At 44.0% G+C, this 132,965-nt stretch overlaps 5 protein-coding genes, 1 non-coding gene and 1 pseudogene across 11 annotated transcripts; 4 read left to right on the top strand and 3 right to left on the bottom strand.

Moving 5' to 3' along the window:
- The first annotated feature begins 30,751 nt into the window (after positions 1-30,751).
- LOC100135941 (corticotropin releasing factor precursor) lies at positions 30,752-32,286 on the top strand. The gene is given in 2 exon segments (NM_001124286.1): positions 30,752-30,855; positions 31,378-32,286. A coding segment is annotated over 1 exon segment (504 nt). The 5' UTR covers positions 30,752-30,855; positions 31,378-31,396; the 3' UTR covers positions 31,901-32,286.
- A 1,452-nt stretch (positions 32,287-33,738) lies between these two features.
- Positions 33,739-42,918, bottom strand: LOC110489687 (tripartite motif-containing protein 55). Of its 2 annotated transcripts, none has more exons than XM_021562454.3 (8): positions 42,588-42,918; positions 42,018-42,187; positions 39,780-39,963; positions 39,501-39,596; positions 38,638-38,871; positions 38,508-38,530; positions 38,251-38,375; positions 33,739-36,384 (listed from the first exon to the last, which is right to left on the bottom strand). In XM_021562454.3, the coding sequence occupies exons 1-8, from the start codon at positions 42,705-42,707 to the stop codon at positions 36,284-36,286; spliced, it is 1,053 nt and encodes a 350-aa protein (XP_021418129.2). In that variant the 5' UTR covers positions 42,708-42,918; the 3' UTR covers positions 33,739-36,283. The 2 variants fall into 2 exon arrangements, with proteins under 2 accessions (XP_021418129.2, XP_021418130.2); XM_021562455.3 differs by having other exon boundaries at positions 39,780-39,960; positions 42,588-42,916.
- A 1,443-nt stretch (positions 42,919-44,361) lies between these two features.
- trnay-gua (transfer RNA tyrosine (anticodon GUA)) lies at positions 44,362-44,447 on the top strand. The gene is given in 2 exon segments: positions 44,362-44,398; positions 44,412-44,447. It is a non-coding gene; the product is annotated as a tRNA-Tyr (tRNA).
- A 1,323-nt stretch (positions 44,448-45,770) lies between these two features.
- LOC110490928 (dnaJ homolog subfamily C member 5B-like) lies at positions 45,771-54,128 on the bottom strand (annotated as a pseudogene).
- A 4,636-nt stretch (positions 54,129-58,764) lies between these two features.
- On the top strand, positions 58,765-87,245 carry LOC110489684 (high affinity 3',5'-cyclic-AMP phosphodiesterase 7A). 3 transcript variants are annotated; one of them, XM_036943859.2, is made up of 13 exons: positions 58,776-59,817; positions 75,564-75,624; positions 77,462-77,494; positions 77,963-78,052; positions 80,793-80,986; positions 81,109-81,172; positions 81,488-81,684; positions 81,843-81,974; positions 84,598-84,689; positions 84,810-84,954; positions 85,087-85,183; positions 85,262-85,342; positions 85,456-87,245. In XM_036943859.2, exons 1-13 carry the CDS (start codon positions 59,680-59,682, stop codon positions 85,767-85,769), a joined length of 1,638 nt encoding a protein of 545 aa, XP_036799754.1. In that variant the 5' UTR covers positions 58,776-59,679; the 3' UTR covers positions 85,770-87,245. The 3 variants fall into 3 exon arrangements, with proteins under 3 accessions (XP_036799756.1, XP_036799754.1, XP_036799757.1); XM_036943861.2 differs by lacking the exon at positions 77,462-77,494 and having other exon boundaries at positions 58,765-59,817; XM_036943862.2 differs by lacking the exon at positions 77,462-77,494 and having other exon boundaries at positions 58,781-59,817; positions 77,966-78,052.
- A 387-nt stretch (positions 87,246-87,632) lies between these two features.
- On the bottom strand, positions 87,633-97,232 carry LOC110489686 (mitochondrial fission regulator 1). Of its 2 annotated transcripts, none has more exons than XM_090199380.1 (8): positions 97,113-97,232; positions 91,803-91,904; positions 90,331-90,464; positions 89,966-90,186; positions 89,390-89,597; positions 89,087-89,265; positions 88,879-88,936; positions 87,633-88,765 (listed from the first exon to the last, which is right to left on the bottom strand). In XM_090199380.1, the coding sequence occupies exons 4-6, from the start codon at positions 90,162-90,164 to the stop codon at positions 89,244-89,246; spliced, it is 429 nt and encodes a 142-aa protein (XP_090055506.1). In that variant the 5' UTR covers positions 90,165-90,186; positions 90,331-90,464; positions 91,803-91,904; positions 97,113-97,232; the 3' UTR covers positions 87,633-88,765; positions 88,879-88,936; positions 89,087-89,243. The 2 variants fall into 2 exon arrangements, with proteins under 2 accessions (XP_090055506.1, XP_090055508.1); XM_090199382.1 differs by having other exon boundaries at positions 90,003-90,186.
- A 170-nt stretch (positions 97,233-97,402) lies between these two features.
- Positions 97,403-121,127, top strand: LOC110489683 (armadillo repeat-containing protein 1). 2 transcript variants are annotated; one of them, XM_036943855.2, is made up of 7 exons: positions 97,403-97,805; positions 98,766-98,974; positions 104,850-104,941; positions 113,004-113,196; positions 113,822-113,938; positions 114,055-114,129; positions 118,496-121,127. In XM_036943855.2, exons 2-7 carry the CDS (start codon positions 98,813-98,815, stop codon positions 118,688-118,690), a joined length of 834 nt encoding a protein of 277 aa, XP_036799750.2. In that variant the 5' UTR covers positions 97,403-97,805; positions 98,766-98,812; the 3' UTR covers positions 118,691-121,127. The 2 variants fall into 2 exon arrangements, with proteins under 2 accessions (XP_036799750.2, XP_036799753.2); XM_036943858.2 differs by having other exon boundaries at positions 97,569-97,805; positions 114,055-114,102.
- The last annotated feature ends 11,838 nt before the right edge of the window (positions 121,128-132,965 follow it).

Below are 132,965 nucleotides of genomic sequence, written 5' to 3'. Positions count from 1 at the left end.
TATCCGGTTTGACGACGTTGGACCATGGGGAAGGAAAACAAGACAGAAACCGAATACAAATTGTTTCTCACCAAATCTACAGTGACAAATTGGTATTTTGAGAGATGAACTGAAGACTTTATGTAGGTTCTTCTGGTGTTTCCCCAAGGGGGAAATTGTATCTGTCTCTTTCTTTCTCTCTCTCTCTCTCTCTCTCTCTCTCTCTCTCTCTCTCTCTCTCTCTCTCTCTCTCTCTCTCTATCTCTCTCTTTCTCACTCTCACTCTCTCTCTTTCTCACACTCTCTCTGTCTCTCTCTCTCTCTCTCTCTCTCTCTTTCTCACTCTTTCTCTGTCTCTCTCTTTCTCTCTCTTTCTCACTCTCTCTCTCTCTCTCTCTCTCTCTCTCTCTCTCTCTCTGACTCTTCAAAGCAGCTCTGGACGGTGCTGACGTGTGCGACATGCGTGTGAAGACAGGGCTGAAAAGCTGAAACACTTTAAAATACAAGCCCTCAGCAACTCACTGTGAAAAAGCTAAATAAGTACAAGTGGGAATTACCTTTGAGGATTAAAAGAGAGCAGACATTTTTCACACTTTTTCATCTGTTCATTTACCTTTAAAACGGCCTAATCAGTTGTGAACGTCAACGGAAAGATGCCTATTAGGCTAGTGGGAATATGCTGTCGCAGTTTCAGTGATGGTTGGTAACAGAAATAAGAACTCTGAGGATAGCTGCGCTTGGTCATGTTAGCACAGGGGTTGGCTTTAAAGAAGAGCTCTTGCCATTTTCTTAAACATCTTCTCTAAATTGTATTTTATTTCTCGTGTTTATATTTTCTGCATCGTTGGGAAGGGCTTACTGTAAGGTCTACTGTCTACTGGTCTGTTGTATTCGGCACCTGTGACAAATACAATTTGATTTGATCCCTAACTCAAGATCATCCCCAACACTGCTGTTCCAGTGGAACCCCTACTGTACCTGAACCCTTGACCCTCTCATCCCCTCCTCTAGACCCTCCATTGGCCAGCTTGGACAGGAAGCAAGGCTTGACAAGCTCCATAGCCACACACCCCATCCTGTGGCTTAAGCCCTGTCTCACATGTTGAACCATCAGCAGCACACCACCCTACATCACACTGCAGGCTTGCTTCTGAAGCTAAGCAGGGTTGGTCCTGGTCAGTCCCTGGATGGGAGACCAGATTCTGCTGGAAGTGTTGTTGGAGGACCAGTAGAAAGCACTCTTTCCTCTGGTTCAAAAAAAAGATCCCGATGCAGTGATTGGGGACATTACCCTGTGTAGGGTGTCATCTTTCGGATGGACAGTAAAATGGATTTCCTGACTCTGTGGTCACTAAAGATCCCATGGCACTTATTATAGGAGTAGGGGTGTCAACCCCAGTCTCCTGGCCCTCATACAGTTATGGACATCTAATCATCCCCAGCTTTCTATTAGTTCCTTCATCCCTCTCCCATGTAACTGTTCTCAGGTTGTTGCTGTAAATGACAATGTGTTCTCAGTCAACTTACCTGCTAAGAAAATCTGGGATGTAACTTGAAATGTGTGTATGCAGAGAGAAAGGTACAGTTGCTAAATGATCTCTAATAAAGTCTAGCCTCCTGATTACCAGACTGAATACCACTGTGGTATCATACACACTGAGTATACAAAGCATTAGGAACACCTTTCCATGTCATAGACTGACCAGGTGAAAGCTATAATACCTTATTGATGTACCTTGTTAAATCCACTTCAATCAGTGTAGATGTAAGGAAGGAGACAGGTTACATAACGATTTTTAAGCCTTGAGACAATTGAGATATGGATTGTGTATGTGTGGACAAGACAAAATATTTAAGAGTTTTTGAACAGGGTATGTGTAGTAGGTGCCAGATGCACCGGTTTGTGTCAAGAACTGTAACACTGCTGGGTTTTTCACGCTTAACAGTTTCCCGTGTGTATCAAGAATGGTCCACCACCCAAAAGACATCCAGCCAACTTGACACAACTGTGGGAAGCATTGGAGTCAACACGGGCCAGCATCCCTGTGGAACACCTTCCGCCAAAGTGAGGCTGTTCTCAGGGCAAAAAAAGGGGGGGGGGGGGTGCAACTCAATATTAGGAAGGTGTTCCTGATGTTTGGTATAGTCAGGGTACATATCCATACAGTGAACATTCATGTAAGCTCGTGAGATAAGGCGGCTTGTGAGGGTAAATAAAGTCCCCCTACACCATTGAGTCCAGAATTGCATCTTAGTTTATGTGTCATTCTGAAGCGCTGTGGCTTCCTTCCTACACCATGTGTTTTTGTGGCTTGTCAGAGCTAGGGATGCTCATTAGCCAAAGGGCTGAAGTAAACTTCCTCCAGTGGCTATCACCCAGACTGCTCCCTGTCACTCATTCCTAACAGGGTGTCAATGCCGTGCTAGCCTACGTGACGGGCACTGCTAAACGACACATGCCATGTCTGTGTGCTCGGATCCATACGAAGACAGTACAGTATGGGACACGTCTTGGTGACATTCGCTCTACCACTGTCTCCTCCCTGAACATGACAGATGCCCAAAATACAAATCCAGAGGCACTTTCCTTGGCTCTAAATAATACAGACAACATAATTTTCTTGAGTTACCATAACCACAAGCCTCAGAAATCATTTGGAATAAACTTTACAGGCTATGTGAAATACATTTTGACATTGTGAGGTACCAGTTGACTGACTGCGTCTCTCTGGGGAGGTCAGTGTGGGGGTGGACGGGAGGTAGAGACTTATTACTCCTCACTATATCTGGGAGGAAATATGTGGGGTTCCGGCCGTCATGCAGACTGGTCATTGTAGAAACCAGGGATGGGAGAAGTCTTAACAATTACACACAGTGGAACAATGGACTGTCATAACCAGAAAGAGAGAGGAGAGGCAGGGGGAGAGAAAGAGAGAAGGAGCGATAGAGAGAGTGAGAGAGAGAGAGAAAGACAGAGAGAGAGAGAGAGCTAGAGGGAGGGTAGCAGGGGGTCTCCCTACTTACGGACGACGGCAATTAAAATATAGTGTGGTCAGTGAGGGAACTCACTGGAATTCAAATTGGATTTTGCATGGTAGTGAACTGGGTGGGAGGAGAGAAACAAGAACGTCTTCTTCTTTCTGAACAATGGGACTTTGAAAGAGAGACCTGTTCAAGAATCGCATCTGTTTGACCTATTGTTTAATTGGTTTCCATGGAGTCCACGTTAGCTCCTTTTCAAACTCAAAGACACCTCAGGATTCTCTCTCATGAAAACACAACAACACACAGACTTTAACTATTTGGCGCCAGCAACAACTATCTCCGTGGGAACACTCACAAGCGCTCTGCACTGAATTTAATTCAACATAAAAAATCTGTTTGCTTTATGTTATTCCCAATCATGAGATCAAAACAGCATAACGTAAACACTCCGCCAGTCCCTTTGTGACATCACCAGGGGTTTGCTTCGTTGCACCTGCTGCAAATCAAATTCACAGGTTTATTTCTGTTTCGGCTCTCTCTCTTTCTCATTATGAAGCTCGGTATTTTAACGGACATTTCACCCTATAGTTGAGCTACGTGATTCATTTCCTCATTGTCTCCAAACAGAGGTGCAGGGAGGGAACGCTCAGTGATGGCCGCAAGGCCTCATTTGCATTTTGTACTGCAAATAAAAGCTGATGATTCATACTTACAGATGAGTGGGAACAGTTAGTGAGTGCCAGCGTTCCTATTTGGGGTGTATGGATATTATTATGGGCTGGGAAGAGGAGTGTGATAGGGTTGTGACAAAGCAGCGGCCGTTATTCCTTGTCGTTAGGTCGGCCTGGGGCAATGTGCTGTATCCATGGTTGGTTGGTTGGTTGGTTTGGTTTGTCTCCTTTTCGGTCTGCCTTTCCGTCCAACTAAGCCACGAGCACCCCAGTGGCAAGTGTGACTATGTTATATCAAAACACTCACAACTCAGATGACTGGACTTGTGTGTGTAACCTACTAAACACACTTACACTCACATAAACCATCATACTAAACACACTTACACCCACATAAACCATCATACTAAACACACTTACACCCACATAAACCATCATACTAAACACACTTACACCCACATAAACCATCATACTAAACACACTTACACCCACATAAACCATCATACTAAACACACTTACACCCACATAAACCATCATACTAAACACACTTACACCCACATAAACCATCATACTAAACACACTTACACCCACATAAACCATCATAAAAATCATCTCAGCTGGAGAGCTTAACAGCTGTAGAACAAGAACAGACTATATGTCCGTAAGCATTCAGAGTGCAATTCTAAATCCCTAATCAAATTGTAGTGTTACTACGGAAAACATCATTCTTATTAGCTTCTGTTGAGGAACATCGACTGAGGGCAGCCCACCTGAGTTGACCTTCCACCTGGAATCTGTGTGGGTTTAGCTGCACAGCCCAGTGAACTGAACTAATCAAAAGAGATTGAAAAAACGTCACTTTAATTACAACATACTGCAACAACAAACTTTAGGCCAGAATTGTTTACGTGGATGAATGTCCTCCTAAGCTAATCAAATTAAAAGTTTTGTGGTTTTGGTTGATTGTTGATGTAATTTTGGTGATGATTAAAGAATTTGAGCATTTCTTTCACAAACCAACACCATTGTCTGTTTGGTTCCTGTCATAGGATAATCTATAACGCCCCTATCGTTTATGAGTCACACACTGGAATAATGCAGTTAGAGGAGCTGCAGTGTCCTACACGAAGTTAACTGTCTCAAGGCTACAGCAAGGGACAGTTAGGATCCCAGATAAGTGACAAAATGACAATACAGTGCCACCTCTTAACAATGCAATGTACTCTACATGCGAGTGTACATTTGACTTGAACAGATTCTGGGTTGTAACTGTCTACTGTAACACATTTTTCTCAAAGCAAAATATTCTAGTGAGGTTGGGAGTGGAATCCATTGTATACTTGATTTGGGCAATTTACTGCACTTATTTTGTCAAGATGTCAAGATCAGGATCGCCTTGACCTTGTTGGCTTTGATGCCTGATTGTAACGGTCGTCGGTGGAAGAAGGTGAGGACCAAAGTGCAGCGTGGTACTGGTTCATGTTATTTATTTAAACTGAACAACATCTAACAAAGAAACAAAAAGCACAACCGAAACAGCTCCGTCAGGTGCAACACACACTACACAGAAAGTATAATCACCCACAACTCAAAGGTGAAACCAGGCTACCTAAGTATGGTTCTCAATCAGGGACAACAATTGACAGCTGCCTCTGATTGAGAACCATACCAGGCCAAACACAGAAATCCCAAATTATAGAAAAAAGAACATAGACTGCCCACCCCAACTCACACCCTGACCACACTAAAACAAAGACAAAACAAAGGAAATAAAGGTCAGAACGTGACAGTACCCCTCCCCCCCAAAGGTGCGGACTCCGGCCGCAAAACCTGAACCTATAGGGGAGGGTCTGGGCGGGCGTCTCTCCGCGGTGGCGGCTCTGGCGCGGGACGTGGACCCCACTCCACCATAGTCTTTGTCTGCCTCTTAACCCGCCTCCGTGGCCTCTTTAGAGCGGCGAACTAAGGTCAGAACGTGACACTGATTTCCCCTTATCCTGACAACTTCACTTCATTTTCATATTGAGGAAGTCAAACGTAGATAAATGGAAACAACATGATGAACAACGACAACATACAGTGCATTCAGAAAGTATTCAGACCTCTGGACTTTTTCTACACTTTGTTACGGTACAGCTTTATTTTAACATGGATTAAATTACTTTTTTACTAATCAATCTACCCACAATACCCCATCATGACAAAGTGAAAACAGGTTTTTAGATTTTTTTGCAAATCTCTAAAAATAAAAAATAAAAATTCCTTATTTACATATGTATTCAGACCCTTTGCTATGAGACTTGAAATTGAGCTCAGGTGCATCCTGTTTCCATTGATCATCCCTGAGATGTATCTACAACTTGATTGGAGTCCACCTGTGGAAAATGTGTTTGATTGGACATGATTTGGAAAGGCACATACCTGTCTATATAACATCCCACAGTTGACAGTGCATGTCAGAGCAAAAACCAAGCCATAAGGTCAAAGGAATTGTCCGTAGAACTCCGAGACAGGATTGTGCTGAAGCACAGATCTGGGGAAGGGCACCAAATTTTTTTTGCAGAATTGAAGGTTCAGAAACACAGTGGCCTCCGTCATTCTTAAATGGAAGAAGTTTGGAACCATCAAGACTCTTCCTAGAGCTGGCCGCCAGGCTAAACTGAGCAATCGGGGGAGAAGGGCCTCGGTCAGGGAGGTGACCAAAAACCTGATGGTCACTCTGACAGAGCTCCAGAGTTCCTCTGCTGAGATGGGAGAACCTTCCAGAAGGACAACTCTCTCTGCAGCACTCCACCAATCAGGCCTTTATTGTAGAGTGGCCAGATGGAAGCCAATTCTCAGTAAAACGTACATGACAGCTCGCTTGGAGTTTGCCAAAAGGCACCTAAATGGCTATCAGACCATGAGAAACAAGATTCTCTGGTCTGATGAAACCAAGATTGAACTCTTTGGCCTGAATGCCAAGTGTCACATCTGGAGCAAACCTGGCACCATCCCTACGTTGAAGCATGGTGGTGGCAGTATCATGCTGTGGGGATGTTTTTCAGTGGCAGGGACTGGCAGATTTTCAGGATCAAGGGAAACAATAACGGAGTGAAGTACAGAGCGATCCTTGATAAAAACCTGCTCCAGACCTCAGACTGGGGCGAAGGTTCACCTTCCAACAAGACAATGACCCTAAGCACACAGCCAAGACAACGCAGGAGTGACTTTGGGACAAGTCTCTGAATGTCCTTGAGTGGCCCAGCCAGAGCCCGGACTTGAACCCGATCGAACATCTCTGAAAAGACCTGAAAGTAGCTGTGCAGCGACGCTCCCCATCCAACCTGACAGAGCTTGTGTACAAAATGCAGGTGTAACAAGCTTGTAGCATCATACCCAAGATGACTCGAGGCTGTAATCGCTACAGAAAGTGCATCAGCAAAGTACTGAGTAAAGGGTCTGAATACTTATGTAAATGTGATATAAAGTTTTTCATTTTTAAGAAATGTGCACAAAAAAATATGCTTTATCATTATGTGGTATTGTGTAAAGATTGATGAGGGGAAAAAACGATTTAATCAATTTTAGAGTAAGGCTGTAACGTAACAAAATGTGGAAAAAGGGAAGGGGTCTGAATACTTTCCAAAAGCACAGTATTACCATCATGTGAACACTCACATAAAACAGCCATGAATTAAATGCATTTTCCCCATATAATCTGCAAGAATACGTCTAGCATTAACCTTGTCACAAACAACTGTCAACAGAGAACACTTAAATATATTTAAGTGGCACGACTTCTGGAAATTTCTTGAGATCCTAATTGCTCTAAATTGCCATTTCTTTCTTGTGTCCTTAAAACATCTTAAAACATCTTGACAATGGAAGGTATTCAGCAGTTTGGATGACAAATATGTTTCTCTCCATAGCATAATGCTGTACTGTAAATTAATACTCATTTTAAGTCTATTAATTTTGTACTTTCTGATTTAAATAGTCAAAAAATGCAATTCAAATACTGTAATTGCATAAAAGTACTGATTGCTTTTGATAAAGAACATTATCTGTTACCTGTTGTAGTAATTGTAACCATGCCATGGGTAATTACAGGTAACTATGGAGTTGGTACAAAACATGGAAGTGTTTTCTGATGTTTATTAAATATTCAATCAATATTAATTATTTTAATTTAAGTAATTAATTGCTAATATGTAGCATGGAGGCACTCTATATAAATTAATCCATTTGTTTGGCTGTGGTTATTGGGGCGGCAGGGTAGCCTAGTGGTTAGAGTGTTGGACTAGTAACCGGACTAGTAACCGGAAGGTTCAAACCCTCGAGCTGACAAGGTACAAATCTGTCGTTCTGCCCCTGAACAGGCAGTTAACCCACTGTTCTTAGGCTGTCATTGAAAATAAGAATTTGTTCTTAACTGACTTGCCTGGTAAAATAAAAAATAAATTGACTGGAAAAATGCCAACAGTTACACAAGTGAAATTAAAACAGACTTGAATAAATTATTAATGATGCACAGTGATTTGTTATTGAATATGACAAAATGCCTATATACAAATATACACTGAACAAAAAATATGAATGCAACAATTTCAAAGATTTTACTGGGTTACAGTTTATATAAGGAAATCAGTCAACTGAAATAAATAAATCAGGCCCTAATCTATGGATTTCACATGACTGGGAATACAGATATGCATCTGTTTTTCACAAATACCTTAAAAAAAAAGGTATGGGCATGGATCAGAAAACCAGTCAGTATCTGGTGTGACCACCGTTTGCCTCAAGCAGTGCGACACATCTCCTTCACATAGAGTTGATCAGCCTGTTAATTGTGGCCTGTGGAATGTTGTCCCACTCTTCTTCAAGTTGCTGGATATTGGCAGAAAATGGAACATGCTGTCATACACGTTGATCCAGAGCATCCGAAACGTGCTCAATGGGTGACATGTCTGGTGAGTATGCAGGCCATGGAAGAACTGGGACATTTTCAGCTTCCAGGAATTGTGTACAGATCCTTGCGACAAGGAGTCGTGCATTATCATGCTGAAACTGTCACGCCCTGATCTGTTTCACCTGTCCTTGTGATTGTCTCCACCCCTTCCAGGTGTTGCTTATTTTCCCCTGTGCCAGTTCATCTTGTATGTTCAAGTCAACCAGCTTGTTTTCCCCATACTCCTGATTTTTCTATTTTATTTTTGCTAGTCCTCCCGGTTTTGACTCTTGCCTGTTTCTGGACTCTGTACCCGCCTGCCTGACCATTCTGCCTGCTTTGACCTTGAGCCTGCCTGCCACTCTGTACCTCCTGGACTCTGAACTGGTTTTGACCTTTTGCCTGTCCATGACCATTCTCTCGCCTACCCTTTTGGATTATAATAAATATCAAAGACTCAAGCCCTCTGCCTCCAGTGTCTGCATCTGGGTCTCGCCTTGTGCCCTTATAGTACGAACTGGCCATGACAGACCCAGCAGACTTGGACCAGCTCCACCATGCTATCTCCCTGCAGTGAGCCACCATTGGGAGGCATAAGGAGCTACTACCGGACCTTCTGGAAGGGCTTCCTTCCCTGACGGAACGCCACAACCAAGGGTTTAAGGCTATTATGGAGCAAATCAGGGAGTTAGCTCATACGCAGCCTGCCACCTCTGAGAATCCACAACCATCTAGTAACTTTTTTCCTATTAGTGGTGAGTTTGTACAGCCTACCCCAGCTCCCTAAGAACCCTGCTTACCTCCTCCGGAGCGATATTCTGGGGATCCTGGTACCTACCTCTCAGTGCTGCCTTATTTTTGAGCTACAGCCATCTTCGTTTCCCTCAGACCGATCGAAGATAGCATATATTATTACGCTAATATCGGAAAGGGCGCTCTCCTGAGCTACGGCAGTTTGGGAGGAAGCCGGAAAACTTCTTGAATTACGTCGAGACTCCCATAGTGTGGCAGACTACGCTGTTGATTTTCGCACATTGGCCGCCGAGAGTGCCTGGAATCCGGAGTCCCTTTTCGATACCTTCCTTCACAGACTATATGAGGTGATAAAAGATGAGCTAGCTGCTCGGGAGTTACCGGTGGACCTCGATTCCCTCATCGCCCTCACCATTAGGATTGATGGACTTCTAAGGGAATGCAGGAGTGAGAGGAGGTCTGGCCTAGGTCACACTCGTTCATCCGCAGTGGCTCGCTCATCTTCGAAGGAATCCGGAAGTCCCCGAAGGCTATTTTTCAGAGAGGATCTGAAGCCACCCGAGCTCCCTCGAGAATCATCAATGACGGGTGAGCTTGATACACCTGAACCTATGCAACTGGGAAGAGCTAGGTTATCACCTAGGGAATGTTCCTGCAGGCTAAGCATCAATTGTTGTCTGTATTGTGGAGCTGTAGGGCAATACATAGCCACCTGCCCAGTAAAGAGACCTGAAGCCTTAGTAGGTGCAAGTACTCTGGTGAGTCTGACTGGAAACCCTCTATGTCCCATCACCCAAACTCCTTTTTACGTGGGCTTGCTGTGGGGAGACCAGTCTAAGTCTCTCTGGGTGCTTATTGCCTCTGGGGCAGATGAGAGTTTCATGGACGCTACCCTGGTATCAGAACTAAGTATCCCTACTCAACTCCTCTCTGTTCCCATGGATGCCAGGGCACTAGAAGGCCTCTCCATTGGTAGAGTCACGCACAGCACAGTTTTCATTAATATTCAGGTGTCTGGAAATCACAGTGAGTCAATTCAGCTCCTCCTCATTGAGTCCCCTCACATACCCATTGCTTTGGGTTTTTCTTGGCTCCTGCCTAAAGGTGGCACAGCCTTCTCCGAAACATCTGCCTCAAGGGTTAAGTACGGTCTCGGATCTCTCTGCCGTGCCCGCAGAGTATCATGACCTCCTAGAGGTTTCCAGCAAGGGTCGTGCCACCTCCCTTCCTCCACATCACCCTTACGATTGTGCTATTGAACTCCTTCCGGGCACCATACCACCTCGGGGCCAGCTATATTCTCTGTCTGGTTCTGATACCAAGGCCATCAAGGACTCACTGGCTGTTGGGAGCATTCGCCCTTCTGCCTCTCCTGCCGGTGCAGGATTCTTCTTTGTGGGGAAGAAGGACAAGACCCTGTGTCCATGTATTTATTACCGGGCCCTCAATGACATTACAATTAAAAATCCTCTACCATTCCTCTCCTCAGCTTTCTAACCTCTCCAGGGGACTACTACCTTTTCCAAACTGGACCTTCGAAATGCCTACCACCTTGTGCGGATACGTGAAGGAGACGAGTGGAAGACAGCTTTCAATACTGTCAGTGGACACTATGAGTACCTGTTTATGCCGTTTGGACTCACCAACGCGCCCGCTGTCTTCCAGGCCCTGGTCAACGATATGCTCCGGGACATGTTGAATAGTTTTGTTTTTGTTTTCCTCGACGACATCCTGGTTTTCTCTCATTCTGCCCAGGAACACATTCTCCATGTGTACAGGTGCATCAAAGCTGGGAACGAGAGACTTGAAAAACAGCTTCTATCTCAATGCCATCAGACTGTTAAACATCCATCACTAACACAGAGAGGCTGCTGCCTACATACAGACTTGAAATCATTGGCCACTTCAATAATGTTTACATATCTTGCATTACTCATCTCATATGTATATACTGTATTTAATACCATCTATTGCATCTTGCCTATGCCGCTCGGTCATCGCTCATCCATATATTTATATGTCTATTTTCTTATTCCATCCCTTTACTTAGATTTGTGTGTATTAGGCAGTTGTTGTGGAATTGTTAGATTACTTGTTAGATATTAGTGCACTGTCGGAACTAAAGATCAAGCATTTCGCTACACTCACAATAACATCTGCTAACCATGTGTATGTGACCAATTTGATTTGATTTCTCTCTCACTCTCTCTCTTTTTCGTTCCCCCCCTCTCTCACTCCTTCAGGAACAGATCCAAAGTTCATTTAAAGTGAAGGAAGCTTCAAAGATTTATATTTTCATATCTCAGTCACCTGAGTGATGACATTCATTTTATTTGGCTAATTTAAGTGATTGATGCTAGGCTGGAACCTAGTAGCCCATAGCAGAGTTGTGGACTCTAGTCAAATGACTTGGACTCGAGTCTAACTCAAGTCACAAATTTGATCACTTTAGACTCGGCTTGATAGAAAATAAAATAACTTGACACTTGACATGGACTTGAAATTATCTGACCAGGTTTTGTAACGTTTTGTCACTCATTTTTTTGGCACAGAGTCTACATGGATTACTTTACACGCAGCCAGAGACAGTAGCCGCAGCATTGCCCTTGCAAAAAAAGATTGGTTTGGAAAACACACACTCGGGACTCTGATTGGACCAGCAGACTGTCAATCAATACAGATCGGGTGAGCTAGCGAACATGTTGCTGATTTGCTGTACTGCTATAGGATTGGGTGCAGCACAAATGCAAATTGTATGGAGAGAGGATTGCCATAATAAAAAACTTGTAGCTCCAATACTGATCAAAAATATGAACTGTTTACTTTGCAAGCTCACCAGCAATGGGGCAGCAATTACTAGCATATATGCCTACTGGTCTTTGGATATGTAACAATTACTAGCATATATGCCTACTGGTCTTTTGGTATGCACCCTAACAATTGATTTACTTTTGAAGCTTGCATTTGGAATGATTTTGTTAAAGTTAATTATTACTGTGGCAAAGATGCCCCATAGGCGTGGAGAGTGCCTTTTTTCTCATTGAAATGTTTGCTGTTGCTTTCACACGTTTCATTGCATAAACCCTATGTGGTAAATATAGATTCCATCCAATACTACAAAAATTGCTAGCGTTTCATCATTTCATCCCCTTACCGTTTATTGCAACACATTTGTTTTTCATGTTTGATAGGCCTACGATACATTTTCATTTTATAGCCAACCATTTCTTAACCTGCTCTGAGTGGGTGTGATGTTTATAGTGCACATTAAAGTTCGCATGACTCATGAGGTAGAAGTTACGTTTATTTAATTACATTTATAAGGTTTCCTTTGTTCATATTTCCCTTTTCTGGGTTATGTCTGAGTTATCTCCTTCTTCCGAGATCAGTGCGTTCAAAACAACTGGGAACTCGGAAAAAAGGAGCTGGCCACGTAGCCTGTTTCTATGCGCACTAAGGCACGGCGGTCCTACTACACACAACAAAAATAGTAGACATAGGACTTGGAACCAGAAAAATATGCGGTCAAATCATGACGTCAGTGATTTTCAGGTCAGCCGTCCAATACCTTGACTTTGTTGTCCTAAAGCCATTTTGCCACAACTTTGGAAGTATGCTTTGGGTCATTGTCCATTTGGAAGAACCATTTGCGTTTGGAAATTGCTCCCAAGGATGAATCAGACTTGTGGAGGTCTACAATTTTTCTTCTGAGGTCTTGGCTGATTTATTTTGATTTTCCCATCATGTCAAGCAAAGAGGCACTGAGTTTGAAGGTAGACCTTGAAATACATCCACAGGGGCACTTCCAATTGACCCAAATTATGTAAATTAGCCTATCAGAAGCTTCTAAAGCCATGACATAATTTTCTGGAATTTTCCAAGCTGTTTAAAGGCACAGTCAACTTAGTGTATGTAAACCTCTGATGCACTGGAATTGTGATACAGTGAATTATAAGTGAAATAATATGTCTGTAAACAATGTCCTAACCGACTTGCCAAAACTATAGTTGGTTAACAAGAAATTTGTGGAGTGGTTGAAAAAGGAGTTTTAATGACTCCAAGCGAAGTGTATGTAAACTTCTGACTTCAACTGTAACTATTCAGACCCTTTGCTATGTGCCTCGAAATTGAGCTCAGGTGCATCCTGTGTCCATTGATCATCCATGAGATGTTTCTACAACTTGATTGGAGTCCAACTGTGGTAAATTCAATTGATAGGAAATTATTTCGAAAGGCACACACCTGTCTATATAAAGTCCCATAGTTGACTTTATATGTCAGAGCAACAACCAAGCCATGAGGTCAAAGAAATTGTAGAGCTCCGACACATGATTGTGTTGAGGCACAGATCTGGGGAAGGATACCAAAACATTTCTGCAGCATCGAAGATTCCCAAGAACACAGTGACCTCCATCATTCTTAAATGGAAGAAGCTTGGAAACACCAAGACTCTTCCTAGAGCTGGCCACCCTGCCAAACTGAGCAATCAGGGCAGTAGGGCCTTGGTCAGGGAGGTGACCAAGAATCCGATGTTCACTCTGACAGAGCTCCAATGTTCCTCTGTGGAGATGGGAGAACCTTCCGGAAGGACAATCATCTCTGCAGCACTCCACCAATCAGGCCTTTATGGTAGTGGCCAGACGGAAGTCACTCATCAATAAAAGGCACATGACAGCCCACTTGGAGTTTTCCAAAAGGCACCCATAGGATTCTCAGACCTTGAGAAACAAGATTCTCTGGTCTGATGAAACCAAGATTGAACTCTTTGGTCTGAATGCCAAGTGCCACATCTGGAGGAGACCTGGCATCATCCCTACGGTGAAGCATGGTGGTCGTAGCATCTGTGGGGTTGTTTTTCAGCGGCAGGAACTGGGAGACTAATCAGGATCGAGGGAAAGACGAACAGAGCAAAGCATCTTTGATGAAAACCTGCTCCAGAGTGCTCAGAACCTCAGACTGGGGCGAAGGTTCACCTTCCAACAGGACAACGACCCTAAACACATAGCCAAGACAATGTAGGAGTGGCTTCGGGACAAGTCTCTGAATGTCCTTGAGTTGCCCAGCCAGAGCTCGGACTTGAACCCAATCAAACATCTTTGGAGACTTTAAAAAAGCTGTGCAGCAACGCTCCCCATCCAACTTGACAAAGCTTGAGGGGATCTGCAGAGAAGAATGGGAGAAACTCCCCAAATACAGGTGTGCCAAGCTTGCAGCGTCATACCCAAGAACACTTAAGGCTGTATTCGCTGCCAAAGGTGCTTCAACAAAGTACTGAGTAAAGGGTCTGAATACTTAAGTAAATGTGATATTTCACTTTTTGATTTGTCATTATAGGGTAATGTGTGTAGATTGATTAAGAAGAAAAACTATTTAATCAATTTTAGAATAAGGCTGTAACGTAACAAAATGTGTTAAAAGTCAAGGGGTCTGATTACTTTCTGAATGCACTGTATGTGGAAGAGTAGCTTCTGCATATACAGTAGCTAATGGGGAACCTACTAACTTAAACTAAACTTCAGATGATCACAGAGAGACTGTGGTAGAGAGAGAAAACTAACAGATGACCCCAGAGTTAACGAACAGCAATTAGAGAAGAGAAGTAGCTCTGCAGTCTTTTATGCCCTTCCACATGTCACCTTCCTCAAATTTGACCTGGAGTGGAAGAGAGAAAGTTGTACAATGTGTCATCATAAGACTTCTTTAATGAAGTATAATACTATCTCTACACACAAGGAAAGAGCAAGGAGGACCCATCATATCGTTTGATACACTAATAATGTCTCACCCTGGCCGAGAGGGGCTGTAACTAAACTCAGTTCAGTACCATAGATCCAACTACACCACCCTAGGATTGTACCAAGAGCATAGGGAGTAACAGTTTTACCATAGATAACACAGGTTCTTTGAGAATGGGCTTGAGTGGAAATTGATGAAAGGAAAATCAGAGGTAACCAAGTAAGAGGCAACCAAGTAATACTTCTCTTAGCCTCTTGAGACTAGGGGGCAGTATTTTGATGTTTGGATGAAAAACGTACCCAAATGAAACTGCCTATTTCTCAGGCCCAGAAGCTAGAATATGCATTTAATTGGCAGATAGAAAACACTCTAAAGTTTCCAAAACTGTCAAAATATTGTCTGTGAGTATAACAGAAGTGATATTGCAGTTAAAAACCTGAGGAAAATCCAACCAGGAAGTGCTGTTTTCTGAAACCCTGTTCCATTGCATGCCTTCCCTCCATTTAAAGGGATATCAACCAGATTTCTTTCCCTATGGCTTCCACATGGTGTGAACAATCTTTAGACATAGTTTCAGGCTTTTATTCTGAAAAATTAGTGAGAATGATCACATCGCGTCAGTGGATAGCTGTGTCCCCCCAGAGTTTTGAAGGCCATAATGATCATAATGATCATTAAGGACAACAACCACCCGAGCCACTGCCTGTTCACCCCGCTATCATCCAGAAGGCGAGGTCAGTACAGGTGCATCAAAGCAGGGGCAGAGAGACTGAAAAACAGCTTCCATCTCAAGGCCACCAGACTGTTAAACAGCCACCACTAACATCGAGTGACTGCTGCCAACATACTGACTCAACTCCAGCTCACTTTAATAATGAAAATGGATGGAAATTGATGTAAAAAATATATCACTAGCCACTTTAAACAATGGCACTTAATATAATGTTTACTCATCTCATATGTATATGTATATACTGTACTCTATCATCTACTGCATCTTGCCAATACATGTAATACATGTATCACTAGGCACTTTAAACTATGCCACTTTTATGTTTACATACCCTACATTACTCATCTCATATGCATATACTGTACTCGATACCATCTACTGCATCTTGCCTATGCCATTCTGTACCATCACTCATTCATATATCTTTATGTACATATTCTTTATCCCTTTACACTTGTGTGTATAAGGTAGTAGTTGTGGAATTGTTAGGTTAGATTACTTGTTGGTTATTACTGCATTGTCGGAGCTAGAAGCGCAAGCATTTCGCTACACTCGCATTAACATCTGCTAACCATGTGTATGTGACAAATAAAATTTGATTTGATTTGGTGCGCGAGCAGCTTGGAGCAGACCTTTTCTCTCTCTCTCTCCTATTGAAAAAGCTACCGTCCGGTTGAAGCATTATTGATTATTTATTGTAAAAACAACCTGAGGATTGATTATAAAAAACGTTTGACATGTTTCTACAAACTTTACGGATACTATTTGGAATTTTTGTCTGCCCGTTGTGACCTGCATGAGCCTGTAGATTACTGAACAAAACGCGCCAACCAAATGGAGGTTTTTGGATATAAAAATAATCTTTATGGAACAAAACTAACATTTATTGTGTAACTGGGAGTCTCGTGAGTGCAAACATCCGAAGATCATCAAATGTAAGCGATTCATTTGATTGCTTTTCTGACTTTTGTGACCAATCTACTTTGCTGCTAGCTGTTTGTAATGTTTTGTCTGCTGAGAGAGCTGTCCTAACATAAACACTTGGATAGCTTTCGCTGTAAAGCTTTTTTGAAATCTGACACGCCAGATAACAACAAGCTAAGCTGTGTTTTGGTATATTGCACTTGTGATTTCATGAAAATCTAATATTTTTAGTAATTCAATTTGAATTTGGCGCTCTGCAATTCAGCGGATGTTGACGAAAATGATCCCTCCTAAAGGGATTGGTGCGCCAAGAGGTTCTCTTAGCAAAACCAAGGCTTTAGAAAAAAATCTAAAAAGCTCTGCCACAGCCTCCAAACAAACACCTGTACTTTCCCCAGGACAGCCACATCTCAACCAATGGAAACAAGGGTTATAAAGGGGCAGAGAAAAACAGGGAGCCCATCACATTACTCAATGAATCAAGCAATAAACAAGCGCTCAATTAAGAGCAAATGGTTAGAAGCATGCACAATAATTAAGAATAATTAATAATATGATTATTGTGGACAGTCAGATTAATATAATAGTTAGATTAAAACGTTTACATGCTTTGCATGTTTACATGGACACATCTGAATTCAGGCTACCTGATGGGACTTTGATGAATGCAGAAAATCTCAATCAAAATGAATGTTCTACCACTGCAACATGTTCGTTTTGGGAAGCCTATTTGATTCCGAGTACGAACATAAATAACGTTTGTATGTGAAAACTACTTCTAAGATGCATACTTTCAGTTGTTCCCGAACTCACTTCACTCGTGGAAAAGAGGGATGCTTTTTCGGCTGGTGCTAGCACATGCAGATCAAATACACCACTGAAACTCGGACGATTAAGGTGTCCTAATAATGTCCTAATAATTCAAAAGATTTCTCAGAAAACATGGTGTTTTAATCATCGTATGCTTACTTTGATAATGACCGTACACCGATTAAGATAAGCAGACTAAGGTGTTTACATGACTAATGCAATACTCGGCCTACTGCCATAATCAGTTTATTATTAGTGTGTGTGTAAACCTACTCAATGGTTCTAAGAATACCAGGTTTTCTTCTGGATGGTGTCAATCAAGGTAACTTTTGTTTTGAGCTTTTATACGGGCAATTATGACTCTTAAATTCTCCTTTTGCTTGATCACATTTTAGCCAAAACAGTTAAAAGCATTACTGGCATCATCCACCAGAAGTTACATTGACACCTTCATGGAGATAAAGAGGATTGTGGTCTCAGGATGGATTGTCCCCCTTTGGCAGTGGTCATCAAACCTGGTCCTAAAGCAATAGCATGCAATCCTACTGCATTCTGCTCACCTATGAAGTTACTGGGTCAAAACATTTAAACAAAACCCACAACATTCATGTTTAGCTCATTTGACTCTTTTAATGCAGTTTTGTTTTCAACAACAATGACTTTTGACCCTGTACTAAGAATAGCGCTTGTCCTTGTTTTCCTCACTGGGCAGCATCTTGTGTAACATGACGTTGTGCAACCATTATGGGCACTGTGGGACAAATACTCACAGAGCAATCATCTGCAAAGACTGATGGGAATTATGCAAATGTGCTGTGACTGAAGCGGACACTAAGCATCCGTGGTCGCCACATGAGCGTGAGACGGACTTAGGCTCTGATGTCACTTAGATGTTGTCTTGGCCACTCATGGCCAAAAAGTGTTACTTAAGTAAAGCTGACCCAGGAAGCGCCATAGGAGACATATAAACTTGCTACTAAGCCTCAAGGGCTGATACGTGGTCAGTGTTATGATTGGCCCCCTTATGGTCAAGGTTAGGGTTGAGGCAGGATCAACTAATCCTATATCTGTGGAAAGACAAGTCGTGTCCTATTGGACTGCAGCTGGTAAGAAAACAATCCCAGCTCTGATGCAGTTGTCAGCCATCCTCAAGTCCTCTTATTACAGATTCAACTCAGCATTCACTGTTTGTTCTTATGGAAGCAAACAGAGATGGCAAACATGGTTAAGTCACAAGAGCGAGAACCTGGAAAGATAAATAATGGGAAGAGGCGGTACGTGCAAATCCTAAACAGAATTAGTGAAATGCGTTAAGATTAAAACTGTGAAGTCATCACACAAAGACTCTGACGTAAACACATCGACGTTGACATTTAAAATGGTTAAGTAAGGGTTAGGTAAGGGTTATGGAATAGGTTAGGTTTAGAGTCTGGGTTAAGGTTAAAGGTTTAGGTTAGGGATGTCCCAATGATCTTGGATAACACTAATGGTACTAAGACTTGGTGGCAGGCAGCTTCCATTGTGGGTAGGATAGAAAAAGGCCACACGGCATCGACCGCCCTCACCAAGACATGATGGAGGAGCACAGAAACAGATGGAGGAGAAAGATCTTTATTTTTCCACAAACACTTCATATATATTCTCATATACACTTCGGAGACTGAGAATTGTGAAAAACATGAAGTGAAATGAAATTGTATTCATAACATGCTTCGTAAAACAACAGGTGTAGACTAACAGTGAAATACTTACTTACAGGCCTATACCAACAATAGAGCAGGAGAGAAAATAGAGAATTAATAAAAAAGTAAAACACGTAATAAAACAAGTAATAACAAATACACAACGAGTAAAAATAACTTGGCTATATACACGGGGTACCAGTACTGAGTCAATGTGCAGGGGTACGAGGTAATTAAGGTAGATATGTACATATAACTAGGAATAAAGTGACTAAGCAACAGTTATGGTCAACAGAAAAAATACTTAGAAATCAACTACAATCACTTCCAGTGAATGCTTCAGTCATATTATCAAGCCTTTCATAACAAAATTACCATATTATGAAATAAATCAATACACAAGTTATGTAATACAGGAATTAAAGCGATCTCATTTGAATGGTGTTGATATGCTTTGACACGGACATCACTAGTCAAACGAGTCTCTGCAAATGCGTATCCAGATCAGACACTCAGTGTCCCAGGACTAAATCAGATTATTAGTAGTCCACTGCCCACCGCTGTGAGGCAGAAAACAGGCCTGACTGAAGCCACTCTGGGCTGGCTGAACAGGAGTCACAGAACAATGACGAAAAGAAGAAGACCAGCAATAGATACATGTCTATTTTGGGGGAAAATCCTTTTTTTTTAAAACGAGTAATCCGTCCATGCTCCACATTTTGAGCCTAAGATTCACATGTGAAGGATATGTGCAGCCACACATACAGTACCAGTTGAAAGTTTGGACACACTTCATTATTTTTTTTAAACTCTTTTCTACATTGTGGAAGACATCAAAACTATGATATAACACGCATGGAATCATGTTATAACCAAAAAAGTGTTAAACAAATCAAAATATATTTTATATTTGAGATTCTTCAAAGTAGCCACCCTTTGCTTGATGACAGCTATGCACACTCTTGGCATTCTCTCAACCAGCTTCATGAGGAATGCTTTTCCAACCGTCTTGAAGGAGTTCCCACATATGCTGAGCACTTGTTGGCTGCTTTTCCTTCCCACTGCAGTCCAACTCATTCCAAACCATCTCAATTGGGTTGAGATTGGTGATTGTGGAGGCCAGGTCATCTAATGCAGCACTCCATCACTCTCCTACTTGGTCAAATAGCCCTTACACAGCCTGGGCGTGTGTTTTGGGTCATTGCCCTGTTGAAAGAAAAATGATAGTCCCACTCAGCGCAAACTAGATGGGACGGCGTATCACTGTATATAACATGTAATAGCAGACAGTGATGCTCTTCTGTGTAGTAAAATAGGAACGATCTCAACCTGTCACACATAGCAGGAGTGAGATGGGGATAACTCCATCATTAGCACACCCACTCCACCTGCATTTCACCCTATTCATATCATTCATCATTATCATTATTAGAATCACTGGAGATCTCCACCAATCCCCTGGGGAAATCAAAGAAACACGTCTCTGTTTCCATTGATCATCCTTGAGATGTTTCTACAACTTGATTGGAGTCCACCTGTGGTAAATTCAATTGATTGGACATGATATTTGGAAAGGCACACACCTGTCTATACAAAGGTCCCACAGTTGACAGTGCATGTCAGAGCAAAAACCAAGCCATGAAGGAATTGTGCGTAGAGTTCCGAGACAGGATTATGTTGAGGCACAGATCTGGGGAAGGGTACCAAAAAATATCTGCAGCATTGAAGGTCCCCAAGAACACAATGGCTTCCTTCATTCTTAAATGGAAGAGGTTTGGAGCTCTTCCTAGAGCTGGCCGCTTGGCCAAACTGAGAAATTGGGGGAAAGGGCCCTGGTTAGGGAGGTGACAAAGAAACCGATGGTCACTCTGACAGAGCTCCAGAGTTCCTCTGTGGAGAGGGGAGAACCATCCAGATGGACAACCATCTCTGCAGCACTCCACCAATCAGGCCTTTGTGGTAGAGGGCCAGATGGAAGCCACTCCTCAGTAAAAGGCACATGACAGCCTGCTTGGAGTTTGCCAAAAGGCATCTAAAGGACTCTCAGACCATGAGAAACAAGATTCTCTGATCTGATGAAACCATGATTGAACTCTTTGGCCTGAATGCCAAGCATCACATCTGGAGGAAAAATGGCACCATCCCTATGGTGAAGCATTGTGGTGGCAGCATCATGCTGTGGGGATGTTTTTCAGTGTTAGGGACTGGGAGACTAGTCAGGATATAGGGAAAGATAAATGGAGCAAAGTACAGGGAGATCCTTGATGAAAACCTGTTCTCAGGACCTCAGACTGGGGTGCTCAGGACCTCAGACTTGGGCAAAGGTTCACCTACCTATAGGACAATGATCCTAAGCACACAGCCAAGACAATGCAGGAGTGGCTTCGGGATAAGTCTCTGAATGCCCTTGAGCGGCCTAGCTAGATCCCGGACGGAAACCCGATCAAACATCTCTGGAGAGACCTGAAAATAGCTGTGCAGCGACGCTCCCCATCCAACCCGACAGAGCTTGAGAGGATCTGCAGAGAAGAATGGGAGAAACTCCCCAAATACAGGTGTGCCCAAGAATACTCAAGGCTGTAATCGCTGCCAAAGGTGCTTCAACAAAGTACTGAGTAAAGGGTTTGAATTCTTATGTAAATGTGATATTTAATTTATTGTTTATTTTTTTCATTTGCAAAAAAATCTAAAAACCTGTTTTTGCTTTGTCATCATGGGATATTGTGTGTAACCGATTTAATCCACTTTAGAATAAGGCTGTAACGTAACAAAATGTGAAATAAGTCAAGGGGTTTGAATACTTTCTGAATGAGCTGTATAACAGATACTGACAGACAACAGGGAGTTGGTATCTAATTAATTCAGCTGATCAGTTGGCCTACCTGTGCATAATTAATCTACCTGTCCTCAAGGACACATGCGAAGTATTGTATCTGTCACTCATTTATTTTAAGCATTTACCGAGTGTACATGTAATTTACCAAACAAAGCAGGGACTTGATGTGTAAAAAGTAAAAAATACTGGAGTGGCTAAAATGACAGAGAGAGGGACAACTAACAAACAAACAAACAAAAACACACAGGACAATGAGTTAAGTTTGCTCCTGCATGTGCCAGCCTGGCTGTGCCAAAGTTAGGGCTGTTTATATTAGTCATTAAATAAACCAAGATCCATTCATTGGCAGTAATACCAACTTGGAGGTAAATGTCTCACCACCAACGTTCGGCCTATTTGTCTTCCCAGTCCTCTGTAAAATAGATGTCAGAGTCTACCACCAGTGTCACCCACCTCTAGTACCTCGTTAAAGTGGAGGAATACATTCGAATACACTCTGAATTCAATTACTGTCCGTTTTAAACCAGGCCGTATCACTGCTCTCTATATTTTCTGGACACATGAGCTTTGCCCATTAATGTCAGGCATTGCCTCTGGGGACCCTTGGGCCTAGCCACCTCATATAAAAGCAGTGGGAGGAGGACCCGTTAACAGTCATAAGGCCACTGTCACCTCCTTTATTGAGATGAGTTCTTCCAAGTCGACCACAACACTGACTGCGTTAAGTAAACGTAGTACGTGGTGGCTGGTACCAGGGGTGGCAAATCTAGTATGGCACCACAGATAAGTGCATGTACCTGCAGGCTGTTCCACATTACAATTACGAAAGCAAATGATCATCAATTAAACGACATCTGTTTCCATGGCGAATTAGTGTCCTCTCTTTTGGGTCACTTACCATAGCCGATGCTCTCCACAGACTTACAGCTGGCCAGTGTCTCAGTCTCGCATAGTCATTTACTGTAGCTGATGCTCTCCACAGACTTACAGCTGGCCAGTGTCTCAGTCTCGCATAGTCATTTACTGTAGCCGATGCTCTCCACAGACTTACAGCGGGCCAGTGTCTCAGTCTCGCATAGTCATTTACTGTAGCTGATGCTCTTCACAGACTTACAGCGGGCCAGTGTCTCAGTCTCGCATAGTCATTTACTTGTTGTCAGTCTCACTTTCTCATAACAGGACCTCATCACTGTGTTGGGTCAAATTCTACAATACAAAAAAGGATGGCTAGTGATTCCATAATCCGGGCCTTGAGCCCTTCCTGTTTTGCATCACACGACTTAGTGATTGGTCGAGCGGGGCGTTGATTTGACAGTGAGGTGACCGAAAGCGCTCGCTCCCCCTGTCTGACATGGTAGTGTGTTCTATTTGTGTCGGACAGCATGTGCTTCTCATGATGGGACCTGACACCGCTACTGGAGGAGAGGGGGGAAGGAGATGGAGAGAGAGGGGGGCAATCACTATTACACACAGTGTAGTATGATGAAGATGCTATGGGACAGTGACTCCCTTCAATGTTTTCCTTGGCAGGGTGCAGAGGTTCTCTAAGCAGGACTACATACACCAACATTTACCATTTATAGTCAGTCAATAGCGGTTAAGATTTTTTAGACGAGGGATGACAGAGCTATGTTGGGATTGGGATCCTTCTATATTATTCTAAGGCAGGGGTGTACAGATCCAGTCCTGAATAACTACAGGTGTACAGGATTTAGTTCCAGCCATGTACCAATATGACACCTGATTCAGCTTATCATGGCTAAATTTGCAATCACGCTCTGCAACTGGAAATCCTCACATCTCCCATTTTCTCCAGCTCTGCTGTCAGACCGTCACCTTAGTCAGAAGATGGATGCTGTTATCAAATGTAATAACATTAAGATATTCTGGAGAAGAATACACTTCTTTCATGTTATTTCATTGCATTATTCCCTAGGGTTCCTTGTAAACCATAGATATATTGTTTTCCCTGCTTTTTCATTCTCAAGACGTCTGAATGATGTGAGAGAGATAGACATGGTATATAGAAAATTGTCCTTTTCTCAAAATGTGGGGATGTAAGGTGTAGACGTCTAGACAATTACACACTAACAGCCAGATGGATTTTCTATTAGGGTTCTAATAGATATATAGAAATGTTAGAAAACTATTATGAAGGAAAATGCGCAACTCTCGCTCACCATTAAAAAATGTATGATTTATTTAAGCAAGGTTAAAAGATAAAACATTTCGGCCTACAATGTCCTTCGTCAGAGTCAATAAATAAAAAAACAGTGTTTAAATAAAACGTAGCATTTTTTTGCTGAGCGAGTGTTGCACCTTTTCCTTTGCACCGTTGATTACATTTCCTGAAAAATACTATGAACCAGAACTAAAATAAATCTGAGTGTGTGGGAGAGAGAGAGAGGGACGGACGGAGGGAGGGAGGGAGATAGGTAGATAGAAAGCGACAAACTGGCAGAGAAAATGAGAAACAAATATAAGAAGGCAAAATAAAGAACCTGAAACAAAGCCTAAGCAGAAAGACAAAGAATGGAAAAAGCAGAGTTCTAGTCCGTGCTCTCTATGAAGCTGATTGGGATTCTAATGGCAGTCAGTGTGAAATTTGGATCCAGTGAGAGAATCACTCCTGTCTGGCAGGCCAAGAACACAGGAGTGACAGAGCTAGTGATGTACATGTATGCAGCAGTAATGAATCATTGAGATGGTCTTGGTGAACACCCTTCTCTGTGACATTTTTTGTTGTTGTTTTACCTTTATTTAACAAGGCAAGTCAGTTATGAACAATTTGTTATTTTCAGTGACGGCCTAGGAACAGTGTTCAGGGGTAGAACAACAGATTAAAAAAATTATTGTCTGCCTGGGGATTCGATCTTGTAACCTTTCGGTTACTAGTCCAACACTCTAACCACTAGGCTACCTGCCACCCCATTTGTAGGTTCACCACCCGAAAGCAAGACAGGTCAGCTGGAAAGGTTAGGAGAATGTTAACAAGCAGTAATGTCTTTGCTTAGTTGAGATGGGTGATAATGGCTCTGAAGTGCAGCATGTATGCTATTTCTACCCACAGTAAATGATGGAGGAGACCTTAAGAAGAACTAGGTCATACAGTCGCTATTGAAAGTCTACACACCCCTTGTAATCTTCCCATTTTGCTGCCTTTAAATGATTTTTTATTTGTTTTAATCTCTAATGATCTACACGACATACTCCACATTTTCAAAGTAAAAGAAAGTTATAAAACATTTTCCAAATTAATAAACTAAATTAAAAACGATGTATTGATTGCTTGTCTTCACACCCCAGAGTTCATTCTTGGTGGAAGCATTTTTGGCAACCATTACAGCTGTGAATCATTTGGATCCCTTTGTATTTTCTTGTATTGTGGTGGCAGCATCATGTTGTGGGTATGCTTGTTGTCGACAGGGACTGGGGAGTTTGTCAGGATCAAAAGAAACTTGAAAGAAGCTAAATGATTCACAGCTGTAATGGCAGCCAAATGCACTTCCATCAAGTATTAACTGTATTGATGTCTTCAAACCTCAGAGTTAATGCTTGATGGAAGCGCATTTGGCAGCCATTACAGCTGTGAATCATTTTGAATAAGATTCTACCAACAAACCTTGCACTTTTAGGGGAACATATATATATTGTTTTTTGTCAAAACAGCTCAACCTCAGTAAATATGGCTGGGAATCATTGATGGACAGCAATATTCACATTTTGGCAAAAAAAAATTATGCAGATTTTAAGCACGACAAAGAATGGACGTTCAGGAACACTCAACACCTCTTGGAAAGCCATTGTGGTGTGTCTTTGACATTCAAATATGTGTAATTGTGTTGTTGAAATAAAACTCTATTCAAGAGTTAGGTTTTCAGAAGACTGAGGCAGGTTTTCCTCTAACTTTGCTCCTTTTGTCACGCCCTGATCTGTTTCACCTGTCTTTGTACATGTCTCCACCCCCCTCCAGGTGTCGTCCATCTTCCCCATTATCCCCTGTGTATTTATACCTGCGTTCTCTGTTTGTCTGTTGCCAGTTCATTTTGTTTGTTGAACCTACCAGCGTTTTCCCCCTTGCTCCTATCTTGTCTAAGTTCCTGTTGTCTAGTTTTTCCCGGCTTTGACCGTTCTGCCTGTCCTGACCCTGAGCCTGCCTGCCGTCCTGTACCTTTGCCCCACTACTCTGGATTACCGACCTCTGCCTGACCTGACACTGAGCCCGCCCGCCTGCTGTCCTGTACCTTACACCCTCTCTGGATTATTGACCCCTGCCTGCCTTGATCTGTCGTTTGCCTGGCCCTGTTTGAGGAATAAACTTTTGTTTCTTCACCACTGTGATACCTTTCAAGTTTCTTTTGATCCTGACAAAATCCCCAGTCCCTGCCAACAACAAGCATACCCATAACATGATTCTGTCACCACAATACAAGAATATACAAAGAGATCAAAATGATTCACAGTTGTAATGGCTGCCCAAAATGCTTACACCGAGAATGAACTCTGGGGTGTGAAGACTTAAGCAATCAATACATTGTTTTTACTTTTGTCTATTAATTTGGAAAATGTTCTATAACTTTCTTTCACTTTGACAATGTGATCTGTAGGGAAAAATGAAATATTTTATAGATTTAATTTTAGGACAGCAAAATGTGAAGACTGTACAAGGGGTGTGTAGACTTTCACCAGACTTCACTAGCTTACATTGTGTACATCAGTTTATTAGGTACACCCGTCTAGTACCAGGTGGGATACCCCTTTGTCTCCAAAACAGCCTGAATTCTTCGAAGGCATGGATTCTACAAGGTGTGGCATTCAAAGGGAACTAACGTGTGCCAGGAAAACATTCCCCACACCATTACACCACCGCCTCCAGCCTGTACTGTTGACACCAGGCAGGAAGGGGCCATAGACTTATGTTAAATCTTGATTCTGCCATCAGCATGACGCAACTGGAACCAGGATTCGTCGGACCAGGCTATATTTTTCCATTCCTCAATTGTCCAGTGTTGGTGATTGCATGCCCACTGGAGCCGATAGGAGTGGAACCCAGTGTGGTCACTGCCTTCCTGAAGACAAACAATGTATACGAAATGCTTCAGTCTGGTTTTAGACCCCATCATAGCACTGAGACGGCACTTGTGAAGGTGGTAAATTACATTTTAATGGCATCGGACCGAGGCTCTGCATCTGTCCTCGTGCTCCTAGACCTTAGTGCTGCTTTTGATACCATCGATCACCACATTCTTTTGGAGAGATTGGAAACCCAAATTGGTCTACACGGACAAGTTCTGGCCTGGTTTAGATCTTATCTTTCGGAAAGATATCAGTTTGTCTCTGTGAATGGTTTGTCCTCTGACAAATCAACTGTAAATTTCGGTGTTCCTCAAGGTTCCGTTTTAGGACCACTATTGTTTTCACTATAAATTTTACCTCTTGGGGATGTTATTCGAAAACATAATGTTAACTTTCACTGCTATGCGGATGACACACAGCTGTACATTTCAATGAAACATGGTGAAGCCCCAAAATTGCCCTTGCTAGAAGAATGTGTTTCAGACATAAGGAAGTGGATGGCTGCAAACTTTCTACTTTTAAACTCGGACAAAACAGAGATGCTTGTTCTAGGTCCCAAGAAACAAAGAGATCTTCTGTTGAATCTGACAATTAATCTTAATGGTTGTACAGTCGTCTCAAATAAAACTGTGAAGGACCTCGGCGTTACTCTGGACCCTGATCTCTCTTTTGAAGAACATATCAAGACCATTTCAAGGACAGCTTTTTTCCATCTACGTAACATTGCAAAAATCAGAAACTTTCTGTCCAAAAATGATGCAGAAAAATTCATCCATGCTTTTGTCACTTCTAGGTTAGACTACTGAAATGCTCTACTTTCCGGCTACCCGGATAAAGCACTAAATAAACTTCAGTTAGTGCTAAATACGGCTGCTAGAATCCTGACTAGAACCAAAAAATTTGATCATATTACTCCAGTGCTAGCCTCTCTACACTGGCTTCCTGTCAAAGCAAGGGCTGATTTCAAGGTTTTACTGCTAACCTACAAAGCATTACATGGGCTTGCTCCTACCTATCTCTCTGATTTGGTCCTGCCGTACATACCTACACGTACGCTACGGTCACAAGACGCAGGCCTCCTAATTGTCCCTAGAATTTCTAAGCAAACAGCTGGAGGCAGGGCTTTCTCCTATAGAGCTCCAATTTTATGGAACGGTCTGCCTACCCATGTCAGAGACGCAAACTCGGTCTCAACCTTTAAGTCTCTACTGAAGACTCATCTCTTCAGTGGGTCATATGATTGAGTGTAGTCTGGCCCAGGAGTGGGAGGGTGAACGGAAAGGCTCTGGAGCAACGAACCGCCCTTGCTGTCTCTGCCTGGCCGGTTCCCCTCTTTCCACTGGGATTCTCTGCCTCTAACCCTATTACAGGAGATGAGTCACTGGCTTACTGGGGCTCTCTCATGCCGTCCCTAGAGGGGGTGCGTCACCTGAGTGGGTTGATTCACTGATGTGGTCATCCTGTCTGGGTTCCCCCCCCCCCCTTGGGTTGTGCCGTGGCGGAGGTCTTTGTGGGCGATACTCAGCCTTGTCTCAGGATGGTAAGTTGGTGGTTGAAGATATCCCTCTAGTGGTGTGGGGGCTGTGCTTTGGCAAAGTGGGTGGGGTTATATCCTTCCTGTTTGGCCCTGTCCGGGGGTGTCCTCGGATGGGGCCACAGTGTCTCCTGACCCCTCCTGTCTCAGCCTCCAGTATTTATGCTGCAGTAGTTTATGTGTCGGGGGGCTAGGGTCAGTTTGTTATATCTAGAGTACTTCTCCTGTCCTATTCGGGGTCCTGTGTGAATCTAAGTGTGCGTTCTCTAATTCTCTCCTTCTCTCTTTCTCTCTCTCGGAGGACCTGAGCCCTAGGACCATGCCCCAGGACTACCTGACATGATGACTCCTTGCTGTCCCCAGTCCACCTGGCCGTGCTGCTGCTCCAGTTTCAACTGTTCTGCCTTATTATTATTCGACCATGCTGGTCATTTATGAACATTTGAACATCTTGGCCATGTTCTGTTATAATCTCCACCCGGCACAGCCAGAAGAAGACTGGCCATCCCACATATGCTCTCTCTAATTCTCTCTTTCTTTCTCTCTCTCGGAGGACCTGAGCCCTAGGACCATGCCCCAGGAATACCTGACATGATGACTCCTTGCTGTCCCCAGTCCACCTGACTGTGCTGCTGCTCCAGTTTCAACTGTTCTGCCTTATTATTATTCGACCATGCTGGTCATTTATGAACATTTGAACATCTTGACCATGTTCTGTTATAATCTCCACCCGGCACAGCCAGAAGAGGACTGGCCACCCCACATAGCCTGGTTCCTCTCTAGGTTTCTTCCTAGGTTTTGGCCTTTCTAGGGAGTTTTTCCTAGCCACCGTGCTTCTACACCTGCATTGCTTGCTGTTTGGGGTTTTAGGCTGGGTTTCTGTACAGCACTTTGAGATATCAGCTGATGTACGAAGGGCTATATAAATAAATTTGATTTGATTTGATTTGGTCGTCTGCTTCAATAGCCACCACCACCAGTCCACTCTGAGCTATTGAATCATTATTTGCCTGTTTGTGGCCAGCCTGTTAGCTTGCACAATTCATTCCATTCTCCTTCGACCTCTATCATCAACAAGCTGTTTTTGCCCACGGGACTGACGCTGACACTTTTTTTTTTGTCACACCATTCTCGGTAAACCCTAGACATTGTCATGTGTGAAAAGTCCAGGAGGTCGGACGTTTCTGAGATACTGGAACCAGCGCGCCTGCCACCGACGATTATACCACTCTCAAAGCCGTTTAGGTCACTGGTTTGCCCATTCTAATGTTCAATCAAACAGTAACTGAATGCCTTGGTGCCTGTCTGCCTGCTTTATCTAGCAAGCCACGGCCACGTGACTCACTGTCTTTTTGTGAATGGGGTGGTGTACCTAATAAACTGGCCATTCAGTGTATGTTGGTGTGTAATCATGTTTAAGAAAAGTTGAGGAACTCTAATCAACAGACAGTGCTTTAAAAGGGCCATATATTTGTATTTTAAAAAAAAGTTGAGCTAGTAAGCTCCTATAGCATTCCGAACATTCTGTTCAAGACATTTTAAGCGATTGACATTAAATATTGGACAATGCATTTCAGACCAATCTGTTGTTCTTGAAGTTGATTAGTACAATTATATTAATTTAGAATGTACTCTGAGGTAATCTGTTATAAATATTCATCATGTCTCAGCAATATTTTATTTCTAATTTCTAATTCAGGGCACAAAGTCTGGCATTTGATTGTCTGAGTGAGAATCATTTTGAGAAGTGCACCACCAAAATTACAATTCTGCCCATTTTCTGAACAGGACTTGTGCATGACATAATACAGGTCTCCTTTTTGTAGAACAGACCAGCCACTGAGATAAAGAACAACTATAGACAAATAATTATGTCTGCATCCAAGCCTGTGTGCGTGTTAGAAAATATGTTGTATTCTAAACACACACACACACGCACACAACCAACATTTATGACTCATCTCATTCAAACTACCCCAGACTTTCACAGATGCGTTCATTCAAGTTACACCAATGTAACTCCGCGCATACGCAATCTCTGAGCTCAGAGCGTGACACTTGTCGCGGGTCTTGGCTATATAAATCCAAACTGCCGTGCTTTATTTGAAGAACTCCTTATACACATTTCTTGATCCATCACTCGTGGAAGAGGAAGAGAGTTCTCAACAAATACCTAAAATCCAGGGACACAACGACTCAACTGAAGGTATGAGACCATATATGCTGGCAACAAGTCCATGCATAGATCATACTTCATTTTAAAATGTTATTTTCACTTGTGTGTTGGAAGGTGCCATTACATGTTATTCCTCAACATGGAAAGCTGTTCATAGATTTCCACATTAACTTGATGGATACGCAAAGATGCACGCATAATTCATATATTCCCTCTCTGCTATCTCGTTTTGATTTTGTGGACGTTTCACCAACCCCTGGATTTATGGCCCACTAAATGGATTACTTTGCATGTACACATTCTATTTAATTTATTTCTGGCTGTAAATTCCTAGTCTGATAATGGCTGAGATGACAGGAATTTAAAATGATAGACAGTGTATTCTCATCACAATTGAAAAACTTTTACTTAAGTCATGCACATGTAGTTTATATTATCCTGCAACTTCATCGCATGCAACGAATGCCTCTCAATTTTATGAACAAAACGTATTGTACAAAAATTATAATGATTGAGGGAGACTTGAAGTTAATTGTCTCCATTCTTCTTCAGATCTCGTTGAACCCCTGACATGAAGCTCAATTTCCTCGTCACCACCGTGGTTCTGCTCATTGCTTTCTTACCGCGCTATGAGTGTAGGGCTATCGAGAGCCCTGGCGCTGTCCAGCGCGCCACCGCTCCACATCACGACGCGCAGCAACAGTCTCTTCCCCTCCTGACGCGACATGGAGAGGAATACTACATCCGACTGGGAAACGGGAACCGCAACTCTGTTGCGTCCGCACCTGAAGGCATGTACCCAGAGGGCTCCCCAGCGGTCTACAACAGAGCCTTGCAGCTCCAACTGACGCAGCGTCTTCTACAAGGCAAAGTTGGGAACATCAGCCGGTTCGTCAGCGGCTTCGCGAACCAGCTCGACGACTCGATTGAGAGGGGGAGGAGGTCCGATGATCCGCCGATATCTCTAGATCTTACGTTCCACATGCTCCGACAGATGATGGAGATGTCCAGAGCTGAACAGTTACAGCAACAAGCCCATAGCAACAGAAAAATGATGGAGATCTTCGGGAAATGAAAATGACATCCATCCATCCGCCAAAGATTTGTTTTTACATTTAGCACAAAACACACAGTATTCTGTACCATAGTGCTGCTTTTCCATCTTTGTTTAGAATTATTTATTTTATAGCTTTAACCTGACGGTGGAGACTAAATGGGCTTGTAGGTTACTTGTAATTATGATTGTAGCCTATATCATGCAAGATAAAGTATGTCCTATGAATTTGTATTAGGCTATTGTTGTTGAAGTTCTACGTCAAAACTGTAGAATATACACGATTCTGTCTCTCTTTCATTAAGACAAAAACATATTTTTTTGGTAGATCTTATAGGCTTAGGAAATTACGTTTTATTGTATGTTATGTTATTTAAGTTTGTTAATAAACTTATGAGCAACCAGTACATTTTTGTTGTGCAAGAGAATGTCTTATACTTATATTTTTCAATAAAATCTGAAAAGTTGTTTGCACTTCTCTGTGGATATTTGTAAATTCTACAGTTTATCGCCCATATAGTTAGCCATTTGAATCTAAATTTGGTTTTGTATAAATACTGGACACAAACTTTTCACTGATCTGAAGTGTCTGGCAAAAAAACCTAAACATGATTATCTGTATAGCCTACAGTAGTCCGTACAATAGAATAGCGTTTGAGGATGGAGCAAGAGCGTTTCTTTCAATCCTGCAGATGTCTAATTGCATGTGCTTTGAAAAGCAGCACCTGTCCAATGGCAATAGTCACTATACCATGTGTCATGCAGTGAGAAAGAAGTCCAAAAAGAAAGAGAGATTATGTTTACTCTTAATCATAAAGATAAACAAAATGTGTTTTTCCTGTCCTTGAACTGATTTAGGATCAGCTCGCTGCCACAAGTCTGAAACACTCACACAAAAGGATACAGAATTCAAAACAAGAAACATATAGTGAAATGACTATTGTTAATGCATTTATATTAACCTACTGATGATTTGTGCCACCAAATTGATCCAGACAAGGTAAAGAAAAAATGACATTAGAATCAAAGTCAGAGAATCACTGGACATGTGAGCACAATAACAAGCTGAGAGGAGTTAGTGAGATGACCATTGCCTCAAAGGAGCCTCCTTACAATTCAAGCCTCATCTACCTAGCTGTTTCAAAGCACTCCTCTATGAAGGAGCGCCACTCATTACACAGTCCAAGGCACTGCTTCATTAGTGACAAGACAACAAAAAGTCAGGAACACCAGATGTGCTCTTTCTTGTGTGAGATGAGAGTGGCACGCGTCTGTGTGCCCTGATGCTTGATCCGTAGTGTCAACATAAACAAAACAACTGTGTCTGTGAGTCATTCAGCTTATTGTCTGCCCTACATAGCAACAGGGGGCTCATTACAGTGTGGAGCCTAAATTGTAAATGTTGCAGTGAACCATGCTGTGAACAGTGAACCATGCTGTGAACAGTGAACTATTCTGTGAACAGTAAACTATGCTGCAAACCTGATTGACAAGATAAGTAAATGATGGATCTGGATCCGGGTGTGTGGATTGTTAAAGCACCACCACAAGATTCACCTTACACACACACACACACACGCCCTTCACTGGGCTGGAAGACACTATTTGGATTACGCAACAAGCTCCCTGACATCGTTAGCTGAACTGATGCAGTGAGATGTGTGAACTAACGCCTGTTTACTGCTAAGGGGAGGCATAAGGGAAATACCACATAGAGAAATGGTGCTGGAGGCCAATGGAAATGACTTTGGCCCACATGCCCTGAATGGTCTATACTCTGCTGGAAGACAAAGTATCTACAGTGAGGCAGTAAAGACAATGGTGCATTACGATTTTCTGCACAAAGGAAGAAGGACACCTGAACAAACAAGCGGTTTTATTCACACACTTTATGCATGCAATATAATGTACACTGTGACAAAATGCAGGCAAAATATCTTCTTTCTTCTTCTATTTTTGAGAGAAGTCTGCTTGCCATCTCTTACAGTAATTGAAAAACCTAGCCATGTATATATTAAACCTGGAGTGCCTTCAGAGCGCTTTCACTCCTGTTGACTTTCTCCACATTGTGTTGTTACAGCATGAATTTATAATAGATTACATCACTGGCCTACACACAATACATCATAATGTCAAAATGGAATAATGTTTTTAGACATTTTAAAAAATGGATCAAAAATGAAAAGCTGAAATGTCTTGAGTCAATCAGTATTCAACCCCTTTGTTACGGCAAGCCTAAATAAGTTCAGGAGTAAACATTTGCTTAACAAGTCACATAATAAGTTCCATGGACTCACTCTGTGTGCAATAACAGTGTTTAACATGATTTTTGAATGACTACCTCATCTCTGTACCCCCACATACAATTATATCTAAGGTCCCTCAGTCGAGAAGTGAATTTGAAACACAGGTTCAACCACAAAGACCAGGGTTATTCCAATGCTTCGCAAAGAAGGGCACCTATTGGTAAATGAGTAAAAAAAAAAAAAAAACAGATATTGAATATCCCTTTGAGCATGGTGAAGTTATTATTTACATTTTGGATGGTGTCTCAATATACCCAGTCACTACAAAGATACAGGCGTCCTTCCTAACTCAGTTCCCAGAGAGGAAGGAAACCATTTCACCTTGAGGCCAATGGTGACTTTAAAACAGTTACAGAGTTGAATGGCTGTGATAGGATAAAACTGAGGATGGGTCAACAACATTGTGTTACTCCACAATACTAACCTAATTGACAGAGTAAAAAGAAGGAAGCCTGTACAGAATACAAATATTCCAAAACATGCATCCTGTTTGCAATAAGGCACTAAAGTAAAACTGCAAAAAAATATGCAAAGAAATGTACTTTATGTCCTGAATACAAAGCATTATATTGTTGGCAAATTGAACACAACAAAACCACAGAGTACCACTCTTCATATTTTCAAGCAAGGTGGTGGCTGCATCATGTATGCTTGTCATCAACAAGAACTAGGGAGTTTTAGGAGGTATAAAAATAAACAGGATGGAACTAAGCACAGAGAAAATCCTAGAGAAAAACCTGATCTAGTCTGCTTTCCAACAGACACTGGGAGGAAAATTCTCTTATCAGGACAATAACCTAAAACACAAGGCCAATTATACACTGGAGTTGCTTACCAAGACAACATTGAATGTTACTGGGTGGCCTAGTTACAGTTCTGACTTAAATAGGCTTGAAAATCTATAGCAAGACTTTAAAATGGCTGTCTAGCAATGATCAACAACCAACTTCACAGAGATTTAAGTTTTTTAAATGAGCAAATATTGTACAATCCAGGTGTGGAAAGCTCTTAGAGACTTACCCAGAAAGACTGATCTGTAATTGCTGCCAAGGTGATTCTAACATGACTCATACATTTTTCATAAATATTTTACAAATGTTCTAATTTAATTTTTCACATAGACATTACAGTGTTTTATGTAGATCGTTGACAAAAATGAAATCAATTTGAATCCCACCTTGTAACAAAATGTGGAAAAAGTAAAGGGGTGTGAATACTTTCTGAAGGTACTGTATATATTATTATACTATGTGAATTCATAATGTAACCAAATATATATATTTTTGTATACTTTTTCAGTAAAAAAATAACAATAAAAGGCAAAAAAATCTTCTGGAAGTTCTTGTTTGAGATGTTCAGCTGATGATATTCTCTAATGATGTAGTTCAGACGGTGGCATCTTGCCAAATTCATTAAAGAAACAACACTGCTGCTTAGACAAAACTCTACAACGGCAGTCTGAGGGAAAACTAAAATTAGCCACAAAAAAACTACCTTGTTAGCATATTTCTTTAACAGATCAAATTTAAATCAGGCTAAAAAGTCTTCCTATAGTGAACTTCCTGACTCCTGAAATGCACTCCTATTGGGAAAAAAACATGTCCACATCCAGCTGCATCCAACCACAGCTTTGGGAGGAAGTCCCAGGAGAGTTTTGTGTCAGAAGGCTCTATCTATCACCTGTGCAGGTGTGCTTCAGGTAGATGTTGTCCATAGGCACTGATCATGGATCAGCTTAGCTTTCCCCAATCCTAACCTTAACCATGAGGAGGGAAAACTCAAAACTGACATTAGACCAATGTCCAGGGGCAACTTCATCCTACTCCTGCAGGAAGTATCTATGAGTCTGGATCAAAGATGGTGGATAAATTAAGATGTCCCTCTCAGGCCGTTTACCACTGAAAAAAAAGGATCAGTTCCGGTCTGATTAACGAGGTGGCTCTCACATAGGCTTCAATGCATTAGCAGCTGGGTTTGGTCTGCTTAGTTCATTGACTCTATATGAACCAGAAAAAATGAGGGAGTCTGATGTCTCACTTCCTCTCCATCTCTGTTTGGGCCATGGCTGATGGTTGGCTGTGCTCTGTGGTTGGCTGAGTTAAGGGGCGGGGGATGGGAGTGGGGCAGCTGTTGAGGCTCCACCTCCTACTTCAGCCTCTGCCTTTCCCCCATCTACCTCCTCATACTCATCTTCGTCATCTACAGACAGAGGGATATGGAAGTGAGAGATAAATGTCTGATAAACAACAACGCAAGAACTACATATACTGCCCATGGAAAGCTTAATATACAGTTAAAGTCAGAAGTTTACATACACTTAGGTTGGAGTCATTAAAACTCGTTTTTCAACCACTCCACAAATTTCTTGTTAACAAACTATAGTTTTGGCAAGTCGGTTAAGGACATCGGCAAGTCGGTTAGGACAAGTCGGTAAGGACATTGTTTACAGGCATATTATTTAACTTATAATTCACTGTATCACAATGCCAGTGGGTCAGAAGTTTAGATACACTAAGTTGACTGTGCCTTTAAACAGCTTGGAAAATTCCAGAAAATTATGTCATGGCTTTAGAATCTACTAATATGGTAATTGACATCATTTGAGTCAATTGGAGGTGTATCTTTGGATGCATTTCAAGGCCTACCTTCAAACTCAGTGCATTTTTGCTTGACATCATGGGAAAATCAAAAGAAATCAGCAAAGACTTCAGAAAACAAATTGTAGACCTCCACAAGTCTGGTTAATCCAATTTCCAAACGCCTGAAGGTACCATGTTCATCTGTACAAACAATTGTACTCAAGTATAAACACCATGGGACCACGCAGCCGTCATACTGCTCAGGAGGGAAACGCATTCTGTCTCCTAGAGATGAGCGTACTTTGGTGCGAAAAGTGCAAATCAATCCCAGAACAACAGCAAAGGACCTTGTGAAGATGCTGGAGGAAACAAGTATAAAGGTATCTATATCCACAGTAAAACAAGTTCTATATCGACATAACCTGAAAGGCCGCTCAGCAAGGAAGAAGCCGCTGCTCCAAAACCACCATAAAAGAGCCAGACTATGGTTTGCAACTGCACATGGGGACAAATATTGTACTTTTTGGAGAAATGTCCTCTGGTCTGATGAAACAAAAAATAGAACTGTTTGGCCATAATGACCATCATTATGTTTGGAGGAAAAAGGGGGAGGCTTGCAAGCCGAAGAACACCATCCCAACCGTGAAGCATGGGGGTTGCAGCATCATGTTGTGGGGGTGCTTTGCTGCAGGAGGGACTGGTGCACTTCACAAAATAGATGGCATCATGAGGAAGTAAAATTATGTGGATATATTAAAGCAACATCTCAAGACATCAGTCAGGAAGTTAAAGCTTGGTCGCAAATGGGTCTTCCAAATGGACAATGACCCCAAGCATACTTCCAAAGTTGTGTCAAAATGGCTTAAGGACAGCAAAGTTAAGGTATTGGAGTGGCCATCACAAAGCCCTGACCTCAATCCTGTAGAAGATTTGTGGGCAGAACTGAAAAAGCGTGTGTGCGAGCCAGGAGGCCTACAAAGCTGACTCAGTTACACCAGCTCTGTCAGGAGAAATGGGCCAAAATTCACCCAACTTATTGTGGGAAGCTTGTGAAAGGCTACCTGAAACGTTTGACCCAAGTTAAACAATTTAAAGGCAATGCTACCAAATACTAATTGAGTGTATGTAAACTTCTGACCCATGTGATGAAAGAAATAAAAGCTGAAATAAGTCATTCTCTCTACTATTATTCTGACATTTCACATTCTTAAAATAAAGTGGTGATCCTAACTGACCTAAGACAGGGAATTTTAACTAGGATTAAATGTCAGGAATTGTGAAAGACTGAGTTTAAATGTTTTTGGCTAAGGTCTATGTAAACTTCCGACTTGAACTGTAGATTTCGCCTAGCCTGTTTTCAGTTAAATAAAGATGACAGCCCGGAAACAAGGAAAGTAAACCACACAAGACAATTGAGATGCACCCCACCCTGCAGGAGCAGACAGAATGAGACACAATATGATGTTTCACTACCAACTCTTCCTACCTGAGATGAAGTCAATGCTACGCAGGGCCCTGCCCTCTCTCCAGAAATTAACGGTGTAGTGATCCATCGCCTCATATCCTTGCTCCACCTTCTCCAGGTGGGAGGTACTCGACGCCTCCCCAGTCCTGACACACACACACACACACACACACACACAGGGAGAGAGTCAGGCTTTACCTTATTGTGTATGGTTTTTAGAGATATGTACATAATGCGGTACATGATACACACTTTGTTCCGTCAGCATGTGTACTCACCTTTTAAGGAGGCCTTTTACAGTCTGTAAGACAGAGAAATTGAAAGGGTTACTCTAAATTCCTGATTTATGTGAAAAGTTGAATCAGGATTGAAGCCTGAATGTTAAGGGAGAGTGTTTGTGTCAGTCACCTGTAGGAAGACAGCCATCTCTGGTTCCTCCAAGGTCTGTATGCCTGTCTCTACGGTCTTACAGCTCTGCTCCAGGTGCTCTTTGTACTTCTTGGTTAGACCACGAATGTAGTTGAGCTTCTCTTCCTGCTCGGCCACCACCTTAGAACTTAAGTCCCTCTTCCTCTCCTCCAAGATGGCGTACAGATGGTCAAACTTCTCACACAGCTGGGACTTCTGCCTCCTGCCATTCTCCTGTGCGCAGGCAACCACACACACATGGACGGACAGACAGACGGACACAAACACACAAGCGTTTTCTCCAGTTGCCTTGCCTAATGATCATGACCCAGCTCTGAACACGACCCAGCTCTGAACACAACCCAGCTTTGACCATGACCCAGCTCTGAACAAGAACCAGCTCTGCATGACAATCCTGGGTAACACCACCACGGGTGACACAGAGGGGACTGGAGCCACTCCAGCTTCCTCCCCAGTACAGTTGTTACTAGCTCATCAACTCCAGTGTGTGTGTGTGTGTGTGTGTGTGTGTGTGTGTGTGTGTGTGTGTGTGTGTGTGTGTGTGTGTGTGTGTGTGTGTGTATGTGTCCGCTCTCTCCCCATCAACTCTCCTCTTGGTTTCTCAGTGTGAGAGAGAAACGGCACAATACTTAGTGTGTTTGTTGGTATGTGTGAGGGAGGACAAAGTGTCCAAACTTATTCATTTATTTTTGTGGGTGATAGAAACAAACAGATTTAGAACACCTTTTATTTTTTGTATAGGGGGGCTCAATACAGTAACATCCTGGTTTCAGTTGGCTGTGTTAGTGAGAAGCAGACAGACAGAGACAGAAATACAGGTGCTGCCACACTGGCCCAGTCACCTCTATGGTCTGGCAGGTCTCCTTTAACTGACTGATGATGCCCTGGATCCTGTCGTTGTTCCCCACCATCATCGCTATCCCGTCAGTCAACTCCGTCTGGGGACACGCAGTACACGTACACACACACACACACACAGAGCCAAAACGGATCAGTCACTGAGAGAGTTGCAATGCACTGACATGCGCAGGAGGCAACTGTCCCATTTCACCTACTGTGCATCTCCTGAAGATGTTTTCCTACATCAGTCAAGACCATACAGCAGATAGTTGGGTCCTCACCTTCTGTGTCTGGTACATGCTTTTGAGAGGCGCCACCTCACAGTCCTGGTGGGCTCCAAACACCTTGCACATGGAGCAGGTGGGCACGCTGTGGGTCACACAGTAGATGTTGATCTTCTCCTCCTTGTGCTCTTGGCACATGGCCTGCTCCTCTGTCCTCTCTGGGGCCGCTGGCTTGGCGCTGCTGGAAGGGGGAGGGAGACATGATGAGACTCCCAATACTAGGGGTGCATCTTACTGTAATAGTTTAGTGGCTTCCTCTCCTGATCTGTTTCCTTCCACTGGCTGTTGTGAATCAGGCTGCCTGCCCATGATAACTGAACATCATTCAGTCATGATAGCCTATCAAGGTCATGATAGGCTACATCACATCCTAAACCTTAAGCATCTGTACAAACAGTATCTAAATTGAGTGACGTGCGTGTCATACCTTAGTTTTTAGTCACCCTTCCTCCCAACACATACGTACGTACGTACGTACGTACGGACGTACGCACGCACGCGCACACACACACACACACACACACACGTCGGCTGGCAGTATATCATTGTATGACTCGGACCAGAGACCTCCTGCCAACCAAATCAACCCTCTGACTCACTGTGGGACCATGGGTTAATATGGGCACCAGCGGCTGGGTGACATATACACTGCCTTTAAGCACGCAAAACTACACAATAAGCAAGCGTACCTCTCCTTCTCTTTTTTCCTCTATCAAGCTAGTGAATGTCCTCAAACACACAGAGCACCCCTCACCTCCATTCCACTCTATCCCTCTCTATGTCGAGCGAAAGAGTTTTGTCTCGTGAATAAAGTCTGAAGCGTTAAGCGTGATGTCGAGTGAAAGGACAGTAGAGAGCTAGATTACATTGCCTCAGGGTTCCTATTCTTCATAGCAACACATTCATCTGATGGATTCGTATAGCACTAAACCCTCTAGCAGACACCATAGATAAGATGACACTCTCACTACAAAAACGCGGACACTTAGCTCATTTTAGCTAGCGGGAGTTAAATATAAACAGTAATCCGTCATGTAAATGTGATGTTTGTGATCTACGTACTTCCTTGACTGTATTTAGCTCCAGCTGTTGTCATCGCTGTGGCTTCTGGAGGGAGAACATCTGATTGAAGGACGTCATCTACTACTGTATTTCATTATTTCTTTATCAACACTATTTTATGACCTACTACTAGTCACCTTCATCAGCCACCATTTGTCTTTATAAGGCAGCCTGGAATACTTGTACACGAGGCCAGAAAAGTAGTCAAGATTGTTGAAAACATTCAGTATGAGTGGCAGCAGGAGTTTTTCCACAGTAAAGATTGAGGCCCAGCTTTGTCTTGGTCAGGTGTCAGGTCATGTGATGAGGAATCAGGAAAAATAACACGTTTCAACACTGGAGTTTCAACACATTTTTAATGTAGGCTGTATGTAGTTTTTCAGAGCTATCATTATACAGTGGGGCAAAAAAAGTATTTAGTCAGCCACCAATTGTGCAAGTTCTCCCACTTAAAAAGATGAGAGAGGCCTGTAATTTTCATCATAGGTACACTTCAACTATGACAGACAAAATTAGAAAAAAAATCACATTGTAGGATTTTTAATGAATTTATTTGCAAATTATGGTGGAAAATAAGTATGGATTTATGGATTTTTTTTCTCATTTTGTCTGTCATAGTTGAAGTGTACCTATGATGAAAATTACAGGCCTCTCTCATCTTTTTAAGTGGGAGAACTTGCACAATTGGTGGCTGACTAAATACTTTTTTGCCCCACTGTATATGTCACTGTCAATGCCCTAACTGGCCTATTTTAACAATTCACTGTTCGTCTTCATGTAAGCAATTCACTAACATATTGCAAGTAGTATTAGAGCCTGGGAATGTAATAAGATGGGTGAATAAGATAAGGAAATTACACATAAAAAAGCATTTTACCCTGAACTCACAAAATAGAGTAAGTGGATGTTTGTATTTAGTTTGTGGTACAGCAGGACCGTGATGGTAGTGGTGGTGGTAGTGATGGTAGTGTCTGAGACAGACTCTATTTCTTTTATAATTACTATTTAAAATGATTCCTGTAACAAGTACTGTAACAAGCTAGTGAGAACATGGAGAAAATGGTTTCCCCCCAGTTTGCTCATCTGTTCATGCACCTTGGCTGGAAAGTGAAGTACAGGCACTGGAAGTATTATTTTTCCTTTGGACTCCTATATAGTGTACGACTCTCTCACCTGGTGGACTCCTGTTTGAACATGTCGATGATGTTCTCCACCAGCAGGTTCCTCTGGAGCCCGTAGACCCCATGGCGGTCCAGGACCACCTCGTGCCTGCAGGACGGGCACCGGAAACGGCCACCGGAGGTCACTGACCCCCCTCTGGTTGGGAGGTATGGGTTGGAGGCCTAGACAGGATAGAACAGACAGGGGCATATTAAAATGTATACCAAATGTAATACCTATTATTGTCTATGCCTAATATTTAATGTGTAATACTATAGTCACATTTGAGGCTACACAAAAATGACATGGGTGCACATAGCTGAGATTGAACACTGCAATGGCTCATGGGAAACAACAACAACAAGATAAAATAAAACACAAAATGAGAACAGTGCAGAGGTTTTGGTGTACATAGCCTATGGGCATGGACAAGAAACAAACAAAAACAATATCCCTGATATACAGTAAAACTAGTTGTTATAGACCAACAAATAATATAGTTTGTAGATTAAACATGGTTTAATATATATGTCTACCAGAAAATACATAGCTATTACTTACGTTATTGCAGGACTACTTTACCTGAAAGATATCATTGGCACACTTTCTACACAGGTTGTGTTGACACGGTAAAATGACCACTGGTTTTGTAAATGTTTCCAGGCAGATGGGACAAATCAACTGCTTCTCCAAATTGTCCATGACGTTTCTCTTCTGATACACACCCACTCACTCCGTTAAGACGTTAAAAGTGTCAAATGAATAATAAGAAATTGTTAATTCGGCATTATAACGTCCCAAGCCGCTTATTTCGGAGTAAAATTGAAAAGTAGGCCCGTGGTAATTGCTCCGGTTCAAGCTGTTCCTCACACTGAGTATAGTGTGGCACCCAAACTGACTGCTCGAGCGGGTGTCAGGGCTGTTTTTAGAAAGTGTCAGGTCGAAGGTTGCCATGTTTACTTGCCCATATATGAAAATGAGTCTAGATAGGGCTTGGGCAGTTAATGATTCCTCGCAGTAGTCTTTAAACTGACCCCATTTAATGTAAAGCTGTGTGTCATCAAACTGTTAGCCTATATGCAAATATCATTGTATAACAAAAGTGGCTGAGGATGTGTTGTTCAGGGGAACAACATGAAAATGTGACATAACAGGCTATTTATATTGGCTGTGGTAGGATTTACATTTTGGACTCAACTGATGTTTTGATGAGCATCGCAGTTTGTTGGTAATCCTAGGGGAGTTCAGTAAACCTACTAGACTTTCAGTGGGCGCCCTGAAACTGTAAAAAATTGACGAACGCTCTACCATTTGAGTTTGTGATTATTACATTTGCAAATTAGAATCCACCTGTGTCTGATGAACAGTGGCATACACACTATGATTGAGTATAAAAGCAGTATAATGAGCCAATTTGATGTATTATGGTATTTTAAAATAATATTTACGCATATAAAACGTATCAGAATATATGATCAGCATCATGAACAGTATGTCGTAGTGTAAACAGTACAGTATCTCGCAGATCAAGGAAGGAACGTTCATCCAGTTCATGTTTCAAAACATTCTAATGTTAATCATTCAGATACATCGTATCAGAATTTTTCATATGAATACATAGCAACACATGACTGGCTACAAAGTAATTTCAATGTTTATTTATGGAAAATAGACAACAACACTGATTGGGAAGGTCGGGAAAAGATTTGGAGAATGCGGGCATCGATCCCGCTACTTCTCGCATGCTAAGCGAGCGCTCTACCATTTGAGCTAATTCCCCTTCCTATACAATGGCAGCAGTGACTCATATAAATGCATCAGGCTATTTAGAATGACGCGTTGAACGTGAGTAGCTGGTTAGATACTATGTTGCCACCTCCCTCTCGAAATTAAACTTTTTAGTCTGTCGTCAGAGTAACAACAGCTTATATGACACTTTAATTTAGGAAACAGTTCATTACCACCATGTCAACCTTATTAGAAAAGTTCGCTAACGTCGTTACAGCTAGTTTAGTTTTAGTCTAGGAATATACAGAGTACTGTCCTAGATTTGATTAATGGTTGCACACGGCCTCAGTATATTTGACACGGCTCATTCTCGCTAGCTCGTAACGTTAAATCGTAACGTTAAATGTGTTGAATGCGTTTGAAGTGAGATGTAGCTAGCTACCGTTAGCTATGTGCATATCTCGTTTGTTTTTATAATTCGCAATCTAAATATGTGACTGCTAAAATGTCGTCTACTCGGATATATTATTCGACGCTAAGTAATTAATTACAGAAAGTAAACTCGGACACTAACCAGCCACACATTGTTACTTATAGATAGCCCGCTAGTCAACAGCTTCATGTACTCCCTTCGATAGCTCAGTTGGTAGAGCGGAGGACTGTAGAGGTTACATAGCGATCCTTAGGTCGCTGGTTCAAATCCGGCTCGAAGGAGGATTTTTTTGCTCACCTGATTGTGAAACCAGACCTAACAACAAATTTAAGTATAATTTGTACGCCTATATGTTTGTAAGATGCGTAATGTAATTACAAAAAACGTTGTTGAAGTAACTTTTCAAAAAGGAAAGTCTATTGCCACATGACACAATTCTAAATCTCTCAATCCTTTCACAGCCATACTTACGCCTACTATACTGTATAACAAACAACACAAAACAATAACAAACACAAAACACATTGCACACAAAGGAACACTCATTCATAATTTACAAAGTGTAGTCAAGGGGTGGAATGGAGGTCTTCTGGGATCTACATCAGGGAATGAATCCCCCTTAGACCTGGGTTCAAATAATATTTAGGGTATTAAGGAAGGAATTATTTAGATATATTTTTGTTGTTGTTGAAAAGACAAGTTTTTGAATATTGGAATTTATTTGGAAATACACTTGGAGCGTCTGCATCCCATGCATTCAACCCAGGTATTTGAAAATAGTATTTTAAATAACTATTTGAAAATAATTTCAAATAGTAGGCTATTTTAGGGAATTATTTGAAAAAACTTGAACATACTTCCAATATAAGTAGATAATTCAGGGCACATTATTTAAAAATGCTAAAACACACAGAAAATAAGTATTTACAGTGCATTCAGAAAGTATTCAGACCTCTTGACTTTTTCCACATTTTGTTACATTACAGCCTTATTTTACAATGGATTAAATAGTTTTTTCCCCTCATCAATCTACACACAATACCTCATAATGCTAAAGCAAAAACTGTTTAAAAAAATAAAGTTATTAAAAATAAAAGGCTTGTCCTCATGGCTTGGTTTTTGCTCTGACATGCACTGTCAACTGTGGGACCTTATAGGTAGGTAGGTGCCTTTCCAAATCATGTCCAATCAATTGAATTTACCACGGGTGGACTCCATTCAAGTTGTAGAAATCTCAAGGATGATCAATGGAAATAGTATGTACCTGAGCTCAATTTCGAGTCTATTAGCAAAGGGTCTCAATACTTATGTAAATATGGTGTTTCTGTTTTAAAAAATATATACATTTGCAAACATTTCTAAAAACCTGTTTTTTCACTTTGTCATTATGGGGTGTTTAGATGGAGCAGGAAAAATATTTATTTAATCCATTTCACAATAATGCTGTAACAAAATGTGGAAAAAGTAAAAGGGTCTGAATACTTTCTGAATGCACTGTAAATAACAAATACTTAAATACACATGTATTTGAACCCAGGGCTGGAATCCCTATGACATCACCAGTCCTCTAATGTCTGCTCTCAGGTGTGTTAGGGATAGGCCTGTCATCCGTCACCAATCAACCTGGTCTTCTTGCTGGTATTGGTTGGTTGCTGTATTATGGGGATGTCGCCAGCATCTGATCAATTTATCAGTGCATTAGTTTATGTTGTAATGTTACACAGAACTATGAAAATATGTCATATCCTCCAAAACTGTCCTAGAAATAAGCCTACTACAGGTGTAGGATCTTCATTTGAGCCAGTTTGATACAGCAGGAATAATCCTGCAGCAACAGGAAATGTGAATTATTATGTGGTTTATAATGAATGGAATTTTTTTTGTAGGGGCAAATCAAGTCTAATATTTAAAGTGGAAATTACAAACTTTAGAAGCTTTTTAAACCTTAACTACTCTACAAGTTTGCAAAAAGAGTGATCAAGTTAAGATCCTACATTTGTACACTAACTATAGGAAGTGACGTCTAGCCTCCTGCTGCCGGTTGTCCTTTTGGCACCACAGACTAGGCACAGCCTGGCTGGCTTGAAGGGCGGCTTTAATCACTTCAATTACCCTGGGCTATCCCTACAGTAGTAGGTACAATTCCTATTGGTACATGCTCACAATAAATATGTTATCATAAGCAATGTGTTCTGAAGCCAAATATATGAGTAGGCCTTCTTATCATCCCCCCATGATGGCTGAGAGACTTTGCAGTGAGTGCTGGAAACAAAGGCCATTGTGAGATGGGGCTCAAAATAACTGCTTATGGAAACACATTTAGAGATGTGACTCAGAGGCAGTAATTATCAGTTATGTTGGAGAACTGCAGCAGACATGAAGAATAAAATCACACCCAACCTCCCACAGCTAACTGGCACCAGAGCAATGTATCATATCCAAATATCTGGCCCAAATATATCAAGTCTCTTTATTTTCATTAACAGGCTGACTTGGTGCGTTGGAGAAAACATTGAATTCACAGTCTATGCCATTCCGCTGTCTTCGTGACTTTGCTTTCACATCAAAGTCACTTCGCAGCATCAAATGTTTTCCCTTTAATAGATGAGGAAGTATCGATACGGTAGGAGAGTGATGTAGGAAGAGCTTATTAAAAGGGTTGCTGCTGTTGTTTCAACAGAAGGATAATAAAACTGCGAACTATAGGCTAATTCTGAAGCAGTAAGAGATAGTGTGTGCGGCTTGCTCAGGGTAGAAGTTGCCCTTAGGCACAGCATTAGCTTACCCTCCCAGAGTCCTAACCTTATTAGGAAGATGAAAGGCAAAACTGACCTCAGTTCAGTGTCAAGGGGCAATTTCATCCTTCTCAGTGGGGCTCACCTGGCTCTCTGTTTCAAAACCCTGCTGAACATTGTAGCTGCGAACACCCTCCAGGTGTGTGCTGCTCACCTGTCTCCATGTCTGTGCGGATCTGCTCCCCCAGGTTGCCAGGGAAAATGTAGGTGTCGGGGTCCTCCTCCCCAGGGGTTTTGGTTTTTGCACATCCCACAGCAGCAGTTCAAGCGGCAGCACAGGCAGCAGCAGAAGTAGCAGCCTGTTAGCATGTTACAGACCATAAACAGGATGGACATAGACTATTCACTATTAACACATGAACATAGACTAGATTTCCTTTTTCACACACGCACACACACACACACACACACACACACACAGACACAGACACACACACACACACACAATTTCTACCTGACGAAACCCACCTTTGCCCACCAACTGGAGAGCATGAAATAAACGTTGAACTTCTCTCAAAACTGCTGAGCCACGTACAGCCTGAGGGAGACAAAGCTGTTGTAGATGTTCCTCTTGGAAGCATCTGGCAGGACGGAGTGGGCATTGTTGAGCTCCTTGAATTTATCTGTGGCGTTCAAGTTCTCTGGGTTCTTGTCTGGATGATGTTTCAAAGCAAGCTTTTTGAATATAATTTTTTTTATTACGAAATGGAAATGGAATGGAAATGGAAAAGATTATTCACTCCAGAAGGCTAAGCTAGCCGAAATGCCATCTTCTTCATTGTTACTATCTTGCTACTTTATGGTCTTATCTAATGCTTTCAGTAAGAGGCTGCACTATTATCTCTCATTTCCAAGTTGAGATCTTTTCCCATGTTTCAGTGTGTATCCTGGCATCTCTAGACGCATTCCTGTCTACACTCTCAATACCTGCAGATCACTCTGAATACCTGCAGATCACTCTGAATACCTGCAGACCACTCTCAATATCTGCAGATCACTCTCAATACCTGCAGATCACCTGCAGACCACTCTCAATACCTGCAGATCACTCTCAATACCTGCAGACCACTCTCAATATCTGCAGACCACTCTCAATACCTGCAGATCACTCTCAATACCTGCAGATCACCTGCAGACCACTCTCAATACCTGCAGATCACTCTCAATACCTGCAGACCACTCTCAATATCTGCAGATCATTCTCAATACCTGCAGATCACTCTCAATATCTGCAGATCACTCTCAATACCTGCAGATCACTCTGAATACCTGCAGATCACTCTCAATACCTGCAGATCACTCTGAATACCTGCAGATCACTCTCAATACCTGCAGACCACTCTCAATATCTGCAGATCACTCTCAATACCTGCAGATCACCTGCAGACCACTCTCAATACCTGCAGATCACTCTCAATACCTGCAGACCACTCTCAATATCTGCAGATCACTCTCAATACCTGCAGATCACTCTCAATACCTGCAGATCACTCTGAATACCTGCAGATCACTCTGAATACCTGCAGACCACTCTCAATATCTGCAGATCACTCTCAATACCTGCAGACCACTCTCAATAACTGCAGACCACTCTCAATAACTGCAGACCACTCTCAATAACTGCAGACCACTCTCAATACCTGCAGATCACTCTCAATACCTGCAGATCACTCTCAATACCTGCAGATCAGATCCAGTCAGCAGTCAGCACCTTAGCAACTAGTGACAAAGATGGGGTGAGAACCCTCAACCCTCACATCTGTCAACACACACACCTGCCAGGCATTAGTACAATACTGATATAAGCACAGTTTTAGTTGGAATAGCATGTATAGCACAATTAAAAGTTTTCTAAGTCAGGCTAGAAAATGTGTAGATATTGTTGACAGACACCATGAAATAAATATAACCCCAGTCAGCTTTGCATAAAATAATACATACAACTAAAGTCAGCTTTACATAAAACAATATATATAACCCCAGTCAGCTTTACATAAAACAATACATGAAACTACAGTCAGCTTTACATAAAACAATACATGAAACTACAGTCAGCTTTACATAAAACAATACATGTAACTACAGTCAGCTTTACATAAAACAATACATGTAACTACAGTCAGCTTTACATAAAACAATACATGAAACTACAGTCAGCTTTACATAAAACAATACATGTAACTACAGTCAGCTTTACATAAAACAATACATGTAACTACAGTCAGCTTTACATAAAACAATACATGTAACTACAGTCAGCTTTACATAAAACAATACATGTAACTACAGTCAGCTTTACATAAAACAATACATGAAACTACAGTCAGCTTTACATAAAACAATACATGTAACTACAGTCAGCTTTACATAAAACAATAAATATCACTACAGTCAGCTTTACATAAAACAATAAATATCACTACAGTCAGCTTTACATAAAACAATACATGAAACTACAGTCAGCTTTACATAAAACAATACATGTAACTACAGTCAGCTTTACATAAAACAATACATGTAACTACAGTCAGCTTTACATAAAACAATACATGTAACTACAGTCAGCTTTACATAAAACAATACATGAAACTACAGTCAGCTTTACATAAAACAATACATGTAACTACAGTCAGCTTTACATAAAACAATACATGTAACTACAGTCAGCTTTACATAAAACAATACATGTAACTACAGTCAGCTTTACATAAAACAATACATGTAACTACAGTCAGCTTTACATAAAACAATACATGAAACTACAGTCAGCTTTACATAAAACAATACATGTAACTACAGTCAGCTTTACATAAAACAATAAATATCACTACAGTCAGCTTTACATAAAACAATAAATATCACTACAGTCAGCTTTACATAAAACAATACATGTAACTACAGTCAGCTTTACATAAAACAATACATGTAACTACAGTCAGCTTTACATAAAAAAAAAAAATATCACTACAGTCAGCTTTACATAAAACAATACATGTAACTACAGTCAGCTTTACATAAAACAATACATATAACCCCAGTCAGCTTTACATAAAACAATACATGTAACTACAGTCAGCTTTACATAAAACAATACATGTAACTACAGTCAGCTTTACATAAAACAATACATGTAACTACAGTCAGCTTTACATAAAACAATACATGTAACTACAGTCAGCTTTACATAAAACAATACATGTAACTACAGTCAGCTTTACATAAAACAATACATGTAACTACAGTCAGCTTTACATAAAACAATACATGTAACTACAGTCAGCTTTGCATAAAACAATACATATAACCCCAGTCAGCTTTACATAAAACAATACATGAAACTACAGTCAGCTTTACATAAAACAATACATGTAACTACAGTCAGCTTTACATAAAACAATACATGTAACTACAGTCAGCTTTACATAAAACAATACATGTAACTACAGTCAGCTTTACATAAAATAATACATGAAACTACAGTCAGCTTTACATAAAACAATACATGTAACTACAGTCAGCTTTACATAAAACAATAAATATCACTACAGTCAGCTTTACATAAAATAATACATGAAACTACAGTCAGCTTTACATAAAACAATACATGTAACTACAGTCAGCTTTACATAAAACAATACATGTAACTACAGTCAGCTTTACATAAAACAATACATGTAACTACAGTCAGCTTTACATAAAACAATACATGTAACTACAGTCAGCTTTACATAAAACAATACATGTAACTACAGTCAGCTTTGCATAAAACAATACATGTAACTACAGTCAGCTTTACATAAAACAATACATGAAACTACAGTCAGCTTTACATAAAATAATACATGTAACTACAGTCAGCTTTACATAAAACAATACATGAAACTACAGTCAGCTTTACATAAAATAATACATGTAACTACAGTCAGCTTTACATAAAACAATAAATATCACTACAGTCAGCTTTACATAAAACAATAAATATCACTACAGTCAGCTTTACATAAAACAATACATGTAACTACAGTCAGCTTTACATAAAATAATACATGTAACTACAGTCAGCTTTACATAAAACAATAAATATCACTACAGTCAGCTTTACATAAAATAATACATGAAACTACAGTCAGCTTTACATAAAACAATAAATATCACTACAGTCAGCTTTACATAAAATAATACATGTAACTACAGTCAGCTTTACATAAAACAATAAATATCACTACAGTCAGCTTTATATAAAACAATAAATATCACTACAGTCAGCTTTACATAAAACAATAAATATCACTACAGTCAGCTTTACATAAAACAATACATGTAACTACAGTCAGCTTTACATAAAATAATACATGTAACTACAGTCAGCTTTACATAAAACAATACATGTAACTACAGTCAGCTTTACATAAAACAATACATGAAACTACAGTCAGCTTTACATAAAACAATACATGTAACTACAGTCAGCTTTACATAAAATAATACATGTAACTACAGTCAGCTTTACATAAAACAATAAATATCACTACAGTCAGCTTTACATAAAATAATACATGAAACTACAGTCAGCTTTACATAAAACAATAAATATCACTACAGTCAGCTTTACATAAAATAATACATGTAACTACAGTCAGCTTTACATAAAATAATACATGTAACTACAGTCAGCTTTACATAAAACAATAAATATCACTACAGTCAGCTTTACATAAAATAATACATGTAACTACAGTCAGCTTTACATAAAATAATACATGTAACTACAGTCAGCTTTACATAAAACAATAAATATCACTACAGTCAGCTTTACATAAAATAATACATGAAACTACAGTCAGCTTTACATAAAACAATAAATATCACTACAGTCAGCTTTACATAAAATAATACATGTAACTACAGTCAGCTTTACATAAAACAATAAATATCACTACAGTCAGCTTTACATAAAATAATACATGTAACTACAGTCAGCTTTACATAAAATAATACATGTAACTACAGTCAGCTTTACATAAAACAATAAATATCACTACAGTCAGCTTTACATAAAACAATACATGTAACTACAGTCAGCTTTACATAAAACAATACATGTAACTACAGTCAGCTTTACATAAAACAATACATGTAACTACAGTCAGCTTTACATAAAACAATACATGTAACTACAGTCAGCTTTACATAAAACAATACATGTAACTACAGTCAGCTTTACATAAAACAATAAATATCACTACAGTCAGCTCTACATAAAACAATAAATATCACTACAGTCAGCTTTACATAAAATAATACATGTAACTACAGTCAGCTTTACATAAAATAATACATGTAACTACAGTCAGCTTTACATAAAACAATACATGTAACTACAGTCAGCTTTACATAAAATAATACATGTAACTACAGTCAGCTTTACATAAAACAATACATGTAACTACAGTCAGCTTTACATAAAACAATACATGTAACTACAGTCAGCTTTACATAAAACAATACATGTAACTACAGTCAGCTTTACATAAAATAATACATGTAACTACAGTCAGCTTTACGTAAAAAAAATGTTCTCGCTCTCTCTTTTTTTGCTGTATATTGTAATTTGACATTAACATTTGATGAGGCTCCGAAGCACGTCTGCTTGTTCATTTTTCATGATGCCAACATGCTCGGAAAATGCCACTATGTTTACATATTCATTAACAACAAACAAGGGCTGCTCAAAAGCTAACCATTTGGATGGTTCCTGAAAGTGAATTCCAATTAGACTAATTAAGAACGACTAATTGTAATGGCACCTGTATGCGTCTGAAGTGAATTCATATTATAAGTCATTAGATTCTGACTTACTACTGTACGTGTCGGAGTGCTTCCAATGGAAATGTATTGGTGAAATGAGAGAGAAGGCAAGGTATGCAAGAGGTCTTGACAGACATATTTTGGTTGAAATGTAAGTTACAGTATGTAGGTTAAAATAGTTGTCCTAAACAAAATCTACATTAAAATGCGGAATTACATTGCAAAATATAATTGAAAACAGCTTGGGTTATTGCTGAGTGAATTGATCTTGAGTAAGCATCAAAGGCCCCTGTCATGACACAATAACTAGATTAAGGTTGAGTACGGGGACCAGTAGGTTTTTATCAGAAGCTCTTCATGTTGTAGGAAGTCTGTTCTTCTGTTTTATTGTAAGGTTCAGGTACTACTTGTTGTGTGGGTACATAGAAAGTGGGGCTGCAGCCATAACGCTAGGGTCTATTCCCAACGTGTTCTCACAAGCTTCCGAGTACACCCGCCCTTGCATATGGCGGGCGCACACACACACACCTACACGCACGCCTGCACGCACACGCACACACACACACACACATACACACACACACACACACACACACACACACACACACACACACAGGAATCTTGTATAAGCCCTGACCTGAGTACAACAAGGGGTGCCATCTGTTCTGTAGTATTAATATTTTAGTTTTATGGAAGTAATATTGTATTCATGCAGCTATCTGACAATAACTGTCTGTGATTATAAAAGGTCTTGTAGCAGTCAGTCAGAGTGTCTGTCTGACTCACAAAGTCTTGTTTTTTGTCTCCTGAAAAACGGCCCATTAAAATCATTCCCACTGACCTCAATAGACATGGGTTGTTACATGCCATTTGTTTGTGCTTTCCAGCACACGTTGCATGGTCACAGATCAACGTATAACCTGCTTCTGTGGAGAAAATGATCTTCGTATACTAACAAAAACAGTGCAGAGTATATAGAATTAAATGGATGGAACGTTTTATATGGGTTAACATGCTCAAAGGGTTGCTGTCAGTGATGTAGTATGCAGTTCAGTTTCTCCATTGAGGCATACGGTTGGTTATCTGTTGTCTGTTGTTTGTCTGGTTACTCCACTAACTAGCCAAATGACTCCCAAATTGTGTGTCCTATAGAAACAACCTGATGGGTCGGCCCAAATATTTAAGTGGGTCACCCACTGGTTTAACCAAGCACACAGCTCAAGAAGTGAGGTGAAAGTGTGTCTGTGTGTGCCTGTAGGACTTATTGATGTCGTCCAGTGTACAGGTCTTTTGGAGGCCCAGGACTAAGTATAGGGCCTCTCCTGAGGTGGACAGGGAACGCTGCCTTTGTTCCGACATATTCTCTCACCATTACCTGCACAACACAGCAACCACAATGATTTGATTCTTGATATTGACTGTGTGGTTGTTCAGCTGATCCACTGATCTATCAGTAATGGTATACTGTTCACACAGCATCTCTATTCAGCATTGATAGAACTGCTATAATTAGTAACAAAGAATTTTCCACAGGGATTGTACCGTTCCATTGTTTTATCACTATGTTATCTCCAACACTCTATTCGATCTAAGAGTTGCTAAAGACATTGTCAAAATTCATCAGAGAACACCAACATGAGAGAACTTGTCACCTTACTGTTTTAACATGGACTACGAACGCAAACACCAAACAACAGAACCGAAAAGACTTAACTAAGAGAACTTTTAGCCAATCACATCCTCTGCATTTGTCCACAGTTATTCCTCTTTCCCGTTCCTCTCTCTCCTAACTGTTCCTCTGTCCAGACCGTCAGCTCCAGTGCTCCAGTCGTCCCTGGGAGAGACAGACAGGTCAGTGGATTCAGGTGTCTGCTCTGTGCAGGACTAGTTCAGAGGATGAGATGAAGAAAACATACAGGCAGATAGTCATGTGTTCAGGTTTCAGCAGGCCCAGCCGCCAGTGGCCCTAACATGATTGGCTGGATGTTGGGTTGGGGTTTAAAGGGGAGTTGGAAGTAGGTCTACTATATTGCAGGATACTGAGGTGTCTGGGTAGAATAGTAGTAGTGTCAACGGATTGATGACTTTCTGAGAGAGGGTGAAAGATAAGGTAAAATATTGACCGTAATGCTGTGCTTTTTAGTCTACTATCGTTTTAGTAGGATTGATACGATTACACCATGGGTTTCACAAAGCCTCTGCATTCAGTGACAGAAGACCACCACCTAGTGGAAGATAGAAGAAACGCAGAAAAAAAGTATTGTCCTGAATCCTCCTCTTCCACAAGATGGCGATACATACATGCAGATTTTACAGAGTGACATGACAAAGGGGTAAAAAAGTAGGTCGAAAAGGGTTTGCAGGTGGACACAAAGTTTACCATGACCAATATGCATTATATTCACCTAAGCTGCATGTATATAAAGACTACAATAATGACAGTAATATTGTATCTTATAATTTAGATTGGGTAAAGTTTGCAAATCAGTGATTATTTCAAGGAGTGGCATATCGCAGTTATAATGTATTGTTTATGGTGTTGAAAGTCCATACAAAACAACAGATTGGAGTCACATTTTATTGACGGTTATTTCCTGATCTGAAAGAAGATACTTGTGGCCCCTGGGGAAACAGCAGGTAAGCAGCTCACCTGTCCCTGGACTCCCTTCTCTATACTCCGTGTCTCCTGGGCTTGCACACTGACTTGTGTGGCTAAGCATGTCTACCTAGGGACCAATATGTGTGTGCTTTAAAGAGACCGTAGGAGGAATTAATTAAGAAATGCTTTCCTACCCTTTCCCGCAGACAGTCACACTCATGGGAGTGTGCACACATCTCATTTAGAGTGGTTAAGTGGTTTGTTGAAAACATTTTGTAAAACCTACCAAATCAACACCAACCTCCACTACACTTTTAGAAATGTCTATTAAAAAAATGCAGCTTAATAGCCACCACAGCTAAACCCAGTCATTCTCAGTTGATATCCAACCGAATGAGGCTAGATACGCTTGTCCTTGGCTAAGGGCAATATGGGGTTCCACTATCATGTGCCTAGCCTTTGCTGAGGGTGAGTGACTGGCTGGTGGAGTGATTTGGCACAATGTTGCTTCTGTTGCCTGGAAAAGACGCAGGACCTCGTGGCAGGGAGTGTGATTGTGTGGAATTGCATTCAGAGTGCCGTAGAAGAGAGGGAGAGATGGAAGGATGGAGTCGAGGGGTATAGCCCTACTCATTATGCCCCTCAACTGGCATTCAGCCTGACTGTTGCCATGGTGCAGCTCAGGATTTGCCCCCAGCTCTCCTACATAAGGAAACAAAAAAATGGTCTAATTGGAATGTAAGTAGAGGTGGTTCTTAGAACAGTGTTTTCAGGGGAGAAATCTGGAATGGTGTGTTCCTTGACTACCTGGAAATAAGGTCTTATTTACATCTAGCCTACTACTCACACAACGGACAATAGAGACACAACGGACAATAGAGACACACCTGACAATAGAGACACACCTGACAATAGAGACATACCGGACAATAGAGACACACTGGACAATAGAGACACACTGGACAATAGAGACACACCTGAAAATATAGACACACCGGACAATAGAGACACACCAGACAATAGAGACACAACGGACAATAGCCACTTACTGCAGGTACTAGTTGTTACAGTGCCTTGCGAAAGTATTCGGCCCCCTTGAACTTTGCGACCTTTTGCCACATTTCAGGCTTCAAACATAAAGATATAAAACTGTATTTTTTTGTGAAGAATCAACAACAAGTGGGACACAATCATGAAGTGGAACGACATTTATTGGATATTTCAAACTTTTTTAACAAATCAAAAACTGAAAAATTGGGCGTGCAAAATTATTCAGCACCCTTAAGTTAATACTTTGTAGCGCCACCTTTTGCTGCGATTACAGCTGTAAGTCGCTTGGGGTATGTCTCTATCAGTTTTGCACATCGAGAGACTGAATTTTTTTCCCATTCCTCCTTGCAAAACAGCTCGAGCTCAGTGAGGTTGGATGGAGAGCATTTGTGAACAGCAGTTTTCAGTTCTTTCCACAGATTCTCGATTGGATTCAGGTCTGGACTTTGACTTGGCCATTCTAACACCTGGATATGTTTATTTTTGAACCATTCCATTGTAGATTTTGCTTTATGTTTTGGATCATTGTCTTGTTGGAAGACAAATCTCCGTCCCAGTCTCAGGTCTTTTGCAGACTCCATCAGGTTTTCTTCCAGAATGGTCCTGTATTTGGCTCCATCCATCTTCCCATCAATTTTAACCATCTTCCCTGTCCCTGCTGAAGAAAAGCAGGCCCAAACCATGATGCTGCCACCACCATGTTTGACAGTGGGGATGGTGTGTTCAGGGTGATGAGCTGTGTTGCTTTTACGCCAAACATAACGTTTTGCATTGTTGCCAAAAAGTTCAATTTTGGTTTCATCTGACCAGAGCACCTTCTTCCACATGTTTGGTGTGTCTCCCCGGTGGCTTGTGGCAAACTTTAAACAACACTTTTTATGGATATCTTTAAGAAATGGCTTTCTTCTTGCCACTCTTCCATAAAGGCCAGATTTGTGCAATATACGACTGATTGTTGTCCTATGGACAGAGTCTCCCACCTCAGCTGTAGATCTCTGCAGTTCATCCAGAGTGATCATGGGCCTCTTGGCTGCATCTCTGATCAGTCTTCTCCTTGTATGAGCTGAAAGTTTAGAGGGACGGCCAGGTCTTGGTAGATTTGCAGTGGTCTGATACTCCTTCCATTTCAATATTATCGCTTGCACAGTGCTCCTTGGGATGTTTAAAGCTTGGGAAATCTTTTTGTATCCAAATCCGGCTTTAAACTTCTTCACAACAGTATCTCGGACCTACCTGGTGTGTTCCTTGTTCTTCATGATGCTCTCTGCGCTTTTAACGGACCTCTGAGACTATCACAGTGCAGGTGCATTTATACGGAGACTTGATTACACACAGGTGGATTGTATTTATCATCATTAGTCATTTAGGTCAACATTGGATCATTCAGAGATCCTCACTGAACTTCTGGAGAGAGTTTGCTGCACTGAAAGTAAAGGGGCTGAATAATTTTGCACCTCCAATTTTTCAGTTTTTGATTTGTTAAAAAAGTTTGAAATATCCAATAAATGTCGTTCCACTTCATGACTGTGTCCCACTTGTTGTTGATTCTTCACAAAAAAATACAGTTTTATATCTTTATGTTTGAAGCCTGAAATGTGGCAAAAGGTCGCAAAGTTCAAGGGGGCCGAATACTTTCGCAAGGCACTGTATGTCAGCCTGACATTGATGGAGGAGTAGTATGAATTCCTTTCTCTCTCTCTCTCTCTCTCTCTCTCTCTCTCTCTCTCTCTCTCTCTCTCTCTCTCTCTCATACATTTGTGGGAAGTTCTCCTCCCCACTGAGTGTGACAGACATTCACTGTGATCTCAAATGAATATCATGAATAATAATATGTGTATTTGATAGGGGGACTGTTCAAATACTATTCCTACCCCGACACCTGTCTAGAAACAATAAAAACATTTCAGATAATTAAGGAAGGTAGGGTAGTCAATAAGTCACTTTTCAAGTAAGTAGCCTATTATTATTTGTATTATTAATGTGAACTATGAGACACCATACAGCTTTTATTAACAGATCATAAAACATTTTTGAAGAGTATTCCACTAAATTCCACCATAGCCTCACATTGAAAACTGTTGAGTACTACTTCTCAAGTACAACTGGGTGACTCATGCAAGAAAGGTAATCACAGGCAATGATGTGGACCTCTCTAGGGCAAACCCCATTGTGGTGGAATACCCTTGTGGAGGTCTGCGCCGTCGGTGTACGACTGCTCAAATCGGTATTGGGGATCGCCCTGGACACGTAGCCAATAATGTGGCTTGTTGCAAACAAATTCTACGCCATTGTCCAATCACTATAGATGTGACACTGGTAGCCATGCTGCAATTGGATAACTTGGACAAGGGCGTCTTGTTTTCTCTCCAGCAGCTCCATCTCTGGCAGGTGGTGTGTTCGAGAGAAGCCTCATGTTTAGAAAGGTAGCTAGGTAGTTAAAGGAAATCAATTTACCTTGGTTCACATTTTTGCTTTTTCGTTGCAGTTTATTTTTGCTTGATGTGCCAATATTTTTCCCGGACGACGGGTTTAGGTGAGATGGACTTCGGGTTTCCCCTTGAGCCAGCCACTTTCTTTTGAAATCACACAGTGCTGCATTGAGTGAGACCGATGTGTGGTGAATCACGGGTGCTATTTATGCTTGCATTGAGGAAAAAACGATAGATATTGATAGTTTCTTCTCGCACCGAAAATCTTGAATGAATACCACCGAACCACTGCTCCAATATGTTCCTCGTATGATTCCTTTCACTTCACCCACTAGTGATGTACATCGGCAGCTGTTTTTTTTAAGTGGTCTTGCCTTTTTGTTTTGATTTGGAGACAATGCGGAGCCATATCACGACGAAGCACGTCTGAGACGAGTTTTGGAGAAGACAATGAGGAAACGTTTTTATGAAGATAGAGAAAATATAGAGGCCTCGTCCTTTGAGGGCCCAAATCTGTGTAGAAAAAGGTGCTAAGTAGCAGCATGAATAACATCCCCGGTTAGAATGGGAACAAACGAGACTAGCGGCATAGGCAATGTATTAATGACGGCGATTTTGGCAAGTTTAAAGTCGCCTAGAACAAAGATAAGTAGCTTTCTTCACTGCTGAAGTATTACAACGGATTCCCTCCACACAATAAAGGAGGAATACCGCTCTGCAATCAACCCTCTTATTTTCCTGCATTTTACTTTCCATTTGATCAATTCATTTCCCATTTTAACAGATTTTTATTCGTTTTTTTAAAATCTGGATCCGACTCTGACTTTGTTCAATGGAAGTATGTTATCAGCTGCCGGTTTTGCCTCTAGACAGGCCGGTTCCTAAGCATGTCCTCAGCCGGAGAGGAGCCATCAGTTTCAGCTCCAGCTCGTCTCTCTTCGGCGCTCCTGATCCAAGGCAGCTGTCACAGGTAATGCCTCATTACTTCAACTGGATCGGTTTCAAATGAACTGTCTCGGCTCTCCATAATGACACTACATAATCAATTTGATGACATCTCATGCACTACCTAATAACTAACTATTGGATCGCTTCTTTCAGATTCATATGAGTGGTATGGGAATCCTGCAGGTGGTAGCCTATCGATTTGCAATGTCACTCTGAAACTACGAAATGATCAGTAAAAATGTTCAAGTGGTTAAATGCAGTCACTCTTCAACTCAATGTATTGTTAAGCTACATTGTCTGAATTGTTGCAACGCCTTCAAGTGTTAGTGGCAACAGCTGTCTACTTGTTACTTTGTGCGCCAAGGAACGTGCTGCCTGGATACGTTTGTTTGTATTCGATCTAGTGTGTTCCAGTCTAGACACATTTAACAGACTCGTTAAATAGGTGAGCCACATTGGCTACTCCTTGATTTCTCATCACGTTGTATAGTAGGCCTATTCATGGCATAGTTGTGCAATGCTAAAGTTTCCTTAACAAAATACTGTAACTCATGGGCCTAAGCTACTTAGACCCATGAGTTACAGTTTTTTGTTAAGGAAACTTTGGCGCAAGGAAACAATGATATGAGCGGGAACTGATAACCTTAACTAACACAATCACCAAATGATGAGGACATCGATTCACGTGTTTGGTAGTTGATAGTTAGCCACCCTACAGAGTAATTGTATGTTAAATCGGGGGTGAATAACTCGTGTCCGACGCTCACATGTCATTGTATACCGAACACATTAACCAGGCAGTGAGATCTGTGCGTGTGCGAGCCGCGTCCCTCTTCGGTGAGATATCCATTAGTCTTTTGTCAAGCCCACTGCTCCACATCACATAATCACCCCTGTGTCTGCTTTCAAATATCCACACCATTACCCTCCACTCAACAACAGATATACAGCCCCTCTCTGTCAAAGGCTATCAATGTCCTGGCATAGAATTGGATGCATAAAGTCCTGCTTAGTTTTCTGATGCGATGATCATCAGTTTATTGGAATATTCCAAATGGCTGCCATGTTGCACTATGGAACGTTGTTTTGAACGGGGAACGCTCGTTCTAGTTTTATGCACCCATGCGAAACCTGTAGTACAATCACACTGTGTACAAACACTGTAGGAGCCATTGTGCTCCTGGGTCGTGTTTGCCCCTTGTTTCTCTTGAGTGTGCCACAGTTCATTTGTAATTGGTGGGCTGTGTTTAAATTATTATTCTTTTGGCCCTTTTGTTGGGAGAAACGGCTCACTTGCAATGAGCCACAGGCTTTGTAGTGTTAAGTGGGGTTCTTTTGAAACAATGATTTGCATCAGGTTTTGGTTTGTGCAGCAGATGAGAATGGGTGCAGAAGTGAAGACCTTCCCACTGTAGTTGGACACCAGGGTATGGAATGGAGACGTGTTTGCTATATGGGTTTTTTCCACACACACTACTTGCCATGGAGTGACTACTGTCCCTCTCTAAACATAATTTCTCTCCTTCTGTGTGGCCATAAGGGTGAGTCTTTTCCTCTGTGGTCACTGCTGTGTTCTGGTTCCAGTGTGCTCGCTTCCTGGTGTTTGTTTAAGCGGGGACAGGGGACGGGCTAGAGCTAGCATTACTGAGGGAGCAGGTTCAACATGTGCCTGAGGGTAGTGGTTTGGCTCTCCGCCAAACTCCCAGATGGCCAGAGTTTCAGGCCCTCTTGCTCTCTGATGAAGACATTTCCTCTTGTAAACAGAGGGTGAAAGTGTAGGGTTTAAGAAAAGATGACATCAGAGAAGTGCATTTTTGTGCTCGCTGTCTGCATGTGGATGGGTGTAAAATATGCTCTAGTAGAGGATAATGGCCAAAGGTCGCAGCTGGTTTGTCTGTAGGGCTTCCAGGGTTTTTTTTCTGGCCTCGACGGCGGAGTGGCCAATGGCTAGGTCGCCAACCGAACATTGAGAGGAAGTGGGTGTGTGTGACGCACAGAGGCAGGCAGTATTGCCTCATCTGACTCCTGAGTTGGTGTTTACATCCAGAGAGCCAGGCCAATGCAGGGAAGAGTGCAGCTGTCAGTACCATGTGCCTGGTGCATTGATTGATAACTGAAACACACACCTCCACTGATAAGGCCAGGCCACAGAGCCAATTGAGATTTGTCTTGTTGTGTGTATCCGAGATATAAAAGTCAATATGTAAACAGAAACACAGTATTGATGAGTTACAGCGGTTAGGCCCATGCAGATTTACGACAGGAAAAAGGAGATTTGGCAAATATGAGCCAGCGTGCTACGCAACAGGACGAGATAGCACCACTTGTTTTTCTGCAGGCGGAGGGGATCACATCATGAGCACGCGCGTTGATCTTAACTGAAGCGATAAGGTTTTGACGTAGTGGTGTGCGTGGCTGGATTGACGTAGTTTCAGGATGTGGTAAGAATGCCGAAGGAGCTGTTAAGAGTCTTGCTGCTATTCTTTCACAACCACAGGGCTTTAACCCCTGACGTGCCACACGGACTATTCTCATGAAGGTTATCTGAATGAGTGTAGACCTTATAGGACTAGTACGTGGTCTGTCCTTTTTTTCATTAGATTTGTCTTCACATGACTCTTCTGCTTGTGGTTCCTTGTCAGCTTTTGGTGAAATGCTGTACTCACCTGATCAAGGCATTCAACTGGAAAGGTTTGGGTCTAAACTCAATTAACTGTCATCTCTCTCTATCCCTGGAGGAGTATAGGACCTAACTTCAGGAGATCCTCTATAGTAGGAAAGAAAGGACCTTAACAAACCATACAGTTCTCAACAAGTCTCTTATTTGGCCAGGTATAGACTAAGTTGACTGACACTAACACATTCTAGAAACATTGGTGTTGGAATGGAGGTTTTGAATAATTCAATTTCTACCTTGATTCACTTCACATACTACAGGGGTTTCAATGCCTGAGCCACTTCCTGCCTATGAATCCCCCCCATCTCTGATCTTGCGTAGATATGACTCAACACAGAGCACATTTGCAACCCCATTCTAAACCTCTCCCTATAAAAATATTTTCAATGACTTTGTGACAGTCAACCAGGGCATTTTACTCTGGAGAACTATGTCTGGCTGCTGTCTGCAGTGCTCTCTCACCATGTGTCTGGAAGTGTTCTACTGGAACACCATGACCTGCTCTGCCTGGCCTATAGTACCATGAAACTGCCTCTATGGCCTAGAAACTGATCAAAGTTATTTTGACCAATGGGTTTGTGTAGGATGAGCTGATACCAGATACCCAGTGCACCTCTCCTTCACAGGCCAGTGAACCCTTCTAAACCCACCTAATGACCTCTGACACTGGAGTGTCCCCCCATAAACCAGTGTTAGTAGGTAGACTCAATCTGTGGCTTTGTGTAAGCAGTGGCTGGCACACACATGCAGCAACCTGCATTGCAGTAAAGTCCAGGTTTATGGCTTTAGCATTGCCTTACTGGAATGTGCCATGGCGTATTACAGCATTGCACCGCAAGGGTATAACTCTTAGGAGGACGTTTTCACTTCATGAAGCTCTGCTGACTCCAGCTGCTTTTAGTGCTAAGTTTACAGACACTGTTTGTGGCTGATATTCCAGAATTGATTGGCATACTGCTGGCTTCCTCCGTAGTTTGACGTGCTGTCTGTCTCAGCTAGGGCTGGGTGAGCTGGACTAAAAATCACATCTCCCTTTATTTTATTATTATTTAACTTAGTGGCAGTTCATGATTTTATTATGATTATTATTTTTCTATAAATAAGCTTAGTTGCACAATTAAAGATGAATACACTGCATTTCAAGCAGTTGGGAATTATCAAATGAATTCAGGGCTTGTCATTTTTTTTATTTTATAACTCTGCTATATATAAGCCTTCAACCCTAAGACCCCCTCCAAGTGTTTTAACAACATGGCCTGTTCATGTTGTTTAGATGTTGAAATCAAGTGGCCTATCTGGGTAAGATGGTTATGAAATATAACAGTGAAATGTTTATTTACGGACCCTTCCCAACAATGTAGAGAGAAAATAATAGAAAAATCCCAATCACCCCCCCAATTTTTTACATTGAATTCTGTTCATCTGCCATCCTGGGATTTACTGTATTACTGGCATTGCACACAAATGTACATATGAGATGAGTAATGTAGGGTTTACATAACCTACATTACTCATCTCATATGTATATACTGTACTCTATACCATCTACTGCATCTTGCCTATGCTGTTCTGTACCATCACCCATTCATATATTTTTTTTTATTTACATATTCTTCATCCCTTTACACTTGTGTGTGTATAAGGTAGTTGTTGTGGAATTGTTAGGTTAGATTACTCGGTTATTACTGCATTGTCGGAACCAGAAGCACAAGCATTTCGCTACACTCACATTAACATCTGCTAACCATGTGTATGTGACAAATACAATGTGATTTGAAGGGGTGCTAAAAACACCAACATGGACAAGTTAATAAAAAGCCCTTTGGCCGTCTATTACCAGTAATGGCTAAATCACAGACGCTGTTAGCTATATGCAACGAGTGGAAATAAACAAATGTATTGCAAATCCAGCACACAGTTACAGTGGGGCAAAAAAGTATTCGGTCAGCCACCAATTGTGCAAGTTGTCCCACTTAAAAAGATGAGAGGCCTGTAATTTATCATAGGTACACTTCAACTATGACAGACAAAATGAGAAAAAAAAATCCAGAAAATCACATTGTAGGATTTTTAATGAATTTATTTGCAAATTATGGTGGAAAATAAGTATTTGGTCAATAACAAAAGTTTATCTCAATACTTTGCCAACAAAGGGTATATAACAATGACAGAGGTCAAACGTTTTCTGTAAGTCTTCACAAGGTTTTCACACACTGTTGCTGGTATTTTGGCCCATTCCTCCATTCAGATCTCCTCTAGAGCAGTGATGTTTTGGGGCTGTTGCTGGGCAACACTGACTTTCAACTCCCTCCAAAGATTTTCTATGGAGTTGAGATCTGGAGACTGGCTAGGCCACTCCAGGAACTTGAAATGCTTCTTACGAAGCCACTCCTTCGTTGCCCGGGCAGTGTGTTTGGGATCATTGTCATGCTGAAAGACCAGCCACGTTTCATCTTCAATGCCCTTGCTGATGGAAGGAGGTTTTCACTCAAAATCTCACGATACATGGCCCCATTCTTTCCTTTACACGGATCAGTCGTCCTGGTCCCTTTGCAGAAAAACAGCCCCAAAGCATGATGTTTCAACCCCCATACTTCACAGTAGGTATGGTGTTCTTTGGATGCAACTCAGCATTCTTTGTCCTCCAAACACGACGAGTTGAGTTTTTACAAAAAAGTTATATTTTGGTTTCATCTGACTATATGACATTCTCCCAATCTTCTTCTGGATCATCCAAATGCTCTCTAGCAAACTTCAGATGGGCCTGGACATATACTGGCTTAAGCAGGGGGACACGTCTGGCACTGCAGGATTTGAGTCCCTGGCAGCATAGTGTGTTACTGATGGGAGGCTTTGTTACTTTGGTCCCAGCTCTCTGCAGGTCATTCACTAGGTCCCCCCGTGTGGTTCTGGGATTTTTGCTCACCGTTCTTGTGATCATTTTGACCCCACGGGGTGAGATCTTGCGTGGAGCCCCAGATCGACGGAGATTATCAATGGTCTTGTATGTCTTCCATTTCCTAATAATTGCTCCCACAGTTGATTTCTTCAAACCAAGCTGCTTACCTATTGCAGATTCAGTCTTCCCAGCCTGGTGCAGGTCTACAATTTTGTTCCTGGTGTCCTTTGACGGCTCTTTGGTCTTGGCCATAGTGGAGTTTGGAGTGTGACTGTTTGAGGTTGTGGACAGGTGTCTTTTATACTGATAACAAGTTCAAACAGGTGCCATTAATACAGGTAACGAGTGGAGGACAGAGGAGCCTCTTAAAGAAGTTGTTACAGGTCTGTGAGAGCCAGAAATCTTGACCAAATACTTATTTTCCACCATAATTTGCAAATAAATTCATTAAAAATCCCTCATTTTGTCTGTCATAGTTGAAGTGTACCTATGATGAAAATTACAGGCCTCATCTTTTTAAGTGGGAGAACTTGCACAATTGGTGGCTGACTAAATACTTTTTTGCCCCACTGTATACAAGCATAGCTAGTAGCTACTGAATGTCATTTTACGTGAAAAGCGATCAAAAGTTGTGACGCATGCTTTTCTGAATGAAGAGCAGCAGGTGTACACGGAGTATAGGGGGGAAAGCATTTTGCTACACTACAAGCGTTTCACTACACCAGCAATAACATCTGCTAAGTATGTGACCAATAAAATTTGATTTGAAGGGGGTGGCAACTGAACAGAACTCATCCAGAGCACTTGGACTTCTGGCAGAAAGCCATTTTATAGGATATCTGATAGCAAACATCTAGTAGTGAAATGCATACAAGTTTATCAAATTGTATTTGTCACATGCACAGACTACAACGGTTATAGACCTTAATGTGAAATGCTTACTTACAAGCCCTAAACCTGCTGTTCAGTTAAGAAAATAGTTTATATTTAGTAAAATAACACAATAGAATAATATTGAGGCTATATGCAGGGGGTACCGGTACTGCGTCAATGCGCGATGGAACAGGTTAGTCGAGGTAATTTGTACATGTAGGTAGGGGTTATGTGACTGCGTAGTTGATAAACAGCGAGTAGCAGCAGTATTAAAAACAAATGGGGGGGGGGGGGGGGGAGATCATTGCAAATATTATGTTAGCTGTTCACCAGTCTTATGGTTTGGGGGTAGAAGCTGTTAAGGAGCCTTTTGGACCTAGACTTGGTGCTCCAGTACCGCTTGCCGTGTCTATGACTTGAGGGGGCCAAGTCATAAACACGGCAGGTCAAGTTTGGACACACCTACTCATTCAAGGGTTTAGCTTTATTTTTACTATTTTCTACATTGTAGAATAATAGTGAAGACATCAACTATGACATAACACATGGAATCATGTAACAACCAAAAAGTGTTGAACCAATCAAAATATATTTGAGATTCTTCAAATTAGCCACCCTTTGCCTTGACAGCTTTGCACACTCTTGGCATTCTCTCAACCAGCTTCACCTGGAATGCTTTTCCAACAGTCTTGAAGGAGTTCCCACATATGCTGAGCACTTGTTGGTTGCTTTTCCTTCACTCTGCAGTCTGACTCATCCCAAACCATTTCAATTGTGTTGAGTTTGCGTGATTGTGGAGGCCAGGTCATCTGATGCAGGACTCATTACTCTCCTTATTGGTCAAATAACCCTTATACAGCCTGGAGGTGTGTTGGGTCATTGTCCTGTTGAAAAACAAATAATAGTTCCACTAAGCGCAAACCAGATGGGATGGCAATTGCTGCAGAATGCTGTGGTAGCCATGCTGGTTAAGTGTGCCTTGAATTCTAAATGAATCACTGACCATGTCACCAGCAAAGCACCATCACACCACCGCCTTCATGGTGGGAACCACATGTAACAGTATAACTTTAGACCATCCCCTCGCGCGACCCAGGGACCCTCTGCACACATCAACAACAGTCACCCACGAAGCATCGTTACCCATCGCTCCACAAAAGCCGCGGCCCTTGCAGAGCAAGGGGAACCACTGCGTCAAGGTCTCAGAGCAAGTGACGTCACCGATTGAAACGCTATTTAGCGTGCACCACCGCTAACTAAGCTAGCCGTTTCACATCCGTTACACACACACATGCAGTGATCATCCGTTCACCTACTCTGCGTCTCACAGACACGGCGGTTAGAACCAATAATCTCAATTTCCACCGGTCTAATGTTAATTGCTCATGTTTCTTGGCCCAAGCAAGTCTTATTGGTGTCATTTTAGTAGTGGTTTCTTTGCAGAAATTTGACCATGAAGGCCTGATTCACGCAGTCTCATTTTGAACAGTTGATGTGACTTGAACTCTGCAATTTCTGAGGCTGGTAACTCTAATGAATTTATCATCTGCAGCAGAGGTAACTCTGGGTCTTCCTTTCCTGTGGAGGTCCTCCTGAGAGCCAGTTTCATCATAGAGCTTTATGGTTTTTGGCGACTGCACTTGTAGAAACTTTCAAAGTTCTTAATGTTCCGCACTGACTGACCTTCATGTCTTAAAGTAATGGACTGTTTTTAGTTTTTTCCCTCTGCTTATTTGAGCTGTTCTTGCCATAATATGGACTTAGCCCTATTTGGTAAAAGACCATCTTCTGTATACCACCCCTACCTTGTCACATCACAACTGATTGGCTTAAGAAGGAAAGACATTCCACAAATTAACTTTTAACAAGGCACACCTGTTAATTGAAATGCATTCCAGGTGACTACCTCATGAAGCTGGTTGAGAGAGAGCTTTGAACACGCTTGGCAGTCATCAAGGCAAAGGGTGACTACTTTGGAGAATCTCATTATTATTATTATTATATAGATATTTTTGGTTATGATTCCCTGTGTTATTTCATAGTTTTGTCTTCACCATTCTACAATGTAGGAAATTGTAAAAATAAAGAAACCCTCAAATGAGTAGGTGTGTCCAAACTTTTTACTGCTCCTGGATGTCAGGAAGCTTGACCCCAGTGACGTACTGGGCCGTACGCACTACCCTAGTCTCCTGAGGGTGGGAAAAGGTGTTGTCGTGCCCTCATGACTTTCTTGGTGTGTTTGGACTGTGATAGTTGATGTGGACACCAAGGAACTTAACTCTTGACTCGCTCCACTACAGCCCCGTCGATGCAAATGGGGGTGTGTTCGGCCCTCCCTTTTTCCTGTAGTCCTCAATTATCTCCTTTCTCTTGGTCATGTTGAGGGAGAGTTTGTAGTCCTGGCACCACACTGCCCTGTTGCTTTTTCCAAAAAATAACCATGTACATCTTAGGTAGGGCTGGACGATATTGGCAAAAGTATCATATCACTTTAAAAAATATATATTACGGTATTTTATGTATCTGAACAATACAATGAGTAGTGTGACCCATGGGTGACAACACATACATTCTAAGTGATTTCAATGGGTTATTGAAATTCAGCTCATGACAATAAATAGCTAGCCAGCTACTTAACCCTGTTGCCCAAAGCTAACGTTATAAGCAGCCAGCTAGCTTCATCTGGCTAGTGAGGCTCGACCAGACCGAGTTATGTTGTGAAGCTAGCCACAATAAGGATTGGGCACAATAGTGGAATTTGTGGTTTGCCTTCCAAATAAAAGTACCTATTTTTTTAAAGGTGATGCAGAAGGTTACAATTGGTGGAATCATGCCATATTTAGACTAGATCATGTTAAACAAGGTTGGAATGTGACACAATGAAATGGGGTATCAGTCTACTTGGTGACACCCACAGAACACCACTATGAAGAGTTTACGCAAATATTAGCGTTGTAGCTCTTATCGCGTGACTCTGAAATCCCCTCCCCAGTCAGCCTATTATTCATAATGCACTGTACAGCTTTACCTAAGGATTGGGGATCTATGAAATGGGATAACAGTCGACTCGATACCCAATATATTTTTTCCTAATGTCCTCTGCGTTATCAAACTCCGACATCCACACAGTGTTTTTCCTCAGGAATAGTGTAAAATACACAGGTTGACAAATGTGGCTCAATTCAGTTGTTTCAGAGTCCTGCAATAAGAGCTATGACACTAATGTTCTCGGTGTCACTGAGTAGATTGATACCTATGGATTGTGGATCAATGACATGGGGTAAGGCTGTATAGTGAAATGCATTTACCGTTCAAAAGTTTGGGGTCACTTAGAAATGTCCTTGTTTTTGAAAGAAAAACACTTTTTTTTTTTTTTTTGTCCATTTTAAAATAACATCAAATTGATCACTTACAGTGTAGACATTGTAGCTGGAAATGGCTCATATTTAATAGAATATCTACATAGGCAAACGGGTCCATTATCAGCAACCATCACTCCTGTGTTCCAATGGCACATTGTGTTAGCTAATCCAAGTTTATTATTTTAAAAGGCTAATTGATCATTAGAAAAACATTTTGCAATTGTTAGCACAGCTGAAAACTGTTTCTCTGATTTAAAGAAGCAATGAAACTGGTCTTCTTTAGACTATTTGAGTATCTGGAGCATCAGCATTTGTGGGTTTGGTTACAAGCTCTAAATGGCCAGAAACAAAGCACTTAATCCTGAAACTCTTCAGTCTATTCTTGTTCTGAGAAATGAAGGCTATTCAATGTAAGAAACCAAAGATCTCGTACAACGCTGTGTACTACTCCCTTCACAGAACAGCACAAACTGTCTCTAACCAGAATAGAAAGAGGAGTGGGAGGCCCCGGTGCACTACTGAGCAAGAGGACAAGTACATTTAGTGTGTGGTTTGAGAAACTGGCAGCTTCATTAAATAGTACCCACAAAACACCAGTCTCAATGTGAACAGTGAAGAGGCGTCTCCAGGATGCTGGCCTTTTTATATGTTGGACCAAACCATAAATGCAAATGGCGAGTTGAAACTGCTTGTTGTCAGAGAGGAAGATCTCTTTTGTCATTGTTGTGGTGTCCCTGTGCGAGTGGAAAGGTGCACCAAAGGAGCGAATGGGATGAGACTAAAAAGACAACCTCGATTCTTGGAACATCGTGCTAAAACATATTAATTCGATATCACCCAGCCCTAGCTAGTACCCAGTGTTTTTATGCCGTCTGTGGGCTGTCCTCAGCTAGAACCCAGTGTTTTTACCACTGACAGCATGAGGAAGTCTAGTTTTATCGCTGGGGGTCATTTCAATGTGGAAGGACCAATGAGCACCAAAGTGAAGTTAATAGGAGCACATTAAATTGGGTGTCAAATGAAAGCCTAGAGTCCATGTTTGAGAGAGGAAGGCATGTTCTATCCTAAAAATGTGTAATAAGCGAAGGCTTTGATTTCTGATCAAACCGATGGCAAAGGGGTCTTAAAAGGTATTAGAATTACATCGAAACACAATGTTGAAGTAAAGACCCCTTCTAACTAATATCAACTTTTTGGGGGGGATTTCTATGAAACATTTCCTTGTGCTTTGAAGTTCCGTTACCAAAAACCCACATCTTTAAGATATTTTCTCATTTCTCTCCCTCGTGAGGGAGAATAATGAAAGTTCACAGAACAAGGAAAGGTAGAGCTATCAATTAGTGTTTTTACTGATATCCATTTTGTTTATGAATTAAGTGAATAAAACAAATTCTGGTAAAAAAAAAACAAAATGGTTAATAGAATTTCTGCAATTGATTTGGCTACAATGGGAAATCATAGTGAACCAAACTGTGGTTTGTGACAAGTTTGGACAGTACAGCTCAGAGTAGTGTACAGAGCACACAAGTTTGGACAGTACAGCTCAGAGTAGTGTACAGAGCACACAAGTTGCGTACACTAATGTGCTGTACTTTGTTGTCCAAACTTGTGAAACATAGACGACTATGATTGGTTCAGATTTGTTTCCGGTCCGGATGACCCAAATTTGGTAATGTTTGGGGGCAGAGTTCATTAAAACAATTAGCCAGTGTGGCGAATGATACCCAAATATGCAGAAGAGGATCTTGCATATTTATATATATATATATATATATATATATATATATATATATATATATATATATATATATATATATTTTTTGTGTACCTATTTAGGATACATCACGATGAAGCTAATGACATTCATGTCCATAATTCTGCATTTTTGTGTAGTACAGATTAGGGACCCATGATGTAATTCAGTTAACGTGTGTACATCACTTCACTTACTCTTTCAATAACCAAAAGAGGTTTTTCAAAGTCAGTGTGTACGTCATAGCTGACACCGCATTATTTCTGCAAACATTGTTGAATCTTCATTTGGAACAGATATTTTAAGAGTTTCTGGAAAGCACGGACACAAAGATTTTACCGAAATTCTGTTACCAAATTTTGCATCTGCACAGCTCTTCCAGTAAATGTGTTTTTGTAAAATCGTCAGTGTAAATTGTTAAAAGTAGTCCTTGTTCATGAGTTGTATGGTTTTTGTTAATCTTTGAAATCGATGATTTTTGCTCGGCATACATTTTAAGTGACATTGCCCTGGGGCTGAAACGGGGAAGTGTGGGTGGATGAGCTTTGACCAGGCTCTGCTTAACACCACTTTAAAGGCCTGGAGCTGTTAGACTTGGCATCAATGATCATTCACAGGGTTCGCTCTGTAGAGCTGTCTGGTTGGGTTTAGATTTAGCTTCAAGTACACCTACAGTAGTGTCAACTAGGCTACACATGATCAAACCTGATGCTGAAAAAGTCTCTAGATGCGTTACACTTGAATTCCATCTAAAAACATTTTGTTTCACTTAAACTGTTCTCTCAGACAAGGTAGGTTTAGGACACACATTTTGTTTGTCGTTTACTTGTGTAAAACTGAACAAACTACAGACACTAACCTGATCTCTGTTTCACAGGCAGCCCTCCACACCTCTGATTCAGAGGGGTTGGGTTAAATGTGGAAGACTCAATTAAGTTGAATGCATTGTTGGGCAACTGACTAGGTATCCCCCTTTCCTTTCACATGGCCTGGGGTTGATGCCTCAGTCCAGTCTGACCTCTGACCTGTCTGACCGATCTTGGAGAAGTTGCCTGACCCTGCCTGAGGAGGACCTGGTAATCCTGCCAGTTGGCTGCTAACTGACACTGAAGTGATGAGTGACGGTACTGTCAGCCAAAGGGGGGTGTGTCTGTGTGTGTTTGTGATTGAAAAGGTTATATGCAGTAGTTTGGGGTCTTTCTGCTTATGGTTATGCCAGTCTGTTTATCCCCCGCCCACGCACACAGGGTGGATATTACTCCCGCTAAGCGCTGGTGCTGTGTGTGTGAACACAGCGGCGTGTTGACAGTAAAATACTGCACCACAAGCCTGTTTGCAAGCCGGTCAAATATTATCTTGGATTGGCCGTCGCCGTCATGGGAGCTTAGAATTAGAGGACACTTAGGGTCAGAGGAAGATGGACACACCCAGAGAGAGAGAGAGAGAGGGTGTCTGTGACGACAGTTTGGTGGAGACGAACCCTGATCCTTATCTGGGTTTCTAAGTGGTTACAGACGTGTGTGTGTGAGATGGTGGTTGTTAAACTGGTTACCATAACTCTGGACTGTTTTTCAGATGTGATCAATCCCAATGGGACTAGGCCATAACAAGCTGCTTAGACATTTTGTTAATAATAATTCTGTCACCTTCAGTTGACACCCGTAAGCATCAATAAATTGCTGTTTTTAAAGGCCTCTCCACTGCATTGTGAGGAGAATATGGCTTCAAAGCGTTTTGTTTTTCATTCGAGAGTGGAGCCCAGAGGGGATGAGCGAGGGAGAAATAAACAGAGTGAGGGAATGAAAATGGGTAAAGTATCATGAATGCAAATGAGGCTAAGCCGATTGACGTCACGGGCCTGAGTGATGTGCCATCTGGGGACACCCTGGCTGGAGGGGAGGAGAGCCAAGGCAAGCTCAGCCCAGGGAGGGGGAGTCTTGTGGGGAAACTAGCTCTGGAGACACCACCCTCCCCTCTCTGGATCGTGTGTGTGTGGTGCAAGGGGAGGTGAGCCAAGACCGTGTACAGGCCTGAGCATCTGTCTGTGGGTGACAGCAGGTTGAGGATATCCCCTGGTTGGTTCCTCTGTTACTGCAACCTGCTGATTAGGGCCAGGCACCAGATATATCTCTCTCTTGCTCTCTAGTATTGTCCTAGGTCTATGTTTGTGTGCATTTTTGAAAACAGGTTTGACTTGGCTGTATGAATACCTATGTCTGTATGAATACTCATACCCCCCCTCTTGGCTGTATGAATACTCTTACCCCCCCCCCCCTCTTGGCTGTATGAATACTCTTACCCCCCCCCCCCCTTGGCTGTATGAATACTCTTACCCCCCCCTCTTGGCTGTATGAATACTCTTACCCCCCCCTCTTGGCTGTATGAATACTCTTACCCCCCCCCTCTTGGCTGTATGAATACTCTTACCCCCCCTCTTGGCTGTATGAATACTCTTACCCCCCCCCCCCCCCCCCTTGGCTGTATGAATACTCTTACCCCCCCTCTTGGCTGTATGAATACTCTTACCCCCCCCCCCCCCCCCCTTGGCTGTATGAATACTCTTACCCCCCCCCCCCCCCCCCCCCCCCCTCTTGGCTGTATGAATACTCTTACCCCCCCCTCTTGGCTATATGAATACTCTTACCCCCCCCTCTTGGCTATATGAATACTCTTACCCCCCCCTCTTGGCTGTCTGTATGAATACTCTTACCCCCCCTCTTGGCTGTATGAATACTCTTACCCCCCCCCCCCTCTTGGCTGTATGAATACTCTTACCCCCCCCTCTTGGCTATATGAATACTCTTACCCCCCCCTCTTGGCTATATGAATACTCTTACCCCCCCCTCTTGGCTGTATGAATACTCTTACCCCCCCCTCTTGGCTGTATGAATACTCTTACCCCCCCTCTTGGCTGTATGAATACTCTTACCCCCCCCCCCCTCTTGGCTGTATGAATACTCTTACCCCCCCCCTCTTGGCTGTATGAATACTCTTACCCCCCCTCTTGGCTGTATGAATACTCTTACCCCCCCCCCCCCCCCCCCCTCTTGGCTGTATGAATACTCTTACCCCCCCCTCTTGGCTGTATGAATACTCTTACCCCCCCCCCCCCCCCCCTTGGCTGTATGAATACTCTTACCCCCCCCTCTTGGCTGTATGAATACTCTTACCCCCCCCCCCTCTTGGCTGTATGAATACTCTTACCCCCCCCTCTTGGCTGTATGAATACTCTTACCCCCCCTCTTGGCTGTATGAATACTCTTACCCCCCCCTCTTGGCTGTATGAATACTCTTACCCCCCCCTCTTGGCTGTATGAATACTCTTACCCCCCCCCTTGGCTGTATGAATACTCTTACCCCCCCCTCTTGGCTGTATGAATACTCTTACCCCCCCCCCTCTTGGCTGTATGAATACTCTTACCCCCCCTCTTGGCTGTATGAATACTCTTACCCCCCCCCCCTTGGCTGTATGAATAATCTTACCCCCCCCCCCCCCTCTTGGCTCTATGAATACTCCCCCCCCCCCCCCCCCCCTCCGTGTGTGTGTGGTAGTCTCGCTGCCACTCTCCCCCCCCTCTTTCTGTCTTGCGTGCTCGGTAAGCCTAGTGTCGTTGGGAGTGTTGTCTGCTGCTGTCCTAATCAGCAAGCAGCTTTGCTCTATCGTCACGGTAACAAGGAGCCTATTACTGGGGAAATGAGGTGTGATTAACTCTTAGGTTTTACCAGATGGACATCTCAACCCAGTCTGTCTGGAGCAGCATGTTCCCCCTACATGTAGTACAGAGCTTCCCACACCATATATCCCACCAGCTCTCTCACTACACGCTCCGTGCATATGTCATGTGTACACACGCGCTCGCACATGCTCCGTGCATATGTCATGTGTACACACGCGCTCGCACACGCTCCGTGCATATGTCATGTGTACACACACTCCGTGTGAGTGTTTTCTGCTGCTTACGCAGCATGCATGTTTCTCACACTGGCTGATAAATAGATGGAGAGTGTGTGTACCATTACAAAGATGACGCACCTTGTGGGCCTGTGTGAAAGTCTATCAGTTGAACCCAACCGTTCAGCAGCCTAACAGTCCTCAGAGGAATGAAATGGATGGTTGAACCTAGATGACTTTAGTAGACGGAAGGCCAGCACCACTCGTATTATTCAAGTGTTTAATCTTTTTTTTGTCTTTCCTCTCCTTCAGAGACGAGGGGCCATCTCGTATGACAGCTCAGATCAGACTGCTCTGTACATTCGTATGCTCGGTAAGTACTGCCCCCTGTCACATACAGTACACACCAACTAGCGTTATGCTAGTTACTGTGAGTACTGTCCCCACCCACACTCACTCAGCAGCACCACCAGCCATTTTGTTGTAGTACAACTAGCATTTCAATACTAGCAACTATAAGTACTGCTCACTGTCCCCACATTTACAATGAACAGGCATCAGGCCTCTAGATTGCACATCAAGGAAAGGGTTGAAATATTGTTGTTCTTGTCATATTACATAATAGCTTAAGTAACAATGTAAAAGGGATAAATACATTTTAGAAAGGGATAGAGGAATTCAGGCAGACAGAGATGGATGCAGAGTGACTCACTTGTCTGATCTCTTTGATAATCTCTCCATCACATAAGGTTTAAGTCATGTCTGAGTCCGTCCAGCCGTCCAGGCCAGCCGTTGGGCCACAGAATTAAGCCTCTGCTTTTTGAGCAGATTTACTGAGGCCGAGGTTTAATTCTGTGTTGTGCTGGGTACATAGGTCAGTGGAATGTTCTGGGTCCTCTGTGTGCATGCTAGGAGTCCACTCGATTTAGACCACTATGTCTGTGTGGTTGTTTGTAAGAGTCTGTCCTGTCTTGTTGGTTATGTATATATTATGTTGTCTGCACTGCCACGTAACATTTGGGGATAATAGTTTATTGAGTTGGATTTTGCCCTGCCTACCCAGCAGTCAGTCTAGCAGACCAGACCCTTATGCCTGTTCTGTTGTCATGGGAGATTATGTACATAGGGCCAGGAGTTTCAGGAAATACTCTGGGCCCTGTTTATAACCTACAACTGGCCAGGTCACTGACCTCACTTCCTGTCTGGAGGAACCTATGATGGTTTGTGCTGCAAATAGTTTGATTAACTATTTTCGGATACAATTTTGTTCGAATTAAACACCGATTACTGACATCTTCAGTAGTTCAATCATCTCAAGAAGACTATTTAAAGGACCATTTTAACTCAATGATGTAACAACAATTTGCTGCTACTAGCGTTCCCCTGGTCATCTCTGGCTCTAGTATTAGGCCTACTTTGAGAGCATGTGTTTTTGTGGAGTTGGTGCTACTAGCATTCCCCTGGTTACCTCTGGCTCTAGTATTAGGCCTACTTTGAGACCATGTGTTTTTGTAGAGTTGGTGCTACTAGCGTTCCCCTGGTTACCTCTGGCTCTAGTATTAGGCCTACTTTGAGAGCATGTGTTTTTGTGGAGTTGGTGCTACTAGCGTTCCCCTGGTTACCTCTGGCTCTAGTATTAGGCCTACTTTGAGATAATGTGTTTTTGTGGAGTTGGTGCTACTAGCGTTCCCCTGGTTACCTCTGGCTCTAGTATTAGGCCTACTTTGAGACCATGTGTTTTTGTAGAGTTGGTGCTACTAGCGTTCCCCTGGTTATCTCTGGCTCTAGTATTAGGCCTACTTTGAGATAATGTGTTTTTGTGGAGGGTGGATATTAAAATGTATAATAAGAGGTGCTGCAACATCTCAGTTCAGGACATGTAGGCTATTTGCCAGGGCCTGTGATAAATTACTAGTCCAGTCTGTCATACAGTGGGTTTAAAAGCATTACAGCGTAGAGGTCAGTGCACATTGCAAATCAACTGTCTGACCCATATTCCCCTGACGTCAAGGCCCGCTGGCACATAGAATGGGAAAACGTGACTCTCCACATCTCATCACACATTTTAAACGTGCAGCTCACACACAGACACCGTGTGACTGCATGTATATCTGAGTTTGTGTACATCATGCATACCTTTTTGTATATTTAAATGAAATCTGTATGTGACCGTCCTTTAATGGTAATTCCCAGTTTTGCTATTTTGCTAGGGGCTTGTGTTATATTCAAACAGCTGTTCCCAAGTAAGTAAGCTGGTGGGAGTGAGACTGTACTGAATGACTGATCTGATGTACAAATCAGTGCTGAAGAGCTGCATTAGCCTGTCAGTCTGACTGTGCTGCTGAATGACTCATCTAGGAGACCAGTATTGACTGGGTTGCCTGGACCAGTGCCATAGTACCATAGCAATAGTCAGTGTTCGCCTCTGAGTATGAAGCACAAACCTGTCTACTGTACTCTACTGTAGGTTGCTCTGCTGCTCTGACTACTAATACTAGTGTTACTGTAGCCTTGCCTGGCATTGCATGCTCAGCTGTTCCTAGTTCCTTTAGTGGTCTACATGCTGCTGCCCTTTCTCCAAAGGGAGAGGAGGAGAGGGAGAGTGCATGTGTGTGAGTACAGCATGTTGGTGACCTGTGTGTGGGAGCGCTCTTTCTCAACTGTACGTTTCATGACTCTTGAGGACGTGTGTGCGTCTTGCTTCCCTCTAGGAGATGTTCGAGTGAGAAGTCAGGTAGGATTTGAACCAGAAGGAAGAGGTTCCTATCCGTACCTGTGCATTGACTTCCGGACCCTACACTGTGAGTATGAACCATGACGACAACAAAAAAAACATATTTCCTCACTGCGTAGTAGTTGTGGTGTGACTTTCCTCTAGTTACCCTCACTGATCAGTTAAGAGATAGAGATGGTACCGGCATACAGCCCTACCCCTGCGGGTACTACCGGTCTTAAGTCGGTAGATCTGCTATACCTGACAGATGTTGGTGAATAATCTTATTTATTTCACACACTGATTAGTTGACATCATTGTCTTTTATGTAAATAAGTCAACCTGAATAATACTTATGTGACTGAGCAGGGTGGGGTACTGTTCTAGTTCAGGAAGTGGAGTGATATTTAATTTGGACAAAGTCTTGTAGAGAAAATACTGTGACATTCAGTTCATGAATTGAAAAGAAAGTTGTAATCTGACCGCCAACCCTGAATGTGAGTCCTGCTACGTTAGTGACTCACAGTCCAGTGGAGTTCTCTCTCTGACAGACGTTCCATGTGTTCACTTCCTGGTTTAAAAGTAAATGCCTTCCTCGGAATGCTGACATGCTTCCTGAGTTGTACCATGACTTTCCAGCCATGGTGTATGTGTCCACTGACGAAGCATGACTTGTGACGTGTGTGTGTGTGTGTGTGTCCAAGCAGTAGGCTAAGTGTAGGCAGTGTAAGTGTCCATCCTCAGGCAGTGGTGTTCATAGTTGACCAGTCTTGAATCCAGAGTGACCTCACAGGAATGTGTATGTACATCAATCATTTGTCCACTTCTTTCATTCTTATTGATTTAATTTGTATTGCTTTCATCAGCGTTCTTATTGCTTTCGTCAGTCTTCTTATTGCTTTCGTCAGTCTTCTTATTGGTTTCGTCAGTCTTCTTATTGGTATCAAATCAAAGTTTATTTGTCATGTGCGCCGAATACAACAGGTGTAGCCTTACAGTGAAATTCTTACGTGGGGGAAAAAAAACACATGGCACAATTGGTTAGGCGCCATTTCACAATTCATCAGTATTCTTATTGGTTTCATCAGCGTTCTCATTCACGTATTGAACTTTTTGGACATTTGGATAGCTCTTTGTCTCAATTATAAGTCCACCCAAACATCCGTGCAACATTCCTGATTTAAGATTTGGAGCAGATGTCTGTGACTAGTGCCTGGGGATTATCAAGCAGAGTACATTACTAAATTATTAGATAGACCTCTACTGTGTAAACCAGACACGCCATGTCATCCCCCTGTTTCTGTTGAATCTATCCTCTGTTGTAAACCTTGTACTGCAAGGGGTCCTCGGCCATATCCGTGTTTTTGACGACAAACATTTTATGACCATTACTAACGGATAACAAACAAAAAATGGCAATGGAATAGTTGAGGGTGTAATACAATGTTATAATATTAATCCACAATTCATGTTCTTACCCCTTGGTAACATTGGCCTGGGAGGCTCACAGGGATATTGGTATCCACTGTACGCCATACATTTTTCAACTTTAAGGCCCAGTTTAGTCTGAGGTTGGAATAATACTGAAAATCGATGCCCTTTGTGTGAGACCTGTTTGCTTGAAGTTTCAGCCGTTTTGGCCTGCCTGGTGACATCATAGGTGGTACATTAGAAAGAGTCCTAAACAGGAGGTTGGTGACACCTTAATTGGGGAGGATGGGCTCGTGGTAATCGCTGGAGTGGGAATAGGTGGAATGGTATCAAACACATAGTTTCCATATGTTCCAGCCATTATTTTGAGCCGTCCTTCCCTCAGCATCCTCCACTGCTGCTAGTTTTCAGTTCTCTCCTCCTCACTCCGACCACTCCCAGACAGTCCTAGCAAAATTCTTGCTTGAGAAATTGTACTTCGCTAAGAAGGTGTTTTGTTTATTTCTCACCATTTTGTCATTTAAAACAGTCACAGTAAGGTACTATTTGTTTTTGGCAATGCACTAATTTTAAGCTTTAAAACTGCAAAATGTTCTTTGTCTCGTGACAAAATGTGTAGAATTGCAGGACATTTGCTTGAAAACGGCACATTTTTCTCTGATGCCAAGAGGTGGATCTTTAAAATGTTCCTTCCCAGGGCCTGAAGGTTTGTCCGGCCATGCACTGCCAAAGTCAATCAGTGGTGGAAAAAGTAACTTTGATTTAATACTTTTACTTCTGATACTTAAGTATATTTAAAACAAAATACTTTCAAGTAGTATTTTACTGGGTGACTTTCACTTTTACTTGAGTCATTTTCTTTTAAGGTGTCATTACTTTTACTCATCTCAAATTCATTATATTAAACAAACCAGACGGCACGATTTTCTTTTTATTTACGAATAGCCAGGGGCATACTTCAACACTCAGACATCATTTACAAATAGTGAGTCCGCCAGATCAGAGGAAGTAAGGATGACCCAGGGATGTTCTCCTGATAAGTGTGTGAATTAGATAATGTTCCTGTCCTGCTAAGTATTCAAAATGCAACTAGTACTTTTGGGTGTCAGGGAAAAGGTATGGAGTAAAAAGTACATTTATTTTCTTTAGGAATGTAGTGAAGTAAAAGTAGTCAAATCTAAATAAAGTACAGATACCCACAAAAATACTTTAAAGTACTACTTAAGTACTTTATACTACTGGTCAAAGTAACACTCCTTGTATTCTAGTTTTATATCACCTGAGTTATGAGGGGGTCCCTGATGAATTTGCTATAACAAAAAGGGTCCTGGACCCAAAGTTTGAGAACCACTGTTTTAAACAACTCCAATGTTCTGAATAAACCCTTGTGGTTTCAGCCTGCTCAGAATCCACCTCAGCCTCTAGTCTTATCCCTGGTCCTGGCTTCATCTCGGCTGGGCCCGTGTCTGGTAGGCGGCTCCGCAGACTGCTCAGCTTCCAGAGATACCTGCACTCGTCCCGTCTGCTCTGGGGAACAACCCACCTCAACCCCCTCCACATCCTGGATGAGGACTACATTGGACAGGCCAAGGTCTGATGCTCTCACACAGACCATACGCTCTGAGCCAATCATACACTCGTATGCATACACAATTCATGTTTATGTGCATGGCTAAACACACACTTACATGTACATGTGTTTTTCTCTTGCAGTGTATGCTGGAAAGGGTCGGGAGCTGGAATTTTGACATTTTCCTCTTCGACAGATTAACGAATGGTATATTTCTAACAGATGTCCACTTTTTCTCCCAGAGCTTTACCTACATTTTTGTAATGTCCTCATCCTCACAGAATGAGTGTGACATGACTGCATAGGCCTGCTTTCAACTCATCAGACATTTATAGACAATGATGCCCTCTGGTGTTTGTTTTGCTGAATGCTGTGTAGAACTGGGATGGTGGGGACTCTTAAGTCATTCTCCATAGATTGTCATTGCCATGCTAAACTCCACCACAAAAAACACAACTACCCGCCCCTGAACACTATTCCTGACCAGCTCTTAAACTAGATCTCACATCCCTCTCCATGCAGGAAACAGCCTGGTGACGATGACCTTCCACCTCCTGAACCAGTATGGTCTGCTGGAGCTGTTTCAGCTGGACATGGTGAAGCTGTGGCGCTTCCTGGTCATGGTGCAGGAGGACTACCACAGCCTCAACCCCTACCACAACGCTGTGCACGCTGCTGATGTCACACAGGCCATGTACTGCTACCTGCGAGAACCCAAGGTAGCAGACAGATTGACCGTGCTAGTTTTCTGTTGTACAGAAAGTATTCAGAAGTAGCTTACTGGGTGTTTGAACTGGGTTATCCCACTGAGCTAAAGCCTAGGCATTTGCTCCTGGAGCCGATAAAAATTGAGCTGACATTCCCGGTCTCTCCATAGCTGGCCAAGTCCCTGACGTCCTGTGACATCCTCCTGGGCCTGCTAGCAGCTGCTACTCATGACCTGGACCACCCGGGAGTCAACCAGCCTTTCCTCATCAAGACCAACCACTACCTGGCCAAGCTCTACAGGGTGAGAGCCCATAGCTGGAGCAGTCTACAGCTACTTTAGAAGCCATATTAGACCAGAGGGTTATACTACAAAGCAGTATCACTGAGGTGGCTAACTATTGATTTTCTGGTTAATTAAAAAGATAAACTTGGGCCTCCTGAGTTGCACAGCGATCTAAGGCACTACATCACAGTGCTGAGGCGTCACTACATCACAGTGCTGAGGCGTCACTACAGACTGGTTCGATCTCAGGCTGGTTTGATCTCACAGCCGGCCATGACCGGGAGACCCACAAGATGGCGCACAACTGGCCCAGCATCGTCTGGGTTAGGGGAGGGTTTGGCCGGCCGGTATTTTCTTGTGTCATTGTGGCGGGCCGGTATTTTCCTGTCTCATTGTGGCGGGCCGGTATTTTCTTGTCATTGTGGCGGGCTGGGCACCTGCAAGCTGTCGTCAGTTGGAAGGTATTTTCTTGTCTCATTGTGGCGGGCCGGTATTTTCCTGTCTCATTGTGGCGGGCCGGTATTTTCCTGTCTCATTGTGGCGGGCCGGTATTTTCCTGTCTCATTGTGGCGGGCCGGTATTTTCTTGTCTCATTGTGGCGGGCCGGTATTTTCTTGTCATTGTGGCAGGCCGGGCGCCTGCAAGCTGTCGTCAGTTGGAAGGTATTTTCCTGTCTCATTGTGGCGGGCCGGTATTTTCTTGTGTCATTGTGGCGGGCCGGTATTTTCTTGTGTCATTGTGGCGAGCCGGTATTTTCTTGTGTCATTGTGGCGGGCTGGTATTTTCTTGTCTCATTGTGGCGAGCCGGTATTTTCTTGTCTCATTGTGGCGGGCCGGTATTTTCTTGTGTCATTGTGGCGGGCCGGTATTTTCCTGTCTCATTGTGGCGGGCCGGTATTTTCCTGTCTCATTGTGGCGGGCCGGTATTTTCCTGTCTCATTGTGGCGGGTCGGTATTTTCCTGTCTCATTGTGGCGGGCCGGTATTTTCTTGTCATTGTGGCGGGCCGGTATTTTCCTGTCTCATTGTGGCGGGCCGGTATTTTCCTGTCTCATTGTGGTGGGCCGGTATTTTCTTGTCATTGTGGCGGGCCGGGCGCCTGCAAGCTGTCGTCAGTTGGAAGGTATTTTCCTGTCTCATTGTGGCGGGCCGGTATTTTCTTGTCTCATTGTGGCGGGCCGGTATTTTCCTGTCTCATTGTGGCGGGCCGGTATTTTCCTGTCTCATTGTGGCGGGCCGGTATTTTCCTGTCTCATTGTGGCGGGCCGGTATTTTCCTGTCTCATTGTGGCGGGCCGGTATTTTCCTGTCTCATTGTGGCGGGCCGGTATTTTCCTGTCTCATTGTGGCGGGCCGGTATTTTCCTGTCTCATTGTGGCGGGCCGGTATTTTCCTGTCTCATTGTGGCGGGCCGGTATTTTCCTGTCTCATTGTGGCGGGCCGGTATTTTCCTGTCTCATTGTGGCGGGCCGGTATTTTCCTGTCTCATTGTGGCGGGCCGGTATTTTCCTGTCTCATTGTGGCGGGCCGGTATTTTCCTGTCTCATTGTGGCGGGCCGGGCGCCTGCAAGCTGTCGTCAGTTGAAGGTATTTTCCTGTCTCATTGTGGCGGGCCGGGCGCCTGCAAGCTGTCGTCAGTTGGAAGGTATTTTCCTGTCTCATTGTGGCGGGCCGGGCGCCTGCAAGCTGTCGTCAGTTGGAAGGTATTTTCCTGTCTCATTGTGGCGGGCCGGGCGCCTGCAAGCTGTCGTCAGTTGGAAGGTATTTTCCTGTCTCATTGTGGCGGGCCGGGCGCCTGCAAGCTGTCGTCAGTTGAAGGTATTTTCCTGTCTCATTGTGGCGGGCCGGGCGCCTGCAAGCTGTCGTCAGTTGGAAGGTATTTTCCTGTCTCATTGTGGCGGGCCGGGCGCCTGCAAGCTGTCGTCAGTTGGAAGGTATTTTCCTGTCTCATTGTGGCGGGCCGGGCGCCTGCAAGCTGTCGTCAGTTGAAGGTATTTCCACCATTGGTGCAGCTTGCTTCCGGGTTATGCGAGCAGTGTGTCAAGAAGCAGTGTGGCTTGGTAGGGTCGTGTTTCAGAGGACGCATGGCTCCATCTTACAGCCAGCGACAAGGCTGGAGGGGAGTTACAGCCAGCAACAAGGCTGGAGGGGAGTTACAGCCAGCGACAAGGCTGGAGGGGAGTTACAGCCAGCGACAAGGCTGGAGGGGAGTTACAGCCAGCGACAAGGCTGGAGGGGAGTTACAGCCAGCGACAAGGGGGCATAAAGATGAATAATAAAAAGCTCATCTTAGATATCAATCAGCCCAAACCCATTACAAGCTTATCTTTCCTAAAAAATAAAATGTTATCAGAATATTTAGGACAACTTTTTGATCCTGCTTTGTAGTATAACCCTCTGGCTAATGCTACGCTGTCATGTTGGCCAAGCTCTAGAGGGGAGAACGTAAAGCAATCCAAGCTCTAGAGGGGAGAACGTAAAGCAATCCAAGCTCTAGAGGGGAGAACGTAAAGCAATCCAAGCTCCTGTAGCTTTAGACCTGGCTGGAGATCAATAGATGGCCATGTAATGTTGAGATCCATGATTGAATGCAGTTAGTAGCTCAAGATGACAGCATTCTCAAAATCTGTCTCTGGTCTGTAGAACTCCTCTGTTCTGGAGAACCACCACTGGCGGTCTGCAGTAGGTCTGCTCAGAGAGACTGGCCTGTTCTCCCACCTGCCTGCTGAGGAAGGGTCAGTCATGTTCTTTTTCCAGTGCCAAATGTTTCATCAATAAACATTACTCTGTTAAAGAGCAAGGTAATGAGTTGGTTGTTGTAGTATACATTTTATTTAAACTCATGAGCTCATCAGGCTGAAGATGGAGCGCCAGCTGGGATCTCTGATCCTGGCCACTGACATCAGCAGACAGAACGAGTACCTGGGGAAGTTCAGAACACACCTGAACCAGGATGACCTGTGCCTGAGCAACGCCAGCCACCGACACTTCATCCTCCAGGTCAGTTACCAGCTGGGCCATAGGTTTAGAGTTGGGCCTGGGGAAACTGTGATAACTAACCAGTAATTGTGGCTCTTAGTTGTGCATGGGGAAACTGTAGAACTGGCTGTTTTTGTCAATAACTCTTTGCAGATGGCTCTGAAGTGTGCGGACATCTGCAACCCCTGCAGACCCTGGGAGCTGAGCAAACAGTGGAGCGAGAAAGTGACTCAAGAGTTTTTTCACCAAGGTAGCCTCTCATTAATCTCTAATTTTCTCTTCACCTATCCTGTTTTCTGATCAGTGTGTGTTGTCTATCCATCTGTAGGAGACATTGAGAAGAAGCACAAACTTGAAGTCAGTCCACTGTGTGATAGCCAGAGAAACTCAATGGGAAACATTCAGATTGGTAAGTTATGATGGTTTCTAGGTAAGTACTAGCTACATTCCATTGATAGAACCAGAAGCTCTATTAGGCCTGCCTTTTGAACCCTGTGTGTCTCCCTGTCTTCCCTTCCCCAGGCTTCATGACGTATGTGGTGGAGCCTCTGTTTGCCGAGTGGGGTCGGTTCTCTGACACGCGTCTGTCCCAGACCATGCTGGGCCACCTGGGGCTGAACAAGGCCAGCTGGGGTGGGTTAGTACAGCAGGAGCGGCCGTCGAGCCCCGACGAGCTGGAACCTAGCAGCCCTGCCTCCGTCACCATGCCAACACCTGCCATCACTGAGTCAGAACCAGAGTCTGCCTCTGCTGTGGAACCCACAGCTGTCACCACGGCAACAGCCACAGGAGCAACTAACTCCAAAGAAATACCTCAGGGAAGGAAAGAGTCCTGACACTCCATGTTTGCCCTTACAACCCTGACCCTTAACCCCGGGCCTCACCACACTGGGTGGTGGAAGGGGCAGGGTGTGGACTTCAAACCCCACCCCCCCACCTGAACTTTAAGTTTGTTGCTTTTGCGTCCCGTCTTTGACAAACCACTGATTTTATTTAATTTTTAATTCATTTCCTTGACATGGAGAAACACCTAGATACCTCATTTGGCTACTGCTGTATTATATTATTTTTATTAGCTTGTTTTATTTATTTGTCCTCTGAAGTTTTGGCCTTACTAATTTGACACTTTTTGGTGGCAAAGTGAATCTAAGGGAATGACAGTAACTGAAGAATACACTTTTCTAGTTGAAGTGCCATTTTCAAACCAAGTTCTACAGGATGCTTTGAAAGTCATTTCAAACGTATTGAGAAGAGGCTCTCTAAAGACTGCACAGAAATGACATGGTGTGTGTTGATTTTATAACGAATCTTCTTCCTCATGTAAAAAAAGTGACATGCCCAGTCCTTTTGCTGCCTCTACGAAGACTGTTTACAGACGTCTTTGTTGTCACATCGAAATGAATCATTTCGGTTCCGCCTTCTAAGCACAGATGTGAAGAAACATTAGCGTTTGAACTGTCGCCCAACTGCTGAAGTCGAGCACAAAGCCTCCGTCTGACAGACGGACAGTCACCAGATGCCATAAAGGAAACACCACCTGTGCTCCATTGTATTCCTCTTCTCCTTGCACTCCCAAAAGACTGACGTTGGACACCACTTCTGTTCTGAAAGAATTTGGGACAGACGGAATTGTATTCTAGAATGCAATGGTATTGTAGAATAGAACCAATATGAAAAAGCATTATTGTAGACTGTAGAGCATGGGTGACCTCGATCTCTGTCACCCTGGATCCTTTCACACGCATCTCATCTGAACTCCATCACAATGCAACTCGCTCAGGGTTTTGCCAATCTCTATCCCAAGGTATAGGTTGGACTGTAGTAGTTTAGCTACCTGGTAAACATGTTTACGTCTACTGAATGGGACTCTCTCTGAATGTCTCATCATAGCCACATGCAACCTAGAGGACTGCTCTACCGATGCCTTAACTATGCACAAACTACGCTAAGTGACCAAACCAGCTTCTACTACTCATTAAGTGCATCGTATGCTTGCACTCTGATCCCCTTTGCCTTTTGTGAGTAAACTCAATCCTTTTTTTACATGGGAACATTCCATCTAATTCAGGTGGTTTTTTTCTGATTCTGTATAGACGGCACAGATGTTTTGAACAATAACGGGTGCTTTTTATTTTAGCTGATTTGTAATTTCGCTGTTAGACTGTTGATAGACTGTTTACAATTTTTTTGCAGCAGCCATTTTGGGAAGATGACTTCAGTATCAAGCCGTTTTGTAAAGGCTTTGCTGTGTTGACCTTTTTGATACATGCCTGTTGCAGTTTTTGATTTAATAAACAGTTGACAAATTTCAATGATCCAATTGAACTTCAGTGTTCGGCGTCATAAACAGGGCTGTATTGAGTGATACTCAACATCGCAGCTTGAAATGTAATGAACAGAGCTGACATGACAGGCAACTCTGTTCTACATCGGTTTATGTTCAGAACGGTATGAAGGAGCTTCAGGGCTCGACTATGTAGACTGAAAGGCTCCCATGTTAGCGGAGACCGCTGCATGTCAACTCATTTGGAAATGACCTTTTTTACATTTCTGTAACACTTCAGTGATCGATTGTAAGAGCCCTCGGTCATTCATTGTTCAACCACTCAAGGTCTCTGCTTGTGCACAGATTACTATAAATGTGCAAACAGTTCCTATTTACCTGAAATGTATCTTTAATTGAGAATTGGAAAAAAAACATTTCATGTACACAGTTTCATTGGTTTTATTCTAGGTTTGTCAAATGTAGATGACATTTCTCCTCACACAATCCCTATGTTTGAGTTCAGGTTTTAAATCAAGTATTATTGACAGTTGTCTATGTTCCCACCGTGCAAAGGTTCAAAGCTTAGTATTTTTCCATGAAATAAAACTGGCCAATGTCTTCAATTGTTTACCATCAGTGGAACTGGTATGAAACTAACATGAAGACATTTGTGGTTTAAAAAGAGGGATACAGCTGGTCATGGAGTAGCATTACCTCAGAATGGGCTTGTCATGAATCTGGAACTAATAAAACGTCCTCCTGCCCAGCATCGGTAAGTAATGAATAAAAAGACTGGCTAAAGACTGTAGATTAGTGTAAGTTTGGTCCGGAACTTGTCCCAGTACAACTCAAAGCGAGCTAGTCTACAATTAAATCAACCATGGACGCTTTGATAAATTGGTATTAACTAGAAATACATTTAACCGACTAGGATGCAATTTACAAAAATATTAAATTGCCTATTACACAAGTGATCCCTCTTCTCTGCATACATGTCTATCCCTGGTAAGAAGTAGACAGCAAAGACCCAGTGAGGCAAAAATAAATACAACTGCCTTAAAGGGCATGCAAAATGGATGTGCATTTAGAAACCGTTCAATCCCCTTTAATACATGTAGTTAACAGTTGAGGAATGTTAGGATTTTGTAGTGTTCGACTATATCCAGAACACACACGGGTGAATCTCATTGGAATTTAGTTGTGGTACAAAAATCTACATTAAAACAAAATCTGACAACCAATCTTGGACCGTCCTAATTTAAGATCGAAGACTTTGAAACTGGCATCAGTTTAACAAAAAGGATATTTTAAATGAAAGTAAAACAAATAATTACATATGGTATGTTATCAAAGTACAAGAACTGAAGACTGAGGCAATACTGTTGGTGAGTAGGAACAGAGAGCAGATTGATTGTATATCTAGTCAAACAACATGGCCATCCAGAGACGGGTGACAAACAGGTTGATAAGGCACTTAAGTGTCCATGGGTGTCTGGAGGTCAAACCATCTCTGGGTGCTCAGAGGAGCTTTCTCTGGCCAGTAGATTTCAACATGTGCTGCCCAAACTACAGGTCAGGTAAAAGAGACAGGAGCAAATTAGTTTCCAAACTCGCATCAAATATTAGATCAGATTACTTTATAAAATCTAAGATTTTAGTCATGCTTGTACTTCTCTTACCATGGGTGTCTCGGTGTAGTTTCACTACAGGGGCTGGGGTTTTCAGCCAGTGCTGACTCTAGAGGCCAGAGAAAGTTAAGCAAATGACAACCCAGACACACAATAGCCAGAAATTCACAGATTAAGGTTTTACAGTGTAGTTTGAAACTATAAGGCCCAAACTGGGGATTCATGGTTGATGTAATAGTAGTATCAGTGTTGCTCTTACCAGGGGAACCTCTACTTTGTCAGTCTTGGGGAATTCAGGACAGAAAGGTTTCAGTTCAGAGGCTGGGAAGTCAAACTCCTTGTTCTCATTGTCGTGGCGATGGGCAAACTTGCGCTTCAAGGCATTAGCGATGAGAGACGCAGCATCTGTGGGCTCACTAGGCTTGGCTCTCTAGCCGACTGGACAATAATACACAGGAAGTAAGGAAAATCTGTTTTAGCTGGAAATTAGTCAAGTTTTCAGTTAGTAAAACAGAGTTGTGCCCATCTCCTAATGTAGAAGTCAGACGAACATGGTGCCCACCTCTTAGCGGGGCGTAGCTTGACTTTGCCGATGTCTTTAAGCACATCCAGCATGTTGGGGACCTCTGCCTGCTTGGGCTCCTGGTTCAGCAGTGTCTGGCCATCTGTCTTATTCCCACGGCGCTCCTGGATGAGGTCAACGACCGAGAAGCTCCGCTGGAATCCCATGAGTGGAGGAGGTGGAGGGGCGCCTGGGGCAGGAGGACCACCTGGGGCAGGAGAGTACTAGCTTAGACAATTATGCCATAAAGCTTCCCTCTTCAGGCAGATAGGTCATTAGAGAAATGTAGAAGTACCGCATCTTACCCAGCAAATTTTATTTAACTAGGCAAGTCAGTTAAAATTCTTCTTTACAATGGCGGCCTACCCTGGCCAAACCCCAACGACACTGGGACAATTGTGCACCGCCCAATCACGGCCGGTTGTGAAACAGCCTGGAATCTAACTAGGGTCTGTAGTGACACCTACCACTGAGATGCAGTGCCTTAGACCGCTATGAGTTGTTTGAACTTTGTGTTTGTTTTGAAGATTATTTCTTTACCCTTTAGTGTGTGTTCCGGGGTTCTCTGTTCCATACCTGGTGTCTGTGCGTTCTGCTCCTGGGTCAGTACTACCTGTGCGATCTGGGCTCCGAGTTTGGCTAGCTCCATCTCCAGAGCACTGATCTTCTGGATGGCCTCATCGTTGCTGCGGGTTTGACCCTGGTGCAGGCTGGGTAATGATCTACGTCTGGGCAAAGGTTGTTGTTTGGGCTGAGGCGGGTGAGAACGGAACATGAGCCCGGACGGTGCTTCTGACCTGAATGCGACCAATGGTAAACAAGCACCATATTAGAAGAGAGGAAGATGTTATAGTTAACACATGAGCAGTGTATGGGTCAATGAACAGCAGCATCACAGCTTGAGAAAGTGTGGCTGTTCCACGGCCCACTCCTCTTCTTACCTCAGTCTTCCAAATCCAAACCAGTCATTTTCATCTTCCCTGTCGATCCAGACAACATCAGCCAAAGAGGCAACCAGTCCATTCTGTCTCCCAGCACTGTTCAGGACACTACAGTCTTCAGTGTAAAGATTGAGCTGAGACACAGGGCACCCATATTAAACAATACACCTAAACATTCTCCTTACATACCAGAGGATTCGGTCAACAACAAAAAAACTCAGTCCTGTTTAGCCACACACGTGCTATTCTCATCTTATGACTCAAAACTGCATTCACACTACTTGGAAATGTATTCTGACAGACATTAGATTTTTTTTGTCAACCAAAGCCAACGGAGAGCATTCACGGTACAAGACGGCAACAAGGCTGATTCTTACGCCGTCTATCAATAGCCTGTCAAGGCTGATTCTTATGCCGTCTATCAATAGCCTGTCAAGGCTGATTCTTATGCCGTCTATCAATAGCCTGTCAAGGCTGATTCTTATGCCGTCTATCAATAGCCTGTCAAGGCTGATTCTTATGCCGTCTCTAAAAACTCAGCATAGGAAAGGTAAGAAAACAGAAGAAATAAGGACAGTGGATAGTCCTAATAAGAGGACCTTTGGTATGCTGGTATGCTACCAGAAATGTGTCAGCAGCACAAGGTTACTATTACAGGTTTCCAGGTGAACTGACCTAAAGCAGACAATGCATTCCTCACAGAAAGGAAGGACAGCTAAAGAGAGGGAGAAAGAAAAGTGTTGAAAAGAAAAACTGAATCTAAAGATTGAGAACAGGGAACTAACATGACTACATAAAAAAACTAAAAACAACTGTTCCTGTGACTAATGCAAAAATGTTGTTTTTTTTTACCAGACTTATGTTTTATCTAAACATTCAAAAGGCCCCGTAATGCGTTTTCACCAAATTGGGGCAAATGTCAAAAACAAAAAAACTCTTTGGTCCTTTAAAAACCTTCTGAATGTAAAATAGTGTACTATAACTTGGAAAATAAATAGGACCCTGAATGACAAAATATTGATGTTTCCAACATTAGGGCTGTTTTTCTAAAGAAGTTAAATACACTTTGTATAATTTATTTTGCCATGACACTAATGAGTATCGCGATACTGGCATCGTCCCAGTCCTACTAATAATCCCAAACAATCAGCACGTAGGTTCATGTTTTCCATTCTGTTTAGAGTTGGAGCATCAAAACAGATGAACAAGCAGGAAACCACTCTTGATGAAAGTGACTTAACCATTAGATCAGAATACATCAGGCCAGAACGCTAAGAAAACATGACACAAGGCTTGGAGAGGACAGAGTCACTGTAAGCGCTGACAAAGTGATAGTTATTGAAACAATGTCACACGCAGCAGACAGTCTACAAAGAATAGTATCAATCACTTTCAGTTCTATAACATGTCATTGATCATTGGAGACTTCCGACATAGTGTGCCTGCCTTCTCTGTCGCAGATACAGTCTTACCTGAAAATGGACCCTGGGGCATGGTTTAAGTGGAAGATTGGTGGCTATTCTTCTCACAATATTCCTTGAGGACCCATACGCCTTGCCTGAAAAGCCAAAGTCCTGCCAAAAATAAACACATAGGCTTATGGTTACGTACTACAACCAAGATAATGGGTACGTCACAATTAAATCATGCCTTAAAGACAGTATAGTGAAAGAGCCATGAGGACAAGATGTGCAACGTGGAGACTTTAGTGATCCACAAATAACATATACAGTTGTGGGAAGTTTACATACACTTAGGTTGGAGTCATTAAAACACGTTATTCAACCACTCCACAAATTTCTTGTGAACAAACTATAGTTTTGGCAAGTCGGTTAGGACATCTACTTTGTGCATGACAAGTCATTTTTCCAAATGTTTTTTTACAGATTATTTCACTGCATCACAATTTCAGTGGGTCAGAAGTTGACATACACTAAATTGACTGTGCCTTTAAACAGCATGGAAAATTCCATAAAATGATGTCATGGCTTTAGAAACTTTTGATAGGCCAATTGACATAATTTGAGTCAATTGGAGGTGTACCTGTGGATGTATTTCAAGGCCTACCTTCAAACACAGTGCCTTTGTTTGATATCATGGGAATATCAAAGAAATCAACCAAGACCTCAGAAAAAAAAATTGTCAGCCCCACAAGTCTGGTTCAGCCTTAGGAGCTATTTCCAAATGCCTGAAGGTACCACGTTCATCTGTACAAACAATAGTACACAAGTATAAACACCATGGGACCACGCAGCCGTCATACCGCTCAGGAAGGAGGTGCGTTCTGTCTCCTAGAGATGAACGTACTTTGGTGTGAAAAGTGCAAATCAATCCCAGAACAACAGCAAAGGACTTTGTGAAGATGCTGGAGGAAACAGGTGCAAAAGTATCTATATCCACAGTAAAACGAGTCAAATATCAACATAACCTGAAAGGCTGCTCAGCAAGGAAGAAGCCACTGCTCCAAAACCACCATTAAAAAGCCAGACTACGGTTTGCAACTGCACATGGGGACAAAGATTGTACTTTTTGGAGAAATGTCCTCTGGTCTGATGAAACAAAAATAGAACTGTTTGGCCATAATGACCATCGTTATGTTTGGAGGAAAAAGGGGGAGGCTTGCAAGCCGAAGAACACCATCCTAACCGTGAAGCACGGGGGTGGCAGCATCATGTTGTGGGGGTGCTTTGCTGCAGGAGGGACTGGTGCACTTCACAAAATAGATGGCATCATGAAGACAGAAAATGTGGATATATTGAAGCAACATCTCAAGACATCAGTCAAGAAGTTAAAGCTTGGTCGCAAATTGGTCTTCCAAATGGACAATGACCCCAAGCATACTTCCAAAGTTGTGGTAAAATGGCTTAAGGACAACAAAGTCAAGGTATTGGAGTGGCCATCACAAAGCCCTGACCTCAATCCCATAGAAAATGTGTGGGCAGAATTGAAAAAGCATGTGTGCGAGCAAGGAGGCCTACAAACCTGACTCAGTTACACCAGCTCGGTCAGGAGGAATGGGCCAAAATTCACCCGACTTATTGTGGGAAGCTTGTGGAAGCCTAAATGAAACGTTTAACCCAAGTTAAACAATTTAAAGGCAATGCTATCAAATACTAATTGAGTGTATATAAACTTCTGACCCACTGGGAATGTGATGAAATAAATCCCTCTCTACTATTATTCTGACATTTCACATTCTTAAAATAAGTAGAGATCCTAACTGACCTAAGACAGGGAATTTTTACTAGGATTAAATGTCAGGAATTGTGAAAAACTGAGTTTAAATGTACTTGGGTAAGGTGTATGTAAACTTCCGACTTCAACTGTATACACGCATGACTAAGTTGGTTTGGATAAAAGCATCTGCTAAATGTTGATCTCAAGAAGCTTTAACTTTGTCTGGAGCCCCATGCTGCTTATAAATATACTGTAAAAATTTAAAAAAGCTAAAAAGTCTGATCGGTGACAGTTGAGATGACAGATATCTGGTCTGACCACGATAGGGCTGTGGCAGTCACGAAATTTCCCCAGACGGTGATTGTCAAGCAAATAAATGGTACTTGACCATTAATTAACAAATGCATTTAGCATCTCCTGGCTTCCACACATAGCCTACAAGCCACTGATGCAGACCTTTGGAACATCTACAATTTTAAAAAGTAATACATCCATATAATATAGCCTACACTATCACAATAGGTCCATTATTTATTTTAGGCAAGTCTAAAGAAGCATGATATGAAGAAAATGTCTATTTCAGAAGAACAGAAAAGCATACACTTGAGTTGTCCTTACGCTTGGGTCCTGATCTGGCTAGTATGGAGAATAGAATTAAACGAAGCTGAATAAAATAGAAAGGATATTTTCTCCAAACGATTTGAGGGAGTGCGCACATTTGGCTATTCTGTGTTGAGCAGTTAACAAAGAAACAGGTATTCCTATATGCTTAATTTAGAGTTATTAATGTAACTTGTTCTACAAACATTGGGCTATACGTTTTCATTTTTAATACATTGCAAGGCTGCATGATGCGACTAATTATGATTTGAAAAATAGTCACTTAAAAAGCATGAGCTCTGCTTTGTTTTGTTTTGCGCAGGCTGTACACACAACATCAGTCACTCATTCACAATTTGACAAGCACTTGATAATAGCTTGAATTTCATGGCAGCATCCCCTTTGTGTGGCTGTAATGTACCCTAAAAAATATATATCTATGCCTTTTCCAGCCAGTGGCTGTTAAGCTCCCTTCTCCCCGAGTGCTCCAAAAATCACCTCTCACTCACATGGCTCTCCATCACGTGATTGGGTCTTTCTCACAGGCTACCGACACACACATTGGGGACACAACTGCACGCGTCCTTATCCAATTCCTAGGTGCATATTGAAGCTATTGGAAGAACTGTCCACATTTGTTTCGTCAGCCAACAAGATGAGTAGGCCTAACGAACAACAAAATCACTATCCTATGTCAATGTACTATACCCAATAGTACAAAAGTTGACCTACTCTATTCTGTGTGAGAGAAATATTCCAAACATAGTCTGGGACAGTTGTGGGATGCAATAGAGCCCAAATTAATACAACCACTAGCATTAAAAAAAAAAAAAAAATTATGCAATGTGGCTGACGCAACAGATCAGAACGTTAAGCTTAAAAATCTTGTTAAACCACTATTTCTTCACATTATAAGCACAGCAATGCGCACACGGTAGTAGGCTATAAGCGCAAATGTTCCATTATCGTAAAACATCATTATCAAAAGTGACTGCAAATGTAATTATACACGTAATGTTTTTATTATAAAAGGTGAATTTTGTTTTTTCCCAAAAATTGTTTCTCTCGTCTCATCGCTGCAATCCCCCAATGGGCTCGGGGAGGCGAAGATGGAGTCATGCATCCTCCGAAACATGACCTGCCTAACCGGCATGCCACAAGGAGTCGCTAGAGCAGGATATGTCAAGTAAAGGCCCACCAGTCAAACCCTCCCCTAACCCAATTGTGCACCGTCCTATGGGACTCCCAGCCACGGCCAGTTGTGGCACAGCCAGGGAAATGAACTCGGGTCTGTAGTAACGCCTCTAGCACTGCATGCGATGCAGTGCCTTAGACCACAGCGCCACTCAGGAGACCCATAAAGGTGCATTCTTATGGTTTAAATGATCTTCCCCAAACTTGAAACTTACACGCTGTTTATGTATGCCAGTTAGGCTCTACACCCTTTGTAAAGTGGATTAATGTGCATAATTTTAATAAGTTATTTGGCCACTTTATTTGTGATACAAACCTTATCAAAACATATAGGCCTATGGGTTAGGCTACATGAGGTGTGCGATTATGAAAAATAAAAAAATAAGGCCTTTTTTATGCTGGGCATCATTCACAAGTGATAATATATAATTTATAAGTGAGGCTAATATCACCCATCATACTATTCTTGATTTAATCTTGTCTTTACATAAACTAAACAATATATGTGTGAAATTAGTTTAGATTTAGAATGGACCATTATCATGCACCTGTCTCAAAACAGGGACAGGGGGGAAAAAAATACATGTCATCTATGCACTTAAATAGTGAATGGAGGACGCTTTTCCTGTGGTTCATTTTCATGCCAGCCAGGTAGGCTATACACCTGTTGTAAATATAAGCAATGTGCTTAATATTAGAAAACTTAATAAATATTGTAGGCCTAGCCTATAGAAAGCTGATGGGAGCCTCCTCTTTTTAAGAGGCCATCACTCTGTTTCCTCACACAATTGTATAGCCTATAGAGATGTTGCACAACATGAGCTCATGAGCTCTCATGAAGTGTTTGATTAGATTTTCAAATACATTTGCATTGATGTCAGAGTGATTAGAGGGACAATAGAGTGCTGAGTACCAGACAGTGAGCAAGTTCAGTAGGCTACTAATGACCAGCATCAGAGCTTGGAGAAACCTAATTACCATGACTAAACGCTCACAGGTCAGGGTTAGAGTCCGTTCCATATTCTTATTAAGAGTACTGACACTCACAGATCATTAGACAGACACTCAAGCTGTCAGTCATTACAGTCAAAGGTTTTCCCATATGATAGATTTTTGCCTTCCTCCAGTTATTTTTAAGTTGTTCATTTTATCTTATCCTAGCCATCACCAGACTTCTCTTTGTATTCATAATAGTGATGACAAGTTTTATACCTGCTTTTTTAGGACCCACTGGCTTAAAGCTCTCAAAAGGCCCCCTGGCTGAGAATAAATTAAAATGTTGATTTGACAGTGTGTGGCTACTGCTCGTCTGCAACGGCTGACATGCAATAATGTGCTTGATATGCAACACTGTACTCTAAACCTCATTGCATATCGACCAGTGCAGACTGTAGCTAGTTATTGTGTGTAGACAGACAACTTGCCAGCATCCCTGACACGTTAGCAAGTTGCTGCGTGTAAATAGCTAACGTGAATCCTAAACTGTCTGAAGTAACTTAACTCGCGAGGGACGAAAGACAGTAACTGTTTTTTTTTCTGTAAATATATATTGCGTGACAAACAACTTATAGTAGTTAGGTTGAGTATCTTGACACAAACCTATATTTCCATATGTAAGCAAGCATAGTGAATGAATGGTTTGGATACCTATAACATGTTAGTTAGCTACCGGCTAAACTAACTAGCGAAACTTCTTCCTAACCAAGGGGTTGAGTGTTCCGTGGTGTACAGTTGGTTAACGAATTTTAGCAGTAGCAAAGGCTAAATCATAGCTACATTCGTAGATCGAATTTGATCAAATAAAAACTTACTCATGTCCTTACGACAACGTCCAATAACAGCTTTCTGTTCACCTCAAACAACCCTAAATGTTCACTTTTAAATCTCCTTAGTCCTGGCAAAGTGAGTAGGCGGGAACATGTTTATTTCTTGACGAATGGGTTGGTAGATTTTTTTTATAAACCAATAGGCATTGAGGAATCGTTTAGGTTGGGCGTGTACAAAAACTTTATGATAATATTATTGGTTGATTATAATGAATAGCAGCACATCAACTGACCACCTGCAGTATTGTCAGAAAGGAGGCGGACCTACCGTCTTTGTCATTCGTTTTACGCCGTTAATGTAGCAAGTCTTGCATAACGTGGACAGTTGTGAAATGTCAAGTAACATTCATTAATTGTTAGTAGTTTACTGTCACTGTCTTTGTAGAATAATTTGGTCAAATACATTACATTCTTGAATACCGCTACATTCAATCAAGGTCGTGACAATTTGCTAACGTAAAACCTTCGATGAATGGCTCTTCACCTTGTCGGTCACAACTGAACTGTCCAATCAGCTGTCTTCAAACTGAGACCGTGACGAATTCAATATGGACGTAAAATGTACCAGTTAGCCAGCTAGCTAGCTAGCTTTTTGCCGAAATTTTGTTAATTCAACCGCATTGTATTTGCGTTTTTTAAAAATATAATTCAAACAGGGGAAGATCACTTGGAGAAAAGGTAATAAATAATATGCTAACGATAACTAGCTAGATCTCTAGCCCAGCTCCTGCTTGTCCTGGGCGTGTTTTCAGATGTTCTGCGTAGACAACAATGCTACACAAGCAAGGTGAAGTTGCCAGCTAATGAGCAACTCTTGCAGTTCTGATAATAAACATGAATGGCCCTTCACTGTAATTATCCTGACAGTCTTAACCTGATAACTAGTTATGTGTTGTTGTTCGGTAGCTTGCTAACTATTTAAACTATTGCTTTTAGCTATTGGTCTTGCTTGCGACGCTATGTTTCATGTGCACGGAGGAGTGCAACTGCCTGGTTTATCAGAATTAAAAACACGGGCATTCTCAACAAAAAAAGATAAAAAATGCTATATTCACTTGGTTTTGGCCCATGGCATTAACGTTAGGCTAATTGGGCCTTTTGTTGCAGCCATAACATGTTAGCCTCCATAAAACGTTAGCGCCCTTATTTGCTATGCACATCTATCTTCACAATGGGCAGGGCCAGATATCAGAACACTCTGCTGATACCATATTGGTAGCTAATTACATTGCTTTAACCTCTGTTATCATGTTTCAATGTGGACCCCCACGCGTTATTTTTTCAGCCAAGTGTCCAAAGAAAGAAACTAACGTTAGCTAACTGCTGTAGTTAGCTGGCTAGTTAGTTGACATAGCTAGAAATATCGGTAGGTCTACACACCAAGATAATAATGGTAATGCATTTCAAGTGATCTGTCAAACTGATTGTTTTTCACAAATCACAATATGTTGCTCATATTGATTACAGTATTTGAACAGGTTGATACATCATTACCATTTAATATTGGCAGGTTGTTTTGGTCATGCAGTTTGCCAAAAATAAAAGCATTTAGAGACTTGTCACTGAAATGGATGTCATTGTAATTAATAGGTTTGGTACTGTACAGCTACATCTGACTTGATCCTATTATGTACACAGTGTGAAGAGGCTGGTTTGATGTGCACGGCACAGAGAGAGGAGGCACCATGAGTGGGGAGCTGGATGCGCTGACTGTGGTGAACCAGCTACGAGATCTTGCAGCTGACCCCCTCAACAGACGAGCCATAGTACAGGACAATGGCTGCTTACCGGGGCTCATCCTCTTTCTGGACCACCCCAACCCTCAGGTTGTCTACTCCGCATTATTGGTAAGGCTCATCCACCACCATTTGACCGTTTTGTTGGCAATGCATAAGGTCAGGAATTTTTCCTGAACATATGACCTGGAAAAACTCCAGGCCCTATTATGCAGAAATGTGGTCTGCGCCTATTATACAATTATCAAAAGGAATTGGAACCGGGAAGAAGGACAGTCTAATCTTGAGTGCAACATGCGGTAAGTCATTCATAACCATCCGTCCGGTGGTGACAGGTTAGGTTAGGTTAGAGTGACGGTGCGAAGGGCAATTCCTCCCACTGTGTCCGCGCCAGGCAGGAACATTGATATTTACCCAGCAACATCTACAACAGGGTTTCCCAAACTTGGTCCTGCCCCTCACCCCCGGGTGCATGTTTTGTTTCTTGCCCTAGCACTAAACAGGTGATTCAAGTAACCAACTCATCATCAAGCTTTGATTATTTGAATCAACTGTGTAGTGCTAGGGCAAAAAACAAAACGTGCACTTCCAGACCCACATCAAACATCTCCAATCCAAAGTTAAATCTAGAATTGGCTTCCTATTTCGCAACAAAGCATCCTTCACTCATGCTGCCAAACATACCCTTGTAAAACGGACCATCCTACCAATCCTCGACTTCGGCGATGTCATTTACAAAATAGCCTCCAATACCCTACTCAACAAATTGGATGCAGTCTATCACAGTGCAATCCGTTTGTCACCAAAGCCCCATATACTACCCACCATTGCGACCTGTACGCTCTCGTTGGCTGGCCCTCGCTTCATACTCGTCGCCAAACCCACTGGCTCCATGTCATCTACAACACCCTGCTAGGTAAAGTCCCCCCTTATCTCAGCTCGCTGGTCACCATAGCATCACCCACCTGTAGCACGCGCTCCAGCAGGTATATCTCTCTGGTCACCCCCAAAACCAATTCTTTCTTTGGCCGCCTCTCCTTCCAGTTCTCTGCTGCCAATGACTGGAACGAACTACAAAAATCTCTGAAACTGGAAACACTTATCTCCCTCACTAGCTTTAAGCACCAACTGTCAGAGCAGCTCACAGATTACTGCACCTGTACATAGCCCACCTATAATTTAGCCCAAACAACTACCTCTTTCCCTACTGTATTTATTTTATTTATTTTGCTCCTTTGCACCCCATTATTTTTTATTTCTACTTTGCACATTGTTCCACTGCAAATCTACCATTCCAGTGTTTTACTTGCTATATTGTATTTACTTTGCCACCATGGCCTTTTTTTTTTGCCTTTACCTCCCTTATCTCACCTCATTTGCTCACATCGTATATAAACTTGTTTATACTGTATTATTGACTGTATGTTTGTTTTACTCCATGTGTCGTTGTATGTGTCGGAATGCTTTGCTTTATCTTGGCCAGGTCGCAATTGTAAATGAGAACTTTTTCTCAACTTGCCTACCTGGTTAAATAAAGGTGGGGAGAAAAAAAAAAAAACCCAGGATAGGCCTTAGGACCGAGTTTGGAAAACCCTCTTCTAGAAGAACCCTGTTCTAAAAGAACCCTGTAGAGGAACCAGGAGATTGGTGTCGTCTGGTGCCTGGTGTGGCTCTCTGATGCCAGGCTGTAATAATGTTTTTTTTTTTTGTGCAACTGCGACCTGGCCAAGATAAAGCACAGCAGTGTGAACAGACAACACAGAGTTACACATGGAGTAAACAATTAACAAGTCAATAACACAGTAGGAAAAAAAAGGGGAGTCTATATACATTGTGTGCAAAAGGCATGAGGAGGTAGGCGAATAATTACAATTTTGCAGATTAACACTGGAGTGATAAATGATCAGATGGTCATGTACAGGTAGAGATATTGGTGTGCAAAAGAGCAGAAAAGTAAATAAAAAAAACAGTATGGGGATGAGGTCGGTAAAAATGTGTGGGCTATTTACCGATAGACTATGTACAGCTGCAGCGATCGGTTAGCTGCTCAGATAGCAGATGTTTGAAGTTGGTGAGGGAGATAAAAGTCTCCAACTTCAGCGATTTTTGCAATTCGTTCCAGTCACAGGCAGCAGAGAACTGGAACGAAAGGCGGCCAAATGAGGTGTTGGCTTTAGGGATGATCAGTGAGATACACCTGCTGGAGCGCGTGCTACGGATGGGTGTTGCCATCGTGACCAGTGAACTGAGATAAGGCGGAGCTTTACCTAGCATGGACTTGTAGATGACCTGGAGCCAGTGGATCTGGCGACGAATATGTAGCGAGGGCCAGCCGACAAGAGCATACAGGTCGCAGTGGTGGGTGGTATACGGTGCTTTAGTGACAAAACGTATGGCACTGTGATAAACTGCATCCAGTTTGCTGAGTAGAGTGTTGGAAGCAATTTTGTAGATGACATCGCCGAAGTCGAGGATCGGTAGGATAGTCAGTTTTACTAGGGTAAGTTTGGCGACGTGAGTGAAGGCGTGCGGGTGCAGGCAACGAACGGTTGAAAAGCATGCATTTGATTTTACTAGCGTTTAAGAGCAGTTGGAGGCCACGGAAGGAGTGTTGTATGGCATTGAAGCTCGTTTGGAGGTTAGATAGCACAGTGTCCAGACCTCTCGTCTGCGTAGAGGTGGATCAGGGAATCGCCCGCAGCAAGAGCAACATCATTGATATACACAGAGAAAAGAGTCGGCCCGAGGATTGAACCCTGTGGCACCCCCATAGAGACTGCCAGAGGACCGGACAGCATGCCCTCCGATTTAACACACTGAACTCTGTCTGCAAAGTAGTTGGTGAACCAGGCAAGGCAGTCATCCGAAAAACCGAGGCTACTGAGTCTGCCGATAAGAATATGGTGATTGACAGAGTCGAAAGCCTTGGCAAGGTCGATGAAGATGGCTGCACAGTACTGTCTTTTATCGATGGCGGTTATGATATCGTTTAGTACCTTGAGCGTGGCTGAGGTGCACCCGTGACCGGCTCGGAAACCAGATTGCACAGCGGAGAAGGTACGGTGGGATTTGAGATGGTCAGTGACCTGTTTGTTGACTTGGCTTTCGAAGACCGTAGATCGGCAGGGCAGGATGGATATAGGTCTGTAACAGTTTGGGTCCAGGGTGTCTCCCCCTTTGAAGAGGGGGATGACTGCGGCAGCTTTCCAATCCTTGGGGATCTCAGACGATATGAAAGAGATGTTAATTAAAACTAGTTGCAAAATAAACAAAAAAAATATCAACAGGGGAAAAAAAGAGAAGTGGTAGGTTGCATCACCCATATCTGAGACTGCAACAAAAATACAGTTGTATTTTCTTGTAGCTACACGATCAACAATGTCAGTGTTTGAAGAAGAGTGTTCTCGGGCACATCTCCTAGGATACACACACATCTGAGTGCTTTATATAATTGTTCTTATTTAGTGGTGACCTGGACAGTGTACACTCAAAGCCTGTACTTGTTGCATTGGTTATGCAACACACAGTACTAGCTCTCACCAGTGGTGTAAAGTACGGAAGTAAAAATACTTTAAAGTAGAGGTCGACAGAATAATCGGAATGGCCGATTTAATTAGGGCCGATTTCAATTTTTCATAACAATCGGAAAACTGTATTTTTGGATACCGATTTGGCTGATTTGATTGTTTGTTTTTCACGCCTTTATTTAATTAGGCAAGTCAGTTAAGAACACATTCTTATTTTCAATGACGGCCTAGGAACGGTGGGTTAACTGCCATGTTCATGGGCAGAATGGCAGATTTTTACCTTGTCAGCTCTGGGATTCAATCTTGCAACCTTAGGGTTAACTAGTCCAACGCTCTAACCACCTGCCTCACGAGGAGCCTGCCTGTTACGCGAATGCAGTAAGCCAAGGTAAGTTGCTAGCTAGCATTAAACTTATCTTATAAAAAACAATCAATCATAATCACTTGTTAACTACACATGGTTGATGATATTACTAGTTTATCTAGCGTGCCCTGCGTTGCATATAATCGATGCAACGCTGGGGGATGATTTAACAAAAGCGCGTTTGCGAATAAAGCACAATCTTTGCATGACTATCTAACCATAAACACCCATGCCTTTCTTAAAATCAATACACAGAAGTATATATTTTTAAACCTGCATATTTAGCTAAATGAAATCCAGGTTAGCAGGCAATATTAACCAGATGAAATTGTGTCACTTCTCTTGTGTTCATTGCACGCAGAGTCAGGGAATATGCAACAGTTTGGGCAGCCTGGCTCGTTGCGAACTAATTTGCCAGAATCTTACATAATTATTACATAACATTGAAGGTTGTACAATGTAACAGGAATATTTAGACTTAGGGATGCCACCCGTTAGATAAAATACTGAACGGTTCTGTATTTCACTGAAATAATAAATGTTTTGTTTTCGAAATGATAGTTTCCGGATTCGACCATATTAATGACCTAAGGCTCGTAGATCTGTGTGTTATTATGTTATAATTAAGTCTGATTTGATATTTGATAGAGCAGTCTGACTGAGCGATGGTAGGCAGCAGCAGGCTCGTAAGTATTCATTCAAACAGCACTTTCGTGAGTTTTGCCAGCAGCTCTTCGCAATGCTTCAAACATTGAGCTGTTTATGACTTCAAGCCTATCAACTCCCGAGATTAGGCTGGTGTAACCGATGTGAAATGGCTGGCTGGGTAGTGGGGTACGCAATAATAGCGTTTCACTACTTGGAGTAGTTGTTACCCTTGCTCTGCAAGGGACGCGGCTTTTGTGGAGCGATGGGTAACGATGCTTCGAGGGTGGCTGTTGTCAATGTGTTCCTGGTTCGAGCCCAGGTATGGGCAAGGAGAGGGACGGAAGCGATAGTGTTACACTGGCAAAACTAAAGTGCCTATAAGAACATCCAATAGTCAAAGGTATATGAAATACAAATGGTATAGAGAGAAATAGTCCTATAAATACCATATTAACTACAACCTAAAACCTCTTACCTTGGAATATTGAAGTCTCATGTTAAACTTTCATATGTTCTCATGTTCTGAGCAAGGAACTTAAACGTTAGCTTTTTTACATGGTACATATTGCACTTTTACTTTCTTCTCCAACACGTTGTTTTTGCATTATTTAAACCAAATTGAACATGTTTCATTATTTATTTGAGGCTAAATTGATTTTTATTGATGTATTATATAAATGTATAATAAGTGTTAATTCAGTATTGTTGTAATTGTCATTATTACAAATCAATTAAAAAAATTGTCCGATTAATCGGTATCGGCTTTTTTTGGTCCTCCAATAATCGGTAGCGGCATTGAACAATCATAATCGGTCAACCTCTACTTTAAAGTACTAAGTTGCTTTTTCAGCTATATGTACTTTGCTATTTACACTTTTCTACTTCTACATTCCTAAAGAAAATAAAATACTTTCTACTCCATACATTTTCACTGACACCCAAAAGTACTCATTAATTTTGATAGGAAAATGGTCCAATTCACTCACTTATCAAGAGAACATCCATGGTCATTCCTACTGTGTTTGTAAATAATGTCTGAGTGTGCCCCTGGCTATCCGTAAATAAATAAACAAGAATTGTGCCATCTCCTTTGCTTAATATAAGGAATTTGAAATTATTTATACTTACTTTTGATACTTAAGTATATTTTAGTAAGTCCATTTTCATTTTTATACTTAATTATATTTCAAATCAAATACTTTTAGACTTTTACTCAAGTAGTATTTTACTGGATGACTCACTTTTACTTGAGTTGTTTTCTATTAAGGTATCTTTACTTCTACTCAAGTATGACATTTGAGTGCTTTTTCCATCACTGGCTCTCACTGTGATTGTGTGTATGCATCTTTGCCTGGCTGAGTTTTAACACACACACACACATACACAACCAGAGAGAGTGATAGCCCTAGGTTTGTTTAAGCTGTAATGGCTTCCCTTGTCCTTCCAGGCAGTGCGCTACCTTGCAGAATGTCGGTCCAACAGAGAGAAGATGAAGGGAGGGCTGGGCATGATGCTGAGTCTGCAGAATGTCATGCAGAAGTAAGTCCCCTACCTGTCACCGCACTGCACTGTATCGGACTGAGCACACACACACTGCACTTTTCACTAAAAACCTGATCCTGATATTTCTCTTGTTTTCAGAGGACAATAATTGCCTCCGTGCCTGTCTGCAAATTTTCTTGACCGGAAGGTTGTCATGTCAGGTTGAATTTGATCAATCCAGAATTAAAGTTTGCCGCTAAACAATTAATTAGCTGTTTCTGCACATTTAGGGATTTGATGCAACCTGACACTTTTCAATTTTTTTTATTTCACCTTTATTTAACTTCTTGACACACACATCCCGTTAGCGGGATCATTTTCGTCAACATCCTCTGAATTGCAGAGCGCCAAATTCAAATTAAATTACTAAAAATATTTAATTTTCATGAAATCACAAGTGCAATATAGCAAAACACAGCTTTGCTTGTTGTTAATCCACCTGGCATGTCAGATTTCAAAAAAGCTTTTCGGCGAAAGCATACCAAGCATTTATGTAAGGACATCTCTCTCAGCAGACAAAACATTGCAAACAGCTAGCAGCAAAGTAGATTGGTCACCAAAGTCAGAAAAACAATACAATTAATCACTTACCTTTGATGATCTTTGGATGTTTGCACTCACGAGACTCCCAGTTAAACAAATGTGCCTTTTGTTCCATTAAGATTATTTTTCTTAAAAAAATTAAATTTAAAAAAGATTATTTTTCTATCCAAAATACCTCCATTTGGTTGGCGCGTTATGTTCAGAAATCCACAGGCTCGAGCGGTCACGACCAGGCAGACACAAATTCCAAATGTTTTTTATAATCAATCCTCAGGTTGTTTTTACAATATATAATCGATAATATTTCAACTGGACCGTAGCTTCTTCAATAGGAGAGAGAGAGAGAAAAAGTCTGCTCCACTCTGTTGGGGCATGCAAAACGTTGCTGGCACCCAGCCATCCACTGACGAGATGTGATCTTTCTCGCTCATTTTTCAGAATAAAAGCCTGAAACTATGTCTAAAGACTGTTCACACCATGTGGAAGCCATAGGAAAAGGAATCTGGTTGATATCCCTTTAAATGGAGGGAAGGCATGCAATAGAACAGAGAGCTTTCAGGAAAGACAGCACTTCCTGGTTGGATTTTCCTCAGGTTTTCGCCTGCAATATTTGTTCTGTTATACTCACAGACAATATTTTGACAGTTTTGGAAACTTTAGAGTGTTTTCTATCCTAATCTGACAATTATATGCATATTCTAGATTCTGGGCCTGAGAAATAGGCAGTTTCGTTTGGGTACGTTTTTCATCCAAACATCAAAATACACTCAACAAGCGAACTAGGCAAGTCAGTTAAGAACACATACTTATTTTCAATGATGACCTAGGAACAGTGGGTTAACTGCTTTGTTCAGGGGCAGAACCACAGATTTTTACCTTGTCAGGGGATTTGATCTTGCAACCTTCCAGGTTACTAGTCCAACACTCTAACCACTAGGCTACCTGCCGCCCCGATCTAGTCAGTATCCCCACTTTTTTTTGTTACATTCTGAATAATGTTAGGGTTGCCAGGTATTTTTCTCATGGACTGTTATTGGCTAAGCAGCTAAGTCTACACTTTCATCGCTGCATCTGTCTCTTCAAATAAATACAGGTTAATGTCCATTAAATGCCCTTTAGTTAGGCATAAAACATGAAACATTTAATTTTCCTTCACTGTAAACTAGGCCTGGGAATTGCCAGGAACCTCACAATGCGATGTTATCACCATACTTTGTACCGATACGGTATGTATTGAGATTTTATACTGCGGTTTTTATTGCAGTTTGATGTTACTAACATATTGCTCACTATATGTCTGTTGCAGAGGGATATGAGAGGATGATTTTATTTTTTAAAATCAGTCATGGACAGAAAAGTGATGAAAGCAACATGTTAGCTCACTATTTAAAAATATGGGGAACCAGCTGTAGCATGAAAAATACAGTTTTGGCGCAGGTACAGCCCACTAGCGTTAGCTAACGCTATCTAGCGGCAACAAAAACAAGTATTTGTTTTTACTAATTGATACTGAGTCAAAGTATGGATTTGTAATATCTTCCAAAATAATATTGTGATCCCCCCCCCCTTATCACTACTAACAAAAAGATGGTTAAAAAGTATGCCCTCTGTTACCTTTTGGGTACCTTGCTAAATCAATATTGCTTCCACATTCTGGTCACCCAGTGGGGTCGCTAGACCTCCAGATAGGGTTGTTGTGTGCTCCCCCTCCTAGTGAGAGGAACTGGAGGGTGTGTGGTAAGTGACTGCTTTTTATGATTGGCTCTCAGAAGTGTGCCAGCGGTTGGCAGGCCTGGTATCAGGCTGTATGATCTTCTCCCAGGGCACAACTCTCTGTGAGACTGACCCTGGGCTAACCAGCCAGTCACTTCAGCTAGCAACAGGCCCTATCAAGATGGGTCCTGCGGTCACCCCGACTCCCTCTGCTCCCATTCCACACAGTGACTTTGGGTGGAGGTCATTAATGGCTGGAGAGACTGTGAACACAAGACTGAAGGGAAAGTCTAGCCAAGTTACCACTCCCAAGGCTCTGCATTATTATTATTGGTACAGAGATTTAGCTTGTGAATGGAGCTTTGTCTAGTCCATTCACACAGAAGAACAATGCCTGTCGCATATCCGTCCCCCCACACACACATTCTGAAATTACATTTTTGTCCCCCATTTTATCATTGAAATGCGATACAAAATGAGGCAACGGTGTGCTTTAGGACCATGCAGACGCCTCCAAGCTGTCGTGTAGGCTATTTGGAGTGTTTATTCAACTGGATTAAAATATATATATTTATATAATGTTATTTTTGATAGTTTTGGTGTTCGGCTGTCGGCGCCACAATTTTTTCTTGAGGCAAGTCGATGTGTAGTAGCCGAAGTCTACACCCCTTTGTCGGTGATAGGTCAACAGTAGGGGTGGGAACTATCGACAGGATGATTCAATTAAGTGTTTGCTCTCTTTCAACTAGAGAGACACGGGAGCTGCAGGTAGTCTTGTGGTTAGAGCGTTAGACTGGTAACTGGTAGGTTGCAAGTTCGAATCCCTGAGCTGACAAGGTAAAAATCTGTCATTCTGCCCCTGAACAAGGCAGTTAACCCACTGTCATTGAAAATAAGAATTTGTTCTTAGCCTTTCTAGGGCAGGCGTTCCGCTAGCGGGACCCCTCGACAACACTCCGCTGAAAATAATATTTTTTTGAAAAAAAAAAGGGACCCTGAAATATGTAACTTTCACACATTAGCCAAGTAAAATAAAAAGATAGGCCCTATTGTCCAGCACACCACGTTTTCATTGGTTGTGGTGCATTTGCATTCCACCATGCTTGACACAAATGCCTGCATGGTTATACCAAAGATTGTTATAACTAAACCAAGATAGACCACAGCCTGTCGTTTCCAATGGTAACAAATTAGTCATAGTCTGCAGAACAAGCAAGGAGGGGGGCAGAGCCAAGGTAGCGAGATCCTATTGGAGGGTTCTAGCATCCTCTGCATATTTCCGTTAAGGAACGCCTACTCTGTGTGTTCGTGGTGCAATAACTCAATTTGCCTTTGCACTCCTCCCAAACAAGCCAATTTTTAAAAACGTTTGCAAAGGGTAAAGTCTACAAACCGTAGTCCACTCTGTTCATGGCATATTCTAGTTTTGGGGACAGAACTGTATTGGGATCAAATTTTCAACAATGAAAATTTGCACAATGTCAGCCAAAATCCATTTTGCGCCATCTTCTCCCACTGCCCGCCATGTTTGGTAGTGAGTGGAATCGCCAAGTGGATGCTTCACATTTCTAATCTCAGCAAAAAAATAAATGGCCTCTCACTGTCAACTGCGTTTATTTTCAGCAAACGTAACGTGTAAATATTTGTATGAGCATAACCAGATTCAACAACTGAGACAAACTGAACAAGTTCCACAGACATGTGACTAACAGAACTGGAATAATGTGTCCCTGAACAAAGGGAGGGGTCAAAATCAAAAGTAACAGTCAGTATCTGGTGTGGCCACTAGCTGCATTAAGTACTGCAGTGCATCTTCTCCTCATGAACTGCACCAGATTTGCCAGTTCTTGCTGTGAGATGTTACCCCACTCTTCCACCAAGGCACCTGCAAGTTCCCAGACTTTTCTGGGGGAATGGCCCAAGCCCTCACCCTCTGATCCAACAGGTCCCAGACGTGCTCAATGGGATTGAGATCCGGGCTCTTCGCTGGCCATGGCAGAACACTGACATTCTTGTCTTGCAGGAAATCATGCACAGAACGAGCAGTATGGCTGGTAGCATTGTCATTCTGGAGGGTCATGTCATGTTGAGCCTGCAGGAAGAGTACCACATGAGGGAGGAGGATGTCCTCCCTGTAATGCACAGCGTTGAGATTGCCTGCAATGACAAAAGCTCAGTCCGATGATGACCCTCCGACCAAATCAATCCCGCTCCAGAGTACAGGCTTCGGTGTAACGCTCATTCCTTCGACAATAAACGCGAATCCGACCATCACCCCTGGTGAGACAAAACCGCGACTCGTTAGTGAAGAGCACTTTTTGCCAGTCCTGTCTGGTGAGCACTGATGGCGTGATTGTGCATTCCTGGTGTAACTCAGGCAGTTGTTGTAACTCAGGCAGTTGTTGTTGCCATCCTGTACCTGTCCTGCAGGCGTGATGTTCGGATGCACCGATCCTGTGCAGGTGTTGTTATACGTGGTCTGCGAGGATGATCAGCTGTCCGTCCTGTCTCCCTGTAGAGCTGTCTTAGGCGTCTCACAGTACGGACATTGCAATTTATTTCCCTGGCCACATCTGCAGTCCTCATGCCTCCTTGCACCATGCCTAAGGCACGTTCACACAGGGACCCTGGGCATCTTTCTTTTGGTGTTTTTCAGAGTCAGTAGAAAGGCCTCTTTAGTGTCCTAAGTTTTCATAACTGTGACCTTAATTGCCTACCGTCTGTAAGCTGTTAGTGTCTTAACGACCGTTCCACAGGTACATGTTCATTAATTGTTTGTGGTTCATTGAACAAGCATGGGAAACAGTGTTAAACCCTTTACAATGAAGATCTGTAAAGTTATTTGGATTTCTACGAATTGTCTTTGAAAGACAGCGTCCTGAAAAAGGGCTGTTTCTTTGTTGTTGCTGAGTTTCCATCCAGTGAAGTTGTCTCATTGTTCTATCTGTGGTGATACCCCAGCATCTACAGGTCCCAGGGCACGACTTCTGTCTGTGGATTGGTGGAATTTGTGGGTTGCCTTCAAAATAAGTCCCTTATTTAAAGTGATGCAAATGGAACAAATGGTGGAATCATGCCATATTTGGACGAGATAATGCTAAACAAGTTTGCAATGTTTTTACATAATTTAATTAAACACATTAATTTGACAATAAATAGAAAAAAAACAATTGAAATCCCACTGATGTATTAGACTGCATAATTGCATTGCGGGCATACTTATATTCACTGTGTACAGCCTTACCCCATTTCATGGGTGCAATAGGTATCGTCCTACTCAGTGACACCCACAGAACGCAACTATGTAGAGTTTACATACATATTAGTTCTAACTCGTACTGAAGGACTCTGAAACCACTGTGAAATGAGCCACATTAGCGGTGAACGTTCAATGCACATAGTAAGTTAACTGGTGAGCTAATGTGGCTTGTTTCAGAGTCCTGCAATAAAGCTGAGACGCTAATATTTGGGTAAACTCTACATAGTTATGATCAGTGGGTGTCTGAGTAGGCTGATCATTAGTTTCATGGGGGCACAATCCACAGGTAAGGCTGTACAGTGACCTCAGCTGACTGTAGGTTTCTGTCGGAGTAACCCCCTTCACTGTTTTATTGTTCACATTTCTACATCTGTTATCTAGTTTGTCTTTCTTTTTTAATGCAGGAGGTTGCAGGAGTTTGGCCCAAGCAAGTCTCCTCTTCTTATTGGTGTCCTTTAATAGTGATTTCTTTGCAACAATTCAACCATGAAGGCCTGATTCACACAGTGTCTTCTGGACAGTTGATGTTGAGATGTTTATGTTACTTTAACTCTGAAACATTTATTTGGCCTGTGATCTGAGGCTGGTAACTCTAATAAACTTATCCTCTGCAGCAGAGGTAACTCTGGGTCTTCCTTTCCTGTGGCGGTCCTCATGAGAGACAGTTTCATCATAGGTCTTGATGAGTTTTTGCGACAGCACTTGAAGAATCTTTCAAAGTTCTTGAAAACCTCCGGATTGACTGGCCTTCATGTCTTAAAGTAATGATGGAGTGTTGTTTCTCTTTGCTTATATGAGGTGTTCTTGCCATAATATGGACTTGGTCTTTTACCAAATAGGGCTATCCACCCCTACCTTGTCACAACGCAACTGATTGATTCAAACGCATTAATAAGGAAATAAATTCCACAAATGAACTTTTAACAAGGCATCCATTTTCATTGAAATGTATTCCATGTGACTACCTCATGAAGCTGGTTGAGAGAATGCCAAGAGTGTGCAAAGCTGTCATCAAAGCAAAGGGTGGCTACTTTGGAGATTCTCAAATATAAAATATATTTTGGTTAACACATTTTCGGTTACTACATTATTCCTTATGTGTTATTTCATAGTTTTGATGTCTTCACTATGTAGGAAATAGCAAAAAATAAAACAAACCCTGGAATGGGTAGGTGTGTCCAGACTTTTGACTGGTACTGTATGTATGTGGACACCTTTAAATCCAGAATTGGAAGGCTGGTTTGCACAACTCAACTATGCCAGACAACAGACGTCCTATCTGGTTATATTGGCTGAATGATGTCTTGGTGACATGTATAGTATTAGCCTGCAGGGGCATCCTGGGACCATCACAGTATGGCAGTACTGACCACGTATGTCTGTGTCGAGGAATACTGCTGTCCTCTAGCCATGCTCTGTCTCCACAAAGGAGACAATGTACTTAGCTCATGTATGCTTTATAAATCATGATCAGTCTCTCTGATTCGACAGGGATTATTTACTTATGTCTACATTTTTCTGTTAAAGATGCACTATGTAGAAATTGCTCCGCCATTTCCTGGTTGCTAAATTTGTAATAGTTCGCCTAATTTCAGTTTGTGACACAACAAATATAGTGTTGATAATCATTTTACCATCTAAACCACTGTGAAATATATGTTCCATAACCACACACATTGTATTTCTATCTGTTTTGAAGCTTGTTTTCAAAACCAAAGTAAAAGACGCAAAAACAAATCTTTATCACGGGAAGCATAGACACCGCACACAGAACAGATCTACCAATTCTTAGACTTGCCTTCAATGAGTGACAGATCTAGAACACACATTTCCATGTGAATTTGATCAACAACAAAAAAAAGTGACACATTGCGGCTTTTAAATGACATTAGACTAATACTTTCATTAACAGTATTATTATTGAACCTTTTAGAGAGGGACGGAGACCTTAGTAAATGTATGGTCGTTTTATGAGTGTAGTGTGGTCATTTCTCCTCCTACGAGGCTGGCTATTTATACAGTGGAAAGGTTAGGTGGTGACAGGCCTGTCACACTGGCTCTCTGTCGGGGACCACCCCCCCCATCCCACCCTACCTCCTCCATGCAGCTGGACAGCTCTCTTACTGTGCGTCTGGCAATGAGACTACTTGTAGAAATATCAACCACTCAGCCCAGTGGGCTCTGGGAGAGACTTGGACAGGCCCAGACCACAGGAGAGGACACCCAGCTGTAATGGAGACCACCGTTGTCGTGTTGCACAGAGGGGAAGAGTAGACATGGAAACTTTACTCTTTATGCGTCCACTTCCTTATTGACTTAGATTCATTGGTACCATCTTGCCCTTGTCTGGATTTGAAGAGAGGACTTGGACATGACGAAATAACATGTGTAAAATGTAAAATCTCACACAGCAAGTATGCCTTTGTTTGCTGAGACTGTCCACAAAAGTACTTGAATTTTTTTTAACCTTTTGATACTTAACCTCTCTTTCTCCCACCTTCTATTCTCCCCCTCCCACCTCTCTCCTCCCTAACCCTCCCTCAGGAGCACCTCCCCAGGGGAGACCAAGCTTCTGGCGTCTGAGATTTATGAGATTCTGCAGGTGGCTGGTAATGACCAGGCAGAGCAGGCCGAGGCTGAAGCCGTCTCCTGCAGACGCAAGGCCCACTTCTTCATGGGCTCCACCAACAAGCGGGCCATGACCGTGGTGCTGCACATCGACGGCCTGGACGACTCAGTGAGTGGATAGTGGTGTTTCCACATTGTACACACACAATCCCATAACACACCTGAGGAGAGCAGTTTGCCAGACCAACGGCCCAGGCTCCATTCCAAACTGGCTGCTTGCTTCATGACTTCTTGCTTTTAATGTGTCTCCTTGGGATGAAAACAGGTGAAAAAATAGAATCGCTTTCTTCGTTATTGTGATAGGTTAACACAGTCGATAAGTCACCACCTCCAAGAACCCTTGAGTTCGGCATATTGTCGCCCTGTTGTCAATGTGACCACGCAGTCTTAACACACATTGTCAAGTAATGTGGGTCAGTGTTGTAAATGTCAGCCATTGAACAGCAGGGTGTTGAGATTAAACCTGAACATCACACCACAGGAGAGCTGCACCTGTCCCTGATCACATTACACCAGACAGACAGCCTCAGTGACCAACACTCATACCACAAGACAATGGAAGATGAGCTCTTTTGACATTTCATGTCTATTACCGTGTTGCATATGTATGCAGCATTAAACACCTTCATCTGAATAGAATGTGAAGGTTTACAGGGTTACTGGGTGACCATTTTATTTAAGACTGAATTGGTCTTGTCCTCTGCACAACTTCCCTTTCTCTCTCCGTCCCTCAGACTCGTAGAAGTCTGTGTGAGGAGGCCCTGCTGAAGATCCCAGGGGTGATCAGCTTCACCTTCCAGATGGCTGTGAAGAGGTGTGTGGTCAGGATCCGCTCTGACCTCAAGGCTGAGGTGAGTTGCTCTCTCCACAATGTCATTCCACGGCACTGGGAAATAGATGAAGAACATCCCTTTTTTGATGACTTTGTGATCCTGTGATGAAGAACATCCATCTTTGTGTTCCTCAGGCGCTGGGCACGGCGATCAACTCCACCAAGGTGATGAAGGCTGCACAGGTAGTGAAGGGAGAGGATGGAGGAGAGGTAAATGGAGGGAGGGAGGGATAGTACTGTCAAATGAAATTACAACTCACTTTACAGTAAAACAATCAAATGAAGGTGAACAGAAGTTAATAACATAAAACAAAATAATATTTAAATGGTTGATTCAAGGCTGTGCTAAATAACTGTCAAATAATGTATTCATCTTCAGGCTAAAAGGGTAGGTTTTGAAACGTCTGCTGTTGCAGCTTTGGCTAGGGCTTATTGTTTTTCAAAATGTCCACACCCAGTGGGAGTAGGCATGGTAGAGCTCGTCTGTGTAGCTGCTGCGTGCTGGGAATATGTTTATATCCTGGTGTGCTTGGGATGGTAGCTTGATTACAGATGAATCTTGGTTATTTGGAGTGACACCATTAGCTGGTCATCTCTCTCTCTAACCTGAGGGGATTACTCACCGCCAGGTCACATGACCAATCCCAGCATGCCCTGGGAGCAGTGTGGCACGACACCATGTATCTTTGGGAAACTGCAACCCCCATCAGAGGAGAAGAGCCAGCAACAGAACTCCCACTCCCGTCTGAAGTAGTTAGATTAGGGGGAGATTTCTTCCTTTAGGTGCTCAATCGTGGCCTGAAATGTCCCTCTCCAACACAACCGACAGCTCCTCACTGACCTGCTGCTGTTCCTGTTATGTCCATCAGGGGGCAGAGCTGGTTCATTTATGTTTCAGAGATGACCCTGGAGAGGTAGAGGATAGCTTGAAATTGCCTGAGCCTGGTGTTGTTTTGTCTGCACTGTTTTTGTCCCCCACAATGAAATCGGGGAGGGGACTGGATCTGTCTACGTCCGTATGTTCGTCACATGCAATATCTTAGACAGCACTGGCCCGATTTTGACGTAACTTCTGTGAATGATGCGTCTTGCCATAGAGATCTAACATTTACATAATTACACAGAATGTCAAGATGGTGGCACTATAACAAGCGATTGCAAATGCCAGCCTTGAAAGCTCACGCCACTCACCTCGTTTGACCTGAAGTCCTGAAATTCAGTTCATATGTCCCTCTCCTCACAAAGGAACACATTTACCTCAGGGACCCATAAGGTCCGCCATGATGGATTTTAGCCTTTTAGAATTTTGTGAAAAAAACTTTAAACACCAGTCCTCTGGCACCGAAGACTGATCTGCATGCAACTTCATATGCTGCTATGAACAAAGGTCCACCAACACACAATATTTTCCAGACTTGTACCTAAAACAACATGGCCACTATTGACCAATAAACATTAACGTGGGTGTGGTCTGGCACATAAATGCATATAATTCAGTCACAGATATTCATATTGTAAGAACATTTGGTAAACATGTTGCAAAAACTGTCAAGGCTCAACAAATGCAAGAACATTCATATCGACCACATGGTGGCACTATAACGGGGACATATTTTATTACTACCAGTATAGTCTAGTTTGAATTGTTGTCACTAATTGGCCCAAGGGGTGGGGGCTGCATCATTTGTGGGGGATGACATGTTTACTGTTGCCTTGTTTAATTAAACCAGTTTGCCACTAGGCAGGGATTCTGAACAATTGTTGTCTATCTCTCTCTCCCCCCTCCCTCCGTCTGTCCCACCCTCCCTTCCACCGTCCTTACGTTCGTCCTTACGTCCCACCCTCTCCCTCCGTCTGTCCCACCCTCTCCCTCCGTCTGTCCCACCCTCTCCCTCCGTCTGTCCCACCCTCTCCCTCCGTCTGTCCCACCCTCTCCCTCCGTCTGTCCCACCCTCTCCCTCCGTCTGTCCCACCCTCCCTTCCACCGTCCTTACGTCCCACCCTCTCCCTCCGTCTGTCCCACCCTCCCTTCCACCGTCCTTACGTCCCACCCCCTCCCTCCGTCTGTCCCACCCCCTCCCTCCCTCCGTCTGTCCCACCCTCTCCCTCCGTCTGTCCCACCCTCCCTTCGACCGTCCTTACGTCCCACCCTCTCCCTCCGTCTGTCCCACCCTCTCCCTCCGTCTGTCCCACCCTCCCTTCCACCGTCCTTACGTCCCACCCTCTCCCTCCGTCTGTCCCACCCTCTCCCTCCGTCTGTCCCACCCTCTCCCTCCGTCTGTCCCACCCTCCCTTCCACCGTCCTTACGTCCCACCCCCTCCCTCCGCCTGTCCCACCCCCTCCATCCCTCCGTCTGTCCCACCCTCTCCCTCCGTCTGTCCCACCCTCTCCCTCCGTCTGTCCCACCCTCTCCCTCCGTCTGTCCCACCCTCCCTTCCACCGTCCTTACGTCCCACCCTCTCCCTCCCTCCGTCTGTCCCACCCTCTCCCTCCGTCTGTCCCACCCTCTCCCTCCGTCTGTCCCACCCTCTCCCTCCGTCTGTCCCACCCTCTCCCTCCGTCTGTCCCACCCTCCCTTCCACCGTCCTTACGTCCCACCCTCTCCCTCGTCTGTCCCACCCTCTCCCTCGTCTGTCCCACCCTCTCCCTCGTCTGTCCCACCCTCTCCCTCGTCTGTCCCACCCTCTCCCTCGTCTGTCCCACCCTCTCCCTCGTCTGTCCCACCCTCTCCCTCCGTCTGTCCCACCCTCCCTTCCACCATCCTTACGTCTCACCCTCTCCCTCCGTCTGTCCCACCCTCTCCCTCCGTCTGTCCCACCCTCTCCCTCCGTCTGTCCCACCCCCTCCCTCCGTCTGTCCCACCCCCTCCCACCGTCTGTCCCACCCCCTCCCACCGTCTGTCCCACCCCCTCCCTCCGTCTGTCCCACCCCCTCCCTCCGTCTGTCCCACCCCCTCCCTCCGTCTGTCCCACCCCCTCCCTCCGTCTGTCCCACCCCCTCCCTCCGTCTGTCCCACCCCCTCCCTCCGCCTGTCCCACCCCCTCCCTCCGCCTGTCCCACCCCCTCCCTCCGCCTGTCCCACCCCCTCCCTCCGCCTGTCCCACCCCCTCCCTCCGCCTGTCCCACCCCCTCCCTCCGTCTGTCCCACCCCCTCCCTCCGTCTGTCCCACCCCCTCCCTCCGTCTGTCCCACCCCCTCCCTCCGTCTGTCCCACCCCCTCCCTCCGTCTGTCCCACCCCCTCCCTCCGTCTGTCCCACCCTCTCCCTCCGTCTGTCCCACCCTCTCCCTCCGTCTGTCCCACCCTCTCCCTCCGTCTGTCCCACCCTCTCCCTCCGTCTGTCCCACCCTCTCCCTCCGTCTGTCCCACCCTCTCCCTCCGTCTGTCCCACCCTCTCCCTCCGTCTGTCCCACCCTCCCTTCCACCGTCTGTCCCACCCCCTCCCTTCCACCGTCTGTCCCACCCCCTCCCTTCCACCGTCTGTCCCACCCCCTCCCTTCCACCGTCTGTCCCACCCCCTCCCTTCCTCCGTCTGTCCCACCCCCTCCCTTCCTCCGTCTGTCCCACCCCCTCCCTCCGTCTGTCCCACCCCCTCCCTCCGTCTGTCCCACCCCCTCCCTCCGTCTGTCCCACCCCCTCCCTCCGTCTGTCCCACCCCCTCCCTCCGTCTGTCCCACCCCCTCCCTCCGTCTGTCCCACCCCCTCCCTCCGTCTGTCCCACCCCCTCCCTCCGTCTGTCCCACCCCCTCCCTCCGTCTGTCCCACCCTCTCCCTCCGTCTGTCCCACCCTCTCCCTCCGTCTGTCCCACCCTCTCCCTCCGTCTGTCCCACCCTCTCCCTCCGTCTGTCCCACCCTCTCCCTCCGTCTGTCCCACCCCCTCCCTCCGTCTGTCCCACCCCCTCCCTCCGTCTGTCCCACCCCCTCCCTCCGTCTGTCCCACCCTCTCACTCCGTCTGTCCCACCCCCTCCCTCCGTCTGTCCCACCCCCTCCCTCCGTCTGTCCCACCCCCTCCCTCCGTCTGTCCCACCCTCTCCCTCCGTCTGTCCCACCCTCCCTTCCACCGTCCTTACGTCCCACCCTCTCCCTCCGTCTGTCCCACCCTCTCCCTCCGTCTGTCCCACCCCCTCCCTCCGTCTGTCCCACCCCCTCCCTCCGTCTGTCCCACCCCCTCCCTCCGTCTGTCCCACCCCCTCCCTCCGTCTGTCCCACCCCCTCCCTCCGTCTGTCCCACCCTCTCCCTCCGTCTGTCCCACCCTCTCCCTCCGTCTGTCCCACCCTTTCCCTCCGTCTGTCCCACCCTCCCTTCCACCGTCCTAATGTCCCACCCTCTCCCTCCGTCTGTCCCACCCTCCCTTCCACCGTCCTTACGTCCCACCCTCTCCCTCCGTCTGTCCCACCCTCCCTTCCACCGTCCTAATGTCCCACCCTCTCCCTCCGTCTGTCCCACCCTCCCTTCCACCGTCCTTACGTCCCACCCTCTCCCTCCGTCTGTCCCACCCTCCCTTCCACCGTCCTAATGTCCCACCCTCTCCCTCCGTCTGTCCCACCCTCCCTTCCACCGTCTGTTCCCCCAGCTGATGCTTCCATTCCAGGAGGGTGCGGAGGTGGTGGTGGTGGAGCACAACGTGGACGTCCCAGACTACCTCCCTGAGGAGGAAAGCCCGTCTCAGGAGCAGGACAAGGCCGTGACCCGTGTGGGCTCCATCACAGATGGCGTGGGCTGGCTCAGCACCGCCGCCAACTTCCTGTCCCGCTCCTTCTACTGGTGACCACTTCCTGTGTCAGTACCCATCGTCACAACCCGAAACTACCAACTGACGGTCGGTCGCCTTAGCCCACCAGCCTTGCCTATCCCCTTCCCCGGTCATCCAGCCCTTCTACTCTCTAGTCCCTCTCAGCAGCCACACAGAGTACCACTCTGCTCAGTGTCTATATGGAGCACTGGACTGCCATGCGCACCCTGAATAGGGTTGCAAAATTCCAGGAACATTCAATAAACTCCCTGGTTTTCCAGATATCCCGGTTGGAGGATTCCCGGAATCAGGAGGGAATAAGCAGGAAAGCTGGTAACCTCCTACCAGGATTTCTGGAAAACCAGGTCATTTATTGAAAGTTCCTGGAATAACCTTCACTTGTATATAAGAGGAAATAAGCTAAGAACATGCTAGCTACTGTACCACAGGTAAAGCACTGCACACTAAATACACACTCAACCGTTACACATTATGCACCTCACAAGCCATCGACGGAGGACTTCAGAATCAGCTTCTCTTCTTTTCCTTTAGAAAATGAGCTTTCTCTGATGCCCGGCGGTCCATCATCTCTTTGAAACCAAATTGCATTGTGGGAATGCATGGCATTGCGTAGTCTTCTGAGTTGGAGCGATTGCATTGGATGATGCTGTGCTTGTGGAAATAGGTTATTTTTGTGCTTGAGTTTGAGTTCTCATCTTTTCCTCATTTAAAAAAAAGAGGCTTTTTTCACCTTTTTCTGTCTTTTGCCAACCTCTCATTCACTTTTGGTTCCCTCATGTGGGGAGCCTGTTTAAAGCGTGCTGTAATTATTTTGTGTGTGCTGATCTTGCTCGTTGCCTTTTTCATGCTTTGCTGCAATGTATTACTATCTAGTGGTCCATTTGAACTTTGCTCTAAACCTCTGAAGCCTTGTGAATAATGCAATCTCGGGTCCTCTACGTCCGGAGCTTGTTTGCCCCAGCACGTCATGTCTCTCACAGGGAGATGTCATATCTGTCGTAAGGAAACGAGACCCCAGCGAAGGCTGCGGTCCAGTCAGTCAAATGACACTAGCTTCCACATAGAGGACTGTTGATGCAGAAGGAAAAGGGACATTGTGATGGTTACGGTTCTACTATAGCCATCTGCATTGGTCCACGTGTTACCTCTTGTTAGTCTCCGAGGACTTGGGAATCCCTTGGTTGAACAGTACAGTAGAGGTGTGTTCAGACAGATCGTTGTTGTGATGTATTGACTGACGTCCTGAATTGACTTCTTAGTTCCTTTCCCCTTCTACACGGTTTCTGTATAGCATTATCATATGGCGTTCTGAAAGGTCAGAGAGTAATCAACTAGGCCTAAATCATTGTAGTGGAGTAAAGTATCTCGCCCTAAATGTGTCTCTCAACCTAAAGCTCATCAACATCTTCACTATTGTGGCCCAGCCACTTTAATGTTTGTTTTACCCCCTTTTAGCCAGCTGTGTCCTTAAAACAAAGTACACACACACACCATTGCTGCTGAGAGGAAGACTGTAGAGGTGTAAGCAGCATCGGGGGGTGGTACATTTTGTAAATGGTTCCTGGTCTCCAATCTATGTTAATCTCTGTCCTGATTTCAGAAATCATGTTTTTTTTTCTGTTACAGTTCAACTTCGTCTGCATTTTACTTTGTTGAAAAATGTCACAGAATATACTTTTGGATGTAGATAACACCCTTTATCAAGAGGCTTTGACTAATTTCCGATACATTTAAAGTATGATGTAGGTTCTTGCAGAGAACTGGTTTTGGATTGACTTAATTTTCTTTTGAGAGCCTTTCATGCCTGTAATCCTGCCTTCATGATCTCATCTGATTTGAGTGTGATTGACATGCATTGTGTAAAGGAAGTGCCGACCAGACAATGAATAGTCTCCTGCTGGAGGCCATACTCACAGCTCACATGGCTAGTCGAATAGTATGATTTAAAATGACCTCAAAGAATTAGCCTAATAACATATATCCACTAAAGTGAGTGTCTCTTATCTAGCACCAGCCCTCAAAAGTAGTGCTTACCAACAACAACGAACACGACAACAACAAGTCATAGGATGAAGTTGAGAAATCCTCAGTGTTATATTTAATCCCAATCCTTAGTCTTCCTTTTTTCTCTCACATCCACAGAATCAGTCAAGATTCGCACCATGGAGTTAATTGTAATATATGTTATACCCCTTGTACTGTTTATCATAAATACTTGAACACGTTATTTTGTCTCTGTTTAAATCCCCCATGTGATATGCAGTCAGTTTTTAATCCCACCCTATCCTTTAATAGCCACTGCATCAGGATGGCTGACAGAATCGTGTATCAAGTCCTCAGAATAGTAGCTTCTTCTCATATACAGTGTTTATCTGACATATAACGTAATATAATATATTGCAGATCTCAAAACAGTTCATTCCCAATTCAAATATTAAAAAGAATTACAATTGTTTGCGTCTGTTGTGATGTCAGCAGTGTGTGTTGTGATGTCAGCAGTGTGTGTGGTGATGTCGGCCGTGTGTTGTCAAATCAAATTTTGTCACATGCGTCGAATACAACCGGTGTAGACCTTAAGGTGAAATGCTTACTTACAAGCCCTTAACCAACAATGCAGTTTTAATAAAAATAAGTGTTAAGTAAAAAATAAGTACAAAAAAAATAACATGGTTGGATAGTTAGAGCAGCAGCGAGGCTATAACAGTAGTGAGGCTATATGTAAATGTAGGTAGAGTACAGCAGTGTGTTGTGATGTCAGCAGAATGTTGTTGTCAGTAGTGTGTTGTGATGTCAGCAGAATGTTGTTGTCAGTAGTGTGTTGTGATGTCAGCAGAATGTTGTTGTCAGTAGTGTGTTGTGATGTCAGCAGAATGTTGTTGTCAGTAGTGTGTTGTGATGTCAGCAGAATGTTGTTGTCAGTAGTGTGTTGTGATGTCAGCAGAATGTTGTTGTCAGTAGTGTGTTGTGATGTCAGCAGAATGGTGTTGTCAGTAGTGTGTTGTGATGTTAGCCGAGTGTGGGTTGTGATGCATTGTTGGTTAGGAGCTCGTAAGTAAGCATTTCACTGTACACGTTGTAATCGTCGCATTGACTAATAAAATGTAATTTGATGTCAGCAGAGTGTGTGCTGTGATGACGATCCTCATTGGAAGAGAATACTTTGGCCTTGGCACGCAGTCATCTACCATGGCCATAGTAGCTGTAAACCTGCTCGTGTTTCCAGATCAAAATGCTGAGGGTAGCCGAGAGAAAGGAGATATGATCAAATCTGTTTTCCTTGCAAGTGCAGAAATGTACTGCCATAGGACATCCCCCTACTGTTACCGCAGCCTGGTCCACCTCCCCCTGCTGTTACCGCAGCCTGGTCCACCTCCCCCTGCTGTTACCGCAGCCTGGTCCACCTCCCCCTGCTGTTACCGCAGCCTGGTCCACCTCCCCCTGCTGTTCCCCCAGCCAGATCCATCTACCCAGCCTGGTCCATCTCCCCCTGCTGCTCCCCAATCTAGCCAGTCCACTCCCCCAGTCTAGCCAGTCCTTCTCCCGCTGCTGCTCCACCAACCTAGCCAGTCCACCTCCCCATGCTGCTCCCCAACTTAGCCAGTCCACCTCCCACTGCTGCTCCCCAGCCTAGCCAGTCCACCTCCCCCTGCTGCTCCCCAACCTAGCCAGTTCACCTCTCCAGCCTAGCCAGTCCACCTCCCCTGCTGCTCCCCAACTTAGCCAGTTCACCTCTCCAGCCTAGCCAGTCCACCTCCCCCTGCTGCTCCCCAGTCTAGCCAGTTCACCTCCCCCTGCTGCTCCCCAACCTAGCCAGTTCACCTCTCCAGCCTAGCCAGTCCACCTCCCCCTGCTGCTCCCCTAGCCTAGCCAGTCCACCTCCCCCTGCTGCTCCCCCAACCTTGCCAGTCCACCTCCCCCTGCTGCTCCCCAACTTAGCCAGTTCACCTCCCCCTGCTGCTCCCCTAGCCTTGCCAGTCCACCCCCCCCCCCGCTGCTCCCCCAGCCTAGCCAGTCCACCTCCTCCTGCTGCTCCCCCAGCCTTGCCAGTCGACCTCCCCCTGCTGCTCCCCAACTTAGCCAGTTCACCTCTCCAGCCTAGCCAGTCCACCTCCCCCTGCTGCTCCCCAACTTAGCCAGTTCACCTCCCCCTGCTGCTCCCCTAGCCTAGCCAGTCCACCTCCCTCTGCTGCTCCCCTAACCTAGCCAGTCCACCTCCCCCTGCTGCTCCCCTAGCCTAGCCAGTCCACCTCCCTCTGCTGCTCCCCTAGCCTAGCCAGTCCACCTCCCCCTGCTGCTCCCCCAGCCTTGCCAGTCCACCTCCCCCTGCTGCTCCCCAACTTAGCCAGTTCACCTCCCCCTGCTGCTCCCCTAGCCTTGCCAGTCCACCCCCCCCTGCTGCTCCCCCAGCCTAGCCAGTCCACCACCTCCTGCTGCTCCCCCATCCTTGCCAGTCCACCTCCACCTGCTGCTCCCCAACTTAGCCAGTTCACCTCTCCAGCCTAGCCAGTCCACCTCCCACTGCTGCTCCCCAGCCTAGCCAGTCCACCTCCCCCTGCTGCTCCCAAACCTAGCCAGTTCACCTCTCCAGCCTAGCCAGTCCACCTCCCCCTGCTGCTCCCCTAGCCTAGCCAGTCCACCTCCCCCTGCTGCTCCCCTAGCCTAGCCAGTCCACCTCCCCCTGCTGCTCCCCCAGCCTTGCCAGTCCACCTCCCCCTGCTGCTCCCCAACTTAGCCAGTTCACCTCCCCCTGCTGCTCCCCTAGCCTTGCCAGTCCACCCCCCCTGCTGTTCCCCCAGCCTAGCCAGTCCACCTCCTCCTGCTGCTCCCCCATCCTTGCCAGTCCACCTCCCCCTGCTGCTCCCCAACTTAGCCAGTTCACCTCTCCAGCCTAGCCAGTCCACCTCCCTCTGCTAATCCCCTAGCCTAGCCAGTCCACCTCCCCCTGCTGCTCCCCCAGCCTTGCCAGTCCACCTCCCCCTGCTGCTCCCCAACTTAGCCAGTTCACCTCCCCCTGCTGCTCCCCTAGCCTAGCCAGTCCACACCCCCCTGCTGCTCCCCCAGCCTAGCCAGTCCACCTCCTCCTGCTGCTCCCCCAGCCTTGCCAGTCCACCTCCCCCTGCTGCTCCCCCAGCCTTGCCAGTCCACCTCTCCAGCCTAGCCAGTCCACATCCCCCTGCTGCTCCCCAACTTAGCCAGTTCACCTCTCCCTGCTGCTCCCCTAGCCCTGCCAGTCCACCTCCATCTGCTGCTCCCCTAGCCTAGCCAGTCCACCTCCCCCTGCTGCTCCCCTAGCCTAGCCAGTCCACCTCCCTCTGCTGCTCCCCTAGCCTAGCCAGTCCACCTCCCCCTGCTGCTCCCCCAGCCTTGCCAGTCCACCTCCCCCTGCTGCTCCCCAACTTAGCCAGTTCACCTCCCCCTGCTGCTCCCCTAGCCTTGCCAGTCCACCCCCCCCTGCTGCTCCCCCAGCCTAGCCAGTCCACCTCCTCCTGCTGCTCCCCAACTTAGCCAGTTCACCTCTCCAGCCTAGCCAGTCCACCTCCCCCTTCTGCTCCCCAACTTAGCCAGTTTACCTCTCCAGCCTAGCCAGTCCACCTCCCCCTGCTGCTCCCCAACCTAGCCAGTTCACCTCTCCAGCCTAGCCAGTCCACCTCCCTCTGCTGCTCCCCTAGCCTAGCCAGTCCACCTCCCCCTGCTGCTCCCCCAGCCTTGCCAGTCCACCTCCCACTGCTGCTCCCCAACTTAGCCAGTTCACCTCCCCCTGCTGCTCCCCTAGCCTAGCCAGTCCACACCCCCTGCTGCTCCCCCAGCCTTGCCAGTCCACCTCCCCCTGCTGCTCCCCAACTTAGCCAGTTCACCTCTCCAGCCTAGCCAGTCCACCTCCCCCTGCTGCTCCCCAACTTAGCCAGTTCACCTCCCTCTGCTGCTCCCCTAGCCTAGCCAGTCCACCTCCCTCTGCTGCTCCCCTAGCCTAGCCAGTCCACCTCCCCCTGCTGCTCCCCCAGCCTTGCCAGTCCACCTCCCCCTGCTGCTCCCCAACTTAGCCAGTTCACCTCCCCCTGCTGCTCCCCTAGCCTTGCCAGTCCACCCCCCCCTGCTGCTCCCCCAGCCTAGCCAGTCCACCTCCTCCTGCTGCTCCCCAACTTAGCCAGTTCACCTCTCCAGCCTAGCCAGTCCACCTCCCACTTCTGCTCCCCAACTTAGCCAGTTTACCTCTCCAGCCTAGCCAGTCCACCTCCCCCTGCTGCTCCCCAACCTAGCCAGTTCACCTCTCCAGCCTAGCCAGTCCACCTCCCTCTGCTGCTCCCCTAGCCTAGCCAGTCCACCTCCCCCTGCTGCTCCCCCAGCCTTGCCAGTCCACCTCCCACTGCTGCTCCCCAACTTAGCCAGTTCACCTCCCCCTGCTGCTCCCCTAGCCTAGCCAGTCCACACCCCCCTGCTGCTCCCCCAGCCTTGCCAGTCCACCTCCCCCTGCTGCTCCCCAACTTAGCCAGTTCACCTCTCCAGCCTAGCCAGTCCACCTCCCCCTGCTGCTCCCCAACTTAGCCAGTTCACCTCCCTCTGCTGCTCCCCTAGCCTAGCCAGTCCACCTCCCTCTGCTGCTCCCCTAGCCTAGCCAGTCCACCTCCTCCTGCTGCTCCCCCATCCTTGCCAGTCCACCTCCCCCTGCTGCTCCCCAACTTAGCCAGTTCACCTCTCCAGCCTAGCCAGTCCACCTCCCACTGCTGCTCCCCAGCCTAGCCAGTCCACCTCCCCCTGCTGCTCCCAAACCTAGCCAGTACACCTTTCCAGCCTAGCCAGTCCACCTCCCCTTGCTGCTCCCCAACTTAGCCAGTTCACCTCTCCAGCCTAGCCAGTCCACCTCCCCCTGCTGCTCCCCAGTCTAGCCAGTCCACCTCCCCCTGCTGCTCCCCAACCTAGCCAGTTCACCTCTCCAGCCTAGCCAGTCCACCTCCCTCTGCTGCTCCCCTAGCCTAGCCAGTCCACCTCCCCCTGCTGCTCCCCCAGCCTTGCCAGTCCACCTCCCCCTGCTGCTCCCCAACTTAGCCAGTTCACCTCCCCCTGCTGCTCCCCTAGCCTAGCCAGTCCACACCCCCCTCCTGCTCCCCCAGTCTTGCCAGTCCACCTCCCCCTGCTGCTCCCCAACTTAGCCAGTTCACCTCCCCCTGCTGCTCCCCTAGCCTAGCCAGTCCACACCCCCCTGCTGCTCCCCCAGCCTTGCCAGTCCACCCCCCCCCCTGCTGCTCCCCCAGCCTAGCCAGTCCACCTCCTCCTGCTGCTCCCCAACTTAGCCAGTTCACCTCTCCAGCCTAGCCAGTCCACCTCCCCCTTCTGCTCCCCAACTTAGCCAGTTTACCTCTCCAGCCTAGCCAGTCCACCTCCCCCTGCTGCTCCCCAGTCTAGCCAGTCCACCTCCCCCTGCTGCTCCCCAACCTAGCCAGTTCACCTCTCCAGCCTAGCCAGTCCACCTCCCTCTGCTGCTCCCCTAGCCTAGCCAGTCCACCTCCCCCTGCTGCTCCCCCAGCCTTGCCAGTCCACCTCCCACTACTGCTCCCCAACTTAGCCAGTTCACCTCCCCCTGCTGCTCCCCTAGCCTAGCCAGTCCACACCCCCCTGCTGCTCCCCCAGCCTTGCCAGTCCACCTCCCCCTGCTGCTCCCCAACTTAGCCAGTTCCCCTCTCCAGCCTAGCCAGTCCACCTCCCCCTGCTGCTCCCCAACTTAGCCAGTTCACCTCCCTCTGCTGCTCCCCTAGCCTAGCCAGTCCACCTCCCTCTGCTGCTCCCCAACTTAGCCAGTTCACCTCCCTCTGCTGCTCCCCTAGCCTAGCCAGTCCACCTCCCTCTGCTGCTCCCCTAGCCTATCCAGTCCACCTCCTCCTGCTGCTCCCCCATCCTTGCCAGTCCACCTCCCCCTGCTGCTCCCCAACTTAGCCAGTTCACCTCTCCAGCCTAGCCAGTCCACCTCCCACTGCTGCTCCCCAGCCTAGCCAGTCCACCTCCCCCTGCTGCTCCCAAACCTAGCCAGTACACCTTTCCAGCCTAGCCAGTCCACCTCCCCCTGCTGCTCCCCTAGCCTAGCCAGTCCACCTCCCCTTGCTGCTCCCCAACTTAGCCAGTTCACCTCTCCAGCCTAGCCAGTCGACCTCCCCCTGCTGCTCCCCAGTCTAGCCAGTCCACCTCCCCCTGCTGCTCCCCAACCTAGCCAGTTCACCTCTCCAGCCTAGTCAGTCCACCTCCCTCTGCTGCTCCCCTAGCCTAGCCAGTCCACCTCCCCCTGCTGCTCCCCCAGCCTTGCCAGTCCACCTCCCCCTGCTGCTCCCCAACTTAGCCAGTTCACCTCCCTCTGCTGCGCCCCTAGCCTAGCCAGTCCACCTCCCTCTGCTGCTCCCCTAGCCTAGCCAGTCCACCTCCTCCTGCTGCTCCCCCATCCTTGCCAGTCCACCTCCCCCTGCTGCTCCCCAACTTAGCCAGTTCACCTCTCCAGCCTAGCCAGTCCACCTCCCACTGCTGCTCCCCAGCCTAGCCAGTCCACCTCCCCCTGCTGCTCCCAAACCTAGCCAGTACACCTTTCCAGCCTAGCCAGTCCACCTCCCCTTGCTGCTCCCCAACTTAGCCAGTTCACCTCTCCAGCCTAGCCAGTCCACCTCCCCCTGCTGCTCCCCAGTCTAGCCAGTCCACCTCCCCCTGCTGCTCCCCAACCTAGCCAGTTCACCTCTCCAGCCTAGCCAGTCCACCTCCCTCTGCTGCTCCCCTAGCCTAGCCAGTCCACCTCCCCCTGCTGCTCCCCCAGCCTTGCCAGTCCACCTCCCCCTGCTGCTCCCCAACTTAGCCAGTTCACCTCCCCCTGCTGCTCCCCTAGCCTAGCCAGTCCACACCCCCCTCCTGCTCCCCCAGTCTTGCCAGTCCACCTCCCCCTGCTGCTCCCCAACTTAGCCAGTTCACCTCCCCCTGCTGCTCCCCTAGCCTAGCCAGTCCACACCCCCCTGCTGCTCCCCCAGCCTTGCCAGTCCACCCCCCCCCTGCTGCTCCCCCAGCCTAGCCAGTCCACCTCCCCCTGCTGCTCCCAAACCTAGCCAGTTCACCTCTCCAGCCTAGCCAGTCCACCTCCCCCTGCTGCTCCCCAACCTAGCCAGTTCACCTCTCCAGCCTAGCCAGTCCACCTCTCCCTGCTGCTCCCCTAGCCTAGCCAGTCCACCTCCCCCTGCTGCTCCCCAACTTAGCCAGTTCACCTCTCCAGCCTAGCCAGTCCACCTCCCCCTGCTGCTCCCCAACTTAGCCAGTTCACCTCTCCAGCCTAGCCAGTCCACCTCCCCCTGCTGCTCCCCAACCTAGCCAGTTCACCTCTCCAGCCTAGCCAGTCCACCTCCCCCTGCTGCTCCCCAACCTAGCCAGTTCACCTCTCCAGCCTAGCCAGTCCACCTCCCCCTGCTGCTCCCCAGTCTAGCCAGTCCACCTCCCCCTGCTGCTCCCCAACCTAGCCAGTTCACCTCTCCAGCCTAGCCAGTCCACCTCTCTCTGCTGCTCCCCTAGCCTAGCCAGTCCACGTCCCCCTGCTGCTCCCCCAGCCTTGCCAGTCCACCTCCCCCTGCTGCTCCCCAACTTAGCCAGTTCACCTCCCTCTGCTGCTCCCCTAGCCTAGCCAGTCCATACCCCCCTGCTGCTCCCCCAGCCTTGCCAGTCCACCTCCCCCTGCTGCTCCCCAACTTAGCCAGTTCACCTCTCCAGCCTAGCCAGTCCACCTCCCCCTGCTGCTCCCCAACTTAGCCAGTTCACCTCCCCCTGCTGCTCCCCTAGCCTAGCCAGTCCACACCCCCCTGCTGCTCCCCAACTTAGCCAGTTCACCTCTCCAGCCTAGCCAGTCCACCTCCCCCTGCTGCTCCCCAACTTAGCCAGTTCACCTCCCCCTGCTGCTCCCCCAGCCTTGCCAGTCCACCTCCCCCTGCTGCTCCCCAACTTAGCCAGTTCACCTCTCCAGCCTAGCCAGTCCACCTCCCACTGCTGCTCCCCAGCCTAGCCAGTCCACCTCCCCCTGCTGCTCCCCAACTTAGCCAGTTCACCTCCCCCTGCTGCTCCCCTAGCCTAGCCAGTCCACACCCCCCTGCTGCTCCCCCAGCCTAGCCAGTCCACCTGTAGAGAGGTGTAGTTAGTGAATCTCACAGCTATCAGCTGGATGTATGTGGACTGGCTGGAGAGGAGACTGGGTATTTCCCTGTTGATTTTCATACAGATCAACGTGGAAGGATCTGGCCTTAATTTCACCCAACTTTATATGAGGTGAACAGTCCTGAACACAGAAGGCTCAGTGAGGGAAGGATCAAGAGTTCATTGAGGTCATGCAATGCTTTCAGTAAAACATTGCAATAATGTAATATATTGATTTTCTGTTATTTATTATACATACTGGTACATAATTTGACCTTAAACTAAGTTCCTGTTATTATGAACCCACCTATCATGGCCCCACCTATAATCTATTCTGATGAAGCTACCCTGTATTGAATACTGTCTGGTTTTCAGTTTTCCAGTTTTCAGGGTAATGTGATGTGCTCTCCACTAGAGGGAGTCTTGGCTGAGAAAAAATGGAAATGACAAATTGTGACCAACAAATGTGAAAAACGACTCAAAATTAAATCTCATGTCAACGGAGAGGACATGGACAAACATACTGACAACTGTGTTTCTACATTAACAGAATAGTTGCCTAAAAACATAGTCTTAAATCAGACTGAAACTATCAACTGTTTTAGCAATAGAGAGTTCTAGAGCAGTTCTTTGAAGTCAGGCCCATGATTCTATTAAAAGATCTGGGATGTATTGTAGATTTGGGATGTATCGTTCCCCCCCAATAAAAGTAAAAGGTAAGCAGAGCGAAGTAGTAATTGAACAGGGTAGCCTACGCGTTCAAACTTGACTTACATGGTTTCATAATTATCATTTATAAATACCTGTCCTCTGGTTGTAGGCAATGCAGCATTGAGGAACACCAAATATATTATTTTCTACCAGGGTTTTTCTTTTAACAAGTCTCATAAATTCTCTAAATATTCTTCCAATATTCACTCACAAACTCCTACGGATACACCCACACATTCTGAAGAAAGCAACTATTTGCCAGGGAGAGAAGTAACAGAGCCAGCTACACCTCCCTGCAGATCTAGAACTGTGTTTGCTGGGTTTCTGGAATAGTGGAGAGAACTAGCAGCTTATCTTATTTTGAGAATTAATTTCACAAAAAGGTTTTAATTTCTTTGATATTTCAAATAAGATTCCACTTCCACCCACATCTTGTCTGATCAAACGGCACTAGTGCCCTTCTCCTAAACACTCCTTGTTCGTCTGCGATATCAGCCCCCCTCTTGCATATTTGTGCATATCACTAGGAGCAGCGCTATATGCATTTTTAATCTATGCTTGCCAGGGATGAGGGTCTGAGTGTGAGAAGATGGATAGGGAAGAACGGTGTATCTGTGGAGCCGCTTTGGCGATTTGATTCCAGGTTCAGCATCCAGTCAATGAGATCAGCTGTAAATCCTCCTGCGCTGTGCACGGCGTGAAATGATGTGGCTCCTGTAATTTATGTCAAATAACTTTTCAGGATGTGTGAGTGTAGCAATCAGCGTTACAGAGGCGCCATAACTCTCGGGCTGAGGGCCCCGGTGGAGATTTAATTGAGACATTTTTCTTTATCTTAAGCGCTGAGCGAGCAGCGTGTTGTTGTATAACGAGATGTAATGCCTCTCTTTAGATGGGGGGGGGGGGACGGCCTGGATGAGGGAAGGTCACAGGCAGACTGGGTTGGAGATCCAATTTTCTCATGCAGGGTTCAGTCTCTATGGGGGATAAAGAGTGGAAAAACAGCGGAGGAGCAGAGCACTGAGAGGCCATTGATGTCATTATCATGCTCAACATTCAACGCTAATCTTTACACTTACAACAGGATCAATGGAGTCATGACACTTTTAGTTCAGCCAGGATGGGCAACACTGGAGTGCATAAATAAGTGTACTTGTCAGCCAGAAAAAGGCACAGAGAAGATGACTATCACTATGTACCCTTGTTATTTAGAATGCTGTGTGGGCCCCACCCTCCGCCTATGGAGGATGTATTGTGGGTATTATTATGATTGCGTATATATCTACTGCCTGTGTGCAAGTAGTCCTCCTTCGTTCCCTGTGAAATAGTCCTGATGAGATGCATGCCACACACACACACACCAAGTGAGAGCGAGAGGCTGTAGCTCATAATTGTGGCCGTAGTTCATTATGACCCACGGATGATTTGGAGCAGCCAGGGGAGCCTCGTCCTCTGACACCGCCACGTCCGCCCGGCGACAACCACTCCAGGCACTGATTGGTGGGATGAAATGTTGCCGTCGAAAATGAAAAGGTCCCAGTGTCAAAATAATTCATGATATGCATAATCCTCTTGGCCTGATGACATGGTGGATATCTGGATTAGGAGGATAATAAAAGTGTTCAGGCTGCAGTTAAAACTCTTTAGCAGGCGAAGGAGGGAGGTGTCTGTTTTATCAGTGTCAAGAGTGCTGGATTATGGGGTCAAGATACTTCAAGGGTGTGTGTGTGTCCATGCTTCAATGTGTGTATGTATATTCCAGTGTGAGGTGGGTTTCTCCACACCCCACCTGTGATTTGAATATCTGCTGTAATTGTCCCAAAACCGCTCATCAGTGGATCTGCCGTCCACCATTAGGGCTCAACAATATGGTGTGACATTCGAATTCCCCCCAATGACAGGTTATTAGGAGAGCCAAGCAGCCGGCACATAATTAAGCACCATAACGTTGACCTGTAATGTGAAGTAATGCTGAGAATGAATGGCAGGGAATGAAATAGGCACTTTGTTATAACACAGGAAAAGTGAGAGAGGTAGTAGGGCTAACCTTGTATCACAGCCGGATCATTTTTACAGCTGACTTTCCTCTCTGGATTTGTCTTTGTAACAGGTGGGTAATATGGGGAGGGTTGAGTAGCTGAAGGGTGGCTGTGTTCGTTATAGGATATTGTTTGACAACTGAGTTTATGCGATAAGCTAGTATTCACTGTTGACCAGTTGTACTTAGGCTTCTCTTTCTCCTATACTTAAAGATGAAATTGATGTCATTTCATGCACTTTACTTCCAGTGCTCTACATATGTGTGATATGAACAATGACAATCTGCCATGAAAATAACCCCAAAAGTAAATTTGACTTGTTTTGTTTTTTTACAGTTGAACTTCAGATTGTGAATAAATCCATTACATTTGAGCATATCAATTACGGAATCTATTTGAAGCTGCAGTACATGGCTGATATGGAATCTATTTGAAGCTGCAGTACATGGCTGATATGGAATCTATTTGAAGCTGCAGTACATGGCTGATATGGAATCTATTTGAAGCTGCAGTACATGGCTGATATGGAATCTATTTGAAGCTGCAGTACATGGCTGATATGGAATCTATTTGAAGCTGCAGTACATGGCTGATATGGGACATGAAAGAAAACGTGTACATTTTCCATGTGGCACTGAAGCCTGTTACACAACTCCAGGCATGTTGGCTGAGGCCTCCGTCCGCCTTCTCCTCTCCAACAGCTAGTGGACGTCGTGATGAGCAATGGATCCATCTGGTGTGTCCTCTCCTCCAACTGGTGTGTCCTCTCCTCCAACTGGTGTGTGAACATGAAGTATAGATGACATTTTTACCAGCCCAGAGCCACTGCTACCTGGAAGATATGGCATATACACTGAGTGTACAAAACATTAGGAACCTTCCTAGTATTGAGTTACAGCCCCTTTTGCCCTCAGAACAGCTTAAAGTCTTCGGGGCATGGACTCTACAAGGTACCAAAAGGGATGGCATTGGACATGGGAAACTGACCTCTGACCTCATTTGATTGTGTAAACTCAAGGCCCTAACCAGGTCAAAATAGTATTTATACTGAACAAAAATATAAATGTGTCATGCAACAATTTCAAAGGTTTTACTGGATTACAGTTCATATCAGGAAATACATGAATTAGGCCTGAATCTATGACTTTCACATGACTGGGCAGGAGTGCAGACATGGGTAGGCCTGGGAGGGCATAGGACCACCTATTTGGCAGCCAGGCCCAGCCAATCAGAATTAGTTTTCCCCCACAAAATGGCTGTGTTACAGGCAGAAATAACCTAATAGTGTACAGTGTAGGTTAATGTAGTCAAGACAGTGTTTTTCTATCGGCAAGAGAGCATAATGTTTAAATGAGACTCATTACCTATTGTTTTATATACACATTAAATGTGGTTTTATG

The sequence above is a fragment of the Oncorhynchus mykiss genome, chromosome 15, assembly GCF_057628025.1.
Source record: "Oncorhynchus mykiss isolate SJ-2025 chromosome 15, ASM5762802v1, whole genome shotgun sequence".
NCBI lineage: Eukaryota > Metazoa > Chordata > Actinopteri > Salmoniformes > Salmonidae > Oncorhynchus > Oncorhynchus mykiss.
Note: the sequence above shows the minus strand (reverse complement) of the source record. Positions and strands in the feature narration are given on the sequence as shown.

Coding starts and splice junctions, on each gene's coding strand:
- LOC110489687 (XM_021562454.3), bottom strand. CDS start 42,707: ATGGACAATTTGGAGAAGCAGTTGATTTGTCCCATCTGCCTGGAAACA. Junction 39,597..39,779: donor GCATGTACCAGACACAGAAG/GTGAGGACCCAA, acceptor GCGTGTCCCCAG/ACGGAGTTGACTGACGGGAT. Junction 38,531..38,637: donor AGATGGCTGTCTTCCTACAG/GTGACTGACACA, acceptor TCTGTCTTACAG/ACTGTAAAAGGCCTCCTTAA.
- LOC110489684 (XM_036943859.2), top strand. CDS start 59,680: ATGGAAGTATGTTATCAGCTGCCGGTTTTGCCTCTAGACAGGCCGGTT. Junction 81,685..81,842: donor GCTACCTGCGAGAACCCAAG/GTAGCAGACAGA, acceptor GTCTCTCCATAG/CTGGCCAAGTCCCTGACGTC. Junction 85,343..85,455: donor AATGGGAAACATTCAGATTG/GTAAGTTATGAT, acceptor TCCCTTCCCCAG/GCTTCATGACGTATGTGGTG.
- LOC110489686 (XM_090199380.1), bottom strand. CDS start 90,164: ATGTTCCGTTCTCACCCGCCTCAGCCCAAACAACAACCTTTGCCCAGA. Junction 89,598..89,965: donor GCAGAACGCACAGACACCAG/GTATGGAACAGA, acceptor CTCCTGCCCCAG/GTGGTCCTCCTGCCCCAGGC. Junction 89,266..89,389: donor AAGCTACGCCCCGCTAAGAG/GTGGGCACCATG, acceptor ATTATTGTCCAG/TCGGCTAGAGAGCCAAGCCT.
- LOC110489683 (XM_036943855.2), top strand. CDS start 98,813: ATGAGTGGGGAGCTGGATGCGCTGACTGTGGTGAACCAGCTACGAGAT. Junction 113,197..113,821: donor TCGACGGCCTGGACGACTCA/GTGAGTGGATAG, acceptor TCCGTCCCTCAG/ACTCGTAGAAGTCTGTGTGA. Junction 114,130..118,495: donor AGGGAGAGGATGGAGGAGAG/GTAAATGGAGGG, acceptor CTGTTCCCCCAG/CTGATGCTTCCATTCCAGGA.